Below are 140,321 nucleotides of genomic sequence, written 5' to 3' on the forward strand. Positions count from 1 at the left end.
TTTTAAGTTGATTTCCTTGGGTGTTATTATGTCAAAGTAGTGCAAATCTAACACATCTGTCAAAAGTATATATACCGCTAAAATGGCATTTACCCCCAAAAAACAGCATTTCCTAAGAGACTGTAAGTTTGGGTGGACAGAGGAAAGAGAAACCTAAGAACATATTACATGTTTCAAGGCTGAGAATATCCCCATGTTATTTCCATAATAATATGCAGATAATCAATTCAGCGATAATTTCATTTTTCAGGACTTTATGAAAAAGAATGAAAATAATAAGCAATGTGAAAGGAAGACACTGGTTTTTCTAACACTTTGGGGGAACATAAACTCAAGGCCATCCATTCTTCTTCTCTATTCGAGCATGCATTATTTATGAGTAACCAGAGATAACGAAATCAGAGCAAAAGGGAACCCGAGACTCGGGGAAAATTAATTGGGTCGGATGAATGTAATTGCTTTTATGCGGGAAATACAAGATTAGCCGGCAATTGTAATGTATCACACTCGTTTTATTGGGATTTTCATGACAGGCTGTAACATTCAAGTGCAAAGTACATCTGAATTCACAAGGCAAGGGGACATGGTTGCAAAAAGATAGGGGTGTGGCTGAATTAGGCTGTGCTGTCACTGATTCATGGGCTTTAGGCTAAACCATGTCACCCCAAATTCCTGTGCAGAAGCTGCGACCCCCAGGACCTCAGGATGGGCCTGTGTTTGGGGATGGGGTCTTTAAGGAGGTGACTGAGGTACAGGGTGGTCCCAATCCTGCAGGACTGGGTCCTTATAAGACTCCAGCCTCCAGGACTTGATCTTGGCCTCCAGGACTTGACCTTGGACTTGACCACTTCCCTCCATCATCTCTCACTCTGGTCCTGTTGAATTGGTTTTAATTGTGACAGAATTGTCACACAACAGGAGTGACCATGTGACAATGTGTACCTGCTGGGGAGAGGGACAAAGGAAACCCATCATCTGCTGATGGATAATGGTGTTGGATGGCCATTCAGACAATTTTAAACCGAGAGAGAGAAAGAGAGAGAAAGAGAGAGAGAGAGAGAGAAGAGAGAAGGAGGAGGAGGAGTCTCAATCTTCCCTTCCAGGCCACGCCCCCAATGACCTCACTTCCTCCCACTAGGCTCCACCCCCTGAATGCTCCATCACCTCCCAGCAGCCCAAAAAGGTATGAGTCCATCAATGGATCAGTCCATTCAGCCATGGGTCCATCAATGGGTCAATCCATTCAGCCATGGGTCCATCAATGGGTCAGTCCATTCAGCCATGGGTCCATCAATGGGTCAATCCATTCAGCCATGGGTCCATCAATGGGTCAATCCATTCAGCCATGGGTCCATCAATGGATCAGTCGATTCAGCCATGAGTCCATCAATGGATCAGTCCATTCAGCCATGGGTCCATCAATGGGTCAGTCCATTCAGCCATGGGTCCATCAATGGGTCAATCCATTCAGCCATGAGTCCATCAATGGGTCAGTCCATTAGCCATGGGTCCATCAATGGGTCAATCCATTCAGCTGTTAGTCAATCAATGGATGAATCCACTGATGAGGTCAGGCCCCTCATGCTCTCCTCACCTCCCAAAGTCCCCCCGGTGATGCTGGTGTCTTTGGGACTGCACTGTCCACACAGGAGCCTTTGGGGACACTTCAGGTCCAAACCCTAACACCAGTCACGTGTCCTCTGTTCCCCTCTCAGGCTCCTGACCCCTGTGATTGTGGTTGACTATCCGCCAGTGAGCACAGACCTTGTCCCCAAGTCCGCTGCCCTTGTCCCTCCTCCATGAAGCCCTCCAACCCCATGGAAACCCTTCCTCTTCCTCTCGTATGTCCTTTGGGGCAGTGCAGTGTAGAGCAGGGTACCTCGGCTCTCTATGAACCCCTGCCTGGGATTTGGGATTCCCACAACACTAATGTCCCCTGTGTCCTTTTACGAGGAAGTGGACTCCAGGTGGCCCAACATTGGGCTGAATCTGCCATGCCAATTCCTGGGGCCCAGGGCATCCAGCCAAATGGGTTTGGGGGAATTTGTTGGGGACACCACTGTTTCCTCCATGACAAAATGAGCACTCTTCTGTGGGGTCCTGTCCCTGGTGACTCAGAGCACCCCATCACCCCCGTCTGTCCCCCATCTTCATGTTGACCTCGTGACCCTACAATTTCCCTGGGGTCTCCATCAACCCACATCTTCTTCCCTTGAACCTAGGGCCTCCAATTCCCAAAATGGGGTCAATCCAAAGGCCATTTCTTCAGAATCAAAAACAAGTAAATGTTGTAAAACCATCTTTGAGTCGATCTCGTTACCAAGGATATCGAAGACCGCTTCTTTTCAACTTGTGGTGTTGTTAATAATGAAACTGTGGGTTGGGCACAATGATTCATGCATGGATTGCAAATTAACTTTCCTTCCTTCCGGTTGGCTGGCTCAGGCATTTTGTCACAGTTGAGCACAGTTGACTGACACTGTGTCCACTCTTGGTTTTTTGGGGGGCAGAGTCTACACTGGCTCCCCTTTGTCCATCTTTGTGCCATTGAGGTCTTGACATGAATTATTTGTCCATCTCTGGAATTGTCACCCTCGCCCTGCTGTCCCCCTACCAGCTCAGCTCATGGTTGGAGAAACTCTCTACTCAACACATCCATGGGAATTTCTGACAGTGCCATTTCCTTAAGATCCCAACCCACTTAAATTCTAGTTGGATAAAACAGAATTTCATGGAACCCCCAACAAAAAGTGTCCAGAGGCTCTTCAAGTGAAAACTAAAATGTCAGTATCATCTCTTTTACAAAACAATGACGTCCTTCACGTGTCCTAGGATTGCCCAACAGGTTCCAATTTTCCGGCGACAATTTACTGAATCAATGATCGAGCAATTTGATGACTTTTAGTAAATTCAGACACTGCAACTATCAGTTAATTTTAGCATACTCCTGATAAGGATCATTAACTATGTATCATAGTTAATTTGAGAATATTTTTATTCCCTAGGTGTCACCTAAGTCTGTATTGTCCCCATCCCAACCCTAAGCAGTAAGAAATCCACTTTCTGACTCCATTGGTTTCCATCCATGGCATTCCCTACTCTAGACCATCATGGCGGACCAAGACAGTTCATCCCATGATGGACAGGAAGTACAGACAGGAAGAGGAGGAGCCAGAGAGCCAATGTGCCCTTCAAAGCCACGCCCCTCCATGACATCACTTCCTGCCTCCTCTTAAAGTGCCCACCACTTCCCAATAGCGCCACCAACTGGGGACCGAGGATTCACCACGTGGCCTTTGGGGGAAATTCAGATGCAAACCATAGGATCTGTTTTGAGTTTAAAATTTAAACTCATATTTAATGAGCTTAGAGGAAAAAAACATGCATTCAAATTATCATCAGTTAGCTAAATTTGACCTTGAGAAATCCTCTCAGACTGTCCAGGAATGAAGGGTCTTGAGATGACCCACGCCATTGGGCCAGGCCGCCATATTGGAATATGGTCAAGTCCCATAGAACTGAGGGCAATGGTGACTTTCCCAAAAGCTGTGTCACCTGGGACTTCAGAATGGGACCCCATTTGGAAATAGGGTCTTTGCAGGTGGAATTGGGATCGTGAGATGAGGTCATCCTGGACCAGCTGTGTCACCCACTCCACTGGGCCAGGCCGCCATATTGGAATAAGGTCAAGTCCCATAGAACTGAGGGGAATGGTGACTTTTCCAAAAGGTGTCACCTGGGACCTGAACATGGGACCACATTTGGAAATAGGGCCTTGGCAGGTGGAATGAAGGATCCTATCCTTGATCCTCAGAAGAAAAAAATCCTACTAAAGTCTGAATTTGGGGATTCGCCCCTGCAGAACAGTAAAAGGGGAAATTGCATTGTTTTAAGGCACATCCTGTGTGGCATTTCCCCGCCAAATTGTACTAGTTCTTACGTACTCCACTACAAAACCCTATTATTCTAGCACACCTCGCTAAATCATAAATATCATCAGGAACCATAATTATTGACATTTTAGAGTCATATTTTCCCACCAAATTCCAGAGCTGAGGGACGCATATATATTTCTATTATAAAATCCTACTGATGAAGATTCAGTAGGATTTTAATTTCTCTGAGAAAAAAATCCTATTGCATAAAAGCAAAAAAGGCCTGCTATGTCTGAGTGACCCTGAAGTCACTTTGGTCACCTGTTTCTGTCCCTTTGCTTTGGCGGCTCTCAGGAGACACTGATCCTTCACTTGCAGAGCTGAACACTTAGTCAGTCAACAAACAGATTCGAATACACAAGCAGGTGGAGAAATAGGCTTTTGTCCCTGCTGGAAGTTTGAAAGGGAAGCGGAGGCTTGGGTGGCATTAGAAATTGCTTTGCAAGTGGAGGGAGCCATGCACAGGTGACAGTCATCGATCAATAGCTCTCAGGTGGCATGCATTGATTACGAATTGCATTGTAACCCAGCTGGCGATCAATTAGTCAATCATCAATCGGTAGCTCTTGCATGAATCCATCGTGGGGTGGATGAGGCCATTCTGGGAGGTTCCTTCCTTAATCCTGTGGGGACACAATTCAGATGTCCAAGGTCACCTTGCCTGAGTCCCCCACCTTCCTCCGTCCCTGGCAGAGACGAGGACTCTGGTGTCCTCAGCCCCCAGCTCGGGTCACATCATTGAGTCCCCGAGCTCCTGCCATCACCTCTGTGTCCCCACACTCCCTGGGGAAGGTGACATGCAGAGACCTGAGGAGGCCACCCAGGTGGCTCTGTGTCAATGGCCACTGAGACCACAGACCCCAAATACACCGAATAAGACAAGACCCAAGAAAACCTAAATCCCAGTCTGGATGCTATTGACAGAAAACCGTCTCTGTGCACACAGCAGCAAATTAGGTACAAACTCAGGAATCTCAACCAATCCCCAGCATGCAATCAACAAACCCTACAGCAATAAGGAAGACAGGATTTTTGCAAAAGAGCAAGTGCTTAGGGTGAGTTTCAGATTTTGCAATTTTCTCATGAGGGATTTTATTTGTTTTTTGTTTGCTTTTGCAAATAATTTTAGTGTCTCACCAGGTCCTGGTTCAGTTCTGAAGGTATTTTTGCCTTGGTGACAAGCAAACATCTCAAAACCAGGAGGATAAAAAGAAAAATACTCCATGTTCCAGGCAGGGAAAGGGCTGAATTCTAGAAATAGGGTTTGGATGAACATTTGAAGGAAATCCCAGTAATTCCCTCTGACAAGAGAATTACGAATAAAAACCACCCTGTCTCAGCAGATGTCGGGAAGACATTTGACAAATGTCAAGAGGCAGCTCTGTTAAAAAAATAATAATAGTGTTTTTTGCCTTAAACTAGGAAATACAGAAAACTTTCTGAACCTTACAAAAGGCCATGAACAAAAACTGGCAGATTTTGTAGCTAGTGGGGAAAGATTGAAGAACTTAAAAGATGTGAAAATTAAAGATGGCAGACCCAATGGAAACTGGAACAAGGTTGAGAAGGTTTAATAAGGCTTTGGGGGTTTTTTGGCAATTTTTGTATTTTTTCATGAAATATCTCTTCAAATTCGTTCCTCATTTTTAAAAAATTGCAATTGACTTATTATTAAAATGTAAGATCAAGAAGGCAAAAATATCTTTGTACTGGGTAGATCTGAATTTTGGGGTCAGAGTATGGAGGGCAGATATCACCGCCTTCTCACTTGACACGGATTTGTTTAAATGCATTTTTTTTTTTTTTGTGATAGCTTTTTTCGAGAGAGCTGAACTAGTTGCCCGGGCTGGCCTCGAACCGAGATCCTCCTGATCTCTGCCTCCTGAGTGGCTGGGATTACAGGCGTCAGCAACAGTGCCCAACACCTTTGATTAAAAAAAATTATATTTATATGCCTTAGGCTAGAAGCGGTGAATTTACCTTATAACTGTCTTCAACAAAAAAAGAAAATACGAGGAAATAAACAATAAAACAGTTGGTGGGTTAATTTGAACAAAATATTTTTATCCATGTTTGGAAATACCACAGTGAGACCCCTTTGTACAATTAATTTGCACTAACAGAAATTAAAGAGAAAAATAAAATAAAGCAGTGGTCAAATAAAATAGAATAATATCTATAACCTTCGTCAACTCTAAAGAGCTCAGGGAGCCATCTTGCTTTCCATTTCCTCATCTCCTCCTCCTCCATCTCCTCCTCCATCTCCTCCTCCTCCTCCATCTCCTCCTCCATCTCCTCCTCCTCCTCCTCCATCTCCTCCTCCATCTCCTGAGAGTCAAATCCCAGAACCTTGTGCGGTTCAGTGATCGACCCGAGACTGTTCCCTGTTAGACATCACCCAGGTTTTCATGACTGTAACGAACAGCGGGGTCCATCCTCTTAGAAGGAAAAGAGGTTTGTCCTAACTCATGGCCAGTGATCACTTCTCTACGTTCCTCTTGGTGCTTTGGGGTCTCAGACCACAGACTTTCTCCTAATGGGGAAGACACTCATCAAGGAAGGACCAGCTGCTGAAGCAGACAGGAAGTGAAGACAAGAAGAGGAGGAGCCAGGGTCCTAATATACCCTTCAAGACCACGCCCCCAGTGACATCACTTCCTCCCGCTAAGCCCCACCCCTTAAAAGTCTCATCACTTCCCAAAAGCCCCTTAAGTTATGCATCCATCAATATCCCCTTCGAGGCCACACCCCCAATGACCTTACTTCCTCCCCACAGGCCCCACCTCTTAAAGGTCCCACGACCTCCCAATGGCACCACTGGACTGTGAGTGATTTGCAAGATGGACAGTGTTTTGTCCTACCTGGACATACTACAGATCCCGGAACAGAAAAAGCCACAAGGAACTCAGACAGAAAGGAAAAGTGGGGCCCCCAGAGTGACTTGTACGATGTGGATTTTTGTGACCCCTTTTCTGCTCACCCCATGCAAACACCTGTAAACTTGTAGCTCTCTGTGGCCACCATCTTGGTCTACATTCTGTGGCTATAACAAAATAGCTGAGTCTGCTGAACTTATAAAATAAAAAGGTTTATTTGATTCACAATTCACCTCCCATAGGCTCCTCCTCTTAAAGGGCCCACCACCTCTACATCACCACACTGAGGACCAGGTTTCCCCAGCAAGGGCCATATTGAAACCACAATGGGCGCTTCTGGTTTCCACCCCATCCCAAGCCACATCCCATTCAGGGTTTGCTGCAAGCTGTGTTTCCAGGCTTCCATTTTGCATGTCCTGAAGAAGGACCTATGTCCCCAAACCAAGCCTCCCCCTTAGATACTGTTCTCCATATTCAAGCCCTTGAGGAGACAAAACAAAACAAAAACCCATTTTCATCACGACTAATTTACAAGACTTCCCTGTCACCCTGTCTCTCAGAATCCTACAAAAATAGGAACCCATCAGGAAATGACTCTTGGCACGACTTCTTTCCTTTTTTCTCCCCTTGGGGACATTCCCTGAGTGGAAAGGACATTTTTTGGATCATTTAGCGACAGAGTCTTCTGAGATATTGTCTTAAATCAGCAAAATTAAATCTCAAATTTCCTTGACTGCTATTACGAGTGGGAACAAGCTGTTCTCACCGAGGCAGCCATGATGGAGAATTCCTGCATAATTGGGTAATTTTAAAGTGATTTCCTGAATGGGGAAAGAAGGAACAGAGATGTTAGAACGTCATAAAAGCCATTTAGGCTTTGATGGAGACAAAGCCATCTTGGCGCTCAGGGCTGTGGGAAAAGAAGGGGATGAATGATCACAGGGCGTCTATAGTCATTTTATTTGTCTTTGTGGAGAAGAAAACACAGCATTTTCAGAGAAATAAAATCCAGAATTGTTTCCATCAATCTAGTCCATGGTGGCAAAGTTGGTCATTGTTGGTTTCCTGGGGACATGGATTTTGTCATCTTTGAGCAATTCTAGAGAATTTAAATAGTCAGAGTGCATCGGAAAACAATGTAGTCAGAGTTGTGGCTTGGATCTGAAATGTCCCCAAAGGCTCCCGTGTGGATGGTGAGGTCCCCAAGGCAGCAGGGTCACGGGGCGGGGGGACTTTGGGAGGTGAGGGGAAAATGAAGGGCCTGACCTCATCAGTGGATTCATCTATTGATGGACCCATAGCTGAATGCATTCATCCTTTGGATTAATAGTTGATTGAATTAATCCATTGGATACATAGCTGAATGGATTGATCCATTGATGGATTCATAGCCAAATGGATTGTATTTAGTTCCACCCTCAACCAGGATGGCCTCATCACAAGATCCTTCATTAATCCCATCTGCAAAGACCCTATTTCCAAATGAGGTCCCACGCTCAAGTCCCAGGTGACACAGCTTTTGGAAAAGTCACCATTCCCCTCAGTTCTATGGATCTTGACCATATTCCAATATGGCGGCCTGGCCCAATGGAGTGGGTGACACAGCTGGTCCAGGATGACCTCATCTCAAGATCCCAATTCCACCTGCAAAGACCCTATTTCCAAATGAGGTCCCATTCTCAGATACCCCCCCTCCCCCCGTTCCAGCTCCTGTGGATCCAGGTTTGTCTGTCCTTTTGTCATTTGTCCATCTCTACTCTTTGGTCCCCTCAGAGATGCACATTTGTAAGCGTCCCTGTTTCCATGGTGACCACGCTGTCAGAGATGGAGCTGCGTTTGGCAGACACTGCGGGGACACCCGCGCAAAGGTCACTGTCGACAGTTGAATGACAATCGAAGATCAGAGTCCCCAGACACCTGGCCCAGGGGTGACACAGGAGACCAGATGAAAGTAAAGATGGAGAAAACCTTCGGTACCAAGAAGAAGATGTGCACTCAGGTGACAGGGGACAAATGCTCAGATCTCAGAGTTGTTCCTTGTCACCTGGTGCCACCGACCACCTGCTGTAGTGACTTCAATGCAGCTCCCATTATTTCCTGGACCTGGGACTTTCCTGTCTTATGCAATTATCAAGAATTTGTTCCTCTTTTTTTTTTTTTAGCATCATTTAATTGTATAAAGGGATTTCATGGGTAAAAGTGGACTTTGATCAAATTCATCTTCTCTGTGACACCGTCTTAACCCTCCTCTCTCCTCACCCCCTTCTGCATGCAGGATTTAGGAGGTTTCTTTATGCTGTCTTCTCATATATTTATATGTAAATATATTTATTTATATATTTATATATATAGTAATAAACATATATATTGTACTTTGATCCTGTTCACCTCCCCCCAGGACCCTCTTCTTTCTCCCTCCTACTGATTCCCCTAGACAGTTCTGTTTTATGCTCGTAATATGGTTTTATCATCATCGTCATTATTAATCTGTTTAGCTCTAGATTCTACTTATAAGTGAAAACATGTAGTATTTGATTTTTTTTAAAAAAACTTGAGTTATTTCACCCAACATGATGCTCTCCAGTTCCATCCATTTTTCGGCAAATGGCATGATTTCATTCTTCTTTGTGGCTGAGTAATACTCCAGAAAGATAGATCGATACGTAATAGATAATTGACTGATAGATATAAATATACGCATGGATGATATTGATAGACAGATGACAGATAAGATACTATGTGGATGATTGATGGATGATAGACAAGGAGATAGATAAGGTAGGTGGATGGTAGATAGATGACTGACAGGTAGGTAGGTAACAGGTGTATATCAAAACACACAGAGACAGATAAAGGGTTGAGAAAAGAATATGCCCATTGTATGGCATTATCAAGCTGCTCAAGAAGGAAGGAAGAAAGAGAGAGGAGAGAGAGAGAGAGAGAGAGAGAGAGAGCTGAGAATAATAGATGACCTTCAAAGCCACGCCCCCAATGACCTCACTTCCTCCCACCAGGCCCCGCCTCCTCGCACCCAACACCTTCCCATAAAACCATCAAACTCTGACTCCGTCAATGGATGAATCGATTGATCACAGCATTGCTGTCACGATCCAATTTCCTTTCGGTGATGGGATCTGAGGACCAAACCTTCCCCACCTAAGCCATTACGGGACACCTCACACCCCAGTGATAACAGAGACTGAAACCTTCAAAACCATATCAACTTTTGTGTCCATGTCTTGATCGACTCAGGCATTTGTTACAGCACCAGAAAGCACTCTGTTTTTCAAAAGAAACTCAATGGTGCCGATCTCCGAACAAGCATGAAGTAGCCTGAATCCCAAATGCCTGTACCCTATTCCATCCTTCTGTTTTTGCTCACCACCTGTCACCTGCAGAGTGAAAGTGTTCAGCAAGTGTCACCTCCACCAGAGAGAGACGGGGCTCCATAGACTTTCAAAGCATTGACTGATTTCTGCAGCTGAACCAACCCAGGAGGGTTTTAGGGTCTTCATTTTGTGCAAAATGCCCTAAATTCAATGCCTCACCATAGGGCTTTTGTGCCTGTCCCGATCTGCCACGGCAGATCATTTCATTTTCCTTCAATGCTTTGATAACCTTCTTCATTTGACAGCCACCAGGACCTTTAGGATGGCTTTGGGGGAATACGTGACAATTTATGCCTCCGGGAAGGCTGGAAAAACCCACAAGTCATGTCAAAAGACATTTTAATCAAAGCGCAATGCTTCTCTTGAGAGTTCATCTGTGTTCTTTGGAACAAAGGCCATCAGGTGAAGCAGAAGGGACACAGTTCTCATTTCTCGTGGCTTGACCTTGAGCAAGGGTCCCTTGACCTTGGGGTGTGGATTTCCCAGTTCTGAGCCCTGTGTGTTTCCCATCAATCTTTCTCTCCTTTTACCAAATCCACAAGACCCGTCCCCAAATGTCCATCCAGGATGTTGTGGTGCCGGGAATAAGGCGAAGAAAAATGCCTTGATTAGGAAGGATTTTTTTTTAAATCTGATTTTACAGGGGTAGGAAATAGCACAGTGGCCCCCATAAGTTTGAATGATGGGAACCAGGACTAGAACAAATGTCTGTAGGGTGTCACAGGGGAACTGGGATCTTTGACACTTTAGGAAATATTTCAGAATTGTGACTGTCTAAACAGTCACAATTGCTGTGGTTTGGATCTGGAATATCCCCCAAAGCGTCATGTGTCAGAGGGTTGATCGACCCCAGCTTTGTGACATTGGGAGGTGGTGGGGCCTTTAAGAGGCGGGGCCTGGTGGGAGGAAGTGAGGTCATTGTGGGCGTGGCCTCCAAGGAGATTGTGGGATTCCAGGCTCTTCCTCTTCCTGTCTTTCACTTCCCAACCATGAGTTCAGCCATTTTGCTCCATCAAAGGCTTCCACCATGATGAACCACCATAGACCCAAAGCCAGAGGGCCGACCAGTCACAAACCCTGAGGCAAAATAAACCTTTTGTCTTTGTAAGTCGATCATCTTAGATATTTGTTATAGTAATGAACCATGGGCTAACGCCGCAATACAGAATTGTTCTGAATGGGTCGTTAAGTGTAGCACAGAAGAATCAAATTACTACGCTACACCATAAATGTGTACTAATACATCAATTGTAAACATATTCCACCAAAACTGCATACAGCAATTCTACTTCAGGTAGAAACCCCATAGAAATAGCTATGCATGCCAGGTGTGGTTGCACACACCTGTAATCCCAACAGTTTGGGAGGTGAGGTAGGGGAATTTTGAAACCAACATGGGTTACATAACCAAAATAGGAGGAGGAGGAAGAAATGTCATCAATTATGGTGTTTACAGATTGAGCCGCTGATGGACCCATGGCTGAATGGACTGATCCATTGATGGACCCATGGCTGAATGGACTGATCCATTGATGGACCCATGGCTGAATGGACTGACCCATTGATGGACTCATGGCTGAATGGACTGATCCATTGATGGACCCATGGCTGAATGGACTGACCCATTGATGGACTCATGGCTGAATTGACTGATCCATTGATGGACTCATGACTGAATGGATTGACCCATTGATGGACTCATGGCTGAATGGACTGATCCATTGATGGACTCATGGCTGAATGGATTGATCCATTGATGGACCCATGGCTGAATCGACTGATCCATTGATGGACTCATGGCTGAATGGATTGATCCATTGATGGACCCATGGCTGAATGGATTGACCCATTGATGGACCCATAGCTGAATCGACTGATCCATTGATGGACCCATGGCTGAATGGACTGACCCATTGATGGACTCATGGCTGAATCGACTGATCCATTGATGGACCCATGGCTGAATGGACTGATCCATTGATGGACTCATACCTTACTGTGCTACTGGGAAGTGATGGGAAATTTAAGAGGTGGAGCCTAGTGGGTATGTCTCTCTCTCTCTCTTTCTCTCTGTCTCTTGGTTTCTCCTTTCTGTCCACCATGTGAGCAGCTTTGGTCCACCCTGCCCTTCCACCATGATGCCGTGCCTCACTGTGGCCCAAAGCAATGGAGCCAAGTGACCATGCACTGAATCCATGAGCCACAACCAGTCTTTCCTTATTTAAATTAATGTTCTCAGGTATTTTGTGACAGCAATGGAAAGCAAGTCACCCCTTTGTCCCAGATAAGTTGACAATGAGTTTTTAACAACATCTCTTAACAATAGCCTTCCATAATCCATTTCAGGAAACTTACAGCTGATTTCAATCAAATGAACAAAATATATAAATCAAGGCAGAGACCACTGTGAGTTTCCAAGGGCTGAGACTCGTTCCCGGCACACGTGGTTATTGTTCATCCGACATCTTCATGCAATCCCTAGAGAAAATCCCATCCGAGCCTGGTTGTGTCCACCTCCATGGTCAATGACAGCCATGAATCATCTTGCAGTGCAACGGCACCGCCCAGAACCTACCCGTGTCACCTTGTGCACACGTGACCCTGGGGCTTCCTCGACCCCATGTGGGGCCTTTTACCTGAGCCAGGTGGGCGCTGGAGGAACCTGGGGACATGGTGTAAGACTTGGAATTTGGGGACAAAGGTGGAAAAGCGAGGAAGTGAGGGACCCAGCATTGTGGAGCACTTGGGAAACCCCGCCCCCCCCAAAAAACAAGGACAAATGAAAGACAAATGTCATTGTCCTCCTTGACCTTCACTTCTTCTGAGCACAGAAGACTCCATGTCAATCCAAGTGTCATTTCTGACCTGATTTTTCTCTTGTATGAGTGAAGGGCAAGGGAAAAAAAAAAAGAATTACAGTTGAATAAACCTCTGGAGTGTTTCGACACAAAGTTGGGAATTGCACCCTACCCCAAAAAATACGTTCTTCAGAAGACACTCTCTGCCATCAATAGCTCTGCTAAATTTAACCCGGAAAAACAATCCAAGTAAATTTGTGCTCGTCTGGGTTATATTTGCCTCAAGTTATAATGAAAGCAGGGCCTGGAATTTTGCATCTTAAACCTTGGCTGAGCCCAAAAAATTTCTTCCTTTCTAACATAGACATGGAGGTTTTGCTGAAATCTGGGTCCTCCTGTCCCACAGCTGGGAAGCCTGCCTGGTGACATTAACAGGTGACATTTGGACAGGGCTAAGCTCTCTGAGGACTTCATGTGGGGACAAGCTACAGACTAACCCAAGCCTATGGCTGTCTCTGACAAAGGTGACAAGGCCCTGAAATCTGTCATTTCCAGCAGGAAAATACCCAACCACATTGTCTGTGGTCCCCAGTGTGGCTCTGAAGGTCCTTGTCACCTGCTGGGGACATGAACACTCCATGCGGCATTGGAGGACTTGCCGGCCGAGGGCTGCAGGGACACAGCTGAAGGGAAGACTGTGTCATTTGTGAAAGCCACAGGCCAGGGTGATGACACCTGGGCCAGGTGTCACCTCGCTGGCCATGGGAGACACAGAACCAAGTCCTGGGGACACCGCGTGGGTCCTTGCGGTGTGTGGAACCCAGTGGTCCATTACGCAGCAAGTTCAATTTCTGTCCCAAGATTGTGACACTGGTCATGAAAAAGCCATAAAAACTTACTGCAAAGGACTTGCAGGGCTCAGAGTTTCCGGCTTGAAGACCCCAGACTCGGGGACAAGCTTGCATTTTTAGGGTTTGCTCTCATGTGCCAGGGCAGCTGGGGTTGCCCAGAGTCCAGGATCTGATGGACATGGCTGGTGACGCTCCTCCTTGGTCTCCCTGTGGGGTGTCCCTGGTTCCCAGGAGTGGGACAGGACAAGGGTCTTAGGACCTGCAGTCAACCAAGGCAGGTGGCCTGGTTTCTTCCCTGAGTGGGAATTCCAGGCTATATGGCCAGATTTGGGGAACGGGATCTGGTTTCTAGGACCTGCCGTGGGGAAGAGGGATCTTGTGTGAATTATGGCTAGACTCGGGGGACAGTGGGGTGACACAGAGGCAGGTGGCAGGATTTCCTTCCCACCTCTGTGCAGCTCCGATGGACAAAGGCAGAGAAAGGGGGCGTCCTAATTACGGGCCCTATGGGTTGTCACCTGTAACTCCCACCTTGGGAAAGAAAAACCCTAACTTCCCTGGCTAGTGGAGAATGGGTGTGACAGGCAGGACCCAGGACAAGGACGGAGAAAGACTTCCCGGATCTTCTCTTTCTTTTGACCCCCAAGACAACACGTCTTCCAGCAGAGCACAGCCACAGAGCCATGTGTGCAGCTAACTGTGCCTCAAGCTCCCCTTCTGCATGTTCAACCTTGGACAGCAATGGGGATCCCATCGTAGGGAGGCTGGGGAACCAAATGAATCCATGGACCTAAACCAGGCTCTCACGACCCTTTCCAAATGGCCAGAGCTTGACAGCGGTCCACTATGGCTGTCACCATCTTCGTTATTAATAAAGATAAGTTCTCGCAAGTGACGGGAAAACCCAGGGGATCCCACAGCTGTCGCACAGGGACTCGGTGATTCAAAAAGGTGTTGTGTAGAACTGTGGGATGCACCGTGTTTGGGACGGTCCTCGACTTCTCCCAACCTCTGGGTGTCATGGCTTCTCTTCTTCCCAAGGTTCCAAGTGCGGGCCCCAGTAACAGGAAGCGTTGCCACGGCAACCGCGCAAGCCTGCCCCCTGGTGTCCATGTCTGGGAACTGCATCCTGACAACCACTTCAACTCAATAGTAAGGGGTTTTTTTGTTTTGTTTTGTTTTTTTAAATGAACCCGTTCCCTTCAAAGGGGACACTTGTCAGAAAACAGCCCCAGGCCCCAGGCCCCCCAGTGGGGTGCGGTGAACATGGAGTCTTTACAATGAGCTGATGGTTCCCGGAGTATTCAGCACTGGTCTCCAACAGAGACACAGGGTGGAGAAGATATTTCTGGGTTTCAGTTCCCCCCTCTAGGTACATTTTTCCAAATACAACATAGCAGGTCGGGTGTGGTGACTCACGTCTGTAATCCCAGCCACTCAGGAGGTGGAGCTGGGGGAGAATGATGATTTGAGGCCGGTCCAGGCAAAAAGTTGGTGGGACTCCATCTCAATCAGCAAGGTGGGTGTGGGGGCTCACGCCTGTAGTTCCGGGTATCGTACTTTGTGACTGGCTCTGGGGGGAAAAAAATGCAAGAAACTACCTGAATAGTGAGGAAAACAGAAAGGTGAGGTGAGCAGAGCGGGAAGCCTGTGTCTGCCACATTTGTGGGCAGTGAACACATTTTTATGAAGAGAGAACCCGAAAGCAAGACTGTGCTGGTTCCCTGAGTTCTGCTTCCTGAAGTTGAAAGGATGTAAACCCCGAAATGTGAGGGAAATATTCAAAGAAAATAATGGGTTCTTGACCCACAAGTGTACAGGGCAGACACGAGAGAGCCACGCAACTTCAACGGCTGACTTTTACGGGGCTTTTGGGGGAGGAAAAAAACCAAAGGTGACAAGCATGTCACCAAAGAATGGCCATCACACTTGTACAATGAAAAAATGATAATAACAGCTAAACTGAAGAGATGTCAATAAAGTCTATTTTACCAATGAACAACCAAACATACCTTCCAAGTCCCAGCTGTGACAAATTTAAACCTGCGGATTTTCACGCACAGTAAAAAAAAAAAAAAAAAAAAAGCTAAAAGGTGAAATTTTAATGAAACCAGGGTCATAAAAATGCCTTACAATTTCTGTATCTTTGGCCTCAGGATGAACCCGGCAAGGGAACAATGGCACTTGTGTAAGGTACGAGCACCAGGTGCCTTGTGGATAAGAAAAATCCTAACGTTCCTTCTAAAAAACTGGAGCCCCATTTCCAAGTGCTCCACGAATGCCTCCAAGTGACAGAATTGCTCTGCTGGAGCTTGAGCAGCTGACACTTATTGTCCCCCAGTCCTGGAGGCTGAGAGTCCAAGGACACAATGCAGACAGACACCTGGCCTGGAAAAGGCATCACTTCTCTCCCTTCCAGGCTTTGCGTGCATTTTTCCTCCTACCTTGGAAGAAGATCAGAATTTCTACTTCCTAACTTTGGCTCCACGAGTAGGAAAAAAGGGAAAGAAAAGGGCGGGAATGTGTATGTGTCAATGTCAGCTGTCTGACCGGGGATGGCCTCGGGGCGGTCCTGCCTTGGTGGCCCCATGTCCTCTTTTATTGCACATTGCAAATCCTTTCTGGGCACATTGGGACTTGAAGCAATGTTGGCGAAGCATTTGCAGAGATTCATTTTGCATTTCGCCGGCACCGCCTCAGGCTGCCATGAGACCTGCTGGCAAATGAGGCTCTAAGTCACAGGCTGTGTTCAGGTGACAGCTGAGAAGTGAACATGGTCCTTTCTCTTTTTGTTCCCCCTTCACATGCAATTTACAACCAAACCCCTTTAATTACATCTGTCGGCCTCGCTGCCCACAGGTGAATCCTTATAATGAGAGAAAGGCCGGAATGGCGAGGAGTAAATCCTTGTGCTTTTTTAATTTCCTGTTGCAAATTTTTCTTCTCTACCAGGAAAAGAGCCTGAGGGTTTTCCAATCTTAAAAGCATTGTAGAGTTAATTGCATAGCGTGGTACAGCTCCCCCTGGAAACCCTGTGGGGTCACAGGACAATAAACGAATAAATAGTATAAAATAAATACAATTTTCTCAGTTCACAGAGCTGACACCTTCAACATGGCCGTCCAGCTTTCTCCTTAAGGAAGATAGAGCACCTTCCTCCCATAGTAGAGTCGCGTTTAGTTTGTAATCTGGAATATCCCATAAAAGGTCACGTATTGCAGGCTGCGTTCCCCAGTCTATGGGGATCTTGGGAGGTGCTGGGACCTTTAAGAGGCGGGGCCTGGTGGGAGGAGGTGAGGTCATTGGGGGCGTGGCCCGAGGGGGAGATTGACGGGTGCAGAGCTCAACGAGCTCATGGGCGTTGGTGGTGGTGGAGGGAAGAGGACAAGCGGTCCGATCAGAAGTCACCCCAGTGCATGAACTTCCAGGAAGTCACCAAGCGGGCCCCCCAACTTTTGCCCATCCTCACTCAGGTCTGCTTCCTTCAGGTCCCCAGAGCATGTCACCCCGCGGGGACACCTGTCACAGGCTTTAGCAAAACCCAGCCAAGCAGCAAATCTGAGGCAGCCAGGAAAACCAGGGCAGCTGAGGAAGTAGGGGCTGATGTGCTGGGTTCTGTGACAGGTCACCGAAGCAGCTGGGGACACACGGTCCTCAACCCAGGCTCTCTGATCATGTCATTTCTGTCACTTCCGTGCACATGGGGGAGCAAACGCCAGCGGGACGTCCTCTCCCAGCTCAAAGGACGTTGTAGAACCCGAGGTCTGTCTCTGCCTGTTCCCAAGACACCCCAAGTAAATGACACTGACCAGGGCCAGCTCTCTGCTACGTGATTTAAATTGGCTTAGGGGCTGAAGACAGGATCTCCCTGAGCTGCCCAGGCTGGCTTGGAGCTCAGGATCCTTTTTCTGCCTCAGCCTCCCTAGAGCTGGGATTACAGGTGGGCCCTACCAGGCCCGGCTCAACTGGGTGAAGGTTAAGAGGACGTCCTGAGATGATGAATATTGCCACCAGGAGTCTAGGAGCACCGGTGTCAGTCACCTGGTGCCCACAAGGAGACCAGATCACAGAGGAAGGAAGAAAATCGCCTCCCGGGACACGGGACCCACACAGCTCAGAACCAAGATGGACGCCAGAGGACCTGGCTACCCAACCATGGTGGTCAGTACATTGTCCTCTTATGTCCAGTCTCAAAGACTCCCGGGGTGTCACCCATGACTTTGCTACTTTATAAATGACGGGGGTGACAGGGTGACATCATCTTGGTGTCACAAGCAAAGCCGCACACGGGGTTGACCCTTCCAGACAATCCTTACTCGTTCTCCCATCCTTTCCCCTACTAAAGGATCCTTCTGGGATTTACTGCTCTTTTCATGGGACATCAATTTGTAGACCGACGGGAAACCATTCACGATGACAAAGTCAACCCCCAGCACCATCCTACAACACAGGGGTCACTCCCAGGAGCAAATGTGCACAATGTACCCCAAACTCTTTCCAGAGCGAAGCACCTCCCAGTGTAACTGGCCACTATGGGAAAATCAAAATGGCAGCAGGATGGTCAGTGAGTCAACATATGACCTCTTCTGAGCCTTCAAGGCTTTTTTTGTTTTTTGAGGTAGTGGGATTTGAACTCAGGGCTTACACCTTGAACCACTCCACTAGTCCTTTTTTTGTGTTGGGCTTTTTCAAGATGGGGTCTCTTGGCCATCGCCAATTCGGCTCTTAATGAGCACAGGTGACTCTCAAAGACCCTGCTTTCAATTCTTTGGGGTGTATGCCCAGAATTGGGGACGTCAGCTGAAAAGACACCCTAAGTGGGGAGGGGAGAGGGGAAATGCCAATGGGACAATTGCACCTGGCACGTTCAGATGTGGGGCTTTGCATGCACTTTACAAAAAAAAGGTGGGAACTTCGATTCTGGTGCAGGGACCCCATCATGGGCCCTGTGAACCCAGCCTGATGCTTTCTGTGTCATTCTTGTCAATCATGCAGTCGCTTCTATGGGGTCGCCTGTGGGGAGGAACAAGAGGTGACATTCAGCGGGCAGGGCGGTCCAAACCGGTCGCTTTTTCACGCACTTTCTTCCTGCACACACAGACAGCGTCCCCAATAATTTTAAGGGGTGCAAATATCTCCCCCAGGAAATTGTCGCTTTGCAGACAGAAGGACAAAATGTGAGGGTTTCCATTTGCTCCAAGAGCGGCGGGTTTTCTTTTGAGCCCCGAAGAACCAGGTGCCGTGACTTTCTGCAACTTTTCTTGATAAAAAAACAAAATTACAGTATTGAAGAGAATTCATCCTAAGACACGGATCCTAAGTGACTGACCCTAAGATATTGCAACGGATTTGGCGCCCAGGATTTGTGCCAGCTGTGACGAGCGAAATCTTCACTAATCTTGCCTTAAAAAAAATGCAAATTCCTCTTTTTTTTTCTTTTGGTGTATCTCACCTTCTGGATATTTATTTTAAAACTCAGCATCTGTTGCAAACTTAGGGTATGACATGGAAAAGGCAAAGCTTTTTGCAACCATGGGGCCAGGTTTCAACGCAAGAAAAAAAAATACAACACTACGGTGGGAGAAAAGCCAGGATTCTTTGCAGAAGGATAACAGCCATTTCTGGCCCCCGTGTTGGTGACATTTTTTTCAGTTGTGCCTTTGGTGGGTGGAGATGGAGGAGGAGATGGAGGAGGAGGAGGAGGAGGAGGAGGAGGAGAAGGAGGAGGAGATGGAGGAGGAGGAGATGGAGGAGGAGGAGATGGAGGAGGAGGAGATGGAGGAGGAGGAGATGGAGGAGGAGGAGGAGGAGATGGAGGAGGAGGAGGAGGAGGAGGAGATGGAGGAGGAGGAGATGGAGGAGGAGGAGATGGAGGAGGAGATGGAGGAGGAGGAGGAGATGGAGGAGGAGATGGAGGAGGAGGAGATGGAGGAGGAGGAGATGGAGGAGGAGGAGATGGAGGAGGAGATGGAGGAGGAGGAGATGGAGGAGGAGATGGAGGAGGAGATGGAGGAGGAGGAGGAGATGGAGGAGGAGATGGAGGAGGAGGAGGAGGAGGAGGAGATGGAGGAGGAGATGGAGGAGGAGGAGATGGAGGAGGAGATGGAGGAGGAGATGGAGGAGGAGGAGGAGATGAAGGAGGAGATGGAGGAGGAGGAGATGGAGGAGGAGGAGGAGGAGGAGGAGATGGAGGAGGAGATGGAGGAGGAGGAGATGGAGGAGGAAATGGAGGAGGAGATGGAGGAGGAGGAGGAGATGGAGGAGGAGGAGGAGGAGATGGAGGAGGAGATGGAGAGGAGGAGGATGGAGGAGGAGGAAGGAGGAGGAGGAGGAGGAGGAGATGGAGGAGGAGGAGGAGGAGGAGATGGAGGAGGAGATGGAGGAGGAGATGGAGGAGGAGATGGAGGAGGAGGAGATGGAGGAGGAGATGGAGGAGGAGGATGGAGGAGGAGGAGGAGGAGGAGGAGGAGATGGAGGAGGAGATGGAGGAGGAGGAGGAGGAGGAGGAGATGGAGGAGGAGGAGATGGAGGAGGAGGAGATGGAGGAGGAGGGAGGAGATGGAGGAGGAGGAGGAGGAGATGGAGGAGGAGATGGAGGAGATGGAGGAGGAGATGGAGGAGGAGGAGATGGAGGAGGAGGAAGGAGGAGGAGGAGGAGGAGGAGGAGATGGGGAGGAGGAAGGAGGAGGAGATGGAGGAGGAGATGGAGGAGATGGAGGAGGAGGAGATGGAGGAGGAGGAGGAGGAGGAGGAGATGGAGGAGGAGGAGGAGGAGATGGAGGAGGAGGTGGAGGAGGAGGAGGAGGAGGAGGAGGAGATGGAGGAGGAGGGAGGAGGAGGAGGAGATGGAGGAGGAGATGGAGGAGGAGATGGAGGAGGAGATGGAGGAGGAGATGGAGGAGGAGATGGAGGAGGAGGAGATGGAGGAGGAGATGGAGGAGGAGGAGATGGAGAAGGAAGGAGGAGGAGATGGAGGAGGAGGAGGAGGAGATGGAGGAGGAGGAGGAGGAGATGGAGGAGGAGATGGAGGAGGAGGAGATGGAGGAGGAGGAAGGAGGGAGGAGGAGGAGGAGATGGAGGAGGAGGAGGAGAGGAGGAGATGGAGGAGGAGATGGAGGAGGAGGTGGAGGAGAGAGGAGGAGGAGGAGGGAGGAGGGATGGAGGAGGAGGATGGAGGAGAAGGAGGAGGAGGAGATGGAGGAGGAGGAGGAGGAGATGGAGGAAGAGATGGAGGAGGAGATGGGAGGGGAGGAGGAGGAGGAGGAGATGGAGGAGGAGGAGGAGGAGATGGAGGAGGAGGAGGAGGAGATGGAGGAGGAGATGGAGGAGATGGAGGAGGAGATGGAGGAGGAGGAGATGGAGGAGGAGGAAGGAGGAGGAGGAGGAGGAGGAGGAGATGGAGGAGGAGATGGAGGAGGAGGAGGAGGAGGAGATGGAGGAGATGGAGGAGGAGGAGATGGAGGAGGAGGAGGAGGAGGAGGAGATGGAGGAGGAGGAGGAGGAGATGGAGGAGGAGGATGGAGGAGGAGGAGGAGGAGGAGGAGGAGATGGAGGAGGAGGAGGAGGAGGAGGAGATGGAGGAGGAGATGGAGGAGGAGATGGAGGAGGAGGAGATGGAGGAGGAGATGGAGGAGGAGATGGAGGAGGAGGAGGAGGAGGAGGAGATGGAGGAGGAGAAGGAGATGGAGGAGGAGGATGGAGGAAGGAGGAGGAGGAGGAGATGGAGGAGGAGGAGATGGAGGAGGAGGAGATGGAGGGATGGAGAGGAGATGGAGGAGGAGGAGGAGGAGGAGGAGATGGAGGAGGAGGAGGAGGAGTGAGGAGGAGGATGGAGGAGGAGGAGGAGATGGAGGAGGATGGAGGAGGAGGAGGAGGAGGAGATGGAGGAAGGAGATGGAGGAGGAGGAAGATGGAGGAGGAGGAGGAGGAGGAGGGATGGAGGAGGAGGAGGAGGAGATGGAGGAGGAGGATGGAGGAGGAGGGAGGAGGAGGAGATGGAGGAGGAGATGGAGGAGGAGAGATGGAGGAGGAGGAGATGGAGGAGGAGATGGAGGACACGGACAAGGAAGAGGGGGAGGAGGTGGGAGGGAGGAGAGGACAGAAGGAGTGACGGGAAGAGAGAGAGAGAGAGAGAGAGAGAGAGAGAGAGGAGGGTAGGGATGAGCATATGGAAATTTCCACAGCATATTTGTTCTCGGGTGGCCGGAGGAGGATGGGGTCGAAGAGGTGACGAAGTCAGGAAGTCTGGATCCCCAAGGCGTGACTTCCACCCCTGGGTGACAGCATCTGCTCAGGTTACCTGAAAGGGAAGGACTCGTGGCCCACAGAAGTCAGGGACGAACAGTGGGGTGCACAGGGCTGTGGGGCAGGTGTGCGGGTGCGCAGCCTCCCGTCCCCCCAGGTCTGCCTGGAGACCCCCACTCGTTCCCTGCAAATCCTGCCTGCGAACCGAAAAGGACGCGAGCCCGACCTCAAACCCACAAACGCGCACGCGCGATGCATCCGTGGACATGCACAGGACCGTTTAGACACACAGACACACAGACAGAGACACAACCAAACAGCCAGCAGCTCTCAGTTCACAGTGCGCCAGACGTCTGCACACAGAAAGGCTGAGTCCCCGCCAAGGCCAAGAAGCTGGCTTGGGTCTGGGTTTGGGGTGACCTGGAGTTTGGGGACAGTAAACCTCCTGGAAAAAGGGACTGTGACTGTACCCCCTGGGCCACGGGAGCCTTGACCTGCTGCTGCAGTTTGCATTTCAAGGGCAGAATCCCACGGGAGCCCCTGCGGTCTTTGACCCTGCGGCTCTGGGCTGGGAATTAATCCGTGTTAATCCCGGAGGCAGGTGTGGACAGGTGGCCGAACCGGGGCCTTGCTTTTTGCATTTTGTGCAAATCCTTATGGAAGTCTTGTGCGGGCCCCACCCCCACCCCATCTTTTCTGCACAAGAAACAAATGACCGTGAAGGTGACTGTCGACACAACCGGCTACCTGACACAATTTCAGGACGGATCCGCCGGGAGGGAATTCAGTCCCTGGCTCAGGACTGCTGCAGAGGTGGCCGGGCAGCCACCCGCCTCCGCCCTGCTGAATATTTCCCAAGCAGATGGCTGCCCCGTGGCCGTTTTTGTCTGCAGGGTTTGCTTTTGCGTTTGGTTTCCTGTACTGGCTGCCATGCCTTCGAGGTTCATTCACGGACAAGGCGTGAGCGCTTTGCTTCCTTTCATGCCTGCGTAATATTCCACTGTTTATTCATTCGTCGGTGGGTGGACATTGGGGGGATCCCAACTTTTCACAGGTGTTCTTTTTGTCTCTTTTTTATCTCTGGACATCACGGTTTGGGAACATTTGCATTACTTGCTATTCCTTTTTTCCCTAGTTTTCACGATGTATTGGACTCGTCTGCCAACTGGATGAATTCTAGGGCAGCATGTGATCATGTGATCACATTTTCAGCAGCCAGGGTTAACCTCATATTTCTAGGCTGTACGGCTGGCTTTGGGGAATGGGGTCTGGTTTCTAGGACCTGCTTTGAAGAAGAGGGATTCTTGTTTTAACGACAGAGGGACTCAGGAGATAATGGGGTGACCTTGAGAGCAAGCAGGAGGACGACAGAGACACACTTTGCCTCAGAGGCTCCACTTTTGGGTATCATCTTCTGGGCCCCAATAGTGACAAACTGATCAATGGCCATCAGAAAAGAGAGTCACCTTGTCACTGGGGCTCTGGACTCTGTGAATGTTGCTTTATTTACATGGGGAAAACTCCCAGACAAATCCCATACCCTGGGCTCTCTATGCTGCATAATCTCCAAAGGAGAGGCTTTGCAAATCCTGGTGTTAAACTGTGAGGTTGGATTCAAAAGGACTTTGTAGGCTTCCCCGTTGGGGTCTTTTGGAGGACAATGGGACCCCTTTAGGGTCATTGAGTCCATTGATTACAGACATGACAAAAAGCCAAAGTGTTGGGAACATTTGATTCAAACCCAGATCACCTCCCAACCCACAAAGGCAGAAGGGAAAGATTTCATTAGCGAAACGCAGGAGGCAGAGGGCAAAGTGGACACAATGGCAGCCTTTTTGGCACCAAGAGGCCGTGAACACTAATTCCTCACATCTTTGCCATGGCAGGGCTGAAAATTGGGGTCCATACCAGTTTCGCTGAGACCAGGGAATATAGGATGATGGGTTGTTTTTTTGTGTTTTCCTTATTTGCATTTGAAAGACCACCATTCCAAAACCCTTAGGAACCATGCCGAGTGGGGAGGCAGCCGCTTGGGGCCTGGTACAGAAAGATTTGCAGACGTTGGGGGGGGGGGAATAAAAACCAATTTGCAATTTGGAGCTTGCTCAGGGGATGAGCTAAGAAAGGGGACAAAAGGGGGGGTCACCAGGGAAACCTAAAACCATGGTGTTTAAGCCTTTTGCACGGATGCAGAGATGTTTTCAGGTGTTCCCATGGTCTTGATGAAGCCTCAAGTTGAAAGGAACAAAGAAATGAAAGTTGGGGTCCCCTTTGCTCTGGATTCCAGCCCTGTCCCCCCATCCGGCTGCTCCCGCCAGTCCAGTAGCCTTGGCTGGGAGCCACCGGCTGCCCCACACCGCCACCTAGTGGTCGATGTGGAGAACGGCTCTATGTCCAAAGCGGTCCATGCGTCACCATGGCAACCAGGGTCTCTCTCTCTCTCTCCCTCTCTCTCTCTCTCTCTCTCTCTCTCTCTCCCTCTCTCTCTCTCTGACCCTGTCCCCATGCCTCCCCCCACCCCCGCCAACTGCAGGATATAGGTTGCCCTGAAATGGATTTTGGGAGAAATGAGAACAGGGTGGGGAGCGGGGAGGACCCTCCCAGACACCAAAGACCCTAAACAGCTGGACCTCGTGCCCAGAATTTGTCTTTGGAAGAGCGGTTTGCAGAAGACACCTGTGCATCTGTTCCACCGCCCCCCTTGGAGAGGAAGGATGTCCCAGGTCCCCAGGGGTCACATCAGCCTGACACAAGCCCTCATCTGGCCAGAACTCGACTCAAAGACAGACAGACAGGTAGACGTTGAAGAAACACACACACCAAGGTGGCCATGTCATCACTAAGGGGTTCTCCACGTTACCAGTGGTGACGCCTGGGGCTGTGGGGTCCTGTGCTGGGCTGCGCGGAGATGGGCGCTGTGGGGTGTGGGCAGTGTCTCTGTCCCCACCACCAGGTGACAGGAGAAAATCCAAGCAGCCAAAATGGTGACAGTCAAAATGGTTCCCAAATATCGGGGATGCAATCATCCCTGAATTGTGAAGCAAGCTCATAGATAGATAGATGGATAGGTAGACAGACAGACAGATAGATGATAAATACTGAATGCTAGCACTGCTGACACCTGGGTCTAGATGAGTCCCAGGACCCCCCCCCCTCTCTCTCTCTCTCTCTCTCTCTCTCTCTCTCTCTCTCTCTCTCTGTCTCTCTGTCTCTCTCTCATACAGACACCAGTATCATTAGACTGAGAGCTCCCTAATGTCACCCTAAGTGGGTGACTTCCGCAAAGACCCTGTTTCCAAGTAGGGTCCCATTCACAGGGTCCAATGAGCAGAACGTGGACTCAGGATTGGGGGGACAAAACCGGCCCCACAGCATCTCTCTTGACGACTTACTCCATCTTACTTTCTTTTCTGGCCTTTGAGTCAAGAAATAAACTCGACCTGGGACAACACATGGCACCAAAGTCATTTTCTAGAGACTCTCACAAGAGGGAGAGCTGAGGGACCCCATTTCCATACGGGAAAAGTGCACAAATGGGTCAGCAGTGGCCAGGGGTGGTGTGTCCTTGCTCCTCAGCATCTTCTCATTCCCCCTCACCGCAAGACTGCTGTCGTCACCAGATGACAAGTGCACAGTCCCCTGTGGTCACCGCAGTGAGGACCAGGAGGAGGTGACACACAGGGTTCCCCAAGCCTGACTTTGCCCACTGCTGAAACGGGGTCACGTAGGTCAAAGGAGGCAGGGGGAGTCAACCTGATGCGACACAGGCACCTGTTGTCACCACGTGGGCCACTGAGGTCCAAGCACTGCGCAGAACAGGGCTCCGGACAGACCGCCGTCACGTGACGCCTGAGCCGCGCCTGCGCCAACAGCGAGATGCACTTGCTGCCCACGGCAACGGGCACAGCCGGCGCAGGGTGCACGGGGCAGCGAGGTGGCTGATGGGAAATGCAGAGGCGCCGTGGGGGCTGATGGGAAATGCAGAGGCGCCGCGGGGGCTGATGGGAAATGCAGAGGCGCCTTGGGGGCTGATGGGAAATGCAGAGGCGCCTTGGGGGCTGATGGGAAATGCAGAGGCGCCATGGGGGCTGATGGGAAATGCAGAGGCGCCGTGGGGGCTGATGGGAAATGCCGGAGCAGTGTGGGGGCTGATGGGAAATGCAGAGGCGCCGTGGGGGCTGATGGGAAATGCAGAGGCGCCGTGGGGGCTGATGGGAAATGCAGAGGCGCCGTGGGGGCTGATGGGAAATGCAGAGGCGCCGCGGGGGCTGATGGGAAATGCAGAGGCGCCGCGGGGGCTGATGGGAAATGCAGAGGCGCCGCGGGGGCTGATGGGAAATGCAGAGGCGCCGCGGGGGCTGATGGGAAATGCAGAGTCAGCGCGGGAAAAGCAACACTGCGGTGGAGGCCACAGGCGTCACAGCGCGAGTCCCTTCTCTCACTTGCAAGCAGCAAGAATGACATGCGACGCAGAAAGTGTCCTCTTCATCATGGCTTTTGTGTCTTCAGGGCGTTTCTAGACCTACGTGGAGTGACAGCTTTCCTTCCTGCCTAAGATGGCGTCGTAGGTGCCCCCCGTTCTCCTGAGCTGGATGTCACAGAACCCCGCAGAGGACAGGAGGGCCCGGAACTGGGCCTCAGTCCTCTCGCGGCCCTCGGTCTGCAGCAGCATGTTCAGGGAGCAGAGCAGTGTGCTGAGGGGCCCGCGGCCACCCTCGTCCAGGACAGTCTCCACCACCAGGATGCCACCACCTTCAGAGACAGATGCACATCACACCCAGACCCCATTATGGAGCCAGGACGCATGGGCCTCAGAGCTCAGCTGGATGTCACTGTCACCGTCATCACACATGCATACAAAGCCTTAGCTTCAACATGGTCACATTAGGCCAAGGTGACATCGCTAAGTCCCTGTCCCCATGTTAGTCACTGAAGGGACAAAATGAGCATTTCTGCTGTAAGGTCTTATGGGCACGGAAATCGATTTGTAGGACCGTCTACACCACCTGTATCATGTGGCAGGACCCGGTGCCCATTGGGTCAGGTCACCATGCCTGAAGTGAGTCCCCTGTGTGTCCCTGAAGATGGCTTCCCAGCATACCTGGCTTGCAGGCGTGGTGGACCCTGGCCAGCAGGTGTGAGCACCTGTCATCCGGCCAGTCATGTAGGACTCTGGCCAGGACATACAGATCTGCCTCAGGAAGATGGTCTTCAAAGAAATCCCCTGAAACACAGAGCAGGTGCTGGGGTCAGCCTGGCTTCCAGTCCCCAGATGTGACTCACTCCCTGGCCACCTGGGCCAGCCATACCCTGCCCAGGTCCACCAGCCAGCGAGCAGTGACCCATTCCTGAGCAAGAAGACAGACAGACATGTGGGTCTGCTTCTCTCCTTCCCATCCAGAAAACGGTCGGGTTATTTGTCCAAAGTTCCCCTCCAAAGGGCAATTCCTGATGTAGACCAAGGCTGAGGACCTTAGGTCCTTGTCATGCATCACTGGATCCATTCTCGTAAGTCCAATCACCCCACAGTTTAGCTGAGTTTCAGGCGTGGCAAACTCGTGTGCTGCTAGGATTGGACAGTCTTTAATTAAAATTCAGATATTTCGATCATCAGAATTTCTTTGTCTTTGCTGTGATATTCAAAATTATTTCATGAAAGCTGGATGCAGAGGATGACGCCTGTAATCCCAGCTACTCAGGAGGTGGAGATTGAGAGGATCAGGGTTTGAGGTCAGCTCAAAGCAAAAAGTTAGCAAGACCCCCATCCCAATCCACAAGGCAGGTGCACTATACATGCCTGTAATCCCAGCTACACAGGAAGGGTAGGTAGGCAGATCATGTGCGACCTACTTAGGTGCCGCTGGCTCACATCTGTAATCCTAGCTACTTGGAATGGGAGGATCCTGGTTCAAGGCTAACCTGACCAAATAATTTCAAAGACCCATCTCCACCAAAGGGTGGGTGCAATCGTGTACACCTCCCATTCCAGCTATGGTGTTAAGCATGAAACAAGAAAATCAAAGCCCAGGCTCGCTTGAACGACCCCTGGCCATCCCACACATCCCGTCCATCCCCAAAGTGTGTCCCTGAGGACACAGACATGCCAGGCACATCTACCTTCACAGAAGCTGATCCGTCCCTCCTCCGGGAATGAGAAGTGGGTCCTTGCCGTCCCAACCACCTCCGGGATGTCAAAAACGGTGACTTTACATTTGGGGTACACAGACACGCATGCCTTGGCCAGAGCCCCAGAACCACCTAGAACGGGGACACAGAGCGTGTGACACTGACACAGGCACCATTTTCCCTCCAGCACCCTTCCCCTTGTGGGGTGCAAGTCGGAGACCCCACTGTGGTCCTAATGGCCACCTCGTCTATGAAACCCTGAATTCCCAGTTGGGCTGGCCTGTGCCCCATCATCCCAGCCACCTTGTCATCTCACCACACATTTCATTGTCACAGGCCAGTTCATTTGACACCAGGAGATGATGGGGTCACACAGTGACCTTCACCACGTGCAGCTCTTGAACTGTGAGCGAGATATGTTTTTCCCTTTTAAGGACACAGACTCGGGGATTTCGTCACAGTGATGAAGAAAGTGTTAATATGGCTTTTCTTATGGCCTTTCTTATGGCCTTGAGCCACCTTCGGACCCATGCATTTTGTTGTCCACAGTTGTCTCCCCAGCATAGTGTCCAACTGGTGTGTAGGAGGTGGACGGGGGCGGCTGGGACATTGTCTGCAAGGCCCCCTTCCATGTCCCACAGGCTTTGCAGGTTCCCTCAGGTATGGGAATGGGGACAGGGCGTCTCCTGGATGTACTGCAATCTCTCCCCATAATCACCTCGGACAAGACCCCCAAGCCTTTGGTCGGGTCAATGGATATAGGGTCACCCCAGCTGGGAAGGGCCACCACGACTGTCTCAGAAGGGCCACAAAGGTCTGTCACTGTGCTATCAGAAGGGCCACCATTACCCTCGGCAGATGGACCAGGAGCACTGAGCACATCCTCCACCCCCCGTGTCCACACCCCACATCTTGTCCCTGCCCTGTGGCAGGGAAGGTCAAAGAACTTGCTTAAAACACTTCACTGGACCCCAACTCCCACTTCCACCTAAGCTGAGCACCATCTTCCAAGATGGAGAAACTCATCCCGGACACAGAGCCAGAATGCAGCACGCCCAGATCTAACCCACAGAAGACGCCCGGCAGGTGGCCAGGCATAACCAGGTTTATCTCTCGTCCCCCTTAGCACAAGAACATGAGGGTCCTACAGCTGAGGGTGACCCCAGAAACTTGCCAGACTCAGGCGGTACATCACGCCCGCCTCCCAGGCTGAATAAAAAACTGAGTGTGCTGCATCAGTGTTGTCTGGACGGTAACAAAATGCCCCAGGCTGGGCGCTTAGGAAGAAAAGAGGAATATCCAGCTCACAGAGGTGGAGATTTGAGGGTTGCCTGAGATGATGGCCTTCTTCCTGACAAAGTGACAAAATGACATCCGCCATGATCTGGTGAGAGACACACTGTCCACGCTAAGGGTCTCTGTCCCTATAAAGCCACCAGGATGCCATCATGGGACCTCCATCTTGGTGACCTAAAGGTTCCATCTCCAAACACCATTGTTGGGTTTCTCCACCCTCTTTGTGCCTCAGCATGGGAATTAAACTCCAACGCGTGACCCACCGCAGGACACACTCGGGCCACATCTAAGCTGTCGCAAGTGTCCCCTCCGGACCCCGTGTTGACCGGCAGTTGCACGGTCATGGTGGGGTGAGGAGCAAGGATGGATCCGTCTGTTCTTAGGGTGAGGACATCCGTGTCTCCATGGCTGTGGGGTTAAGCTATGGGGACCCTGCCTTTGGCATTAGGACCCCAGTCTCTTCTTTCTCTTTTTTTTCTCTTAAACTTCCTGGCCGTGATGGGACATTCTCAGCCCCATGTGCACCTGCTCAGCCGGTCCACAACCTGCGTCTTAAAGGGTCATAGAGAACGACGGCTGTGCCAGTCAGCTTTCTGGGACTATGACAAAATACCTGACATGCACAACTTGAAAGAAGGAAAGATTTTCGGGGGGATCACGGTTTCAGCCCATGGTCTCTTGGCCCCATTGCTTTGGGCCATGGTGAGAGAGAAAATCATGGCGGGTGCGGGTGGTGGAGCAAAGCTGCTGACGTCATGGCTGCCAGGAAGCAGAGAGAGCCAGAGACAGGAAGTTGCTGGGAACAAAATAGTTCCTCCAGGCCACGCCCCCAATGACCTCACTTCCTCCTCTAGGCCACACCTCTTAAGTGCCTATTGCTTCCCAATAGCCCAGTAAGCTAGGAATCCATCAATAGCCGCTTCAAAGCCACGCCCCCAATGACCTCACTTCCTCCCATGAGGCCCCGCCTCTTAAAGGTCCCAACACCTCTCAGTGTCACCCCAGCTGGGGACTGAGCTGTCCCCATATGAGCTTTGGGGCACACTTAAAATCAGAATGATAGATAACAACCATTCTGCCCACCTTCCCCACCCCTCATTGCTCACTGGTCAACCACCATGTTGGTTTTGTGGATGTGCAAGAATTTCTTGATTGTTCTGATGGGATTTCCCAAGCTTCTGGACCATGTCAAAGCACTTTCAGGGGATTCACAAGGAGGGAATCTTCACAAATGCAGACACGGTCACCTCACAGCAGCCTGGGTGCCCCATGGCGGAGGGACTTTTGCACCAAGACCTTCTTCTGAGCTGATGGGGCGTCTACTCAGTTTCCTAAATGTTGCCATACTCCATGAAAGGACATGGCACCGTAGGTAAAATGTAGGGCATTCGTACAACACTTGAGGATCAATAAGACCAACAGACGACGAGATGACGGCCATTGAAAGGACAGTGTGTTGCATACTCTTCCCAAGATGAGGGAACACAGCACCCTATGTGGGATGCTGCAGTTTGGGTCTGGAGTGTCTCCCCAAAGGCTTGTTCCCCAGCTTGGTGCTGTCGGGAAGTGAGAGAACCTATAGAAGGTGAGCCCAATGGGAGGAGGTCATGCTCTTGGATGCTGCCCTTGACATTACCTCCCCAGTCTCCTGTTCTTTCCTTTTCTTCTCTTCCTGGCCATGGTCCACCACTCACTGGCCACCACGATGCTCGGCCTCAATACAGGCCCTAAGGACCAGCTAGCCATGGACGGGACCTCCCATGGTGAGCCAAACGAGCCTTCTCTCCACAACTTGCTCACCTCGAGTTACAGTTACAATGACAAGCCCGAGCAGCACAGGAGGAAGCAGCAGAGTTGTTCAGGAGGAAGAAGGGGCAACAAGGGAAAAGGGGAGCACGGAACTAGGGAGACATGGGAAGCACCCTTACGACTGGCTACACAGAATAATATTAGCAGGATGCCAGGTGTGCAGAATGTTATGGTTTGCATCTGGGATGTCCCCAAAGGCTCCTGTGTGGAAGGCATGGTCCCCAAGACAGCAGGGTCACAGGTGGGGACTTTGGGAGGTGAGGGGAGCAGGAGGGGTCTGACCTCATCAGTGGATTCATCCATTGATTGACTAATAGGTGAATGGATTGACCCAGTGATGGACTCATAGCTGAATGGATTCATCCATTGATGGACTCATTTGATGGGCTATTGGGAGGGGGGGAAGCCTTTAAGAGGTGGGGCCTAGTGGGAGGAAGTGAGGTCATTGGGGGCGTGGCTAGGAAGAGTATATATTGTTCTCAACACTTCCTGTGTCTCTCTCCTTCCTGGCGGCCATGATGGGAGCAGCTTTGCTCCACCACCTGCTCCCACCATCTTGCTCTGCCTCATCATGGCCCAAAGCCATGGAGCCCAGTGACCATGGACTGACACTCTGACACTATGACCCCAAATCAACCTTTCCTCTTTTTAAGTTGATTCCCTCGTGCATTTTGTCACAGCAGCAGAGACCTGACTAGCCCAGGAACCATCTCCAGTTGTCTGGTCCCTGACTCTGAGGTGACAGGTTGATATCACTCTTGATTGCAACAGCCCTATAAAGACCCAATTTGCACAGAAACGTCGTCCTCACGAGGAGTATCTGGCTTGATCTTTATAGAAATTTGTTCTTTCTTCTTATTTTTGTGGTACTGGGCTTGAACTCAGGCCCTACAACTTGAGCCACTCCACCAGTCCTTTTCTGTGATGGGCTTTTTTCAAGATATGGTCTCCTGAACTAGTTGCCTGGGGCTGACCTTGAACAGCGATCCTCCTGATCTCTGCCTCCTTAGTTACTGGGATTACAGACATGAGGCACCATACTGTGGAATTTGCTCTTTCTTTATAGGAATTCATTGGCCCTGACAAAGCAAGTCCTCCAGGGTCCCCAAGACCCAAGACATCAAAGAATGCTCATGCCACATTCATGGGATGGGTGGGACCGTACTTCCCACCCTGAATCCAGACGCCAATGCCATGTCTGCAATGGTGCTCACCGCCCAGGTCGCAGATGACAGGGAATGTGGACAGGTCGAAGGCAGTCACCACGCGTGTCCCACACACACTCCAGATGTCCTGGAGACCCCTCATGAACCGCAGACGCTCGTCTTCAGACCTGCCACACAGAAACACGGTCATAGAAATTGTGCAAAATTCAGATCAGCCATTGAAAAGCAAAAATCACAGGAAATCCTGGGCTGAGAAAGGCCTGATCCCCCCATGAGCTTTTGCAGAATAATGCAGAATGGGGGACCCTTGGGTCAGCCACCAACGCATGGCCACCCCAGGAAACCCGGAGTCAGGTCAGAGCTGAATATGGAAGCAGTAGAGATAGAGGGACCTGCATGAGTGTCTAAAAGGAAGGTGACAAATGGACCCCATAGTCACCCAGCCATGAAAAAGGTCAGTGGCTAGGTTATGGGATTCCCCAAAAGTGGGGAGAGTGCACAGAAAAACAGTGTATGGCAGGAGGAGATGGAGAAGGAAGAAAGGAAGAAGACCAATTAGAGAGAAAAACAGGGTCGCCTGGATGGGTGGATGGGTGGATGGATGGATGGATGGGTGGATGGATGGGTGGATGGATGGGTGGATGGATGGGTGGGTGGATGGGTGGATGGATGGGTGGATGGATGGGTGGGTAGATGGGTGGATGGATGGGTGGATGGATGGATGGGTGGATGGATGGATGGGTGGATGGGTGGATGGATGGATGGATGGGTGGATGGATGGGTGGGTGGATGGATGGGTGGATGGGTGGATGGGTGGATGGGTGGATGGATGGGTGGATGGGTGGATGGATGGATGGGTGGATGGATGGATGGATGGGTGGATGGATGGATGGATCGATGGATGGGTGGGTGGATGGGTGGATGGGTGGATGGATGGATGGGTGGGTGGATGTGTGGATGTGTGGATGGGTGGATGGGTGGATGGGTGGGTGGATGGGTGGATGGATGGATTTATGGGTGGATGGGTGTTTGTATGGATGGATGGATGGGTGGATGGGTGGATGGATGGATGGATGGGTGGATGGATGGGTGGGTGGATGGATGGGTGGGTGGATGGGTGGATGGATGGAAGGGTGGATGGGTGGATGGGTGTTTGTATGGATGGATGGATGGGTGGATGGGTGGATGGATGGATGGATGGGTGGATGGATGGGTGGGTGGATGGATGGGTGGGTGGATGGGTGGATGGATGGAAGGGTGGATGGGTGGATGGGTGGATGGATGGATGGGTGGATGGATGGATGGGTGGATGGGTGGATGGGTGGATGGATGGATGGATGGATGGGTGGATGGATGGGTGGATGGGTGGGTGGGTGGATGGATGGATGGATGGATGGGTGGATGGATGGGTGGATGGGTGGGTGGGTGGATGGATGGATGGATGGATGGATGGGTGGATGGGTGGATGGATGGGTGGGTGGATGGATGGGTGGGTGCATGGGTGGATGGATGGAAGGGTGGATGGGTGGATGGGTGGATGGATGGATGGGTGGATGGATGGATGGGTGGATGGGTGGATGGGTGAATGGGTGGATGGATGGATGGGTGGGTGGATGTGTGGATGTGTGGATGGGTGGATGGGTGGATGTGTGGGTGGATTGGTGGATGGGTGGATGGATGGATTTGTGGTGGATGGGTGTTTGTATGGATGGATGGATGGGTGGGTGAACTTTGGGGACACAGCCATTTAGCTACTACTCTCTCAAAAAGACTAGTATAGCACTGTATTGTTTTTCTCGGGCTGCCGTAATAGTGTGGAGACATCATTAGGTTGTTTTAATAGTCACTCTAACAACAACAATAAGATGTGAATCATATCAGAGTCAGGGGTGCTGTTACCTGTAGATGGCAGCAAAGAGCTGATCAGCGGGAACACCAAATGCCTTCATATACTGGTTCTTCCCTTCCCTAAGAAAAAGGGAAAACCCTCGGTCACATCTTCAGACATTTATTAAACACCAGGGGTGTGTTTCAGACAGTCACATTTGGTCAGTTCAATCCCACACATGTAGCCAGGAACACACAAATCCCTGATGATTGCACAAGGAATCCGTGCAGACTAACAGCTCCTTCTCTTGCACAGGTGGGTGGTGTGGTGTGCAAAGGGCAGAAGTTAACTTTAGTTACGACATGAAGTGTGTGCAACCAGTAGATGCCATGGTGGTGCATCGTAATTCCCAGTGTCTGGCATCAGGGGATATGAAGTGTCTTTCAGCCAGAGAGAGAATTGGTCAACCTGCAGGTGGAGGGCAATTTTGGATGTCCTGTGTCCAGCTGGGACAGGTGTCCTATCCACAGGTGGACCCATGTCCTCCTGGTGACATTTCTCTACCAAAGTAAACCCTTCACTTTTTTATGGGTGTTACATCCCCTAGGACTAGGACACCTCCATCACGTGGCAATGGGGACCTTCACCAGGGGACATGGTGACCAAGTGAAAGACATGGAAAGGAGGGTCCAATGTTCACAGGTGTCCCCTTGAGACTTCTCATGTGAAAACTCAAGGCAGAGCTTGCCTTCCGTGGCCCAATGCTGACGTTCCTTTGCAAACAAGTTAGAGAAGGTGGCCCTGGCATATGGCAGAGGATTGGCAAGACCCCAACACTCAAAGTCTACCTCAGCCATGAGCAAAGATGCACTGGGGACCCACAAGGATGTGCAGCTCACACCGCACTTGCTTTGGCCCCCTCAGTTTTTTTTTTTTTTGGTTCTGGGGTTTGAGCTCAGGGTCTATACCAGCCCTTTTTTGTGATGGGTTTTTTCAAGATAGGGTCTCACAATCTATTTGCCCAGGCTGGCTTTGAAGTACGATCTCTGATCTCTGCCTCCTGAGTAGCTGGGATTACAGGCGTGAATCACCAAGCTTGGCTTTCCCTCAGTGTTTTAACTGAGTTCCCATATAAATGACATTGCAAGATATTCTATTAAAATCTGATGACCTACTACTGCTAATGCCGACATCAGAAGCTGTACCAAAATTGGCCTCACTGTGGCTGGGCATGTCCAAATGTTGAGTTCAAGAGACTGACCAGAACATGGGGACTATGTCACTTATACTCAGCTCTTTTGTACTGGGGAGACCCCTGTGAAGAACCATCTGAGTCCCCAGTAGAAACAATCTCAGGAACATCCCTCAACCTCAATCCACAATGAGTTTCTGCCTTGTGCTCCCCAACACACTATTCCTGCCTCAGCCACCTGGAGACCCTAGACTATGCACCCATCCATCCACCAATCCATCCATCCACCCACCCATCCACCCATCCACCCATCCACCCATCCATTCATCCATCCATCCATCCGCCCGTCCATCCACCAATCCATCCATCCACCCATCCACCCATCCACCCATCCACCCACCCGTCCATCCACCCATCCATCCACCCATCCATCCATCCATCCACCCATCCATCCACCAATCCATCCATCCACCCACCCATCCACCCATCCACCCATCCACCCATCCATTCATCCATCCATCCATCCGCCCGTCCATCCACCAATCCATCCATCCATCCACCCATCCATCCATCCACCCACCCATCCATCCATCCATCCACCCGTCCATCCACCCATCCATCCACCCATCCATCCATCCATTCATCCATCCACCCATCCATCCACACACCCATCCATCCATCCATCCATCCATCCATCCACCCATCCATCCATCCATACACCCATCAATCCTCCCATCCACCCATCCATCCACCCATCCACCCATCCACCCATCCATCCACCCATCAATCCACCCATCCACCCATCCATCCATCCATGCATCCATGCATCCATCCGTCCATCCATCCACCCATCCATCCACCCATCAATCCACCCATCCACCCATCCATCCATCCATCCATCCATCCACCCATCCATCCATCCACCCACCCATCCATCCACCCACCCATCCATCCATCCACCCATCCATCCATCCATCCGTCCATCCACCCACCCATCCATCCACCATCTGTCATTTATGTATCTTACAATCAATCATCTACCTGTCCATGTATTGTCTTTCTGTCTATCCATCTATCATGTATCTATTCATACAAATCTATTGGCCGTGGTTCTCAACCAAAGACCTCCCTGACTCCAGGGGACACTAGGCTTTGTCATCTCTGAGGGTGAGGACACCCCTGTCACCTGGTGTTTGGTGCCTAGAGATGCCCATCTCCCCCCACACTGCCCAGCGCCACCCAGGGATCCAGCCAGGCCCACGTCCCCTGAGCGGAAACCATCTCTTTTCAATCAATTACTCCTTCCTCTCAAACCACGGGATTCTCTGTCCCAAGTGACGTGGACCCTGGTGGCTCCTGGGGTCAACTCCTTGGGATTTCACACCCTGTTGTGGACTTCCCATATGGGTAATGTCGCATTTGTTCCTAAAACAAACCAGCACGGTGGCTTCTGGGATCCCACAAAGCCTCCTGACAGGTTTCTAGGACTCCATCCCCCGTGTGACGCACCTGATGGCCTCGGGCAGGTGTCCCCAGCAGCGGTAGGTGGTCGTGCCCAGGTACCTGAGCATGTGGCATTGGGTTTTGGGGCTGCCGGTGGCCAGGTAGGTGTCGGCCATGTCTGAGTTTCGATAATAGGCTGAAAAGGCAGAAAAAGAACGGGAAGATGACAGGTCATGGCTGCCATGACGTCATCACCGTGGACCCCATCTCAACAAATGAGCCAGGCATGGTGGCTCACTCTACAATCCCAGCTACACTGGAGGAGAAGGTAATAGGATTGTGGTCTGAAGCCAGGCCCAGGCAAAAAGGAGGAGACCCTATGTGAAAAACTATTAAATCAAAAAGGGCTGGTGGAGTGGCTGAAGTGGTGGAGGCCCTGAGTTCGAATTCCAGCACCACCAAAAAAATCCCCCCTAAAGGCTATTGTAGTAGCATTTTTGCATTTTTATACTATCCCCCTCCCAATCCTATTCTTACTATGACTTTTGCATCTACACTTTGCTGCCTGACACCCCTGGGCACAGCGTGGCGGGGAGTGAGGACCCATAAATGTAGGTTTGCAAAGCACAAAACCTACCCTGATGATTACGGCCCACCAATTGCTTGCTACAAATAAAGTTTTATTGGTCGACAGCCACACGGGCCATGACGTCATGCGTCTGGCTGCTTGGATGAGGGTGGGGGTAGGGGACACCGAGTGGCCGTGACGGGGACCCTGTGAGCCTCAGAGCTGTGCAACCTTCTCGCTGTGGTCTTTGTGGGACAAGTGTGGGGTGGGTGGCTGTATGTCCCCAAGGTCCTTCCTCACCTGCCCCACTCCTCACGTCCACCTGAAGCAGACCGAGGGACACGCAGGCATCCAGCAGCAGCTCCGTCCCCCGCCGGCTGCAGTCCAGACGGCCGGCGATGGCCTCCGAGTCCAGAGGCTCCTGGGCCTTGGCGAGGACATCAAATACCCCGAGTTCACAGGCAGCAAAGATGACCTCGAGATACCAAGGGACAGTGCTCAGGCTTTGGGGGACCTCACCCCCAAAAACACCAGAGACAGACAGGCAGACACAGGGGCATGCATTTCTACTGAACTTTATCCTTCCTGCCAGGTGTGGTAGAGCGCGCTGTAATCCCTGCCTGCGGGCGGCTGAGGCAGGAGGGTCTCGAGTTCAAGATCTCCAGAAACAAAAGAAAACAGAGGGCGTTTTGTCGTTTGCTGTGACGTGTTAGGTGAAAGCAGCCAGGCACAGAAACAAAACTAATTTATATGTGGAACCTAACATGGTAGAAATTATAGACGCAGACTGCGAGGCTGGCATCCAGCAGCCGCTCTGGGGACGTGAGGACACGGCGGCCACAGAGCTCAGAGCCTGGGTGAGTTAAGGTAAAAGGAATAAATTTTAGTTTTTCATGTCTACATCAGTCACTCAGTGAACGATGGCTTAATGTTATACAGAACAGCATGGCACCACCATCTTGTCACTCAGCCACTCCTCTCCTAGGATTAAAGTAGGGACATAAACACGTTTGTCCCCATCATACAAAAGAGCTTTTCCCCCCCACAATTACTAAACCGGCTGTGATACCTCACGCCTGTAATCCCAGCTACTGGAGATGCTGAGATCAGAAGGAAATAATTCATGAGACCCCATCTCAATGAATGGCTGGGCAGGGTGGGTCATGTCTGCAATCCAAGCTATTCAGGAAACACAAATAGTAGATCACAGAAGAAGCTGGCGAGGGTTAAAAAAAATGGAGATGCCATCTGAAAAATAACTAGAGCCAAAAGGACCGGGGTCTGGCTCAAATGGTAGAGTCTAGCTAGCAGGTATGAGGACCTGAGTTCAAATCCCAATACCACCCTCCATCCCCAAATAAAATCCTATATAGACTATGTCTGCAGGCCCCCTCTCCAAGACTCCATCCCATTCAACAACCACACAGTACAACCCATCCTTCTTCCTAACGTCCCCCAACATCACGGGCCACCTACCTGGGACACCATGAAGCCACTGGCATACTTATTGAGGACACAGAAGTCCTGGTCATCCAGGGAACTCATTTTCTGTCTTCCGGAGTCCCTGGCTGTCCTGGGTTTGGGAACACCGAGCCTGTTAACAAGCTGGGGACAGACGGCCGACTGCTCGGTCACTGCTGCTGTCACCGAGCTCCGTGTGGTGAGCTAAAGACGGATCTGTGAGAAAATCCCATTAACATGATTACGCAGATCACAAGGTTTGGGGAAGACCATGGTCTTCTGCCACGTTGTGCAAAATCCCAAAATAGCCCCATCCTGGCCTTGCATGGTGACCTAGAAAAGTCGTCGGAAAGCCACAAGGTTGCCAGCATGGGCAGGCTCTTGTATGGGGGAAAAAGGGGGTGAATTTGTTTTTCTGGCCGCCATAAAACAACAAAAAAAAAAACCCAAAAGTGGACCTATTAAAACAATTTATGAGAATTATCCTGCCCTGTGTGTCTGGCTTCTCCATTTTTCTGTGTCTCCCCTTCTCTTATAGGGACACTGTCATTGTATTTAGGGCCACCCTCATCCAGGATGACCTCACCTCAAGACCCTAAATCCCATCTGCAAAGACCCTATTTCCAAATGAGGTCCCATGCTCAGCTGACACATTTTTGGAAAAGACACTTTTCACCTCAGTTCTATGGACTTGACCATATTCCAATATGGCGGCCTGGCCCAATGGAGCGGGTGACACAGCTGGTCCAGGACGACCTCATCTCAAGATTCTTAATTCCATCTGCAAAAATCCTATATCCACAGAGGATCACGCTCTAGGTATTGGGGTGACACACCTTTTGGAAAAGTCACCATTCCCCTCAGTTCTATGGAATTGACCATATTCCAATATGGCGGCCTGGCCCAATGGAGTGGGTGATGCAGGTGGGCCAGGATGACCTCATCTCAAGATCCCAATTCCACCTGCAAAGACCCTATTTCCACAAAGGATCGCACTCTAGGTATTGGGGTGACACACCTTTTGGAAAAGACACCATTCCCCTCATTTCTATGGCAGTCAGCCATATTCCAATATGGCGGCTTGGCTCAATGGAGTGGGTGACACAGCCAGGCCAGGATGACCTCATCTCATGACCCATCATTGCACCTGCAAAGACCCTATTTCCACATAGGGTCGCACTCTAGGAACTGGGGTGTCTTACTTGCTTTCCCGTGTCATAATAGGATATTTGAGTCGGGACAATTTTGAGAAGAAAGTTCGTGTGGCTCATGGCGTTGGCTGTGGTGAGGTCATCTTGGTTCATCCCAATATGGCGGACGGTGTCCCGTGTGGGATTCAGCAAGTGTTTCTTCTTACAAAGCCACTAATACCATCATGGCGGCCCCAACTCATGACGTCATGGGACCCTAATGACAGCCCTAAGGCTCCCCTATAAATCCTAGTAACCCATGACTGAGGTTGGGGACAGCTTGCAACCATGGGTTAGGATGTAGATCTAAGTTTTGGGGTAACCCTACATATGGGTGTCTACCTGGACCTCCATTCCTGCCTCCGTCCTTCCTGTTCCCATTCCCCAACCCCTTGGCGCTCCATCCCCCTTGTCCTCTGGAAACAGACCCTAAAACAATAGTTCCCACCCATGGTGACCACCCCCCATGCACCATGATCAAGCGCTCCTGGGACTGTTTTGGGGCTAAATCCTGGCACTGAGATTTGAGGTTAAATTGCGGGACTGGATTTTGGGGTTAAATTCTGGGTTTTAGTGATGGGTCATCAGCCCCTCCTACATGCAGCGTTTCCATGCAAATGCAGCGTTTCCATGCAAATGCAGCGATTCCATGCAAATGCAGCGTTTCCATGTAAATGCCGCGTTTCCATGTAAATGCAGCGTTTCTATGTAAATGCAGTGTTTCTATGTAAATGCAGTGTTTCTATGTAAATGCAGTGTTTCCATGTAAATGCAGCGTTTCCATGTAAATGCCGCGTTTCCATGCAAATGCAGCGTTTCTATGTAAATGCAGTGTTTCTATGTAAATGCAGCGTTTCTATGTAAATGCAGTGTTTCTATGTAAATGCAGTGTTTCCATGTAAATGCAGCGTTTCCATGCAAACCCAAATATTTCACAGAAAGTGGGGTTATGTGTTCTGTTGAATGTTAACTGGCAGATGTAAGATAGACGGACAATGGAGTAGTATACAGCCATAAAGAATGAAATTGTGTCACTCGCTGAAAAATGGTTGGAACTGGAGTTCATCATTTTCAGTCAAATAAACCAGATGGAGAAAAACAAGTATGACAGACTCTGCCCTCATATGCAGAATGCAGACCCTAATAAAAATGAGAGTAGTGGAAAATAGGGGATTATTGGGGGAAACTAGTTAGGAAGGCAAGGAGAGAGAGGAAAGTGTGCATATGTACAAAAAGAAGACTAAAATGTGCTAAAATTGTTTAAAAAGGAGGTGTGGGGGGATAAAACAGATTAATAGTGGGGTGACTTTGATCAAAGTCACTACAGAAATATCACAATAAAACCCTCTGCACAATCATTAAACACTAACTTAAAAACAAAACGTTCATTTGCCTGGATGTGATTTTTTTTTTCAATCAACAAGCAAGCTGTGGTTCTCAGCCATCAAGTTTTCTGTGTCCTAAGTCTAGAAGTCACAGGTATCATGGGGCTGGGTGGCCCAAGACACAGGTGACAAGGAAACGAGGGTGTGAACACACCAGTGAGTCCACTTCCCTGGCTGCCAACATGGCGTCCGTCCATCCAAGGTTGTGTGCATTCGCTGTAAGGCCCCATTAGGGTTTGGCCTGGGTCACTCCATTTCATCAGGGTTTGTTGCAAAGTGACCCCACATTTGGGCCTTCATCCAGGTGTGGCAGTGCACGTCTGTAATCCCTGCCTGCAGGAGGGTCTCGAGTTCGAGATACTAACGGACTCCATTCTGTTAGGGTGTGGGATGGCTGACCTGATTTCATTAGGGTTTGATATAAAGTGACTCGACTGCTAGGGTTTGACGTGAGTGACTCCATTTTGAGTCTGACATCTGCTGTACCCATGAAGGAGGTTTGCAGACACCTTACAAGATGGCAGGGAGGCCACTCATGACCTCATTTGCTTGACTAAACCCCAAAGCAGCCTCCCCGGGGAGCCAGGGCCCCAGCTGGTGTAGGATTTTTCCGGGATTTTAAACAAAGTTAAGGCGATTACCTGAGTGATGAGATTGAGGGCTGAGCAGGGCTGGGGACCCACGGCTGAGATTGGAGCCTACGCTATGAAATCCAACGTTTGCGTCTGAGGTGACGCAGTGGGATATAGGGTCCCCCAAAGGCGTGGACCCCAAAGCAGCAGTCACAGGTGGGGACTTTAGGAGGTGAGGGGAACAAGAGGGGTCTGACCTCATCAGTGGATTCACCCATCGATTGACTCATAGCTCAAGGGATTGATCCATCGATAGACTAATAGATTAACTCATTGCTGGAATCATAGCTGAATGGACTGACCCACTGATGGAGTCATAGCTGAATGGACTGACCCATTGATGGACTCATGGCTGAATGGATTGACCCATTGATGGCGTCATAGATTAATGGATTGACCCATTGATGGACTCATGGCTGAATGGATCGACCCATTCAAAGGCTCATGGCTGAATGGACTGATCCATTGATGGACCCATGGCTAATGGATTGATCCATTGATGGACCCATGGCTGAATGGACTGACCCATTGATGGACTCATGGCTGAATGGATTGACCCATTGATGGACTCACGGCTGAATGGATTGACCCATCGATGGACTCATGGCTGAATGGACTGACCCATTGATGGACTCATGGCTGAATGGACTGACCCATTGATGGACTCATGGCTGAATGGACTGACCCATTGATGGACTCATGGCTGAATGGATTGACCCATTGATGGACCCATGGCTGAATGGACTGACCCACTGATGGAGTCATAGATTAATGGATTGACCCATTGGTGGAATCATAGATTAATGGATTGACTCATGGATGGGTTCATGGACTGAGGGAATGACCCGTTGATGGGTTTATGGATGGATAGATTAATCTATGGATGGGTTGATGACTGATGGATTAATCCCCTGGTGGATTCACAGCTTCCCAGATGACCGGGCACCACGAGAAAATGCAAAGGTCGGGTGTAACCTGTGACCTCCACGGTTGGCTCTTGCCGTCCCCCTTTTACAAGCAAAGCCGAGAGTGAGTCGGTGGAGTAAAAACTCCTCTGAGCAGTTAGTGACGGTGCAGTGGGTGACAGCCACCATGTGCCACCCTGTCACACACAGCCATTCCTTGGGGACGAGGTCAAGGTCACCGGGCCACCCACTAAACACTTCCCATTACTTGCTAGAGAAGCAAAGGCTGGAATTCACACCGGGGAGAATTCCCATCAGCCGGTGCAAAGCAGAAAGTCAGTTGAGTTGTGCAAATCTTGAAAAATGAACCTTGGTTGTGGGTACGGCACTTCTTTCGGGGGTGCAGAAAACGGTCTGAAATTAGGGCTGACGATGGCAAAAGCTTAGATAAAGCAGACAGTAGTGAGGGGCAGAGTTTGACTGAGTGGGGAAAACGACACCTGCTGTGAACGGCGCAGACCCGGAGGTCGGTCGTTGTTCTGTAAAAAGTCATTTATCTGCGGTTTCAACCGAGTGCGGTACGACCTGTAACCCAGGGGCGATTTAAGGTCTGCAGGGGAATTGCACGAGTTAATCGTGAATATTACGATGCTAGTTATATTATTATTGCCACCTCACCAGGTGTGCGCCCAAACCTCACTTCAACACGATGGCACTCAAGTCACTGTCAAAGTTACCTGCTTCTCTTAAGGAGGTGAATATGGGGGATGAGCTTTTATACAAAATGGATACAGGATTTTTAAGCCTGTTGAAATCACCATAAGAAAGGGAGTGAGGTAGAAAGGAGAAAAATAGAGATGAATCAATTTGGGTTATTATACGTACATACATGGAAAAGGCACAAGGAAATTCCCTGTACAGCTATCTTAAACAAACAGAAATGTCTCTTTTTCAAAAATGGAGAAGAGGAAGGTAAAACAGGTCCTGTCTGGGGATTAGCACCAGCGGGAGGGGGGAGGATGTAAGGAAAGGGAGTAGGAGGGTGAATGCGGGTGGAATATTACGCAGTCATGAGTGAAATAGAAAAATGAGACCTGTTGAAACTATTCCAGGAATGGGGGAGAGAGGATAAAGGAGAATGATGGAGGGGTGGATTTAACTGTGGTGTATTGGATGGATGGGTGGATGGATGGGTGGATGGATGGATGGGTGGATGGATGGGTGGATGGATGGGTGGATGGGTGGGTGGATGAATGGATGGATGGATGGGTGGGTGGATGGGTGGATGGGTGGATGGATGGATGGGTGGGTGGATGGGTGGGTGGGTGGATGGATGGATGGATGGATGGATGGGTGGGTGGATGGATGGGTGGATGGGTGGATGGGTGGATGGATGGGTGGGTGGATGGGTGGGTGGGTGGATGGGTGGATGGATGGGTGGATGGGTGGGTGGATGGGTGGGTGGATGGATGGGTGGGTGGATGAATGGATGGATGGATGGGTGGATGGTTGGGTGGATGGATGGATGGGTGGATGGGTGGATGGATGGGTGGATGGATGGATGGATGGGTGGATGGATGGGTGGATGGGTGGATGGATGGATGGATGGGTGGATGGATGGGTGGATGGGTGGGTGGATGAATGGATGGATGGATGGGTGGATGGATGGGTGGATGGATGGATGGGTGGATGGATGTGTGGGTGGGTGGATGGGTGGATGGGTGGATGGGTGGATGGATGGATGGATGGATGGATGGGTGGATGGATGGGTGGATGGGTGGGTGGATGAATGGATGGATGGATGGGTGGGTGGATGGGTGGATGGGTGGATGGATGGGTGGGTGGGTGGATGGATGGATGGATGGATGGGTGGATGGATGGGTGGATGGGTGGGTGGATGAATGGATGGATGGATGGGTGGGTGGATGGGTGGATGGGTGGATGGATGGGTGGGTGGGTGGATGGGTGGATGGATGGATGGATGGATGGGTGGGTGGGTGGATGGGTGGGTGGGTGGGTGGGTGGGTGGATGGATGGGTGGATGGGTGGATGGATGGGTGGGTGGATGGATGGGTGGATGGGTGGGTGGATGGATGGGTGGATGGGTGGATGGATGGGTGGGTGGATGGGTGGATGGATGGGTGGGTGGATGGGTGGGTGGATGGATGGGTGGATGGGTGGATGGATGGGTGGGTGGATGGATGGGTGAGTGGATGGGTAGGTGGATGCTGAAAGTATTTCAGTAGTGGTGTGGGTGGATAAAGAATGATAGAGGAGGTGAATTCAAGTACGATATATTGTAAGAACTTTTTTCATATGTCAATGTACCACCGATAGACTATGGTAATAAAGTTTTTACGTTACTTACTTTAAATAGGTTGCTGGGGAAGTCCCATGTATGAGGACCAGGATGGGACAAGGGATGTTCAAGGACCCCTCAATTCTGAGCCCAGTGAGTGTCCTAGGGAGTGTGGGTCAGGGTCGCTCATGAGTACAACTGACCCTGGAGATGAGCACTGAGTACAGAGATTAGCAGGGACCCCGTGTGCCGTGCTGCTCTGGTGAGCAGGGATGGCAGCTCGGCTGGGCAGGTGGACATGCAGGGACCAGATGCTCATTGCTGCTGGCACACATCCTCTGGGTGACCAGGGACACCAAGGTGGTCACTGTGACACACGTCAGGACAGGTGAGCTCATGGGTGGACAGGGAGGCCAAGATGGTCACTGTGACACAGGTCAGCTAGAATAGGTGATCTCCCAGGTAGACAGGGCAGCCCCAGGTCACCTCACCAGACACACACAGCATTTAGGCACAGGTGGCCATTTCCCAGGAGGGTCGCCAGGGACTCCTCACATCTAACACAGTGAGGGTTTTGCAGAAGCTGGACGCCCCAAATCCCCAGCAGAGGTTCAGAAATCTTGGCCTCTGTGAAATGCTCAGAACACAGGCCTTTTGTCATGCTGATCCTGGGACAGTCAGGTCACCTGCTGCAGGTTCAGTCAGTGGGGAACAAGCTCCGGGGACAGTGAGGTCACCATCATGGTCCCCATCACCTATAAACAGGCTGGGTTCAACATGTCCTAAGTGAGGACATACGGGGGCGAGGGAGGTGGCCGGGTGAGGACGAGGGGGCGTGGGAAGAGCAACATGACCACGTCCTATTCTCACCCCAGGATCCATGCTTCTCCAGCCCCAGCTGAAACCTCAGCCCCGACAACAAAAGCTGTTTATTCACCGCTCACGCTGCCTGTGGGCTGAAAGAAAACCGCAGGTGTGTTCAGAAAGCCAGAACCTCAGCACTGCTCGCCCTTCGCCATGGGTCCTGAGAAACAGGTAATGTCTAAAAACTCAACACCCAGGCGGGAGACCCCGCAAATCCCACCCTCAGTCCTAACGCGGATCCGCAGCGTGTCGGGGTGCAGAGGATGACACTGGGTGACAAGGGGTCCCAGATAAAGAGCTGCAGGATGAACCAAAAACGAGCCACACAAATGGCATGAGAGTCAACCATGCAGACGCAGAAATCCTTCACAGGCAGAAGAACATCAGCGTGAACGTTTCCAGTTCATTGGAAAAGGATTTTATTTCACCATAAAAATTCAAACTGGAGTAAACATCTCTTTCTAACGCGAACATCAACAGCTATGTTTAAGTACCTCTGAGCTTCACCTGTCGAGAAGCAAACGGTTATAAAATTTAACAAGTCTGCAGCCTCGCGTCTGCTGGAAACATTCCAAGTAAAAATAATTTAGCAAAACGGCTTCTTAGAAAAAGCACGCGCTGAACTCTGCTGGAAACCAAAGCTCGGAACCAACTTCTGACGCTGTGACCGGAAGGGTGAAGACTTCGCGGATGTCTGCAGGGAGCCGAGGGAGCTCCCCGCAAGCCGGGCCACTGGGGTCTCCCACCCGACAGGACCGGCCTGGTCCTCCTCCGGTCACCAGCGAGACGCCATCCTGCCTGGTGGGCTCTTCACGGCTACGATTACAAAACACGGAAGCCAAAGCACTGAGGACGGCGGCTTGCACCCCGGGGCTGCGGTCCCGCGTGACCCCACGCTGCGCACTTCACCCCGGGCCGTTGCAGAGCAGCGGGTGGGCCGCACCACGGCAGCCTGAGCAGGTGCAGGCACGCGTGGGGCCGTGTCCCTGTGACATCGTGGCCGGTCTTGAGGTTTTCCGATGTGGAGGACCGACCACCGTGAAGCTCTGGGATCGAGTTCTACGTGAGGAGAACTGAAGCTAGCGGCACAGCTGGCGCTGAGGCCCAGGGGAGTGCAGGTGCGGCGTGGGCAAGGAAGGAGATGGGTGCACAGCGTGGTGTGTTCCTGCAGGCCGGGCTCCTGGGGCCATCATGGTGAAGGTCAGCGTCAAGGTCAAGTTCAAGGCGGGGCTGCAGAGAGGCTGGGCTTGAGGGCGGCTGGGGAGCAGGAGGCTGGCTGGTCCTCGTCTTCCCGGGTGCAGGACGGGAATGCTGTCCTGCATTACCTGTTCCAGGTGCTGCGGTGCCTGCTGGGGGACCTGGGGGACCTTGGGGACCTTGAGCGTGACCTGTCGCTCCGGCGCCGGTGGCGGCTGCGCTTCCTGCCTGTGCTGGCCCCGCGCTCCCGGCTACGCTCCCGGCGGCCACGCCCGTCTCTGCTGTGGGACCTGCGCGGGCTGGAGCTGCGCCTGCGGGGGCTGCTGTCCCTGTCCTTGTCCTTGTCCTTGTAGGCGTGCTTCTTGTGCGGCCTCCGCTCCTTGCGCCTGGCCTCATCGCGGCTGCCGGTGCGCCGGCCTGGGCTGCGCTCCCGGGCCGGGCGGTCATCGGCGCTGCCCTCGCGGCTGGCCCGGCCCCGGCCCCTGCTGGGCTCGCGGTTGCACTTGTCCTGCTCGGAGCGCGTGTCCTTCTTGGTCACCGGCTGCTCGTGCCCGAGGGCGGCCTTGGGCGGCGGTGGCGGCTGCTGCTGGTTGTCGGGGATGCAGGACAGCACCCCGGGGGGACAGCGCTTCTCGGGGGAGCTGCCCTGGGCCGCCCGGGCCTGGGCCTCGGCGCCACCATTGACACTGGTTCTGGGGGTGCCATCGGGCTCCCGGGGCGTGCCCGGGGGCAGCTGTCCCTGCACCAGGGAGTGCAGCGCGGCGGCGCCCACGCAGCCCGCGGACACGGAGTGCAGGATGTCCAGCACGGGCTGCAGCAGCTCGTCCCCGCGCGCGTGCGCGTCCTCGGGCCGCCGGCTGAGCAGGAGGCTGAGCAGCCGCTCCCGCAACTCGCGCTCCTTGCGCTGCAGCCCCAGCGCACGCTCCTTCTCCTCCTCCACGCGCCGCAGCTCCGCCTCCTGCAGCCGCCGCCGCTCCTCCTGCTGCTGCAGCCGCTGCCGCTCCTCCTGCTGCTCGTGCTCCTGCAGCTTGGCCGCCTGCACGACACACAGACAGACAGACAGACACGCGCTGAGCCCCGGGACGCGTCTGATCGGCTGCCTGGCAGGTGCCGCGCTGTGGGAACCGGCACGAGACGCACGCGCCTAGGGCGCCCGCCGCACCTGGGCACCTGTGCGTCCCCGGCTTCCCGGCCGCGCCACAGCCACAAGGACAGCCCTGGACACAAGCTACTTGGCGCGACCCCGGGGCAGGGTACCTGGCCTCGCCCGCAGGGGCAGCCGGGCCTGTGGTTAGGGACAAGCGCTGGACAGGGCGGGGGCGGACGTGAGGAGGCAGACGCGCTGCGCCGGGACGAGCTCGGCCTGGCCTGGGTTAGTGTCTTCAATATTCACCATGGAACGATCGGAGCAGAGCTGCCCCGGCCGCAGCGCTCTGGCCACTCCTTCCCGGACCTTAGCACGGCTGCAACAGGACAAGAGCTTATGGGGACCCCGCGTCTCACTGCTGGGGACACCTGGGTGAGGCCCTCGGCGCGGACAGGGAGCGCTGGGCGGTCTGTCCGCCCGCCAGGCTCGGACTCACGGACACGGCGCTGGGGACACCTGTTGGGTCACAGGAGGGACTTCGGGCCCAGCCCTCAGTCGTACTTGGCCAGTCCACCAGCGGAGGCCTGGGCAGCAGGTGCCTGCCCCGAGACCCACGGGCACAGGGCCCTCCCTGTCCCCAGGCGTCACTGCACCCGAGCCCGCGCCACCCTCGGGTCGCAAGGGGACACGGGGCGGGGCCACCCGGCTGCCCGGCAGCTGGCTCCCAGGTCACCCGGGGGACCCGGCCGACCTAAGGAGCCACCATCGTCGTCGGGACCTGCGGTGTCTCTGGGCGCTGGTTCCCAGCAGCTGAGGAAAGGGACAAGGGGACAGTGCTGCCGCCCCTCGGGTCACACGCGTGACCCCAACCCTGACCCCGACCCCAAGAGCGGGACCAGGACCGCGGGCTCCGTGGGCACCGCGGCCTCCACGCACCGAACCTGGGCTGCGTCCCCCGCCTCCCGCGACCCCACACCTCCCCCACGCCGGCGCCCAGCATCCCCTCCCCGCGGACCCCCAGTCCCCAGGGCCTACACCGCGGACAGACGCGGCCGAGCTCCAGCCCACAGCCCGTGCCCGCAACGCCCCGCACGGCCCCTGAGCCCCGCCCCCACCAGCAGCAGGCGCCTTGGCCACGCCCCCGCCCCTGTAGCGTCCCCTTCGTCCCGCGCAACGGACCCGATGCCCTCTTCCCGCCAGGGTTTGCACTGCCCCAGCTGCCATCAGCCAGGCCCCAGGCCAGCGGGGTGACTCGGCCCCGCCCCTCTGGCTACTGGCCCCGCCCCGCCACTGCGGCCACGCCCACCGCCACATCTGAGGCTCTCGGCCCCGCCCCCGTCCTCCGCGGCCACGCCCACCGCCACACACGAGGCTCTCGGCCCCGCCCCCACCCGGTACCTTGGCGCGGCTGAGCAGCTCGGCGATGAGGCGGATGGACTGCAGGTTGCGCTGCGCCAGCAGCAGCTTGCGCTCCTCCAGCCGGATCTTCTCCTGCAGCTTCTTCTGCTCCTCCGCCTGCAGCTTCTCCAGCTTCTTCTGGCTGCGCCGCAGCTCGCGGTCCCGCTGCTTCTGCTCGCGCTTGCGCAGCTTCTCCTCGCGCTTGCGCTCCCGCTCCTGTGCCTCCAGCTCCTTCTGCTTCCTGCGGGCACCGGGAGGGGGCGGGGCGGGCTGTCAAGGCGCCGAGGTGCGGGGCGAGATGACCTCGGGCCCTGTCACCCCGAGAAAGCCGCTACGGCCCAGGTACCCGGAGGCCTCCCAGCCCCGCCCTGCGGGCCGTATGTCGGCCCCGCCCATTGGCAGCCTCAGCCCCGCCCACTGGCAGCGTCAGTCACATCCCTGAGTAACCTCGGCCCCGCCCCTCAGCAACCTCGGCCCCGCCCACTGGCAGCCTCAGTCACACGGAGTAACCTCGGCCCCGCCCCTCAACAACCTCTGCCCCGCCCACTGGCGGCCTCAGTCACAGAGTAACCTTGGCCCTGCCCCTCAACAACCTCAACTCCGCCCACTGGCAACCACAGTCACACAAATGAGCAACCTCGGCCCCGCCCACTGGCAAGCACAGTCACAATGAGTAACCACGGCCCCGCCCATTGGTAACCTCAGTCACACCCCCGAGTAACCTCGGCTCCCCCCCCTCAGCAACCTGAGCCCCGCCCACTGGCAGCCTCAGTCACAGTAACCTCGGCCCCGCCCCTCAACAACTTCGACTCCACCCACTGGCAGCCTCAGTCACACAAATGAGCAACCAAGGAACCGGCCATTGGCAGCCTCAGCCCCGCCCCTCAATCTCGACTCCGCCCAGTGGAAGCGTCAGTCACACTGAGTAACCTCAGCCCCGCCCCTCAACAACCTCGACCCCGCCCAGTGGCAGCCTCAGTCACACCCCTGAGTAACCACAGCCCCGCCCATTGACAGCCTCTGCCCCGCCCCCCAACCTCGACCCCACCCACTGGCAGCTTCAGTCACAGAGTAACCTTGGCCCCGCCCCTCAACAACCTCGACCCCGCCCCTCAACAACCTCGACCCCGCCCACTGGCAGCCTCAGTCACAATGAGTAACCACGGCCCCGCCCATTGGCAGCCTCGGCCCCGCCCGCAGAACCGTCCCAAGGGCCAGAGGCCAGCAGTGCTGCGGTCACCACGCCCAGCCCGGGCCGATGCCAACCACGACACAGAATGGGACAGGCTGCTGTGAGCCCGCTAGGAAGCACAGGACACACGGGGCTGCCGCCCGCGGGGACCCAGCACCGCTGTGCGTCACAGGAAGGACAGACAGGAGGACGGCCGGACACCGTCGCCTCCTGCAGACCAGAAGGCAGACAGCACAGTGGCACGCCCGGGTGACAGGCGGCCACTCGTCCCCTGTGCAGAGGAGCAGCAGCTGGCGTCGTCAGGGGACAGTGACCCCAGCAGGCCGACCCCCCGGGCGGCTCCTGCCAGCCGCAGGGTTTCGGGGGACCCCCGGCGCACCACAGGACAGACTGACTCTCGGAGGGACCACGCGGCCCCCGCCCCACACGCGTCCCCCTGGGCCTGGGTTTGACCCCGAGAAGTGCAAAAAGAAAAGAAACAAAAAGAACGAATGCAAACAAATGGACCACTGAACACACAGAGGTTGTGAGAGAGCTGGGCACAGTGGTGTCCGCGGTCCCAGGTACCTGGGAAGACTGCGCGATGCAGCCAGGCGGTGGAAAAAGTTAACGGCCCATCTGAAGAAGGGGCTGGGCGGGCTGCTGTGCCTGTAATCCAAGCTGTGTGGGAAGGGGAAGTACTGGGGCCGTGCTCAGAGGCTGGCGCTGGGCACAAACAGGACACCGTACCCTAAAAATGAGTAATGACGAAAAGGAGCGAGCGGCTGGAGGGGGAGAGCGTCTGCCTCGCAAGTGCAAGGCCTCAGTACCAAGCCCAGTACCAGAAAAAGGAAAAAAGTGAAAGACAGGAAAACAGTAAAAGCAGTGACCGCTGGGACAACGCAAGGCGGAGCGTCAGGAGGAGGCCACTCCTGCGGCTCCCTGTGACACGGCAGATGCAGGGAAGGACGCGCGGTGACAGGCCTGGGTTCTGCAGCCCGCGTGGCCGCACCGTGGCCGGTGTCCCAGGCCGCACGCACCTCTCCTCGGCGCGCTGCCGCTCCTCGGCCTCCTTCTCCCGCCGCTTCTGCTCCTCCCGCTGCTGCTCCAGCTCCTGCAGCTTCTGCCGCTCCAGCTGCCGCTTCCTGATGGACGCGTCGCTCAGGTGTTTGGTGGAGTCGAAAGACACCTGGGAAGCAAGGCATGGCGTGGGCAGGGCGCAGCAGTGACCATAGACAAAGGCCCAGGTCCCCGTTACAGCACTTTCTGGGAGGGACCAAGCGCTCTTGCTTCGTTGGGGACTAAATTCCCTGCCTGGGCACCGGCGGTTGGCACGTCACCAAATTTCAAGCCGTTCTAGGGCTGGCAAGTGGACCAAGTGGCAGAGCACTCACCCAGCAAGCAAGAGGCCCCCAGTTCAAACCCGTGCCACAGAAAAACCATTCCCAGTTTCTTTTAGGACAGAGAGGTGACAAAAGCAAACCGCAGGCCACCCGTTCTGCCATCAGAGCGGCTGACATCACGCTAGCTTTAACAACATGTAGAATGGTCCCCAAAGGTACTTGTCCACCAGGAGAGGGTCCCCAGGAGAAGGTCCCCCAGGAGAGGATCCCCCAGGAGAAGGTCCCCCAGGAGAGGATCCCCCAGGAGAGGGTCCCCCAGGAGAGGGTCCCCAGGAGAGGGTCCCCAGGAGAGGATCCCCCAGGAGAGGGTCCCCCAGGAGAGGATCCCCCAGGAGAGGGTCCCCCAGGAGAGGGTCCCCAGGAGAGGGTCCCCAGGAGAAGGTCCCCCAGGAGAGGATCCCCCAGGAGAGGGTCCCCCAGGAGAGAATCCCCCAGGAGAGGGCCCCCCAGGAGAGGGTCCCCAGGAGAAGGTCCCCCAGGAGAGGATCCCCCAGGAGAAGGTCCCCCAGGAGAGGGTCCCCCAGGAGAGGGTCCCCCAGGAGAGGATCCCCCAGGAGAGGGTCCCCCAGGAGAGGGTCCCCAGGAGAGGGTCCCCAGGAGAAGGTCCCCCAGGAGAGGATCCCCCAGGAGAGGGTCCCCCAGGAGAGGATCCCCCAGGAGAGGGTCCCCCAGGAGAGGGTCCCCCAGGAGAGGGTCCCCCAGGAGAGGATCCCCAGGAGAGGGTCCCAAGGAGAGGGTCCCCAGGAGAAGGTCCCCAGGAGAAGGTCCCCAGGAGAAGGTCCCCCAGGAGAGGATCCCCCAGGAGAGGGTACCCCAGGAGAGGGTCCCCCAGGAGAGGATCCCCCAGGAGAGGGTCCCCAGGAGAGGGTCCCCAAGTGCTGGTCCCCCAGGAGAGGGTCCCCAGGAGAGGGTCCCCAGGAGAAGGTCCCCCAGGAGAGGATCCCCCAGGAGAGGGTCCCCCAGGAGAGGATCCCCCAGGAGAGGGCCCCCCAGGAGAGGGTCCCCAGGAGAGGGTCCCCAGGAGAAGGTCCCCCAGGAGAGGATCCCCCAGGAGAAGGTCCCCCAGGAGAGGGTCCCCCAGGAGAGGATCCCCCAGGAGAGGGTCCCCCAGGAGAGGGTCCCCAGGAGAGGGTCCCCAGGAGAAGGTCCCCCAGGAGAGGATCCCCCAGGAGAGGGTCCCCCAGGAGAGGGTCCCCCAGGAGAGGGTCCCCCAGGAGAGGGTGCCCCAGGAGAGGATCCCCAGGAGAGGGTCCCAAGGAGAGGGTCCCCAGGAGAAGGTCCCCAGGAGAGGATCCCCCAGGAGAGGGTCCCCCAGGAGAGGGTCCCCCAGGAGAGGGTCCCCAGGAGAGGGTCCCCAAGTGCTGGTCCCCCAGGAGAGGGTCCCCATGAGAAGGTCCCCCAGGAGAGGGTCCCCCAGGAGAGGGTCCCCAGGAGCGGGTCCCCAGGAGAGGTTCCCCAGGAGAGGGTCCCCCGGTGCTGGCTCCCCAGGAGAGGGCCCCCAGGACAGGGTCCCCCAGGCGCGGTGCCCAGGCATCCTGGCGCGGCTCACCTTGATGTTGCAGGCCACGGCCTTACCGTCGTCGCCCTTGAACATGAGTTTCATGCCGCGCAGCGCGCTCATGGCCTGGATGAAGCCGGCGTACTCGTGGTACTGCACGTAGGCCTCGAAGTTGAGGTGGCCGCCGAAGCTGAACGTGTGGAAGTTGCGGCCGGTCATCTCCTCGCGGTAGGGGTCCAGCATGGGGATGTCCACGTTGCGGATGGCCCCGAACTTCTCGAAGACGCGCACCAGCACCGCCTCGCTCGGCTTCTCGGAGGCCGAGTCCCGCGGCGCGAACCACTTGCACGGCAGCCCCTCCAGGTGGATGGTGTCGGGCCGCTCCCCGGGCAGCGTCTCGTTCATGTCCTTGGCGTCGCGGAAGAACGAGTCCCAGTCGTGCCGCGTGGGGAAGTCGATCTTGAACTCGGCGGCACGCACCTTCAGGATGTCGGAGAAGCCGCTGAGCTTGATGGTCTTGCCGTCCAGGCAGGCGAGGAAGGCCTTGACCAGGCTGCGGTTCTCCACCTCGCCCTCGAAGCGGATGAAGTCCATGGTGCTCTTGGAGATGCGCAGCGTGGAGAACTGGTGGCTGTGCACCATGCCCTTCAGCCGCTCCATCACCTCCCAGTTGGAGATGGACTTGCCCGGCTGCTTCAGCTGCGGCAGTGCCACACTGATGGTCATCTTCGTGATGGGCTTCAGGTACAGGCCGTAGGACGGACACAGCTCCACCGCCTCAGACGTGTCGTGCACGATGGTGGCCGCGGCCATAGCCGGGACCTTGGGCCTGCGACACGACACAGGGACGGTCAGGGCGACAAAGCAGGCCAGAGGGGAGGCGGGTTTCTGTGTGCGCACGCTCGGAAAGTGGCCTCCAGCTCACCAAAGGCCCAGAATAAGGGGTCACGCTTTGCTGATAAAAATCTGTCACTGTCCCTGACACTGACCGTCCCCGGTTCTCAGAGCCTCCCCAGGCCCAGCGTGACCGGTAAAGTCCCAGTCTGGGCAGCAGCAGGAAGAGGCCAGCGAGACACAAACGGCCTGGGGACAGGCACAGGCCAGGGCGGCCAGGCTCTGGCACAAGTCCCCGCGCTCGCATTCGTGACACAGGAAGGAAGTTGGTGTCAGGCTTCAGGAACCACGGGAACCACCAAGGACCTCGGGCCCACAATGCACAGCCAAGGGGGCCAGGCCTGTCCACACAGGGCCCCGCGCCCCCCTCGTCCTCCCCCTCCAAGTCACAGCTGCAACTTCCGGGGACAGGCACCCTGATCCGCACGAACCCGAAGGACACAGGTGGCCCCACCACCTCCTGGCAAGGCTGGGGGAGCCCAGGCCGCTTGTGGGACAGTCACAGGGGATCCAGGACCCGAGCTGCTAAGGGGACCCAGCTGGGTAGTGCTCTGACTGTGCCTGGCCTGCCATGGGGTGGCTCACAGAGCCCCATCCAGAGCCAGCGTGGACCTCAGGCTGTCACCGCACTCTGTCTGTCCAGCCACCCTCAGTGCCCCCATACACTCTCCAGCACCTCCCCCAACCCTGGTTCCACTCCTGGACCCTGGAATTGCCCCCCAGACCCCCACAGCAGCTCCAGAACCCCCAATACCTTCCACAGCACCTGCTACCACTTCTGGACCCTGCCATCTCCCCGCACCAGGTCATCGACACCCCTCACTAAATCCCTGGCACCTCAACTATCTCTTCTGCCCCACAGCCTGTGCTGGATCCCGATACCTTCCCGAGCACTGGGCCTAGCTCCTGGACCCCAGAATTGTGCCCCAACTTCAAAACCCCCCTATAAAATCGCTGGTGTCTTCTTCAGCCCCCCCCCACCATCCTCATAGCCTCTGCCAGACCCTCTGGTGCCTCCTCCAATCTCCTGGTCCCCAGAATTGTGTCCCCTCAGACCCCCAGCACACCCACAAAATCTCTGGCCCCCAATACTGTCCCCAGCCCACCAGCATGGCCCCTGGTGCCGCCCCCAGGCCCCCAGGGCCTATCAAACCCCAAAACCCCACTACCACCTAAAGCCAAGATCCCCAGGGCCTTCAGCCCCCCACTACTGCCAGGAGCCCCAAGGTGCCTCAAGGACCTCAGAGTCGTCCCCTCAGATCTCAGAACCCCCCAAAAAACCAGCTGGGCCTCCCCCAGCCCCTAGTATCACCCAGTCACAAAGCCCCCCCATACGAACCCTACCATCACCCCTAGACCCCCTATACGGCCCCAGCATAATCGCAGCCCCCCATTACCAGCCCCACACCCCAAGAATGGCCCCTGGTGTTGCCCCACGATCCCCAGGACCTTCACAACCCCACTAACCGCCAGGAACCCCAAGACACCTCCAGGACCCCATAGTCGTTCACCAGGCCCTCAGACCCCCCATAAAATCAATGGGGCTTCCCTCTGCCCCCCAATACCGTCCTTGGCCCATATGTGACACCCCTGAGGTCACCCCCAAATCCCTCAGCCCCCCATTACCACCTGGAACCCCAAGACACCTCCAGGACCCCATAGTCGTCCACCAGGCCCTCAGACCCTCCATAAAATCAATGGGGCTTCCCTCTGCCCCCAATACCGTCCTTGGCCCATATGTGACACCCCTGGGGTCACCCCCAAATCCCTCAGCCCCCCCATTACCACCTGGAACCCCAAGACACCTCCAGGACCCCATAGTCGTCCACCAGGCCCTCAGACCCCCCATAAAAATCAATGGGGCTTCCCTCTGCCCCCCAATACCGTCCTTGGCCCATATGTGAGACCCCTGGGGTCACCCCCAAATCCCTCAGCCCCCCCATTACCGCCTGGAACCCCAAGACACCTCCAGGACCCCATAGTCGTCCACCAGGCCCTCAGACTCCCCCATAAAATCAATGGGGCTTCCCTCTGCCTGCCCCAATACCGTCCTTAGCCCATATGTGAGACCCCTGGGGTCACCCCCAAATCCCTCAGCCCCCCCATTACCACCTGGAACCCCAAGACACCTCCAGGACCCTATAATCGTCCACCAGGCCCTTGGTACCCCCCATAAAATCCACGCAGCCACTCTCGGCCCCCCAATACCGTCCCCAGCCCCTTGGCACCGCCCCCGCCCCAAAGCCCCCCATACGGCCCCAAATATCGCCCCGAGACCCCCCAGCAGCCCCCCATTACCGACCCCAGCACCCCAAAACGGCACCTGGCCCTACGGCAGCCCCCAGAACGACGCCCGGTAACTCCAAGACCCCCCGGAACGGCTCCCAGCCCCCCAATAAGCCTCCTGCGAGATCCCCGGTCCCGGCCCCCGTCACCCGGCCCGGCCCGGTCCACGGAGGCGGCGCTTGGGGACGACGGGGCGGACACGAGGACCACGCTTACCGGCGCGGGGCTCCGCCTGCGTCCCAGGCCGTCGCCGCCGCCGCTGGCCCGAATCCCCGCTGTCCCCCGACGAACCCCGGGCAGCCGCGGCCTCCCCGCCCGGCGCCACTACCGTCAGCCGGAGGCGCCCCGACGCGGCCCGCCCGCCCCTCACTGTGACGCACTTCCGCTTCCGGCGCGGAGCCCGCGGAAGTAGACGCGCGGCGGCTGTAGGCTGCGTCTCGCGGCTCTGGCCCCGCCCCCGGGAGGCGGGACTTCCGGGTGCCCCCCCCCCGAGACTGTAGTGCGCTTGCGCAAAGCCCCCCTTCCCCCTCCTCCTGGACCTACCTGCGTTCAGGTTCTGGCACCTGCCGGGCTGTGCAGCCATTTGCCTGAATCCTCACTGGTTGACCTATTTGGCCCTAAATTCTAGCTATATTCTTATATAATCCAATGCAATAATATAATCAAAGTCCACAGTGTACTTATAATAAGTTTTGTCTAATTGTCATATAATGTAATATGCACAGAATTCTGTGAATGAAAGTCCCTAATATAACTGCAACAGGTGCTTGTAATAATTTGACCCATGCTCGGAAAAATGCTTTTCAGTTTTTAAGCAAAGCGTCTCAGTCTCAGATGCACCTTGCAAAGAGGAAGAGGTGACATCTGCAGCCCTGGTTTTCATGAGGTCTGTACGATCTCCTCCTGCCGAGGGAGGAAAGGAAGTGTGACGACGAGGGGCAGGACGGTCACTCCCATGCAGGGAATTCCTGCATTAAGGTCCCCAATCAGTTGACTTCAAGCTGATGAGGTGACATTATTGTGGTGGGCCTGACCTAATCAGGTGAGTGCTTTAACAGCTAGTCTAAAAGTCAGACGTTTTGGGAAAAAGGTCCACTGTTGACTTCAGTTCCATGGAACTTGACCATGTTCCAACGAAGGGAGTGACACAGCTGGTGCAGGATGACCTCGTCTCAAGACCCTTCATTCCACCTGCAAAAAACCCTATTTCCAAATGAGGTCCCATTCTGTGGGCGGTAACTTGTGCAGGGTGGGCAGGACAAGGGGAGAAAGGTGGCCTTCGCTGAACACCTGCTCTTTCTAGGCACGATGCGAGAGCCTTCCGCCTCGCCAGGGCTCCCTGTACTGACCGCCAGGTGGTCAGACACCTGGACAGGCTGGGCATCCCCAACGGGCTGGACGGGTCCCCTGACCACCGCACCTTCTACCACGTGGACAGCCTGGAGTACTGCGTGCGGGCGGACAACGATGTGCAGACAAGTGAGATTGGCAGGAGCCCCTCCCCTTCCACCCTTCAACCCTTCCACCCTCAGGCCATGGTGCAGGACAGTGAGGGGGCGGGGCCTAGAACCCTCAGCATACAAAAGGGGCGGGGCCTAGAACCCTCAGGATACAGAAGGGGCGGGGCCTAGAACATGCAGCACAGTGAGGGGGCGGGACCTGACCTGACAGAGGGGGGCGGGGCCTAGAACCCTGAGGATACAGAAGGGACGGGGCCTAGAACCTGCAGCACAGTGAGGGGGTGCAGCCTGAGCTGGACCAGACAGAGAGGGCGGGGCCTAGAACCTGCCGGACAGAAAGGGTTCAGGGTCAAACAGGACAGTTAGGGGGCGGGGCTGGTCCAAACAGGACACAGGGGGACAAGCCCAGGCCAGGCAGGAGAGGGACCGAGGTGGGGATGGACAGACTGGAGAGATGGTGAGTGGGACCCAGGACAGCCTGTCCACTGCAACCATGAGGAGTGGCTGTTGACCCTATGCAAGAGAGGGCCGTGTTCTCTTGTCTATCTATTAATCTATCTTCTGTCTATACATCTGTCCATCTATCTGCCCTTCCATTGATCTATCTTTAATCTATCCACCCATCAATCCATCTACTTATAATCTATAGACTCACCTATCCACTATTGTCCTGCATGTATCATATCTATTATTCCTTATCAATATTATTCCATCCACATCAGCTCACCCATCATTCCATCCACCCATCCACCCACCCACCCACCCACCCATCCACCCACCCACCCATCCATCCATCCACCCATCCACCCATCCATCCATCCTTCCATCCACCCATCCACCCATCCATCCATCCACCCATCCACCCATCCACCCATCCATCTGCTCATCCATCCATCCACCCACCCATCCATCCACCCGCCCACCCACCCACCCATCCATCCATCCTTCCATCCACCCATCCACCCACCCATCCATCCACCCATCCATCCATCCATCCACCCATCCACCCATCCACCCACCCATCCATCCACTCATCCACCCACCCATCCATCCACCCATCCATCCATCCACCCATCCATCCATCCATCCATCCACCCATCCATCCATCCACCCATCCATCCATCCATTCATCCACCCACCCACCCATCCACCCATCCACCCACCCACCCATCCATCCATCCATCCATCCATCCATCCACCCATCCACCCATCCACCCACCCATCCATCCATCCATCCATCCATCCATCCATTCATCCACCCCTTCCATCCACCATCATTTATCTGTATACCATTCATCCCTCTATACATCAGCCCGTCTACCTAGGCATGTACCCCACCATCCATATAGCAACCATCCGTCCACTTGTGTATCTATCTGTCCATCCATATATCCATCTTCCATCCACCTAGCCTTCCATCCACCCATCTCCTACCTCAGACACCCCTGCCTCTGTAGCCTTTACTCAAAATCATCTCCTCTCCACATCCACTAGGTGGCACTGGGACACCCCGACCCTATTGCCTGGGGAGCGAGCTGCTGTATTAACTTAACCTGAACTCAGGGTTGCTTTGCAGGAAATGTAAAAGGCTGAAATGAGGCGTGTGCAAGGTCAAGTGGGGTCTCCTGACGACACCAGGGAAGGGACACAAGGAGGGGACACAGGGAAGACACACAGAGCTTCCTATAGGACACAGAGAGGACCTGACCTCCTGGTGCAGAGGTACCCATGTCCACAGTGAAACCTACACGAGCCAGGAAGAAGGGCTTCCCACAGCGTCCAGGGAAGAAGTCATAGGAAGCCCTTGACTGTGGCTCTTGGATTCCAGTGGGTCCTGGCGTCTCTGCAGCACAGCAGGTGTGCACACAGGAGCTCAGGTGTGCACACAGCTGCTCAAGGGTGCATACAGGTGCTCAGGTGTGCACACAGGTACTGAGTTCGGCACATATGCAGCTGCTTCTGCACCTCCTGAGATACCATCTGCCTCCCGTCTCGCACATCCCCCCCTTGGGGCCTGTCATGCAACCCTGCAGAGAATCCTGACGCGTTTCCTGAAGCCCAGTGTTTGTTTGTTAACTTCCCTGCCACCTGACATTTCTGCCTGCTTTGTCTGTTGATTGCATGATGAAAATGGGAAAATGAGGTAGTCTTTCAAAACCAATGAAATCAATCTAAAAAGAAAAACCAGGTCTCTGGGAATCTAAATCAAAATATAATAAGATCAAAGTGCCATATATACCTGAATAAAAATATCATAATAAAATTATTCGGTAGAATTATTATGCAAGAATAAAAATGAAAAAAAAGTCCTAGCAAATTAATAATAGATAAAATTCAACATTGAGACATTGAACACCTGCGTGAGCCCTCCATGATCACTTGTATTTGTGTGTTTTCTGCCCATATTGTTGGACAGAAGACAAAAGAGCAAAACCTACAGAGACCTCATGGATATATAATGATGGATTTAATATGCATGCAACAAAAAAGTGTCACAAACGTGGTGACTTAGCACGGATTCACCTGTTCCAGCCATGGAGAAACAGAAGTGTGACATCCAGGTACGGCAGGGCCACTCCCTCCCCAGCCACGGGACTGGATCTTTCATTCCACTTGCAAAGAGCCTATTTCCAAATGGGGTCCCATTCTCAGGCCCCAGGTGACACACCTTTTGGAAAAGACACCATTCACCTCAGTTCTATGGAACGTGACCATATTCCAATATGGCGGCCTGACCCAATGGAGTGGGTGACACAGCTGCTCCAGGATGACCTCATCTCACGATCCCAACTCCATCTGCAAAGACCCTATTTCCAAATGGGGTCCCATTCTCAGGCCCCAGGTGACACACCTTTTGGAAAAGACACCATTCCCCTCAGTTCTATGGGACTTGACCATATTCCAATATGGCGGCCTGGCCCAATGGAGTGGGTGACACAGCTGGCCCAGGATGACCTCATCTCCAGACCTTCATTTCACCCACAAGGGCCCTATTTCCAAATGAGGTCCCGATCCCAGATGCCAGGGACTGTGATGTGGACATATAATTTGGGGGAGAGAGCTCTTACAACAAACATGGCGCCATGGTTTGGACCAGAGTGCTGTGGCGTGACACTAGGGACAACCAAGAAGGACATTTTAACAAAAGGAGACACAGTCTATGTCCAGCCCCTTTGGTGACAAGAATCAAACGTCCTCCGCAAGTAAGAACACAGGCCATGGCTGAGGTTGACTGCTGACAGCCACCAGGGTTGATGCTAAAAGCGATAAGGACGAAATCATTTTGCAAACCCCATGTAGTCTGATGGGACTGATTAATTTTTGTCATTCACAAAAATTAATGAAAGTTGAGGTGCAAGTGATATTTCAAGGAAATGCGTCCGTGGGGGTAAAGATATCATTTCCTATGTGAAGAGCAGGAAATAACAGGAAATGACCAGATAAGACACCGACCTCATGAGAGATAAGGACGAGGACGTCAGACAACGGAACACGTCTGTCCCTGCAGGGCGGTGACGTCCCACTAATGGCCTCTTGATCTCTCCACAGTAAGTGGGGTCCAAGCAAATGGGAGCCAAGCCAAGCCAGAATGGAACAAAGACCTTAGAGGAGATGGGACGCTGATGGGTCCAGTGGCAAGTGACAGCAAGAGGTCAGGACACTGCTCCAGTCAGCAAGATGACTAGAAGATCACTTGTCGATGTGTGCACAAGTTCAAGTATCCCTCAAACCACAGGCTGACTTATTCACTATTCACCTACCTAATCACTATTTAGCAAATTACACATCCACTCATCCACCCATGTACTTACTTATTCTTCTACACATCATCCACCCATCCACCCACCCACCCATCCTCCCGCCCACCCACCCATCCACCCATCCGTCCATCCATCCACCCATCCACCCACCCATCCACCCATCCATCCACCCATCCATCCATCCACCCATCCACCCATCCACCCATCCACCCATCCATCCATCCATCCATCCATCCACCCATCCATCCATCCATCCACCCATCCACCCATCCACCCATCCATCCACCCACCCATCCATCCACCCATGCACCCATCCACCCATCCACCCATCCACCCACCCATCCATCCACCCATCCATCCATCCATCCATCCACCCATCCACCCATCCATCCACCCATCCATCCATCCATCCATCCACCCGCCCACCCATCCACCCACCCACCCGCCCATCCGCCCATCCTCCCGCCCACCCATCCACCCACCCGTCCACCCACCCATCCATCCGTCCATCCACCCACCCATCCGTCCATCCACCCACCCATCCATCCACCCATCCATCCACCCGTCCACCCATCCACCCACCCACCCATCCATCCACCCATCCACCCACCCACCCATCCATCCACCCATCCATCCACCCACCCATCCACCCATCCACCCATCCATCCACCCACCCACCCATCCATCCACCCATCCATCCACCCACCCACCCATCCACCCATCCATCCACCCACCCATCCATCCATCCACCCATCCATCCATCCACCCATCCACCCATCCACCCATCCATCCATCCACCCATCCACCCATCCACCCATCCACACATCCATCCGTCTATCCACCCATCCACCCATCCATCCATCCACCCATCCATCTATCCATCCACTCTTGTACTTACTTGGTATATGGCACCCTTTGTCCTTAGTGCATTATATGCACTAATGACCCCATCCCACCACTCCCAGAGGAATTGACATGTTTCTGTCCCCACAGGAAACCCCAAGCAGTCATGGTGACAGGCTAGCTCACATTGCAAATTATACCTCATCCATCCATGCTTGATCTTTGCTCATGACTTCCTATCCTCAGGACCTGGTGTATCTCCCCCCATGACACCAAGCCCACCTCTCTGTGGTCCCCACATTGGGAGCCATATTTCAAAGCCGTGACTGACAACCTCATCAACCAAGATAAACAATATTTGAATGCAATATTTTTCAGTCAAAATGAATGCAAAAAAGTATGGTGGACAAAACATCACCATTGCAATTGCACATGGAATTCATAAAATAAATGAAAATGAAATATAGCATGATCTTATCTGCTCTATCAGTTAGTAAGTTTGTTTTGTGCCTGAGATGCTCAAGGCAGAAAGGAGATTTGGGAATCCTGTCCTGCCTTCCTTCACTTGACCCAGGAAGAGGTCAGCACGATAGTGCCCAGGACCCCTCTTCCAGCTCTCAGCCTACAGCGGCCAGTTCCAGGGTATTGCAATGCTCTTTCCTCATGGCACAGAAGGGCTGCTGGGCTCCTGCAATCAGATACCTGAATGCTAACCACGCACCTGAGCGTGCTCCGGAAGTACTAGGATCCCCTTCCGTCTTACTTCCGGGACACCATGGCATAACACACAAGGGGCTCATTGCTCCTGAAATGGAGTTTTTTATTATGCAGTAATAAGTGTGCAAAAATGAACCAATGACCCTGCCTTGGTCCAGAGTCTTTTTTAAAGCTTGTCTTCTAAGCTCATTTTAGGCAGAGAAATGTTTGGTATGTGGGATTCCTGCTATAGTTTGGGCCCGGAATATCCTTCAGAGCGCCATGTCTTCATCCACAGCTAGTGGGAAGTGATGGAGGCTTAAGGAGGTGGGGCTTAGTGGGAGGAAGTGATGTCAGTGGGGGCGTGGCCTCGAGGGGAGATTAATGGGTGCAAAGCTCAATGGGCTATTAGGAGATGGCGAGCCCTTAGGGGTGGGGGCCTTGAGGGAGGAAGTGATGTCAAAGGGGCGTGGCCTCGAGGGGAGATTGATGGATTCAAAGCTCAATGGGCTATTAGGAGATGGCGAGCCCTTAGGGGTGGGGCCTTGAGGGAGGAAGTGAGGTCATGGGGGCGTGGCCATATATATATAATATATTGCTGTGGCCCCTTCCTCACTCTGTCTCCTTGGTCACCATGATGTGAGTTGCTATTCTCCACCACCTCTTCCCACCGGCTTGTTCTGCCTCACCATGGCCCAAAACCATGGAGCCCAGTGACCATGGGCTTGTGACTTGTCCTCTGTCATTAGCCATCCTGTCCCACCCTACTGCAATCTGCTTTCCTCCACTAATGCCTTTATGGTGAAAAATACTTGTAATGCACCGTTTGGCAGTGGAACTGTTTGAATTGCATACTTTATATCGTTGACCTATGACCCCATCATCCAGCTCCATAGTTTTGGCGGTACTTGGATTTGAACTCAGGTCCTTGCACTTGGTAGATAGGCACTCAAACACTTGAGCCAGACCCTAAGCCCTTTTTGCTTGTTTTTTTGTTTTCCACAAAGCATCTCACATTTATGTCCTAGATTGTGAACTTCGAGTTTTTGCTGGGATTACCAGTGTACACTACGATACGTAGCAACTTATTGCTTGGTATGGGGTCTCTCAAAGTTTTTCCGTGGATTGGCCTTGAACCATGATCCTCCCAATCTCAGCCTCCATAGATGCCAGGATGACAGGCGTGAGTCACCACACCTGGCAATATTTCATTTTCAATAATACCCTGCATCCTTCTGGTGACTGACTCATCGATAGTCTTGGGGTTTGTCCTGTGCATGGTAGGGTGTCACGTAACACCTCGGGTCTACATCCAGCTGACCCCACAAATGACCAAGTATGACAGCAGACAATGTGACATGGGGCACGGAAAATATCTCTCCCTGGGTTCCTGAGGTTCTAGCATGGGGGCGTGGCTTTGACGAGGAGATTGACGGATTCATAACTCAATGGGCTATTGGGAGGGGTGGAGCCTTTAAGGGGCGGGACCTCATGGGAGGAAGTGGTGTCATTGGGGCGTGGCTTTGACGAGGAGATTGACGGATTCATAGCTCAATGAGCTATTAAGAGGGGTGGAGCTTTTAAGGGGTGGGACCTCGTGGGAGGAAGTGATGTCACTGGGGGCGTGGCCTGGAAGGGGAGATTGATGGATGCCTAGCTCAATGGGTCTTGGGAGGTGGTGGAGCCTTAAGGAGGCGGGGCATAGTGGGAAGAAGTGATGTCATTGGGGCGTGGCCGTGAAGGAGAATGATGGGTTCGTAACCCAATGGGAGGTGCTGAAGTCTTTGTGGGGCGGGGCGTAGTGGGTGCTAAGCTGAACCCCGTGTCTGGAACCCCAGGGGTGACAGAGGGGACCCGGGGTGTCATGTCCCCAGGCAGCTCTGTCTGCAGCTTGAAGAGGGGTTCAGAGCTGAGGCGGCCCCACCCCACCCCAAAACCTCAGGGGCGGGGACCCCAAGATGGCCCCAGGTGACTGTGTCACCTCCCCAAAGCCATCGAGGACAGGAAGGACAGACCCCGGCCTCCTCCCTGCCATGCGACTGATGGGGGGCAGGGACCCCGAGCCCCGGTGACATGGCCACCTGCGGGGGGTTGGACAGACGGACAGGTGGACAGACAGGAGGAGGGAGAAGGAGGAGGGATGGAGATGCATGGAAGGAGAAAGAGACAGAAAGGACAGACAGAGAGACAGACACACACAGAGTGAGAGGGGGAGAGACAGAAATACAGACAGAGAGCGGGACAGACAGACATAGAGAAAGACATACACAAGGAGAGAGAGAGAGAAAGAGAGACAGACAGACAGATACACAGACACAGGGAAAGAGACAGAAGGAGAAATAGGGACAGAGAGAGAGAGAGAGAGAGAGCCCCAAATGGATGAGCAGATAAAGGGTGGCCAATCCAAGCAGTGGAATAGTATTCAGCCATGAAAAAGGAAGGAGCCCTGAGCCCCAACACGGATGGAGCTTGCAAACACTGTGCTCGGTGAATGAAGCTGGTCCCCGAAGGACAAATTTCATAAGGTGCGGACGGGGAGCTGGACTCAGTGGCTCACACCTGTAATCCCAGCTACTCAGGAGGCCGCCGTCACGAAGATTTGAGGTCGGCGTGAGCAAAAAAATCGCAAGACCCCATCTCAATCGGCAGGCCGGTCATGCTGGTGCACGCCTGTAACCTCAGCTGCTTCGTGGAAGGAGATCAGGAAAACCCCGTTGAAGGCTGAACAGGTTAAGCAAACAAATTACCGAGACCCCATCTTAACCAACTGGCCAGGCGAGGCACGGCACTGCTGTAATCCCAGCTGGGAGTCCAGGTCTTCCACCCCCCCCCAAAAAAATAGCAAGACCCTATCTGAAAAATGACTGAAAGAATTAAAAGAGTGATTGGCAAATTCCTTCCTCCTGCCCCCTCTCCCCCCGCCCCCCCAAATAAACTAGGGACGGAGGTTGGGACTTGAACTCAGGGCCTCACACCTGCTGGGCAGCCCGTTTTGCTTCTGTTAATTTTTGGATTAGGTTTTGGCATTTTTTTTTCCCCCCCAGCCTGGATCAGAATCCGGTTATCTGTGTTTTGATGTTGCCGGGATTACAGTCAGCAACCTCGCTCAGCTGGTTGCTTGAGATGGGGTCTCACTAAGTTTTTTTTTTTTTTTTTGGCCCACGGGAACCCACTTTCTATGGATTTGTGTGCTATGGTTATTTTCTATTAATGGGGTCACGCCTTCCGTGTCCTGTCCTATCTGGTTTCTTGCAGCAAATACCGTATTTTTAAGGTTCATCCGTGATCTAGCCTGTGCCTGACGTCTCCTCTTCGGAGTTGCGTACTATTCCCCCACGTGAATGAATTGCGCTGTGTGTACCTATTTGTCCTGACCCGGAAAACAGGATTTTCTGCACCTTTTTGGGTCTTGGGGTTCCTTTGAGGTCCCTCGTCTAGGGTCCTCTCACAAAGAGGAGAAATCATGGCATCTGAGCCCCCCACCCCCGAGCTGCAGAGGGAAGTGAAATTGCTTACACGGGCCTCCTGTGTTCTCGGCCACGTGTTTTTGTGGGTTTTTTGTTTTTTCTTTTGAGGTTTCATGTGTGCCAAGGAAATGGACCCCGAGACGCACAGAGCCAGATTAGACTCTGTGGTGCTGAGGTGCTGGGGTGTGGTCCGTCCCCTTCCCGTGCTGTTCACAGCTTGGTGTAACGGGTCCGCCCCAGAAGAGAAACGGGGTCACTTGGAAACTGGATGGGGCCCCTAAAAATATCCAGGGTAGCATGGGGAGGGGAACACAGACCTTCAGAACTCAGCCTGAGGACAACAGGTCCCCCCACCCACTTAAAAGTACCCCCACATTGGCCCCAGCCTATTTCATCTCCAGGACAACAGATCCCCCCACCCACTTAAAAGTCCCCTCCCCAGGGTTGGCCCCAGCCCATTCCAGCTCCAGGGCCATATGCCACCATCGGGTCACCCACACACGCACACAGGGAAGGTCGGAGGTCACAGTGACCTTGGGAAGCAGCCAGGAAATGCTGGCCTGAGGGCTGGGCTTCCCTTTCTAATGGGGAGTCTTCTGGCCGTAACTCGGGGTCACCCTAAAAGTTCCTTCCAACCACTGGGTCAGCCGGGACCCCACACAGAATGACCTTCTCCTTAAAGATCCACTCTTTCCTAGGGAGGCACAGTCCCATGTTTTGGGGTCCTGAGTGAAACAGAAAGGGACACCAAGGGCAGATTCACCCCAGTTCCCCACCTATCTGAGTGAGTGGGGCCTCCTCTCGGCTTTCACCACAAGCTGGGACTTTTTGGGGTCGATGTGGAGCCTGGGTTCTGCCCATTTCTGCTGTTTCAAAGGATTCCTGGTTCGGGGCTGTATCGTATTCCCCAGCACAGCCAGGAGGGAATTGGGACAGCCTGGCGAGTTACGGGGTCTCCAGTGACGGGGACGGACCAAGGGCTGGCGTTCTATAGGGTGACATTAAATAGCAGGCAGTGGGGTGACACAGGCCATGCAGACGGTGACAAGGCAGCAATCTCGGGGACATAACCCCTAATCTGCCCGTGTGGGGCGCTGTCACCTCTGTCACGTCTGCAAGCCCCGTCCTACCCCAGGTCACCTAAGGCAGAAAAAAGTCACAGCCAGCACCGACCAGTCCACAGTGCGAAAGGAAACCTGTCCCGTGACCCCATTTTGTGTTTTGGGTGCTTTTTGGGAAACCTAGTACGAAAAGCCACCAGGAAAGGGTCGGGTGTGACATCGCCTGGTGCAAAGCCAGCAGCGTGGCTGTTCCCACCCTGTTCTGAAGTCACTTGTAGGGTGACACCGTGGCTGGGCGTGGCTGCCGTGGGCCCCAACAGACAGTTGGGCAGGAAATTTCAAAACGGGTTCCTCGCGCTGAAACCCCATTTGCACGGTGGTGGCCCCGTGGGGGGGGCTGAGGAAGGGGGAGGAGGACACCAAAGCTGCACAATTTGCATTTGGGGACCAGTGGTGGCCACGGTGCAGGCTTCTGGAGGTGCGCAGAGGGAGCTGGGGACGCAGGCCGCTGGGTCCCTTTGGGAGGCCAGCTGTCCGCAGCTGGGGGTGTGAGGCCTGGTGGCCTGGCTCTGTCCCTCGGTTCCTTGGATGGCTCCGTCCCGAGAGCCCCGTAGAGCTGCGGCTGCAGGTCCCGGCCCAGGTGAGGTGACATTTTCCTGCCTTTTGCATTGCCCATGGGCACGGATGGGTGTGTGCTGGTGAAAGCCGGGGGGCCGTCCGATGGGCTGAGCAAAACGGCCCAGGTCGTGCAGCCTGCTACGAAATGCTCACGGCTCGCAGCCATCGGAGAAGGCGCCCCCGAAAAACCCGTCCTGGACCCTGCTTGTGTGCACAGGAGAACCCCAAAAAGGCCATGGGGTCCCCAGGCTGGGCCAGGTGACCTGGTCGTGGTCAGCCATACGCAGACACAGGTTCACTTAAGAAACACCCAGGGCCCTTTTGGGGTAGGGGTGGTTCAGAGGGTGACGGATGTGAGCCCCACAAAGTGGGGGATGTCAAGGGGGACTGGCTGTGACTTGGAAGGGACTGCAGCACAGTTGTTGTGACTCGGTTGCTCTTTTCTGTGCTCGCTTCATCTGTTGCGTGCGTCTTTTTGCAAAGAAAAAAAGAAAAGCGGCGGGGGTGGGGGTTACGGCGCGGTTGAACCGTCCTAGGGCTGTTTAGGGGAATGCAAATGAGTGCACTTGTCATGGAGAACAAAGCGCAGGTTCCCCAAAAACTAGAACTAGGGTTGCCGCCTGATCAAGCCTCTCCTGGGAATTCGGCCAAAGGACAGGAAATCTTGGGGTGTCCACACACACTGTCACATGGACACTGCCATGTTTTCTGCACAATTGGCGACGAATGGAAGCAAGCTAGGTGTCCAGCTGCTGGGGATCTTTTTTGCCCTTGGCTTTGACAGGTGCAACCACCCGTGCTCACCTGGCTTTTGGTTGAAAACCTGTGCACCCGAGCACAATGGGGTGTTGACGTGGACAAGAGTGCACAGCCACTGTCCTCTTCCCTCCACCCACCCCACCCCCAGGCCAAGGCCACTGTGTGGACAAAGGGACCATGGCCTCGACCCCTGCTCCAAACATTTTATCCTTTTCCCTGCCAGGGACCTAAGTAGGGTGCAGGACCCAGGGGACAGAGGGCTAGGACCCAGCAGCAGGGTGTGTAAGAAGACACTTGGTCCTGGTTTCTGGTGTGGCTCTGGTGACACCCTGACTGACAGCAGCAGGAAGACAGACAGACACACCCCTCCCCCACTTGGCCAGACTCGGTTCTGACTTGATCACAGAGGTGGCAAAGTCCCCTGGATCTCACCCCAGGGATGACCCCCAGACCCCAGCCCTCAGCGGGGAGCACCCCCAAACCCAGAGGCTCCCCTTCACCCCCAGCCCCTCCCTCCTCTGTGTCCCCCTACCCGGCCAAGCCGTCCCCACTGTCACCTCTTTCCCCAGGAGCACCCCAACCCCTTCCCCGGGACCCTCCTCCCTCAGGGGTGCCCCTCCCCCAAGCCTCTCCCCCTGCAACTTCCTCCGGCCACACCCCACTTCTGCACCTTTCCCCAGACACCCCACCTGCCCCGGGCCCTCAGGAGAGCACCCCAACTCCAAGACCCCAACCTTCCCAGTCCCTGGCCTCTCACTGCCCAGACTGTCACCCGCTCCAGGGTCTCTGGGGTCCCCACCCAGCCAAGGCCTCCCCGCTCTTACCTCTCCCCGGGGTACCCAAACCTCTTCCCCAGGACCCTCGTCCCTGAGGGACGCCCCTCCTGTGCACCACCCCCACCTCCCCCTCTCCCAGCCTCTCCCCTCCCCCAGCCCCTCCCCCACATCCTCCTCCCCCAGCCCCTCCCCCAGGACTCCCCTCCCCCATCCTCCTCCCCCAGGACGCCCCTCTCCCTGGACGCCCCTCCCCCACATCCTCCTCCCCCAGGACGCCCCTCCCCCAGGACGCCCCCCCATCCCCCTCCCCCATCCCCTCCCCCAGGATGCCCCTCCCCCATCCTCCTCCCCCAGCCCCTCCCCCACCCTCCTCCCCCAGCCCCTCCCCCAGGACTCCCCTACCCCCCATCCTCCTCCCCCAGCCCCTCCGCCAGGACTCCCCTCCCCCACATCCTCCTCCCCCAGGACGCCCCTCTCCCTGGACGCCCCTCCCCCACATCCTCCTCCCCCAGCCCCTCCCCCAGGACTCCCCTCCCCCATTCTCCTCCCCCAGGACGCCCCTCCCCCAGGACGCCCCTCCCCCATCCTCCTCCCCCAGCCCCTCCCCCAGGACTCCCCTCCCCCCCATCCTCCTCCCCCAGCCCCTCCCCCCTCTCCCTCCCCCAGCCCCTCCCCATTCCCCCCAGGCTGCTCCCCCCCAATCTTCCCCTCCCCCAACTGTCCTCTAGGCCATCCCACCCCCAGCCTCTCCCCTCTCCCTCCCCTGTCCCCTGACACCCCTTGTTCGCCCCTGAGCCCCCTGTACCCGCCAGGTGCACCCCACCCTCTCCAGACAAATCTGCAGCCCTGCCCCACTTGCCTTGGCCACCTGTGTGACCCCTGGGGGACCTTGCTCCTCCCCTTCTTGTCCCCAGAGGCAGTGGGTACCACAGGGCGAAGTATGGGGAACCCACCGCACACGCACTGGCACCTGGCCCTGCGTCCCTCTTCTGTGTGACCCCAGGACCCTGTGCCCTGCAAGCAGGATCTCGGATCCTGCACCTGGAGTGCACGGTGGACACCCCAAGGTCCCTGCAAAACCTCAATGTCCCTGCGTCTCCCCCAAGCTCCCTGTGACCCCTCAGAGGCCAGTGGGGCTGCACCTTCTGTTTGGAGGCACAGAGCCAGGGCTGGGGGTGCAGCTGGTGAACCCCACACCCCAGGGGAGGTGGCCCCGCCTTAGCTCCCTCCTTGGTACAAGTAAGGCTGAGTCCTGCACCAGGAAAACGGGGTGAAGGGAGACCCAGCCGCGTGGCTGGGGGGCACCGCCGCACCCACTGCACTGTGCCTTGCAAGATTGGCAGGAAAATCTGAGCAGGAGACAAATGGCCCCGCGGTGACTGGGGGGAGGGTGGTGACGGGGTGACCCCACGGCAAAGTGGAGTTGTGCAATTGACCCGTCTCGATCCATCCTTCCTAACTTCCGCTTTAAACTCGGGGCACCTGAGGCATCAACGGAGGAAAGTGCTCACCCCAACGGGTGGCTCTGAATGTGACAGGGTGGCTTCTGGTGACTCTTCATGGCTGGGAACAGGGGTGTCACACTTTGGGGACACAGGTGGCAGGGCCATGTTGAGCTGTGTTTAAAATGGGACTTTGGGGGACATGTGGTGATGTCAGGGACCTCAGACGCAGTGAGCCACTCAGCCTACAGAGGGGAGGGACCTAGTAGTTGTCTTGGTGGATGACATGAGTGGTGACAGCTTGTCTTGGTGACAAGGCAGGGACAAAGTGACACTGGGAGCAAGATGGAGTGTGAGACCCAAAGGGCCCAGGCACAGGTTGGCCAGCCGGGGCCACTGATGGTCATTCGGGTGCCGTGGGTGGTTGAGGTGGGTTGTCAGGTGACCAGCGGGGACTCTGAGGCCAGAAGCAACCCCTCCCCCAAACTTTGTGACAATGACAATGTGTCAGGCACTGCTGAGTGTCTGTCAGGGCCAGGGGACAAAATGATTGATAGATGATAGGTAAACTGATAATCCCCACCCTAGCCCCAGGGGACAGGTGGCAGCCATCAAGTCTCCGTGTCATTCTGTGTCCCCACATATTCTATGCTGTTGATTCTATAATCAAATAATGAGACTTTAAAAGCTGCCATCTTACAAAGTACCCATGTGTGGGCCACCCACAGGCAGGTGACCCTGGGGGGGAATGGGACCAGAACTCACTGTGTTACCTCTGTCACCATGGTCACACCTGCTTAGCTGCCTGACTCTTCAATGCAGGCTGCAAGCCGGGCCATTTTTATGACAAAACCAAATCTGTGACATGGTGTCCCTTCTGCACAGAGCAAAGGAAAAGCATGAACTTGACCTCTTGCCGCCATATTGGTTCTGATCCCAAAATGGGAAATGGCCCTTGGGTCACACTCATTCCTTGGGACTTTTATGGGGTTCTTCACTGGCTGGGAACATGGTGCAATGAGGGGGAATGCAAGACTTGGGGTGTAAACTGTTGCTTGGGGTCATGGAGGTCTCCCAAGTGCACCCAAGATGGACCAGACTAGCACCCAGCACCTTCCCCATAGTTCACAGGACAGGAGAGCTGTGCTATAAATGGGGTGGGTGGGTTGCAGGTAAACTGTGAAATGCAAGATGGGGGATCTGAGGCTCAGCACATCAGGGAGTTTCCCAGAGTCAGTCAAGGTGGATGGATGGATGGGTGGATGGATGGATGGGTGGATGGGTGGATGGATGGATGGATGGACGGGTGGATGGATGGATGGGTGGACGGATGGATGGATGGATGGATGGATGGGTGGGTGGATGGATGGGTGGATGGGTGGATGGATGGGTGGATGGGTGGATGGATGGATGGATGGGTGGATGGGTGGATGGATGGGTGGATGGATGGATGGACGGATGGATGGGTGGATGGATGGGTGGATGGATGGATGGACGGATGGATGGGTGGATGGATGGGTGGATGGGTGGATGGATGGGTGGATGGGTGGATGGGTGGATGGATGGGTGGATGGATGGATGGGTGGATGGGTGGATGGATGGATGGATGGGTGGATGGATGGACGGGTGGATGGATGGATGGATGGGTGGATGGATGGATGGGTGGATGGGTGGATGGATGGATGGATGGATGGACGGGTGGATGGGTGGATGGGTGGGTGGATGGGTGGGTGGATGGATGGATGGGTGGATGGATGGATGGATGGATGGACGGGTGGATGGGTGGATGGGTAGGTGCGTGGATGGATGGGTGGGTGGATGGATGGGTGGATGGGTGGATGGATGGGTGGATGGGTGGATGGGTGGATGGATGGATGGATGGACGGGTGGATGGGTGGATGGGTAGGTGCGTGGATGGACGGGTGGATGGGTGGATGGGGTCCTGATGACGTGTGCTGGAACAAGATTAGGAGACGCGGCTGTAATCTAAACTCTAAATGGTCACACACCAGTGAATCTTGCCTGTAACTGGCGACCTTTGTTATGTAAACTCCCCTTGATTTATTTTTTTTTAAGTACATGGAGACAAAGGGGAAACACAGCTTCTCTCTCACTTCCTCATTCTGGGTAAACAGACTGCAAAGCGCCGGTGAGCAGGGCGGGTGGCAGGTCTGTGAGTCACTCTCAGGAAATGTAGGATGTCGCTCATCTGAAATCCCCACCGCCTAAGCCCAGAGCCTCAACGTGCAGCCGGCCAGCTTCCTGCACTGAGACCGGTGTGGAAATAAACAGCGCCTGCCGTTTCCAACACTCATGCAAATAACGGCCACCGGTGCAAGAGGCCGTGCACCTGCTCCTTGCAGAGAGAGGGAGGCGTCTGCAACCTGGGCGCCTCACGGTGCGTGAGCCATAGGCGTCAGCCCATAGGGGAAGTCAGCATGGGCCAGAGACAACATCGGGGAGCAGACAGAATATTGGGGGAACTGAAAGAATTGGGGGGCACATGCAAAGATTTGGTGAGCAATGACCTCCCTTCTGGGGCCTCATTCGGGTCGCTAAGCTCAGAGCCGTTTTCCTGGTTGGATGATTTAGGGATTTGCGCAGTGCCCAGCCCTGGCATCGGGACGTCCTCTTTTCCCACTGCAGTCAGTTTCCATTTTGCTCGACCTTCAGGGGACTTCCTTAATCCTTTCTGGCTCATCCTTAGGTTCTGCTGGGTGGAACCTCGACCCCAGACCATGATCTGGGGCTTCCCAAAGGTCTCGGGGCACAGCCGAAGGTGAGAGATGTTTGCGCAGTTTGGAAGGAGCTAGGTGGTGCCGAAAACATGTCCCTGGTTCCCAGGCCACGTGATGGTGGCCTTGACAGGCCTTGTCCTCAGAGGACACCCATCCCGAATGACCAACACCAATGGCCAGACGGTGCCCATCCCACTCCCACTTTCTGACCTGTTCACCAGGTGTGCGTCAAGGGTGTCACCCCACTTTCTCCCTCTTCATGAGCCCTGGAGCCTTTAGAAGCAATGGGACACAATTATGGTGGGCTATACCATGGTCCCCCCAAAAAGTCCACATCATCACCCCTAGAACCTGAGAAATGATTGATTGAATCAAGGATCTTGAGATGAGGTCGTCCTGGACCAGTTGTGTCACCCACACCATTGGGCCAGGCCGCCATATTGGAATATGGTCAAGTCCATAGAACTGAGGGCAATGGTGACTTTTCCAAAAATGGGTCACCTGGGACCTGAGAATGGGACCTCATTTGGAAACAGGGTCTTTGCAGATGTGATTTAGGGTCTTGGGATGAGCTCATCCTGGACCAGCTGTGTCACCCACTCCACTGGGTCAGGCCACCAGTGGAAGAAGGTGGCTGGAACCCTGGTCTCCGCACGCCCCTGTTTCTCTGTCGGTGCCCTAAACTAACACGAGAGTAACATGAGGATTCCTGGTGTCGTGGTGACAATGTCCATAGGGGGATACCATGCTCAGAGATGGGGTTTCAGGTTTCTGACAGAGCGACAGGCTCAATCTGTCCCCTTGAGCCCTTGAGCATCAAATTCCCTACTGCGACGTGTGCAACTGTGCACATTTACCCACTTCCCGTCTTGCGGGTCCCCCACTTGTACCAAGTTACAGACATTTTATGGCCAGGTCGAGTGGTGCCTGCCTGTAATCCCAGCTCCCGGGAGACAGACGTAGGAAGACATGGAGTTCAAATGCAGCCTGGGCTGCACAGTCACACCTTGTCTCTCAGAACGGAAGCCGTCCGTGAGCAAATAAGCATCCCCGTCGTGCACGGCACGGCGCGTCCTCCATGTTTAATTCTGCCAGCAAGAAGGAGCAGGAACTTACACTCAAGTGGACTCAGCTACATAGCGACCCCCAGGCCGTGCCATCCGTGAGGGAGGCGACCTGTGAAACGGGTCCGTCATAGGGCCGGTCAGTTAGCGTGACCCCGTGCCTTTGATCCTCGCCACACCCCAAATCACGGTCCCTTTCGGGTGACATTAGGGCGTGGCTTGCTCCCCAGTGGTCTCGGGGAACAGGGTGAGACTTGAACATTAGGCTGCCAGGTGTGTCCAGGTGTCCCCTGTCACCACTCAAGACCCCAATGCCTGCCTCTTCTGCCCTCCTTCTAGGGGCTCTGGATGCCGTCACAGGAGGTGACATGATGACTTGTCGGGAAGCCTAATGGCGTCATGGAGGACCACAGGGGTCCCGTGGCCACCAAGGCGGGGGCTCGAACCCTGATTGAGCAGGAACCTTGTGTCTTACCCAGGATCGAAGTGTCCCTGTTCACAGCCAGGCCATCCGTCCTGGGGTCCCCTAAATTGTGGTCACTTCCTGAGATTGAGCTGTCTATCTGTCTATCTGTCTACCTGACTGTCTGTCTACCCTCTCTCTATGAAAACCTGACCCTCACCCAGGGTGACCTCATCTCAAGACCCTTAATGCAGTCTGCAAAGACCCTGTTGAGGTTCCATGCTTAGCCACTGGGTTTTAGAATATGGCTGTAAAAAGAGGAACCAGGTCCGCAGTGCAGCTTTTGTCCTGATTGTCACCAGTGATGTCTCCATTCTAGACAGGGGTGCAGGAGGGCAGGTTCAGGTCCCCACAGATGACAGGGATGGAGAAACCCAGTGAACACCTATCCTCTTGGCCGGCTCAGAAGTCCTTTTCTGTCACTCGGCTTCCTGTGACTGTGACAAAACGCCTGATATATCCAACTTAAAAAGAAGAAAGATCGGTTTGGGGGTCAGAGTGTCAGTCAACAGTCACTTGTCTCCATGGCTTTGGGCCATGGTGAGGCAGACCAAGATGGCAGGACCAGGTGGAGGAGCCAAGCTGGTGACATCATGGTGACCAGAGAGTAAACGGACAGAGAGAGGAAGGGTCCACAGTAATATAGGCCCCTCGAGGCCACGCGCCCATGACCTCACTCCCACCAGGCCCCACCTCTTAAAGGCTCCATCTGCTCCCAACAACCCATTCGGCTATGGGTCCATCAATGGATGGATCCACTGATGAGGTCAGACCCCTCAAGATCCCCTCACCGCCCAAAGCCCCCCCCACCCCGTGACACTGCTGCCTTGGGGACCAAGCCTTTGACACACAGGAGCTTTGGGGACACTTCAGATGCACACCTGAACACCCCCCGTTATGCACCATTTCACTTTCCCGTTTTTCAAATCGCCCAAGAGTAGATCCTGTCCGACAATATTAAATGGAAGGTTCCAGAGATAAATAATTTATAAGCTTTGAAATGTTTCCTTTCCACTAAAAACTGCAAGCTTGCAACTCATGAAAGACAGAAAAAAAAAAAGCATGCACGCAGGTTGCCAAGTTCTCTATTATAATCAGATATCCAGAGACAGCCTGGGCATGGCGGTTCACCTCTATAATCCCAGCTCTTCCGGAGGCAGACACGGGGAGGATTGCAACTCAAGTCCAGCCTGGGGGGGAAAGCTAGCAAGACCCCATCTCAACCACTAGTCTGGGTGTGGTGGTGCATATCTATAATCTCAGCTTCATTTGAGGAGATATAGGAGGTTCCGGTCTGACACCAACGGCAAACAGAAATATAATAACTTTTATTAGTAATGTTCTGCCAGACTTCTTCTATTTTATTGTTGGTTCATAGTTTGTCTCTTACAGGATTCAATTTATCAAGTAAACTCTATCGAAAGTACATATGGGAAGATCACAGCAGATACAGAGTTAACGGTTATTCACATTTCAAGCATCGATTGGGGGTCCTGGAACAGGTGCCCCCGTGAATGAGGGGACAGACAACTGTATAGAAAATGAGAACAGCTGAGCGTGGTAATGCACGCCTGTAATCCCAGCTTGCGGAGGCTAAGATGGGAGTCATGACTTGAAGGCCAGCCTGGGCTACCTAGTGAGGTCCTGTCTCAAAAAAATCCAACCCAGAAAGAAAGAAAGAAAGAGGGAGGGTGGAGAGAGAGAGAGGGAGAGAGAGAGAGGGAGAGAGAGAGAGGGAGAGAGAGAGAGAGGAGAGAGAGAGAGAGAGGGAGAGAGAGAGAGGGAGAGGGAGAGAGAGAGGGAGAGGGAGAGAGAGAGAGAGAGAGAGAGAGGGAGAGAGAGAGAGAGAGAGAGGAGAGAGAGAGAGAGAGGGAGAGAGAGAGAGAGAGAGAGAGAGGGAGAGAGAGAGAGAGAGAGAGAGAGAGAGAGAGAGAGAGAGAGAGGGAGAGGGAGAGAGAGAGGGAGAGAGAGAGAGAGGGAGAGAGAGAGAGAGAGAGAGGGAGAGAGGGAGAGGGAGAGAGAGAGAGGGAGAGAGAGAGAGGGAGAGAGAGAGAGAGAGAGGGAGAGAGAGAGGGAGGGAGAGAGAGAGAGGGAGAGGGAGAGAGAGGGAGAGAGAGAGAGAGGGAGAGAGAGAGAGAGAGAGGGAGAGAGAGAGAGGGAGAGAGAGAGAGGGAGAGAGAGAGAGAGAGAGAGAGAGAGAGAGAGAGAGAGAGAGAGAGAGAGAGAGAGAGAGAGAGAGAGAGAGAGAGAGAGAGAGAGAGAGAGAGAGAGAGGGAGAGAGAGAGAGGGAGAGAGAGAGAGAGGGAGAGAGAGAGAGGGAGAGAGAGAGGGAGAGAGAGAAGCTCTTGTATTCAGTCCTGACTGTACCTGGATGGACGCCTCTCCTGTCCAGCCAGACACAACCCATGAGGGCCCTGAAACCGTCACAGGGTCCCCAAGATTCCGTGTCACCCCACATTGGATCCTCCTGGCGGCCCCACGACAAAGTGACAAGGCCAGGGTCAAAAATCCCCCGGTCCCAAGGGGGAGAGTGAGGACCTGAGTGGGTCCCGACCTGGGAGAGGCCCCCTGTGGTTACAGCCACATCACTTCTCCAAAACGAGTCTGGTGACTTGCATGTCCCAGTGCCCTGTGACCTTCCTGCTGCCACCAGCCGGGGTGACCTGCCTGTCCCCACTGCTGGGGAGTCAGCAGGTGTTAGCACGGCAGGTCCCTTGTCCCCAGTTGGTCCTAGGTGTCCGCAAACTTGGTGGCATCTGTGAGACATGTGCAAGAAGAGGCTGGTGGGGACCACGGCTCACGGCCAGGTGACAAGTTTAGGGATCCTTTGGATAGCAGGGGACCTTGCCAGTGTCACTGTGGTGTCCATGCACCTCGGGCCATTTTCAAAAGGAAACGGTACAAAAACAGGAAAGCAAAAGGCCAGAGGAAGGAGGGAGGGCTGGCCGCTAGCCCTGACCTGGAGCCACCCAGGGTGCAAGGGACATTGATGCAGCCACTTGAGCCTCTGGTGGCTTCTGAATGTTTCCGATGTTCCAATGGCACCTGCAGCATGGGAGGCTGGTGGCTCAGACAGGCGGGTGACACCGCTGGGGTGTGTGGTGGCTGATTGATGGTGCCGCGCAAAGCCCGCCTGTGTCCCCAGCTTGTCCTGCAAGGACACAGTGACATCAGGCCACACAGAAGCGCAAGGGCCGCGGCCGGCTGTAGGGGTTCTGCATTTTGCTTCCAGCTCCTGAGAGGGCGACAGCCCGGTGACAAAGGGCTTCGCGGTAGCAGATTTGCAGTTTCGGTTAAAACCCTCAGGGGAACCCTGGCCGTGGCGCCTTCCCGAGCAAACATGCGAAGAGTCGGATGGCACCAATATGTCCTTCCAGACGCGAGCTCGCTCGCAACGCAGCCCCCCAAAAGCCCAAACACCCCCGCGGCCCTGCACCCTACCCACGTTCCCCGGGGGGATTTTACAACAGAAACCCCGCATTCGTTAAAGTAGAAAAACGTCACCAAAAGCGGGGCTTGGTGGCTCACGCCTGCGATCCCAGCTACTTGGGAGCCTGAGATGAGGAGGATCTCTGTGCGAGGCCAGCCTGGGCAAATGGTTTTTGAGACCCCATCTCAACCGATAGCTGGGCCGGGTGGCCCATGCCTGTAATCCCAGCGCCTGGGAGGCCTATGAGCTTGAGGCCACAGAGAGAGACCCCGTCCCCACAATACCCCTAAAAGCCTTCTGCACACCATGCTGAATTTCACTCCGTGCAGCACACACTAAGGGAATGCAACGAAATGACCGAGTACGGCCGTTTTGGGGCCGCCCCTCCCAATACGGCCCAGGGCCAAGCCCCCCCCAGGATGTGGGTTGCATAATGGCGGGAAATGCTTGAGCTAAAATCCTTGCACAGAGAAGCAGCAACTCACTGGGAAGCAAAGGGTGGAATCAGGATGCAATGGAGGTGGTCGCAGCCCTGTTGTGCTCTGAGGTCCCCCCACAGCCCGGCCTTGGCAAGACCGCCTGTCATCTCCCCCCGAATCACGGGCCAGACTAGTAGATAGCAGAGCCAGCTCCGTGGTCTCCAGAGACTTCTTCAGGGCCGAGGGTCACCACAGGGACTTGTGTGCCCAAGGGGCAGGTGACAGCATCGCGCAATGGGGAAGCTTCTGCAATTCACACCGTGAGCGCCTCGCAGGCAGACGCCTTTGCGGTCTGCACACATTTCACACACGCCCGTGGGCCGAGCTCACCGGCTGCACAACCAGCCCTTGAGGTTGTTCCCACCCGAACCTTTGGGTCCCGCAGGTTGAAGTCACCCCAGGGTGGCCAGGCGGCGGCCCCGATCTCTCAGCTCTGCGCTTTGCCTTCCGCGCCACCTTTTTCCGGAGCCTGATGGGCTTCATTTGGCCCGATGGCCCCGGGGGCCACCCGCGTCGGTGCAAATGGTCGGACCTCAGGCTTTTTCCTGGGTGAATAATATTCCAAGGGGTCTACAAAATGCATTTCCTGTTATCTGCGGTTCAAGGTCAAGCCCTGGACGCTGTAGTCGAGGTCAAGGTCAAAGCCTGGCTCTTCCTGACCCTCGGTCCTTGGCTTGCAGCCTCCATGTCCTCCCTGTGTCCTCACGGTGTCGTCCCTCTGTCTGTGTCCTTATGTCCTCCTCTTCTAAGGACCCAGTCCTGCTGGATTAGGGCCACCCCGTGACCCCATTGTACCTCAGTCACCTCCTTAAAGACCCCGTCCCCAATAGTAAGTATTTGAAAATTGAAAACTCAAAACCAGACACCACTGAGTCCCCGCGGCCCTGAAATTCACGTTTTCTCACCGCCGGCTGCGCCCGCGCCCGGAGTTTCCCGCGGCGAAAAAAAGGCAAATATATTAAAAAAAAGAAAAAAAAAAGCCACGCGCCGGGGCCCCCGCGCGACTGTCGTCCTCCTGTCCCCGCGTTGGGGCCCACGTGGCAAAGGGGAACCGGCCCTGGTCCGCCGGCCACGGGGCGCCGATGGCGAACGCGAAGTCGGGGCTGCGGCCTGGGCGTCCGTCTTGGGGGTCCGAGGCCAAGCGCCTCGTGGGCGCCTCAGGACCCCGTTCAGATCGCGGCCTGCGGCAGGAGGAGGGGACAATGCGGGGGCCCCCAGCTCGCCAGTGCCCCCCGGATTGCAGTCCCCAGCAGCCCCGTAAGTGACAATGACATGCGGGGCAGGGTGAAGGTGGGGCACCCGGAAGGCGTCACTTCATTGCGCAGCTCAGTTTCTCACCCGGACACCCGGGTCCCACGAAGTGTGGGACACGCAGCGTGCGGGGGGGGACGTCGTGGTCTTGTGACATCCTGGGGACACGCATGATGGAAAGTGTCTTCTCCGCCACCAGGGCCCCCGGTCCGCACACCTGGGCCTTTTCTTGGGGGTCGGGGAGAACCAATAAGGAAACTGAGGCGCAGAAGTGAAGAATGGGTGCAAGGCCGATCACCACGGTGAGGGGCGGCGCTGGGGTCCCATGGGGACCGAGGACACCCACGCCACCATTGTGTTCCCGACAAACGGGCGCCAGGCGCGCCAGCTCCTCCGTGCGGGAATTCTCCAAAGCTCGGCCGGGGACCCTCACGTCCCGTCCCCAGGTCCCCAAGCCCCCAAGCCCCCAAGAACAGGTGCGAAGTCACCTGTCAATTGGGGTTGAATGTCCCCAAATCCGACATCATCACAGCTCTGGTGACCGGAGTCCTCCTGGAGACACTGTCTGGCCACGGGACCCCAAGAACTGTCCCCAAGGAGAGACAAGGTCCCCAGGGTGCAGAGACGGACCTGGGCTTCTGCACACAGACGCCCAGATTTGGAGTAGTTTCTGCAGAAGACAAAGTGACATTTGTCAACCTCAGGTCCCCGAGTTACAGAGCTGGGTCGTGAGTGCCGTGCACCGTGCCTCAGGTTCCCCCTGTGTACAGGGCTTTGCCAGAAAGGTCACCATTTGCAACCGGTCACTGTGACCCCATGCTCTCTCTAGGGTGTGACATGGGACCTGACAACCGAGGGTCACTTGTCCCCTCATGGCCCTGGTGTGTGGCCCTGGTGGGGACAAAGCCATCTGTGGTCTGTGCAAAGGAGGAAACGAGAAAATGCGGACCCGAGTGGATCCGTGACCCAGTTCACTGTGGCTTCCTGTCTGTCCTGTGGGGGACAAGGACAGTGTACTCCCCTGTCACCCTGCCCAGGGTCACCTGTAGCTTAAATGGACCGTGGTGACCACAGAGTGAGTGACAGTGGTGGCATTGGCCAGAGAAAGCCGTGCTGGTCCTTGCAAAAGAGAAGTAGCTCAATGTCACTTGGCCCTTCTGTGGCTGAGCTCCCTGGGGGATGTGGGGAAAAGGGAAAGAAGTTTCGGAAGCTGGGATTGGCAGGAAGCCCAGAAAACATGGCGGACAAAATCATCTAAAAACCGGGGTGCAAACCAGAATTTAACACTTTTCTTGCCCACGTTGGGGTTCAATTGGTTTTTATTTTGTTGACACGTAATTTATAAGATGTGAAAAAAAAAAAAAACAAGCAGGGGCCTGGTTCTGGAACATTCTCAACCCCCTCACACAAAAGAGAGCCCGTCCCCATTAGCTGTCAGTGCCAAGCCCCACCCCAAAGCAAACACCCACTTTGTGTCTCTGTGCATTTCCCTGTCACGACGTTGTTTATTTATGGAGCCAGATACAATGTCACCTCTTCTGTCACCCGGTGGCCGGGGTTCAAGCTGTCCTTGTAGCAGGTGTGAGGAATCCGTCCTTTTTCACAGGTGCCTAATATTCCACCGGCTGCATGAATGACGTTCTGTGCATCAGGTCACCTGGGGGGGGCCACTTGGAATGGTGGCTACTCTGTGGTCACCTGGTGACCGTCCCTGTCCGGGTTTTGGTTTCAACCATTCTTGTCAACGGGCGAAGTGACTGGGTCACCTATGGGCCCATCTGTCACTGTATAGTGACACACATCACAAGAGCCACATCACTGGATACTCTGTGACAGTTGAGGTCCCCACCTGTCGGTCACCATCCCTTTGTCACAGCCCCCTCGGTGGGGGGGGGTGGTCACAATTAAATGAATGCCCATCCCCCGAGGCCCTCAATGACCCCCCCCAAAGGGGTCCCACGTCACAGGCCGGCCGTCGGGGACGTGAAGGGTCAGCTGGCGGCTCACGGGGTCCGCCCCTACCTGGGACTTGGGGTGCAATGGGGGCAGAACCGGCCCGCTGCTGGACAGACAGAAAGAAGGCGAGCCACGCAGGGCTGGAATATTACACAGCCACGAACAAGAACGGGTTCCGTTAACCGGACGTGTGCCTCACCCATGAACCCATGGGTCGATGGCCAACAGCCACTGGGTTTCGGGGTCTCCTTTCGGGGCGGCCAATCTTTTGTGCGACTGGACGGGGGTGACGGTGACGGCGCAGGAGACCAGAGTCCTTCCTGCCGTACGTGTGCAGTGTGGGGGCTCAGGGGAGATGGGGGGATGTGTGTGAGTTTGCGGTTACATTTGGGGGCTTTTGAAGAAAAGGCTGCATTTCTGTGTGCTTTGATGAGAGAGAGAGAGAGAGAGAGAGAGAGAGAGAGACCCCAAACCCGCTCTGTGTGTCCCCAGTGTCTTGGCTCTCTGTCTTCTGGATGTGTCCCTTGGGGACAGCAAGGACTTTGACGGCCAGTTTGTCCCTGAAGACAGGGGTGGCCGGCCGCTCACGGGGCGACTGAGGACACCGGTGCGCATGAGGGGACCCGAGAGTCTCACCCACAGGCAGGAAGCATGTGACACTTTCCAGTGACCAGGTGTCGCAGCTGAAATGTGACATGAAAGCGGAAAGAGCCGCTAAAGGCTGTGTCTGGGGCACCAACTGATGGGTGCCGTGCCGGAGTGGTGCAATCGCCCCGAGGTGTTCACGGCGGCACCCGGTGGCCTTGGGCCTCTGGGGACCCAGAGGTGACAGTGAGGCACGCACGACCTTCTCGGGGGCCTCGAACCCCACGTGTCTGGGTTCTCAAGCAACCTCAGCCTCTCATGCACGAGAGCCTTCCGGACCGTGATGGTGCAGTGCAAAACCGGGCTTTTGCAAATCAGGACACAGAGCCTGCAGAGCAGGGACGCTACCGGGCACGGGACGGGCCCCGCCGGGGACACCGAGTCCCACGGTTGTCACGGTCCAGGTTCTTCTTGACCCAGAAAGGGAGCAGGACTTGGGGTTCAGAGCAGTGGGGACAGGAGTGAAAGGCAGGACTTGGGGACCGGGTTGACTATGGTGGTGTCCTTAGTGTCACAGGAGCAACCCCCCGTCTCTGTCCCTATGTCCGTGGGCCAGTGTGGGGGACACCGTGGCCATCACCATGGCTCTGCTGAAGAGCAGGAGGATGGAAATGGGGTGCAATTGGGTTTCTGGTAAGTGTGGGGTGCAGAGAGCGAACCCCGGCACTGCACAGAGGTAGGTGGATGGGTAGACGGTAGATCAATCGATTGATGGATTGGTAGATGATAGATAGATGACAGATAGATGGATGATGGACAGACAGACCTAGATGTCAAGCGCTTACCTCACGCCGGTCCAGCCGGGAGCTCTGAGAAGTGGCCACGCTGTCCTCTGGGCGCAGCACCCCGCTCTTCTCATGGGAACCTCACGTTTTCATCTCCCAGCCGTCACCTGATGTGTCGTGGCCCACCAGCCCAGCAAGAACACCCTTTACGTACAGTCTGTCGAATTTGGCCTCCCATCACACACAGGTGACCCCTCATGGTGACATGCACAGGCGAGATCCCTCACACACAATGGCTAAGCCACAGTGACACCGTCACTGTCACCGACCCAGCATGGCTCGGTCCCAGCTTTGTTCTCAGTCCTTGGCTGAAGAGCAGCCCTAACGGGGGACCCCGTTCCTGTCCCCCAGTCACACCGTCCACCTCCCTGAGCGTCCCATGACCATGACGACAAGTGACGTGAATAAGGGAGGAAACACTTTCACTCACATTTCCACCCGTGGCTTTGGTCCACCGTGAGGTAAAACAAGATGGCGCCCGGAGTTGCCAGGTTGAGCTAAGCTGCTCCCATCATGGTGGCTGGGAAGCAAAGAGAGCCTCAGTGTCCTCCTGATGGCATCACCTGCTTACGCTTCAGCCTTTTGGGGGACATTAGTCATCCCCCACCGCCATGATGACGTCCTTCTGGAGTTTGGGACACCTGTCACTCGCCCCTTTCCTGACCCCCTTGCACCCAAGGTTGTGCAACGGCGGGATTGGGAGGCCATGAAGTCGATACCCTGGGGACCCTCAATTTCTTCAGCTCCCATAAGTGCCCCCTCAACGGCCACTCCCGCATTGGGCTCCATTGTGACCTTGGGAAGGTGACAGAGCTGAGTCAGGGAGCCACCATTGTCCTTGAGACCAGGATTCAGGCCTGCAGCACCCCCACTTGTCTGGGGAGGGGAAGCCCGTGTGCCTGGACACCCTAAAAAAAACCAACAAACCATACAGGGCAATGGGTCATCCGCCCAGCCGTCCTCATGGCTGCAAAGTGGCACCCACCGCGCCGCCCCTCGCGACACGCTCCCTTCCCTTCCCAAAGCAACAAAAATTGAAAGGGTGCGGGTGTGCCGGTCAGCGTGTCCCGTCTGTCCGTCCATCTCACCCCTGTGTCCCTCGTCTCGCAGCCACCCCGGACCCTTTGACGTCTCTGTGACGATGACCAGTCCCTCTGCGCGCGGCCGCCCCCAGGATGGACGTGAACGTGACCGGCCTGGACAACGCCACCCTCCAGATGCTGCAGAACCCGGCCATCGCCGTGGCCCTGCCCGTCGTCTACTCCTTGGTGGTGCTCGTCAGCCTCCCCGGGAATCTCTTCTCCCTGTGGGTCCTGTGCCGCCACATCGGGCCCAAGTCCCCGTCTGTCATCTTCATGATCAACCTGAGCGTGACTGACCTCATGCTGGCGGCCGTGCTCCCCTTCCAGATCGCCTACCACTACAACCGCAGCCACTGGGTGTTCGGGCGGGCCATGTGCAACGTGGTGACGGTGGCCTTCTACGCCAACATGTACTCCAGCATCCTCACCATGACCTGCATCGGGGTGGAGCGCTTCCTGGGGGTCGTGTACCCCCTGACGTCCGTGCCCTGGCGACGGCGGCGCTACGCGGTGGCCGCCTGCCTGGGGACCTGGGTCTTGCTGCTGGCCGCCCTGTCGCCGCTGGCCAGGACGGACCTGACCTTCCAGGTGCGCGACCTGGGCATCGTCACCTGCTTCGACGTCCTCAAGTGGAACATGCTGCCCAGCGTGGCCACCTGGGCCGTCTTCCTGTTCACCATCTTCGTCCTGCTCTTCCTCATCCCCTTCGTGGTCACGGTCGCCTGCTACACGGCCACCATCCTCAAGCTGCTCCGGACGCCCCACGGCCAGGGCGGGGGCCAGCGTCGCCGCTCCGTGTGCCTGGCCGCCGTGGTCCTCGTGGCCTTCGTCACCTGCTTCGCCCCCAACAACTTCGTCCTTCTGGTGCACATGGTGGCCCGGCTGTACCTGGGCCGCAGCCTGTACCACGTGTACAAGCTGACCCTGTGCCTCAGCTGCCTCAACAACTGCCTGGACCCCTTCGTCTACTACTTCGCCTCCCGGGAGTTTCAGCGGCGGCTCCGCGGCTACCTGGGCTACGGCCGGCTGCCCAGCGACAGCCCGGACACCCGCCGGGCCAGCCTCCTGTCGCCTCGCACCATGTCGGCCAGGTCCGGCGGTGGGGACGCTGGGGACGACGACGGGCTCAGGGTGGCCGGAGCGGCCGGGCCCGGCCTGAAGAGACAGGAGAGCGTGTTCTGAGGGCCGAGCACCAAAGGCCGGGGACGGGGACACTGAGGTCACCCCCCCGGGGACGGCGCAGGGTGTGGGTGACCTGAGGATTGGGACTGCGGGTGACTGGGGCCGGGTGGGCTGTGCTGAGGAGCTGCACCGAGCCCGGCGGGTTTCTTCGGAAGGTGCGCATGCTTTGCAGAAGAGCACCCCAAAATGGACCGAGTGCGGGGGATTCGCACCCCAAAATGGACCGAGTGCGGGGGATTCGCACCCCAAAATGGACCGAGTGCGGGGGATTCGCACCCCAAAATGGACCGAGTGCGGGGGATTCGCACCCCAAAATGGACCGAGTGCGGGGGATTCGCACCCCAAAATGGACCGAGTGCGGGGGATTCGCACCCCAAAATGGACCGAGTGCGGGGGATTCGCACCCCAAAATGGACCAAGTGCGGGGAATTTGAACCCCAAAATACACCAAGCCTGGTGGGTTTCATAATAAGGTATGCATGCTTTGCAGAAGAGCACCCCAAAATGGACCAAGTGCGGGGGATTCGCACCCCAAAATGGACCAAGTGTGGGGAATTCGCACCCCAAAATGGACCGAGTGCGGGGAATTCGCACCCCAAAATGGACCGAGTGCGGGGAATTCGCACACCAAAATGGACCGAGTGCGGGGAATTCACACCCCAAAATGGACCGAGTGCGGGGAATTTGCACCCCAAAATGGACCGAGTGCGGGGAATTCGCACCCCAAAATGGACCAAGTGTGGGGAATTTGAACCCCAAAATGGACCGAGCCTGCTGTTTCTTCATAAGGTGCGCATGCTTTGCAAAGGAGCTCCCCAAAATGGACCAAGTGCGGGGAATTCGCACCCCAAAATGGACCAAGTGTGGGGAATTCGCACCCCAAAATGCACCAAGTGTGGGGAATTTGCACCCCAAATGCACCAAGCCTGCTGTTTCTTCATAAGGTGTGCATGCTTTGCAGAAGAGCACCCCAAAATGGACCAAGTGCGGGGAATTCGCACCCCAAAATGGACCGAGTGCGGGGAATTCGCACCCCAAAATGGACCGAGCCTGCTGTTTCTTCATAAGGTGCGCATGCTTTGCAAGGGAGCTCCCCAAAATGGACCAAGTGCGGGGAATTCGCACCCCAAAATGCACCAAGTGTGGGGAATTTGCACCCCAAATGCACCAAGCCTGCTGTTTCTTCATAAGGTGCGCATGCTTTGCAAAGGAGCTCCCCAAAATGGACCAAGTGCGGGGAATTCGCACCCCAAAATGCACCAAGTGTGGGGAATTTGCACCCCAAATGCACCAAGCCTGCTGTTTCTTCATAAGGTGTGCATGCTTTGCAAAGGAGCTCCCCAAAATGGACCAAGTGTGCTGGGTTTGCAACAAGGTGTGCATGCTTTGCAAGGGACCACCCCAAAATGGGCCAAGTATAGTAAATTTGCACCCCAAAATGCACCAAGACTGGTGTCTTTCTTCATAAGGTGTGCATGTTTTGCAAAGGAGCTCCCCAAAATGGACCAAGTGCGGGGAATTCGCACCCCAAAATGCACCGAGCCTGGATGGTTTGCAACAAGATATGCATGGTTTGCAGAAGAGCACCCCAAATGAACTAAGTGTGGTGGGTCTGCACCAAGCCATGCACGAGCAGCCCCCCAAAACGGAGAGCCTGGTGGGTTTGCCCCAAGGGGTGCATGGTGTGCACAGGACCCCCAAAAACGCAACGAGCATGGTGCTTTTGCACCAAGCCGGACAGAGTTTGCAAAAGCGCCTCCTCCCTCCAAATGGTGGCTTTGCAGAGCCCCCAGCATGGACAGGCCACCCCACTATCTTTCGGGGTTTGCAGACAGACCCCTGCAATTGCTGCCTTGAGGCTGTGGGGTTCGGGTGACCCCAGTTCTCACTTTCCACCTGGGGACACGTGTATGCAAACTTTCAAAGCCACCGAGGACACACGGCATCGTTTTTTGGTGACACGGTGACAGTGGCTTGCAGAGGACGGCTCGGGGACCCTGGGGAAGCCACCCCCCGGTCCCCCCATTCCACCAGCCCCCAGAAAAAGGTGACACAGCCTATCCCAAGGACATGGACGGTGACCCTATGCAACGAGCACCCTAAATGTTGCATAGCAGAAACCAATGGGTTCCCAGGTCCTTCAAGACAGAAAGACACCCCAATACCTAAGGCTGCAATTTCCCATGAAGACAGTCACCTGTGGGAACACAGGTGACCCCAAAACCAGTGACCACCGCGGGAACCCCGAAGTTGCTTGGCTGCTCGGGTTGCCCCCAAAGCCAAACCTACAAACCAATGGTGAACCAGCGAGAAGACGGGGTGTCGGGTGGGCCTGGTGCAAACAGAAGGCGTGAGAAACCCCAAGTCGCAACCCACGGCCGTGTACATGACACCCCCAAAAGTGTCTTGTGAACAAGCCGCAGGACGGAAGGAAATCGGTTGTGCAGTCAACAACCTGCCCTACAGGACGTCCCCCCCGCCCCCCGCCACTGCACAAAGGACAAATACACTTGTCTGTCTGTCCGACTCCCTTTTTTTTTGTACTTACACATTTTCCATTAGTGAGAGGACTGCGGTGGAACTGGAGCCCAAGGTGAGCAACAAGGACGTTTAGGGGGTGCAGTGTTGGTGGCTTGGCGGTGACAAATGGACCGAGGTGTCACGCAGAGGCCATAGAAAGGGAACAAGCGAGGGGGGCACCGTGAGGCAGTCACCGTGACCTCCTCTGTCTGTCTGAAGTTATTGTGAAATAAAATCTCATTTTTTCTACAAAAAAAAAAAAAAAACCAAGATGGTTGTCTTTGTGCGTAGGAGCAAATGGACGTTTTTGGGGTGCTTCTTGGGGAATTGGGAGTTGATTGAATCTAATTAATGCTTGATGTGGTCCCTGCAGCTCTGGTATAAAAATGCAAAAATAAGACTTATTAAAAAAAAAAGGCTAAGAGACAGGCGAGGTGGCTCAAGCCTGTAATCCAGCTACTTGGGAGGCTAAAATTAGGAGGATCAAGGTTCGAGGCCAGCCAGGAAAATAGTTCCCAAAACCCCATTTCCCAAATAACCGGACTGGAGGAGTGGCTCAAGTCCATTGAAATGAGGTCATCCATGGCCCATCCATGACCCATTGGGCCAGGCCGCCATATTGGAATATGGTCAAGATCCATAGAACTGAGGGCAATGGTGACTTTTCCAAAAGCTGTGTCACCTGGGGCCTGACAATGGGACCTCATTTGGAAATAGGGTCTTTGCAGATGGAATTGGGATCTTGAGATGAGGTCATCCTGGTCCAGCTGTGTCACCCACGCCATTGGGCCAGGCCGCCATATTGGAATATGGTCGACTTCCACAGATCTGAAGGGAATAGGGTCTTTTACAAAAGCTGTGTCACCTGGAACCTGAGAATGGGACCTCACTTGGAAATAGGGGCTTTGCAGGTGGAAGGAACCCATCCTGTAACCTGTTATTTGCTGGTGATCTGCAAGTGGCCATGTCCCCTTTGGGACAGGACAGCTGGGAAGTCCAACAACGGCTTTGGAAGTGACCATGTTGGAGTCTTGTGTCCTGACGTCACCTCTGACAGCTTGTGGGGTCTGTGGTGTCACCCGCACGGTTTTATTTATTTATGGCCGTTTATAAGGTGCTGTTTCCCCTCTACTTCTAAAACGGAACCATTTCCCCACCTGCCTGAAATCCCAATCTCTCTTCTGCTGGGTTTTTTTTTTTTCATCTTCGGTTTTTTTTAAACACACGGTACTAAGAAGAAGATATCAAATGTGGGGGTCCATTTTCCCCCACTCCCCAATAATTACAGTTTTCTCCGGATTCACTGCTACTTTTGCCATTTTACCCCTGGTGACTCAAGGCCTGGGATCTGCGCCACCTGCAGGCCGCCGGAGGAATCGCAGGCGAGGTCACTGCCTAGAAATTCAGGGGACACAGCACCCCCCAAAAATTTCACCCCACCAGGGAGGGGGTCCCACATCCTCCACCGTGACCCCATCTCCATGTCCCCCACTACACCCATCTTGCACCATGTCCACGGGACGCCCCCATTTCCATACTCCCCACTGTGACCACGGTGTGTGGGGGACCCTCATTCTCACTGCCCTATGACTCCACGCCGACCCCACATCTCCAAGCCCCGCCCCCTCTCCCCCTTGACCTCTGGGGACCCCTCATTCTTCCATCCCCCCCTGACCCACGTGCACCCCCATCCTACAACCCCTAACGCGAAGAGGAATGGGGACCCCCTCGTTCTCACACCACCCTAGAGCCCGCGTGCACCCCAACTCCACGTCCCCTACTAAGACCAAGAGCACCCTCATCTCTAAGCTCCACAATGGGACCACAGAGGGGTAAGGGAGTTGGGGGACCCCGTATTCTCGTAACCACCCAATGACCCACGTGCACCCCGATACCCACGTCCCCCACCATGACCACCGGGGACCCCCTCAATCCCGCAACACCCCCACAGAGCCCACGTGCACCCCAATCTTATGCCCCCCTTGTGAAGGGGGATGGGGACCCCTCATTCCCACAACCCCCCCAGAGCCCACGTGCACCCCAATCTTATGCCCCCCTTGTGAAGGGGGATGGGGACCCCTCAATCCCACAATCCCCCCCAGAGCCCACGTGCACCCCAATCCTATCACCCCTTGTGAAGGGGGATAGGGACCCCTCATTCCCACAACCCCCCCAGAGCCCACGTGCACCCCAATCCTATCACCCCTTGTGAAGGGGGATGGGGACCCCTCAATCCCACAATCCCCCCACAGCGCCCGCGTGCACCCCAATCTTATGCCCCCCTTGTGAAGGGGATGGGGACCCCTCATTCCCACACCCCCCCAGAGCCCGCGTGCACCCCAATCCTATGCCTCCCTTGTGAAGGGGATGGGGACCCATTTCCACAACCCCCCCAGAGCCCGCGTGCACCCCAATCCTATGCCCCCCTTGTGAAGGGGATGGGGACCCCTCATTTCCACAACCCCCCCAGAGCCCGCGTGCACCCCAATCCTATGCCCCCCTTGTGAATGGGGATGGGGACCCCTCATTCCCACAACCCCCCCACAGAGCCCGCGTGCAACCTCAGCTGCACGTCCTTTCCATGTGAGCACAGGGGTCACATGGGGTCCCTCATGTCCACACTCCCCAAAAAGCCTATGGGGAACTCCGATTCCCACGCCCCATGTGACCACCCGGGACCCCTCATTCTCACGCCCCCCAATGAGTCCCCGTGACACCCCCCCAATATTCTCATGCCCCCCAGTGCACCCCCAAACTCCAAGTCCCCCCTGAGACCACCTGGAGACCCCTCATCCTCACACCCGTCAGGGATCACAGGGGTCCCCCTGTCTCTGGGGGATCCCCAATCTGCACTGACCCTACGAATCACACGGGGGCCCCCCCCATTTCCGGGGGTCCCCTCCATCTGCCCTTCTCCTAAGGTGTCTGCCCGAGGGACCCCCATCTCCAGCGCCCCCCATCATGCGCACAAGGATTCCTATCGCCATGAGGAACTGTCCCACTCCACGTACCCCATGGCAGGGCCCCCCATCTCTGCGGCATCTCCCCACCCACTTCCGGGGGGGGACGGGGCGTGGCTTCGCTCCGGAAGGGCGTGGCGTACTGGAGCGGGGCGGAGCTTCGCTAGTTGAGTGGCGCAGGGCGAGGGCGGGGCCGGGCCGGAAAGGGGCGGAGTTAGAGGCGTAGACGTCACGCGTAAGGCGCGAGGGGCGAGCTTTGCTAGGAGCAGGGCGGACGACTGAGTGGGCGGGGCCAGGCAGAGAGGGGCGGGGCCAGGGACGAGTCTAGCGCCCGCCAAGCGAGGCGGTCTGGGGACGCTGTGTGCGTGGTGTGAGGGGCTTAGCCAAGCAAGTGGTGTATGGCGAGGCCGTGACCAGGCCAGAGAGGTCGTGGAGAGAACAGAGAGGCCAGAGTCAGTGGCAAAGACGTCACTCGCAAGGCGGGAGAGGCACAGTTTTGTTAGGCGTATGGCGGAAGGCTGAGAGGGCGGGGCTTAGCCAGACAGGGGCGGGGTCAGGGGCGTGCACAACGCCTGCATGGCACGGACGGGGCGGAGTATTGGTGGGCGAAGGCGGGGCTGAGACGCTGCGCGCCTGGCGTGAGGGGCGGAGCTTAGCTAAGCGATTGGCGCAAGGCGAGGGCGTGGCACGGCCAGAGGGGGGCGTGGCCAGGGGCGTATACGCCAAACGCAAGGCGGGAGGGGCGGAGCTTCGCTACGTGAGGGCGGGGCATGGACGCCAAGTGCCGGGGGACTTTGCGCGCCTAGTGGGAGGGGCAGAGGTTCCCTAGACGACTGGGGCGGGGCGGGGGCGGAGTCAAGTGCGTAGACGTCACGCGCTGCGTGAGGGGCGGAGCTTCACTAAGGCAAAGGCGATGCCTGGCCATGGCGGGGGCGTGTCGTGGTGCGCATACGTGGGTACGCTTAGCGCGGGGCGTGGCTTCACCCGGCCCGGGGGGCGTGGCCGTTTCCTGCGCAGCTTCCTGTGCGCCGCGCGGGTTTTGGGGGTTGGGTCTGCGGTCCCGGCTTTGGGGTCTGGGGTTCCCGGCCCTTCGGCGCCATGGTGCTGTTCCCGGTGATCGGAAAGCTGCAGCAGAAGCGCGTGGTGCTGGCCAGCGCGTCCCCGCGCCGCCAGGAGATCCTCAGCAACGCAGTGAGGCTTGGCTGGGGCTCGGGGTCGGCGGGGGGCCCCCCGACCCTGGGGGACCCCTGATGACTGAGGCCGAGGGGAAGCGGGGGACCCGTGACTGGGTGGAGGGGCCCCGGATGTCGTCTACACACGAGGGGATGGTGGCGATGGGGGCGGGGCCTGAGGTCAGGTCCCCTGCAGATAAGGGGGGCTTTTAGGGGTGTCCTAGAGATCGGGGTGCTCCTAGTGACGGGGACCTAGTGATTGGGGGTCCTTGTGTCCCTAGGGAGAGTTTGGGGACTCCTAGTGACCCGGGGGGGGTTTCTGTGATGGGAGAGGGAGGGTTTGTTGATTGACATCAGTGACTGGGCGCCTAGAGATGGGGGCAGGGCCTGAGGTCAGGTCCCCTGCAGATAAGGGGGGCTTCTGGGGGTGTCCTAGAGATCGGGGTGCTCCTAGTGACGGGGACCTAGTGATTGGGAGTCCTTGTGTCCCTAGGGAGAGTTTGGGGGACTCCTAGTGACCCTGGGGGAGGGGTTTCTGTGATGGGAGAGGGAGGGTTTGTTGATTGACAACAGTGACTGTACGCCTAGCGATGGGGGGCAGGGCCTGATGTCAGGCCCCCTGGAGATGGGGGGGCTGGGGGTGCTCCTGGTGACCCTGGGGGAGTGGCTTCTTTAATGGTAGCAGATGGAAGGTTTGTTGATTGACAGCAGTGAAGGGGGGGCGGACTAGCACCTGATAGGGGACAGACTGCAGGCCACATTGTGTGGGGGGTATGGGGACAGAAGTCTCCATGACCTGAGGGGTCAGGGTCTGCCTGGTGGGAACCCAGGAGCTAGTGACCTACTGACCTGTAGGCAGGGGACAGGAGCAGGTCTGTACGTGGGCGCCCTGGAGACAGTAGTGGGGAGGAAGGTCCAGAATACAGGGTGGTGGCAGGTGCCATGTTGGGGAGAAGGGGCTGAGGACAGGAGCAGGTGCAGAGGCACAGGGTCCTGCCTGGGGGCTGGGGTCGGTATCCTTAGGTCCAGCCATGGGGACAGCTAAGGGGACAGAGCTGAGGGGCTCCTGGCAGGTCCAGGAGAAACTGGGGTGGGGAGGGGACACAGCAGAGGGGATGCCTTCAATCCTTATGCACAGCCACAGGGGAGCTCACTGGGGGGGATTTACCCTTTCCACCCCATTAGGGACACAATCCTGTCCGCAGTCCACTGTGGAGTGGCCTCCAGCCAGCATCTAGGAATAGGGATACCAGTCCCTGTAGATCTAGGGACCAAGGAAAGGCAGCATTAACATCATACCTGGCTGTCATTTCTGGGCTATTTTTAGTTATTTTGAGTGGACTGACCTCAGGGCTTGGAAGCCCTGTGACTCCTGGTGGCCTCAGGGCCACAATCGATCGGGCCCTGTTGGCCTCGGTGTGGTGACAGATGGTGGAACTTAGCAATACTGTATTGCAATTGACCGTATCAGATACATTAATACCGAGTACCGTCAGAGCCGGGCATGGTGGTGCACAGCTGTAATCCCAGCCCTAGGGAGGCTGAAGCAGGGGGAGCATGAGTTCAAGGACCAACTCAACTATGTAATGAGATCAAGGCCAGCCTGGAATAAACAGCCAGACTGCCTCAAAAAAGAAAAAAAAAAAAAAAAGGAAGAACGCCTTGCACAGCTGTGTCATTTACAACTTACAATTAACGCAGCCCGGCTGTCACCATGGGCTCCTATAACTGGTATTATAATTGATTTAGTATCAGCGTCTTCCTGCCAGGTCCAGGGACGCTGATCCGTCCTGTCCTCCCATGTCAGCAAATGGCTTAGGGGACGGGGACGGGGACCCCAGGTCAGGAAAATGCGCTTCGTCTGCAAAAATCGTGCACCCCATTAATCCTTCCCGCTGTCCTGCAAATGCCTGTCTCCTGTTCCAGGGCCTCAGGTTCGAGGTGGTCCCTTCCCGGTTTAAGGAGACGCTCAGCAAAGCCTCCTTCCCCAGCCCCTACGCCTACGCCATGGAGACGGCCAAGCAGAAAGCCCTGGAGGTCGCCAACCGCGTGCAGCAGGCGAGTGGACATCCGTCCTTTCCTCCGGGGGTTCCGGGTTGTACAGAGCTGCTGTTTGCATTTAAGTAAATTTGCTTTGCACAATGTGGGATCAAAACTTTGTGTTGCGTAACGTCAGGGGCCGGGGTGATTGATTGCATCCTAGACCTATGGAATTCACCTGGTGTGTCTTTCACTCTTCCTGACTGTGTAATATGCCCCTGAAACGAACACCGCGGTGTAAGGTGTTGTGCAGACTCAAGAGCCGTCATCTCTCGCTGTCCATCAGGACGTAGAATACCATTGTGCTTGATATGATGCACGCACAGATGGCAGATGATAAATAAGTAGGAAGATAGGTGAAAGATGGATGGATGGATGGAAGGATGGTAGAAGACAGATCAACCACGTGTGGGTCTCAATGCAGGGCTCTGAGCTGGACCCCTTGAGTGACACCTCCGGCCCTTTTTCCTTGCACACCATTTTGGTCTCGTGGTTTTTCACCGGGCTGGTGGACGACAAAGTCCTCCTGACTGTGCCTCCTTCATAGCTGGGATAACAGACATAATCCACCATGCCTGGTTGTTTGTTTGTTGAGATGGGGTCTCACTAACTTTTTGCCTGGACTGGCCTCCAACTGTGATCCTCCTGATGTCCCCTTCCCTTGTGCATGGGATTACAGACATCAGCCACCACGTCAGCTCCCAGATGACATTTTCAACTTGGATTTATTTTTTTGTCATCAATGCCCGCTTCTCAAATTAACTACCTTGTTAAAAAACATTTTGGGCTTAAGCCAGAATAGCTCAGGGATAATTTGATGCCAGGGAATCTCAGCTCGACCTGAGGCCGTTCTCGTGGAGGGCAATGGTGTCCTGTCACGTGTCACCTTCTAAATCTGCCTTTTTTGCAGAAAGACCTCCGGGCACCTGACGTGGTCATCGGAGCCGACACGATTGTGGTGAGTCCTCCCTGTTCACACTCTGGCGGGGTTTCCCTTTGGGTTCAGATGGGCTCAGAGATATTAATGAGGTATCAGGGTTCATTATAGCGTGAATTATAGGGTCACTGAAAAACCTGGGATCCCTGTACTTTTGCCTTTATGGAAGGCAAAGTCTGAGGTCAAGCTGGAGCATGGCTGGTCCCATCTACCCTACTCGGCCCCTCTTCAGATGTCCCCATGTCCCCAAAGTGTAGACACCTCCTGCCAACTTTGCCTGTGATTTTCCCTGAACAGGTCTCCTTATCAGAACAGCGGTTGGGATGGATTTAGGGCCATCTGCTCCTGCCGCACCTCATCCCGATTCAATCACATGTGCAAAGATCTCATTTCTTAACAAGATCTCATTGAGGGTTGTCAGGATCCAAGACTTGTACATATAACATGGCGACACATTTCTATGCTAATGACTTTCAGAGAGTCACTCGAAGCTGTTGTCACTGGAGCAGGGTCACTATGAACATGGCTGACCTCCTGCAAGTTGCGGGATGGGTGGACGGGAGGATGGATGGATGGATGGATGGATGGATGGATGGGTGGATTGGTGGATGGGTGGATGGATGGATGGGTGGATGGATGGGTGGATGGATGGATGGATGGGTGGGTGGGTGGATGGGTGGGTGGACGGATGGATGGATGGGTGGACGGATGGATGGATGGACGGATGGGTGGATGGGTGGATGGATGGATGGGTGGATGGATGGGTGGATGGATGGGTGGATGGGTGGGTGGGTGGATGGGTGGGTGGACGGATGGATGGATGGGTGGACGGATGGATGGATGGACGGATGGGTGGATGGGTGGATGGATGGGTGGATGGACGGATGGATGGGTGGGTGGATGGACGGGTGGATGGATGGGTGGACGGATGGGTGGATGGGTGGATGGATGGGTGGATGGATGGATGGATGGATGGGTGGATGGATGGGTGGATGGATGGGTGGATGGGTGGGTGGATGGGTGGATGGATGGATGGATGGATGGGTGGATGGATGGGTGGATGGATGGGTGGATGGGTGGATGGATGGATGGATGGATGGGTGGATGGGTGGATGGATGGGTGGATGGATGGGTGAATGGGTGAGTGGATGGATGGGTAGAAACCTGTGGATTTGAATGTTTTTTTTAAATACTTGAGGGTCACATGGAGGGTGACCTCAGGTCCACTTTGCTCTGTGCAGCTGAAGTTCAGGCCAGCGAGAACAAAGTGTCATTCCTGGTTAATGGTTAAGGACATTCCCAAAGGAGAGTTAGGTTTCTCAGAGGCCAGTGTAGGGTTTCCACATGATTGGGCAGTCCTGGTGTTAAGTGCATTATTCTACAAACCTTGACTCCAACTGCGGCTGTCTCTCTCTCTCTCTCCCTCTCTCTCTCTCTCTCTCTCTCTCTCTCTATGTCTCTCTCAGGCTGTAGGGGGGCTGATTCTGGAGAAGCCGGTGGACAAGCACCATGCCTATTGCATGCTTTCCAGGTGGGCATTGAAGGACTTTAGAAGTACTGGGTCACAGGTCTGCACCAGTTTAGAGATGGGGGCAAGGGTTTGGGGTCCTTGTCATTTATGTCATCATCAGAGCTGCAGCTTTGCTACCCCCAGACCCCCAGGAAAGGTAGCGATGAGAGAGAAAGACCTGGTTGGCTCTTGAACTCGGTCCTGTCCTCCCTCAGCCTTCCTTAGTGCACAACCCACACTCCTGGATGGGATGAGCCTACATTTGGGGTCATGCTTTCCTGTGGGGTCTTGTGACCCCCTCCTGCCCTGTCAGCAGTGAACACTGAGATGTGTGTTGAGTGACAATGGTCACTCTATCAGGATTTCCTTGGAGAACCCGTGGTGGGGCCCCCTGTGACGTGGTGGCCGTCTGGTGGTGTCTTTTGCAGATTGAGTGGGAAGGAGCACAGCGTGTTCACGGGCGTAGCCATTGTGCACTGCAGCACGAAAGGTAACTTGGCAGTTTGTCTTCCGTTGCTGGGGACATGGGACTTGAAGGTTCTCAGCTTCCCAGCCTCCATGATGGAGATTTTCATGATCTCTGCCTCCTAAGTAGCTGGGATTATAGGTGTGAGCCACCACTTTCAGCCTTTAAGGAACTTTGAAGTCACAGAAGGACTTGAGGTATTTCCTGTGTTGTCTGTATTGTGCTTACAAGAGGTAGGTAACCCAGGTCTGGGCCACCTTTACCCCGTCCATCTACCTATCACATTGGTGTCCTTTGGGGGACAAAACACTTGCCAGGCAATGAGAGCCTCCAGACCTTTCATTTCCTCCTTTTTTTCCCTGTAATGTCCCCATGTATTGCAGACAGGTGGATTCACGTGTGACAGGGCTCTTCCACCTCGTGGGGCTCCAGGTGTCCTTGGCTTGTGGCCCCATCACTCCAGTCTCTACCGCCATCTTCACATGGGTTCTCCTCTTCTCCCTCTGGTTGTCCCCTCGCGTAAAATGATCCTTTTCCCCATGAAAAATTGTAACAGATTTGCACACTAGGTTATGTGAGCTCCTCCAGTGCCCATATAGACGTCATGGTACTGAGGTGGCCGTGGCCATGGCCGGTCCCCCAACCTCCTGGGTTTTGTCCTTTCAGATGGCCGTCTGGACACGGAGGTGTCCGAGTTCTATGAAGAAACGAGAGTGAAGTTTTCCGAGCTGTCGGAGGAGTTGCTGTGGGATTACATTGACAGTGGGGAGCCCATGTGAGTCCCTGGGTAGGGTGGTGACACGGGGACACTGCACAGCCAGGACAGAGGACATCCTGCTATGGGTGACAGTGGGGGTGGGGCCCTAGGCCTGGGAGACAGGAAGTCCTGCCATTGAGGACAGTCTGGAAGGAAGTGAGGATGTCATATTAACTGACAAGGACAAAGGCCACACCAGGTCTATCTAAGGTGTGCGATAGGATGTCACTGTCCTGTCAGCAAGCAGGAGACTGAGGTCCTTAGGGCTGGAACGTGGTGGGAATGGGGACAGATGGCTGAGAGGGGTGACAAGATTACCACAGAGGGAGGAATTAGCTACTCAGGAGGCAGAGGTCAATAGTTTGCAAGAGCCTATCTCAAAAAAGCCCATCATGAAACAGGGCTGGACAAGTGGGAAAGCACCTGCTTAGCAAGTCTGACGTCCTGAGTTCAAACCCCAGTGCTATCAAAAATCAATCGATAAAGAAAAATGCATTGAAGCCAGGTGTGGTGGTGCACACTTGTAATCCCAGCACTCTGGAGGCTGAGGCCGAAGCTTTGGAAGTTTGTGTGCAGCCTGGGACTCAAGTGAGACCCTGTCTTCAAAAAATGGAGAACATCAACAAATAACAACAACAACAAAAAATGGCCTTGCACCCTGTAACCTGCATGTCAGCGTCCAGTTGTGCAAAGTGCCCCGTCTTATAAAATACAGAGCAATTTGCTGTGCACCGTCCTGAGAGAGAAACAGGGCTGGCGACACTCACACAAAACCCTAAAGTTGACAAACCCTGAGTGGAGCCAGGGCCAGGCGGGGGACCGTGGATTTCTATGTAGTTTTATCCCTGGAGGGCGTCATGGCACCTGCGCTAAGTCAGGCCAGGAAGGACAAATTCTGGGGAAAAAAAGTGAAATTTGTGGCCACATGGATGGAGAGGGAGGAGGTCACTTTTGAACTGGAGGAGGTGACATTAAGTGAGATTTGCAGATGCTAAAACATTAAAAGTCCTAGGAACAGAGCAAAATGTGGGCGAGCCCCGAGCTAGGAAGGTGGATGGGGAGGTGATGGTCAGAGGTCACAAAATCTCATTTTGGTAAAACCAGGACGTCAAGGTCACTTTGCAGCATGGCGGTGACCAGTGGTGAGGAACCACATCTACAGCAATTTGGGACAGCTGTAATCATGCCAGGTGACAGGTGACGTCACAGATCCCAGTCCTGTCACCGTGTGCCATAAATGCATACCGATTCCTTCTTTTGTCACATTTTTATCACCTTAAATTAACTGTGCAGAGGACTGCCTTATATTTACAGCGTGCATAAAGTGAACTCTGGACAGGTTCATGAGTTCATTATTTCCTCTTTTTTAAGTGGTGGGTTTTACTGTGTCATTTTCATGCATGTTTAGATTATGTATATAAAATATACTTTTATGTTCGCCCTTCCAATTTTTTTCTGTGGGGCTGGGATTTGAACTCAGGACTTCATCCTTGCAAAGCAGACCCTCTGTCACGTGAGTCGCCCCTCCCATCCATTTTCCTCTGCTTATTTTCAAGATGGGGTCTCATAAACTATTTGCCCAGACTGGCCTCGAACCAGAATCCTCCCAATCTCGGCCTCTGGAGTAGCTGGAATAACCACCAAGTCCAACTGTTGATTCAGTGGAGTCTCACTAACTTAGCCCAGGCTGGCCTTGAACCCTGATCCTCCTGACCTCAGCCTCCCAAGGAGCTGTGATTACAGGCGTGAGCCACTGCACCTGGCTTCTTTCCATTTTCTTCATTGAGGGTCTCTCTGAGTAGCCTGTGCTGGCCTTAAACTTGTGATTTTCCTTTGTCTGCCGCTGGGGTGCTGGGATTACAGCATGCACCACCACACCTGACTTTGTTGTCATATTTTCTTAATGAAAAGACAGCCCAGGGGTGGGCCATATTCACTGTTACTCACATCCAATACCTAGGAAGGGGGGTGTCGACGATCACGTGGCTCCACTGTGACCTTCTCCCTCTCCCTCCGCCCCTCTCTGTCCCTCCAACCCCATGCAGGGACAAGGCCGGCGGGTATGGCATCCAGGCCCTGGGCGGAATGCTGGTGGAATATGTGTACGGGGACTTCCTCAATGTCGTGGGCTTCCCCCTGAACCACTTCTGCAAGAAGCTGGCCGAGCTGTACTGCCCACTCCACGCCCAGGACCTCCACCGGGTCAAGCACGACTCCATCCCATGCGTGGACACCTTCGAAGACCTGAGCGACCTGGAAGGGGGTGGCTCTGAACCCACTCGGAGGGACACAGTGGGAGGACAGGACCAAGACCCGCCTGAGTTACCATCACAAGGAGGTGACGAATGCGTGTCACAAGGTGGAGGTGACCCACAGCCTTGGGACGCCAAGGACGGTGGTTGTGATGGGACAGTGAACACTCCACCTCCGTCCCCAGCGGGCCTTCTGGGCCTGATAGACGGCTTCAAAGCATCCAAGGTATGGAATGAGCTTCCCGGGGCCGCCATGACGGTTACTGCAAACCAGGACCTTAAAGTACAGGAATCCACCTGTCCTCGTCCTGGAGAGCAGAAGTGTGGGGTTCAGGTGAGGCAGGGCTGCTCCCCACCAGAGACCCAGGGGACGATCCTTGCCCCTGCAAAGACCCTATTTCAAAATGAGGTCCCATGCTTAGGTCCCAGGTGACACCTTTTGGAAAAGACACCATTCCCCTCATTTCTGAGGATTTTGACCATATTCCAATATGGCGGCCTGGCCCAATGGAGTGGGTGACACAGCTGGTCCAGGATGAGCTCATCTCACGATCCCAGTTTCATCTGCAGAGACCCTATTTCCAAATGGGGTCCCATGCTCAGGTCCCAGGTGACACAGCTTTTGGAAAAGACACCACTCCCCTCAGTTCTATGGGACTTGACCTTATTCCATTATGGTGGCCTGACCCAATGGAGTGGGTGACACAGCTGCTCCAGAATGACCTCATCTCAAGACCCTTAATTCCACCTGCCAAAGCCCCTATTTCCCAATGGGGTCCCATTCGCAGGTTTTTAGGGATCGCAACGTGCACTCATTTTTTGGGGGCACCAGTGGGCCTTCACAATGTCCCTAGCTGACCGTCCCTTTCCCTAAGTGTCCACGAATGGAGGCGATCTCCTCTCTCCTGGTGTGTGCGTTCCCAGACCTGGGGTCACACTGTGCTATGTGACAACCACACTTGGGTCATGTGGATGACACTCGGTGTTCCCTTGCCCCTGTGGGTCAGCATGTGTTGAGGGTGAGAATCATATAGATGTCCCCAGCATGGCACATGTGTCACTCTTAACCCCTCTGCAAGCTGTATTTGGAGATTGGAGCTCCTGGGGCCACTGAGGATATGGGAAGATATAGAGGAATGTGGTTCAGTCCACACTGGGGACTCTGCAGGGTGGTCCTGGGTGTAGGGGGTCACAGGCTATAGAACACGGCTCCTGCTCCCTTTCTCTTGGCCACTTTCCTGTTGCCTCATCCTTAAGGGAGAATGTCTGACCATTAGGATGCAGAAAGAGCAGTGGTTCTTGTGCCTCAGTTTCTCTGAGGTTCCCATTAATTCCTCATCAGAGTGATGCACCTACAGTGTGTGGCAGCTCTTGGCAATTGACCTCCATTCTCGAGGTCTGTCTGTGGCGGGTGAAATGAGTGACAGTGAGTCATTCACGTCTCATTGTGCCCATGTGTCTTGGACAGGCCCTGTTTGCCGCGTGCAAGCTGAATGTGTTTGACTTACTGAGAGGTATGGCGCCCCAGCATGCCACCAAGGTGGCCCGCCAGGTGGACGCCTCCGTGTGTGGCACCAGAAGGCTGCTGGATGCGTGTGTGGCCCTGGGCTTGCTGGAGAAGACGGAGCGAGGTGACGCAGCGTGACAGGTTTTTCCCGAGTGTCTTTGCTGGTGGAAGCGAGTGCTGAGTGAGGGGTCTCTCACCTCAGGTGACAGGATGTTCCTCTGGAGGGTGGCTTTCCCCTAAGGGTAAGGGGACAGATGGGGCAGAAGGGCCTGTGAGCGGGCGCCGTATGTTAGCCTACTCATGGGTTCTGGTCTTAGAAGGACTGATTGATCAGGATTTTCGGGGGGAAACTGAATCAGGAGGACACACTTGCATTTAGTTATCTGTTTCAGTAAAGAATGATGTGACAGAGAAGTGACAGATAATAAATACAAGTATGGATGGATGGGTGGATGGGTGGATGGATGGATGGATGGGTGGATGGATGGGTGGATGGGTGGATGGATGGATGGATGGGTGGATGGGTGGATGGATGGATGGATGGATGGGTGGATGGGTGGATGGGTGGATGGGTGGGTGGATGGGTGGGTGGATGGGTGGATGGGTGGATGGGTGGATGGGTGGGTGGATGGGTGGATGGGTGGGTGGATGGGTGGGTGGATGGGTGGGTGGATGGATGGATGGGTGGATGGATGGATGGGTGGGTGGATGGATGGGTGGGTGGATGGGTGGGTGGATGGGTGGATGGATGGATGGATGGATGGGTGGATGGATGGATGGGTGGATGGGTGGATGGGTGGATGGATGGATGGATGGATGGGTGGATGGATGGATGGGTGGATGGGTGGATGGATGGGTGGACGGATGGATGGACGGGTGGATGGATGGATGGGTGGAAGGATGGGTGGGTGGATGGGTGGATGGGTGGATGGGTGGATGGGTGGATGGGTGGAAGGATGGGTGGGTGGATGGGTGGATGGATGGATGGGTGGATGGATGGGTGGATGGATGGGTGGATGGATGGGTGGATGGATGGGTGGGTGGATGGGTGGGTGGATGGATGGGTGGATGGGTGGGTGGATGGATGGATGGGTGGATGGGTGGATGGGTGGATGGATGGATGGATGGGTGGATGGATGGGTGGATGGATGGGTGGATGGATGGATGGGTGGATGGGTGGATGGGTGGGTGGATGGGTGGGTGAATCAGTGGATGGATGGATGGGTGGGTGGATGGGTGGTTGGGTAGATGCCTGCTTGAAAAGTGGGTGAATGTGTGATAATGTTTGCTGAATTGAACCAACTTCATCCTGGTCTCAGTCAGAACATTGACAGTTGCATGGTCACCTTGAGAGATCAGATCTGCTATGGACATTTGCAGAATGTTCTCGGCCACATGTGCACTGCTGTTTGACATACAGAGACCACACCCTGGCCGGGGGACTGGAACAGTCCTGAGAGAACAGAGTCTCAGGCCAGCCTTCACCTGCCTCTGCCTCCTGAGTGCAGGGATTACAGGTGTGCCCCACCATGCCTGGCTTCCTTGGGTGTTTTTGTTGGTGAACACCTGTGTTCTTTTAGGTTACAGCAACACCGAGCTGGCCAGTGTGTACCTGGTGTCGGACAGTGAGTTCTCCCTGCACGGCTACATCACGCACACCAATGATTACACCTGGGATCTCTTCACCCACCTGGAGGTTGCCATCCGAGAGGGCCCAGAGCAGGTCCACGGGGCTGTGGGTCGGAAGGTGAGAGTTACACCGCCCTGACTCCCACCTCCTCCTCCCCTTTGCATCCTGTGTCATGAAACATACCTGAAATTGTCACCTAATGGAGCGGAAAGGTTCATTTTGGGAGACAGAAAGGAAGTTTCGGTGACCTGATGGTTGGCCCTGTTGCCTTGGGCCTGTGAGGAGCTTGAACTGCATGGTGGACGCGGGCGGGAAATGACAAGTGCTGATCTCAGGCCTGGGAACCAGAGGGAGAAAAGAGACTGGGGTCCTCATCATCCCCTTCCAGGCCACGCCCCAATGACCTCACTTCCTCCCATAGGCCCCGCCTCTTACAGGCTCCACCCCCCTCAATAGCCTATTCCACTGTGCATCCATCAATATTCCCTTCGTGGTCACGCCCCCCGTGACCTCACTTCCGGCCACTAGGCCCCTCCTCTTAAAGGCTCCACCATCTCCAAACTGCACCCATCTGGGTTCCAATCCTCCAACACCCGCACCTTTGGGGGACATTTCCCATTGGCCTTGCCTGGAAAGAAGGATTTCTTCTTCCGTAAGATGCTCTGTAGGGTTGCACTGATTTAATTCACTGCTTTTCCTGTGTGGGGTCACCCTGTGGGTTGCAAGCCTCTTTCCCCCTGTTCCATGCCCTCTGAGAACCTTTACAGGCGATGTGGTGTGCTGTGAAAGTCAGTCAGAAGGTAGCTCTGCCAGGTGGCACTGTGTGGTTGTGGCTTCCTCCCGCTCAGCATTGTTTGCTGAGCAGACATGTAAATCCAATGCATGGTAGAGAAAGAGAGAGAGAGAGAGAGAGAGAGAGAGAGAGACGGATTGAGACACATACAGGCATCCCATTAGCCTCTGTTCTGTCTTAGGACTCATGCGACCAGAGCAAGGCACCAACCCTGCAGGTCCTCAGAGCCAGGCACAACCTCACCAAGCTGACCTCACACCAAGTGGCCACGGCCTTTGACTTGTCCAGATTCACCTGTGCCTGCCATCTGGGAGGTGGGTAGACCCTCCTGTGGATATGTCATATAGGACTTGCAGAGTAGGATATGTGTTTATGAGCCAGGGTGGGTGCTGGGCCTTGGGCAGGTAGTCCCAGGTTCCAGGAAGGCCCTAAGGATGTCCTGTCTGGGTTAAAGGACCTAGCATAGGAAACAGTGAGTGGTGAGAAAGCTATATCCCCATTTACCTCTGCCCCACACCAGCCCAGTTCATGCAGCTGGATGGTGAATAGAAGACGACATCTTCCCAAGAGAACAGGGACGACTCACGTGCCACCAGTTTGCATGGACTAACCATTTGCACACAATTCTTCCTGGTGGCCCAGAGTAGCTGCTTCAGCGCCAGCCATCATGTGCATTTCCACAGTAGAAAGATACAATCTGAAGCCAGCACCCCACTTACCTGCCCTCAGCGGGCATCATCTTGTATGGTCTGGACTCTGAGACAGCCACCGTCTGTGCATGGTTGAGCTCGGTTTACAGGGCCGACCTCAGTGCTGTGTCCTTAAATGAGATTTTTGTTCTGCTGTGTGAAATCTGGTGACTCCACCAGGTTCAGCAAATACAGTGTGTGTTTGCTGTCCCACAGGTTCCACAGGTGCCCTGGCCCAGGAGCTGGTCCGGGTGTACCCGAGGATGAAGGTGACGGTGTTTGACCTCCTGGAGGTCATCGAGCAAGTCCCCTGTTGTCAGCCCCACAGAGGACAAGGGGAAGGAGGGGGAGGAGGAGGAAGAGGAATGGCGCCAGTCAGCTTTCTGTCTGGTAAACACTCCTTTGCCTTGCTTTATTCGGGGTCAAGTTGAGCCACACCCCAGCGAATTTCACTCAGATTATTTTGGAAATGGGGGGGTCTCGCTTTTTGACCTGTGCAGGCCTGGACCATGACCCCTCCTATCTTACACTTCCTGCTGTAGCTGGGATGACAAGTGGGCATCACTATGCCCAGCTTTTTTCCATTGAGATGGGGTCTCCTTAACCTTTTTACCCAGGCTGGTCTGGAACTGTAATCACCTCAGTCCCAGTCCCAGCTAGCTGGGGTTATAGCTGTGAGCCACCGTGCCCAGACTGTGTTAGCTGTCTTTAGGTTATGTCGGCTTGTGTAGGGAGCACTCATCTCTGTGTGTGTCCCAAGATCCTTAATCCCACCTGCAAAGACCTGTTTCCAAATGAGGTCCCATTCTCACATCCCAGGTGACACCTTTTGGAAAAGTCACTTTTCCCCTCAGTTCTATGGGACTTGACCATGTTCCAATATGGCGGCCTGGCCCAGTGGAGTGGGTGACACAGCTGGTCCACGATGGCCTCATCTCAAGACCCTTCATTAATCCCATCTGCAAAGATCCTATTTCCAAATGGGGTCCCATGCTCAGGTCCCAGGTGACACACCTTCTGGAAAAGACACCATTCCCCTCAGTTCTATGGAACGTGACCATATTCCAATATGGCGGCTTGGCTTAATGGCGTGGGTGATACAGCTGGTCCAGGACGACCTCATCTCAAGACCCTTCATTCCATCCACAAAGACCCTATTTCCAAATGAGGTCCCACGCTCAGGCACCGAGGGCTCACAGCAGTGTCTTCTAGACACCATTCATACGTGACTGGGGACATCTTTACGTCATGGCAGTCATTCTTGTGATGCTACAACCAGGCCTCAGCTTGAGGCATCTCTGCTTCTCACTGTCCCCACTGGCCATGGCCAAGTGGATTCTGTGCCCTGTCCCCTAGTGTCCCCTCTGTCTCTCTCTGTGCTGGATCTCTCTCTTGTCTCTTTCCAAACACAGGTCCCACTCAAGGTCCCCCGCTCTCTCGGATCAATGTCCACTTTTACTGCACTTTCTCTCTCCACCAGGTGACATCTTCCACGACGCCCTCCCCAAAGCCGACCTCTACGTCCTGTCCACAGTCCCACCTGAGTGGCCAGAGGACAAAGTCCTGAGATTACTGAGGAGGGTGGCGGATGCCTGCAAGACAGGTGAGGACTTGCTGCTCTGTGCCTTCCTGAAACACAAAGGGACAAGTGCAGATGTTGGTGACAATGCCTAGGGTTTGCAGGTTCGCGATACCTTGATGCTATTTTGGGGAGTCCTGGCAAAAATAGTACATGAGTTGGACTGAGGCCACCGAGGATTGTCGGGCAGCAGTGAGCAGTGAAAGAAGGTGTCTGTGCCCAGGTGCAGACAAATGTCACCTCAATCTTAAATGATGTCACCTTGGCTCCCCAAGTCCTCATGTACCATTTTCCTGGTGCCACCAAACTGTCACTGCCAACCAGTGTTGGAGATGTCACACTATGTAGGTCCCCCTCCTCCTGTGCCGTGTCACCATAGCTCTTATTTGTCCCTGAATGATTTCCCAGGTGGTCTGTATCCCCTGGCTGATCCCAGCCATGCCCACAGGCAATGGGGGCTGTCACATTTCACATGACCACAGAAAAGTCAGGGCACAATAGGAAGGATGAGTTCCCAGGACAAAACATAGGGCTACTGTTTGTTCCCTGTGGCTGCGAGACTGTCAATATATAGACAGGGATGTCGCAGCTGTCCTGTTCTATCATCAATTTTTCTATTTATCGTCAAGTTAGCATTTGACATCTGTCTATCTATAACATATTTCTGTCACTCTAGCATATATTGATGTCTGTCTGTCATCTGTGAGTCACCCATCCATCTACCAATCATCCATCCATCCATCTAACCACCCATCCACCCATCCACCCACCCGCACACCCATCCATCCGCCCGCCCGCCCATCCACCCATCCATCCACCCACCCATCCACCCATCCACCCATCCATCCACCCACCCATCCATCCATCCATCCACCCATCCACCCATCCCTCCACCCATCCACCAATCCATCCACCCATCCCTCCATCCATCCATCCACCCATCCACCCATCCATCCATCCATCCACCCATCCATCCACCCATCCACCCACCCATCCACCCATCCACCCATCCATCCATCCACCCATCCACCCATCCACCCATCCACCCATCCATCCACCCATCCATCCACCCATCCACCCATCCACCCATCCATCCACCCATCCATCCACCCATCCACCCACCCACCCACCCATCCACCCATCCACCCACCCATCCACCCATCCACCCATCCACCCACCCATCCACCCATCCATCCACCCATCCACCCATCCATCCATCCATCCATCCACCCATCCATCCATCCATCCATCCACCCATCCACCCATCCACCCATCCACCCATCCACCCATCCATCCATCCATCCATCCATCCACTCACCCATCCACCCATCCATCCATCCATCCACCCATCCATCCACCCATCCATCCACCCACCTGTCCATCCATCCATCCGTCCACTCACCCATCCACCCATCCATCCACCCATCCATCCACCCATCCATCCATCCACCCATCCACCCACCCATCCACCCATCCACCCATCCACCCATCCACCCATCCACCCACCCACCCATCCACCCACCCACCCACCCACCCACCCACCCATCCACCCATCCATCCACCCACCTGTCCATCCATCCATCCGTCCACTCACCCATCCACCCATCCATCCACCCACCCATCCACCCATCCATCCACCCATCCATCCATCCATCCATCCACCCATCCACCCATCCACCCATCCACCCACCCACCCATCCACCCACCCATCCACCCACCCATCCACCCATCCACCCATCCACCCATCCATCCACCCATCCACCCATCCATCCATCCACCCATCCACCCATCCACCCATCCACCCACCCACCCATCCATTCATCCACCCATCCACCCACCCACCCATCCATCCATCCTTCCATCCATGTACCGTCATGTGTGTATCTGTCATCTTTCTGTCCCCCACCACCAGCCCCTAGTCCTGACATCCTTGTCCCCCTCCCCTGCTCCCTGTCCCTTGTGGGTACCCCGCGGCGTCCATTCCGAGCTCATCCCTGTGCATCTGCAGCAGGAGCTGGCTTCTTGCTGGCAGAACCGGTCTTGGACAAGGACAGGACAGCGCCCTCTGGTGGCCTGACGTATTTCCTCGACCTCCTGGTGCAGCCTGGGGTCAGAGAGCCCAGCCAGGACCAGGCCAGATGCTGGCTGGAGCAGCTGGGATTCCAGGACGTACAGGTGGCCTCCGCCGGGGACCTCCTGGAAGTGGCCCTGGGCACCCGAGTCAGCCTATGAGACCCAGTGGACTCCCCATCGGGGGGACCCTGTCCCTGAATCTGCGGTGCTGACCTTTAGGACAAGTTTCATCCGGGAGTGACATTTGAATGTACAGTTATAAAACAATAAAGAATGGACTCTGCTCTGAGCTGGGGCAATGTGCAGAACAGCCTCAGATGGTCGGAGAGGGAGGGTGGTGTCCATCCGTGGCTGAGGGTTCATCCCCCAGTCGCCGCGCAGATTGGGGGCCGGTGTGAGGAGGTCCCAGGCTTTTTGCTTTGTTTTGGAACATGGTCTCACTATGTTCCCCAGGCTGGCCTTGAACTTAGGATCCTGCTGCCTCATTCTCCCGACTGCTGGGATTACAGGTGTGCACTGCTGCGCTCGGCCTCTTCAGTTTCTTCGTACAGATTTGTGCATATCAGCAGGTGGCCACAACTTGGCCTGTTTTCTGTCTTAAAAAAAAAAAAGACAAACAGCCAGGCACTGTGGCTCGCGTCTGTAATCTCCACTACTCAGGAGGCTGAGGTGGGGAGGATCGAGGTTTGAGGCCAGCCTGGGCAAACAGTTCTGTTGCAGTGTTTCTTAATTTTCATTTCTTGGTGTGACCGGGATTTGAACTCAGGGCTTCACACTTAACGCCCCAGGCGCTCTCCGTGTGAGCCACACCTCCCGCCCAGGTTGCTCTGTTTGTTTTGGAGATGGGGTCTCTCAAACTCTTTTCCTGGGCTGGCCTTGAACCTTGATCCTCGTGGTCTCAGCCTCCCGGGTTGGTGGATTACAGGTGTGAGCCACTGCCCCCGGCTGGTTACTGTGTTTGTAGTGAAAATCCATTCATTTTTATGATGGCTTGATGAGGACAAAATGCCGTGCAGGTCTAGGACTGTCTGGCTTTATGGGGTCATTTCTCCTGGGTTATGGGGACACTTTTGATTTCATATTTTAATAGTGTAATATTTTTGATTACCGTGGGCTTCTCAGGACATGACACCTGGTGACCTGAGTGTCCTCGAGACCCTCATCTGCAAAAAACCAGTCACAGAAAAGGGCTGGCGGAGTGGCTCCAGGTGTAGCGTGCCCACCTAGCCAGCCTGAGGTCCTGAGTTCAAATCCTGATGCCAGCACAGAGGAAAGGCAGAAGGTGTGTGCGGGGTGTGACCCCGTGCAAACTCGTCCCAGGCAATGCAGATCCCCAGTTTGCTCTGAGAGGGACCCCCAAGCCCTTTCCTTGCTACCATCGCCACGAGACAGGGGAGCCTCGAGGCTGGGAAGACATCCCGGACCCCCCACCCCATAAAACACACCAGGACTTAAGGTCCTCGTGCCTGAGCAGAAATAAAAAAGGAGCCACTGTGTTTCCTCCTTTGTCTGAATAGCATTTTGCAGGAGTGGCACGCACAGGTGCCTGTCACCTGAGGGTTTTATGCTGGAGAACTTAATAGGATTACAAGGCTGGGATTGCAGGTGGGGCCCACCCGTGGGGCCCACCCTAGAGGTGTCTTTCCCTCATTCAAACCATAACTGAGGGCTTACTGCATACCTTTGCTGCCTGTCATCAGTGATAAGAGCTGTCCTTAGGACTAATCTAAGGGGCAGTCTCAAATGACAATACATGGAACCCACCCACCCCCTGAAGGTCCTTTTTGGGGCGTTTCTTTAGCAGAAGGAATCTCATTTTTGGGGGGGGAAGCGGGGAGCAGTCTGATGCCTTTTGCCTGGCAGTCTATTGTTCACTCCTCAATGCTTTCACATGAGTTGCGGGGAGGGGTTGTGCAAGTCGGTGTGTTAGAAAACACCGAACCCCGAGCTCTGTCCGTAACCCTTTAACTTTTAAATTCCTCAGCCTCCTCCCCGAAGAGCTGGCATTACAGATGTTCACAACCACACCCCACGCCCAGCTACTACTTCCTTCTTCCTTCACCCACCTTGCACACCACCCAGGTGCCATTTGGAACGGATTCAACTGTAATCTCTAAGTCGCTCAGGCAGGTCTGAGCCGGGCTCCTGGGTTTCGGGAACCTGCTGGGCTGGGTCTGGTTTCACTGCCCTGGGGTTTCGGGGTGCCATGTGGGGTGGGAGACACAGCTCCCCCCTCCTCCCCACCTGCCCTTTTTGTTCTCACCCCATTTCCAACTGCCAGGTGTCAGGTGTAGCTGGACTGTCCTCTATAGGAGGGCGAGGTCCTCAGGTTCTATGGTTTATGCCCCCAAAGCTTTCCCGAGGCACGCCCTAGTGGCCTGGTGTGTGTCTGGGACATGGACCAATGTGCCACCCTTCCTATGGCACCCAGCCCCAGTGGCCAGGCGCCCTGGTGACAGTGGCAATTAAAAAAAAAAAAATAGTCACCATATTGACCCACCTGGGGACTGAGCATCTGAACACCAGGGATCAGACATGGATTACTTAAACCGTCCACGTGCTCTGGGAACTTTGCTCTCCTCTATGACCCAGGATCTGGGTTTAAAAATAGCAACCTCGTGAGCCAGGCAGGCTGAGGGCTTGGCAGGCAGTTGGATCTGGAATGATCTGGCTCCCAAGCCACTTCTAAGGGTCCCTAATTACATCTCATAGCAGCCAGACTTGTCCTTGAACCGCCAGCCCCACCCTGTGCCTGCCTCTCCTCAGGACAAGAAAGGAAGAAGCAAGGTGGCTACAAGGACATTGGGGTGTGGAGTGACACTGCAGGCTCAGGTCCCCAGAATGCTTGCAGGTGGTTCACCCCATCCACCCACCCACCCACCCACCTACCCATCCATCCACCCATCCATCCACCCATCCATCCATCCAGCCATCCATCCATCCATCCACCCACCCACCCACTCACCTACCCATCCATCCACCCATCCATCCACCCATCCATCCATCCAGCCATCCACCCATCCATCCACCCATCCATCCACCCATCCACCCACCCGTCCATCCACCCATCTGTCCATCCACCATCCATCCATCCATCCACCCATCCACCCATCCATCCACCCACCCACCCATCCATCCATCCACCGATCCATCCATCCATCCATCCGTCCACCCACCCACCTGTACACCCAACACACTGGTCTGTCCATCCATCCACCCATCCAGCCAGCAAGCAGGGCTGGGCTCTGGTGGGGTGGCCCACGTGTAATCTTGGCTACCTAGGAAGTAGAGATCAGAAGGATCACGGTTCAAAGTCAGGCTCAGGGAAATAGTTCTGGAGACCCTACTGAGAGAGAGAGAGGGAGAGAAAGAGAGGAGAGAGAGGAGGGAGAGAGAGAGAGGGAGAGAAAGGAGAGAGGAGCGAGAGAGAGAGGAGAGGGAGAGAGAAGAGAGGGAGAGAAAGAAGAGCGAGAGAGAGAGAGAGAGAGGGAGAGAAAGGAGAGAGGAGTGAGAGAGAGGAGAGGGAGAGAGAGAGGGAGAGAAAGGAGAGAGGAGGGAGGGAGAGATAAGAGAGAGGGAGAGAAAGAGAGGAGCGAGAGAGAGAGAGAGAGAGAGAGAGAGAGGGAGAGGGAGAGGGAGAGGGAGAGGGAGAGGCAGAGGCAGACATGGAGTGAGGACTCAGCTGAGTTGCTAAGACCCCTGATTTCAGCTCCCAAAATGCGCGGGGGACCCTGCAGACCTGCTGCACCCTGACCTCTGCTGCCCTTGGGGTGCACAGAAGTACATGGAGTGCAAGAGCCTGCTGGCAACCTCAGGTCCACTTGCACGAGCTCCTGCTGCACCCCATGGTCGGTTTGCAGACCTCCAGATCCCTTTGCATGATCTGCACCCCAAATCTGCACCCCGGCCCGTGAAGGGGGTGCAAAAGCCAGGCGACACCCTCAGCTCTGCTTCGTGGGCTGGATTGACAGGTGAGACCCAGGTAGCCACCTAGTGTCACTTGAGTCCCCTAGGGTCAAAGGTCAGGGGATGCAAGATTGGAGATCCCCCTCCCACACCCCAAGTGTGTGACCGCCAACTTTGTGCCACCCACAGAAAGGCCTCGCCCGGGGTTGGGGTGTCCCGAGAACCGGACGCGTGGGGGCGTTTGGGGTTAAGTGGGGTACTCAGGGGTCAAAGGTCAGGGAAACCCAAGTCGCACGCCCGGAAGGAAACCGGGACTATGCATTGTGGGTGTTGGCTTGAGGTCACGGGTGCACAGGCCCCTAAACCTCCACGCGTTCCCGGCCGCGTGGTGACCTTGTCAAGGTCATGGTGAAGTCCGAGGCTCCCCGGCCCGCATGGCGCATGGGCGGGGCCGCGATCCCGGCATGCCTCGCGGCGGCCGGCACAGCCAATGGGCGCATCGCCAGCGGGTGGAGGGCGGGTCCATACGGCCCGCGGGGGCGCGGCGCGGAGGTGTGGGTGGGTCGGGGGAGTCTCAGCCAATGGGCGAGACGATCTGGCAGCGGGGCGGGGAGTGGGCGTGTGGCTTAGCCAATAGGAGCGGCGTATGGGCTAAGGGAGGCGGGACAGTGGGCGTGGCTTTGAGTCCTTAGCGGCTGCGCGCTGGCCTCCCCGTCCTTTCGGTCCCGGCGGCAGGGCTGAGCTAGCGACGGGGTCTGTCCGTCTCTCCACGCGATCGGGATCTGTCCATTTGCTGCCCCGCGCTCCACGCCACCATGACGGAACAGGCCATCTCCTTCGCCAAGGACTTCCTCGCCGGGGGCATCGCTGCCGCCATCTCCAAGACGGCCGTGGCCCCGATCGAGCGGGTCAAGCTGCTGTTGCAGGTGGGGCGGACATTGCTTGGCCGAGCGCGATCTGGGGTTTTGGGGTTCGGGTTGTGGCCAGGGAGGGAAGGGGCGATCGGGGATTTCTGCGATCCAAGCAGTGCTGGGCCGGGGGCAGCGTGCACCGGCGGGAGGGCGGGAGGACAGCGGAAGTGGCAGGCCCTGCTCCGCTTTGTCCCGTGTCCTCCACTTCCGGGATGCGTGTGACGTCAGTGCGCACGAGCGGCGGTGACGTCGCGGCTTGGACTGGGTGCGCGTCGGGTCCGGAAGCTGCAGGGCGCATGCGCGGGGGCTGAGCGCGAGCACCCGTGACCTTGAACCGGTCACCCTGACCCCGGCTCCTTGCATCCTGGACATTGTCACCTGAGCTCAGGTGTGACTTCTAGCGGTGTCCTGGGATTATGGTGACAGTGACATTTTGTTGCCTTTTTGCTTTATGGAAATCCCCTTTGTGGTTTGAATCCTCTTGTTGCAAAAGCGCGCGACAGTAGCGACCTGGGCTACATTTTTGCAAAGCGGTCTTTGCTGGAGATGCAGTGTTGCAATTGCATTGAGGCGTGCTTTTGACTTAAATTGCACGCAATGCCCCCAAAACTGCTAGCTGTGAGCTCGTGTGTTGTAGAACAGGCTTTGGAGAGAGCTCGTCCCACCTGCGCAGGTCTGAGCTCCACGTGTCCTACAGGTCCCCCGAGGTCGGGGACAAGGATAGTCTGTTGCATTTTTGCTTTCTTTAACCCTTTGCGGTTCTCAGCCTCTGGTTGCAAAGGCGCCTCGGCTCGGCTACCCTGTTGCGTACCCGGCTTTGCCATCGCATTCTGAAGGACCGTGGCCTGAAATCAAAAGCGATGTCCCCAAAACTGCTTGCTCTGAGCTGCTGCTTCTTGAACACAGCGTTTTGAGAGCTGGTGTCACCTGCGCAGGTCTGCACTCAGGTGTCTCGTGGAGGACAGTAGCAAATAATTTGTTGCATTTTTGCATTCGATGAACCTTTGCGGTTCTGAGTGTCTGGTTGCAAATGCACGCGACAGTAGCTGGCTACATGGTTGCAAAGTCGCCTTTGCTGGAGAAACCCTGTTGCGACCGCATTGAGAGGCGCATTTGACTTAATTGCATGCAGTGCACCTGGAGCTGGTTTCTTGGCTAGCTTCGGAGGCTTTGGGTTTTGACATCAGGTCTGGTCTGACCTCCCCGTGTCCCCCCTCGGTCACCCTGGCAGGTCCAACATGCCAGCAAGCAGATCGCAGCCGACAAGCAGTACAAGGGGATCGTTGACTGCATCGTGCGGATCCCCAAGGAGCAGGGCGTGCTGTCCTTCTGGAGGGGCAACCTGGCCAACGTGATCCGCTACTTCCCCACGCAAGCCCTCAACTTCGCCTTCAAGGATAAATACAAGCAGGTGTTCCTGGGTGGCGTCGACAAGCACACCCAGTTCTGGAGGTATTTCGCCGGCAACCTGGCCTCCGGAGGGGCTGCGGGAGCGACTTCCCTGTGCTTCGTCTACCCGCTGGATTTCGCCAGGACCCGCCTGGCCGCCGACGTGGGCAAGTCGGGCACCGAGCGCGAGTTCAAGGGCCTGGGCGACTGCCTGGTGAAGATCACCAAGTCGGACGGCATCCGCGGCCTCTACCAGGGCTTCAACGTGTCCGTGCAGGGCATCATTATTTACCGGGCCGCCTACTTTGGGGTGTACGACACAGCCAAGGGTGAGTGCGGGGCCTCACGGGGTCATGCGTCGCCCCAGGTAATCCTGGGCTCTCGATGCTTCTGCTTGGGACACGCTCACCGAAATCCCAGAGCCTGGGTGACCCCAGGGACCTTTCTTCCCTGCCAGTCCCGGAAGCTGGGGGCTCAAGGTCAAGGGGTGGCCTGAGCTAGGCAGCCCTGTGTGTCTGTGCCCTTATCAGTCTTTATGGGCCCTAATTAGGTGACAGTCACCAGATGACCTCATTTGACCCTTTAAAGACCTAAACGCAGCTGCATGCTGAGGTCCTGGGCGGAGGAGGGGGAGAAGAGTTTGGCTGGGGTATTTTAGTCCAAAATAACCACTTTTATTCATCCTGCAAAGGTCTGCTGCTCAGTTTTGGGTTGGGAAGGGGTGGAGTCCGCCAGGCTGCACTGTGCACCTGCACGGGTCCCTCAGAAAGGTGACCTCAAATCTGCAGAGAGGACACTCCCGCCGGGCCTCCAGGCCCAGCCTCTGGGAGTGGCCCTGGGCTGCCTTCCACCTTGGGGAAGGTCAGCGGGTTGTGGGGACATGGCCGAGAAGGAAACGACCTGGCTCGATGCCGGCTGCTGACCACCACCACGGCCCCCCCAGGCATGCTTCCAGACCCCAAAAACACGCACATCGTGATCAGCTGGATGATCGCGCAGACTGTCACCGCGGTGGCCGGCGTGGTGTCCTACCCGTTCGACACCGTAAGGAGGAGGATGATGATGCAGTCTGGCCGCAAAGGAGGTACCTGTCTGTCCTGTCTGTCCTGTCCTGGGGGGGAAGGGGACCCCTGTGGCCAGAGCTTCATGGTGTCAGAAACCGACATGGCCACCAGGGGGCGCTGTCTCCTGAAACCCAGCTTTGGTGGTGCTGGCATTATTTTACAGTTTCTCTCTTTTTTTTTTGGTGCTGGTTTTGAACTCACAGCTTTCATCTTCATTCACTCCACCAGCCCCGATATTAAGATGGGGTTTTCTGTTCCCTTACAGGACCTACTAAGCTGCCACACTTTTGTGCTTTTTGCTTGATCCACACCTGCCGTCCGTTTTGCCCGCTTATCTTGGAGACGGGGGTCTTGTTAACTGTTTTCCCAGGCTGGCCTCGAACCGCAGTCCTCCCCATCTCAGCCTCCCAAGTTGCTGGGATTACAAGCGTGAGGCTTTTTAACAGTTATTATTTTGTGTGTGTTTTGCACTTGCTGGTCGACCAGTTGATCCTCTCAACTATCTCTTTTTTAAGTTGGGTATTTTCTTTTCTTTAATTTTAATCTTTTTTGGGGGCGAGTACCGGAGTTTGAACTCAGGGTCTTCCACCAGCCTTTATTTTTTTTTTTTTTTTGTGATGCTTTTTTTCCATCACAAGCTCTTGACAACTATTTGCCTGGGGCTGACTTTGAACCACAATCCTTGTCATCTCTGCCTCCTGAGTAGCTGGGATTGCAGGCGTGAGCCACCAACGCCTAACTCTGTGCCGGGCGTTCTTGAGATGGGGTCTCGCTGTTTTGCCTGGGCTGGCCTCGAACTTCAGTCCTCCTTATGTCTGCCTCCTCGGTAGCTCAGATTGCAGGGCTTGGATGCTGGGCTGTGGGGCAGCTGTGCAAGGGACTCCTGGCCTTTCGGGTGACCACGGTTGTTCATCCTGGTGGTGACCGAGCCCCGCCGGGGTGGAGGGGGGGTGGCACTGTCCCCTGCACCCCGAGAGCTTCCCGTGTCGTCCTCCTGACCGCGCTGTCCGTCCGTGCAGCGGACATCATGTACACAGGCACCCTGGACTGCTGGAGGAAGATCTTCAAGGACGAGGGCGGCAAAGCGTTCTTCAAGGGCGCCTGGTCCAACGTCCTGCGCGGCATGGGCGGCGCCTTCGTCCTGGTGCTGTACGACGAGCTGAAGAAAGTCATCTAGGAGGTCTGTCCCCTGCACACGGGTTGGGACTCCGCGGCCCCCAGATTTCTCCATTCCTATTACGGACCACTGACCTTCGAGAAATTCCAGTCTTGTCCTGGCTGCCATCTTGTCCTTCCTTAGAGGGGGCTCAAGGTGACCTTGAGCAACCCATGACACCCCGACCTCCCCGGGTTGATGGCTGGGGGGGTGATGGATTGACGTGATGACGTCACAGAGGGTCCACGGGGTGGGGCGGCCCGGCCAGGAGGACCTGGACGTCCAGGGCGCTTGTCGGACCCGTTGTCTTTATTTATTTCAGACAAAAGTTTCATGTGTCCCGTTTGTGCCTGTCGCACTAGCTCCTCTTTTTGCACACACAGCCCTAGCGATTCGGTTCCATGTCGGGCATTCGGACGCAAAATAAAACACAGGACACGATGGACCTCGCCTTGTCCCCCCGGCCGGCGGCCCCAGCTCGGCGTGCACCCCCCTTCGCCAGCCCCCCAAAAGCAACACGGGTTCCTGGCTCCGTCCAAGGTCGAGGTGTGGCAGGGCCATGTCTGGTGACAGCTGCTTCCTGGTCCATGCATGGCGCCGTCTCGCTGTGTCCTCCATGGTGGAAGGGCAGGGGGCTCTCTGGGGTCTGTTAGAAATAAGGACACCGACCCCATCCATGGGGCTCCACCCCGTGACCCCGTCACCTCCCAGAGTCCCCACCTCCCAGCACCGCCATCTGGGGATGACATTGTAGATGGGAATTTGGGGGACACAACACAGGAGGCTGCCCCAGCCTCTCCCTGCTTCGCCCTGTCTGTGTGTCCTCCCTTGTCCGTTATAGGCCGCCCTCATCTCAAAGTCCCTCCCTCCACCCGCAGCGACCCTGTTTCCAAATGACGCCCCAGCCCCAGCCCCAGGTGACACAAGTTTGGAAAACACCCTACTCCCCTCAGTTGTGTGCGACTTCACCATATTCCAGTGTGGCGGCCTGGCCCAGCGGAGTGGGTGACACAGCTGGCCCAGGCGACCTCATCTCACGACCTTCATTCCGCTTACAAAGACCCTATTTCCAAATGGGGCCATTCTCAGCTCCCAGGCTGACTTGTCTTTAAGAAAAGTCACCATTGCCCTCAGTTCTGTGGGACTCAACCATTTTCCAGTGTGGCGGCCTGGCCCAATGGCGTGGGTGACACAGCTGCTCCAGGCGACCTCAGGACCCCAATGCTGTGTGTCTTGTGTTAAAAGGACACTGCCACTGCATGTAGGGCCACCCACATCCGTCTGCACAGACCCTATTTCCAAGAGACGTCCCGTTGTCACGCCCCATGGTAGGGTCATCTCGCCGCGGCGCCCATCACGACATTTCAGGCTACGATTGGGGGAGGTCGGTGGAGGCGCAAGGGCCCCCGATGCCACAGGGTGTTGGTTTCCCAGATGGAATCTCGTCCTCTTCCCGGGACCCATTACTTAGGATTCTTCTTTCAGGGGAGTCACGTCCCCACTTTCTCCTCCATGGGAGTTGAGGGGATCTCACTGAACCCCTGAGCGTTGCTGCTGCCTCAGCCTCCCAAGTAGCTGGGATTACAGGCGTGACCTACCATGCCTGGCTTGTGCAAAAAAATTTTCTTGTCAAGGGACTGAGGTGTGCCCATGTCATACTTGCAAAGTGGACCTCAGGTGTCCTCTGGGTCACGGGGGTTCTGTGAACCCCTCATCCCCCTGTGTGTCCCCAGGACACCCCACGATGACCCCTTGACCTCTGCAGCGGGAACTTACGATGCAGTGCCCCCTCCTGGGAAGTCATTGTAGCTGCTGGAATGGGTATGGGGACATTTCTGCCCTGTTAGATTTTAACCTGCTAATTATGGCTTTGCTTAATCACACTTGGTCACTTTGACACCTACAAATCCGTGTTTCTGTGACTCAGTTGCCCAGATCCTACCAGGTCAGAACTTCCGGCCATTTCTGTCTGTGACTTCACAGCAAGGTCATGTCTGTCCCTTGCCTTCCGTGCACAGAGGGGACACCCCAGAATCCCATTTCCTGCTGATTAAATGAACAAGGTGCTGACACACCACCTCCCCCTCCCCCAATTTGCTCCCAGGACACCATAGCTGGGGGGGGACGACAGGGGACATCTTGTGGTGGACAAGACAGGAGTGTGACTGCAATTGTCCACCTGTTCAGGTGTCCACTTGGGGACAAGGAATTACCCGAGGAAAGATGTGACAAGTCCAGGAATGTCATGGGAGGTGACAGGTTGGGGTCCACCAACTGGACACTAGTGACCATTCGGCGTAGCAAGTGACACTGGGCACAATGACTTTATCATTCCATGTAAGTCACATTGGTGTCTTTCTGTAAGTGTCCATCTGTCCCTGGACTGGGCAGGACCTGGTCGGTCCCCTCTGCGGGGGACTCTTGAGCTCCTGGCTTCATTTTTCTGCTAAAATTTGCAATTGTGTCACTGGGCAGTCATCTTGGGCAGCCTCCCAGGCCATCTGTGGTGACAACGGGGGGGCTGGTGTCAATCATGGGGACTGTCCTGTCACCAGGATCTCGGTCCGTCTGTCCGTCGTCGTCCCCCACCCCCCCAGACGGGGCTGGTGGCTTGGGGACCAGGATGACTGGCCACGGTGGTGGAGGACATTAAAGTTAGCAGGGTCCCCGTGTGTCACCCCACCCGTGTCCCCATAGCATACAAACCATATCATCATGAGGGTTGTCACCGATGGGGTCCTTCATTTTTGGGATCGGGGGGAACAGCTTCTGAGGTAAAGAGCACCTGCGGGAAGATGCAGGGGGGAAAAAACACACTGCCCATCAAGGGAGTCCCCATCCATGGCCAGTTCCATCTTGGTGGCCGGAGGGGTCTCGGGGACACGGGTGCCATCCCCAGCTTGGCACCTGGGCACAGTGTCCCCCACCTGGGCAGGACACCCATCGGCTCTTAAAGGGGCCAGGTAGGACCACAACAGTGACCAGACCAGTTATGGGGATTTCAACATGGTGGGGTTGAGAGACCCCATCTTGACAGATAAAGAAAGTCCAAAGTTAATGCCTGTCACACTCCAGGAATTTAAATCCAAGTTTCAGGGGAAATTAAAGTCAGATGAGGTCATCAGGATTGCATCCTGGCAGATTTATAAGAAAAAAAAAAAACAAAACTAAACTTGTGTCACAACTTAGTACAATATAAAAAAGATTTTTAGCCAGATATGGTGGATCACACCTATAGTCCCAGCCACTCAGGAGGAGGCAGATACAAGGAGGACCACAAGTTGGGGCCGGGCGTGGTGAATCGCTCCTATCATCCCAGCTAGCCCGGATGAGGAGGCAGAGATAAGGAGGACCACTGCTTGAGGCCAGCTAGCCAGGACATGAAGTTAACTGAGACCCCATCTCAAACGCCTGGCTGGGTGTGGTAGGTTACACCTGTAATGGGGGGGTGGCTTACCTCTTGCAGAAGAAAAATGTCCCCAGCGCCATGACCAGAGTCCCCAGGGCCACCAGCAGAGCTGTCCGCCACACACGTGTGCGCTCATCCTCATCCGTGTCACACACTGAGAGAGAAGGGGTCACGTCAGAGGCCACTTAGGGTCGTCCAGGGGACAGGGGTCACGGAATCACCTGGGACACCCCTGGAGAGTCACCTGCATGGAGTCAGCAGCCACCTGACCTGGTTTTACCACAATTTGGGGACAAATGACAGCTGGGAGAATACAGGGCGGGGGGGGGGGGGGATGCCCGAGGAAGACCCCATTATGGTGCACGGTGTCCATATTGTCCCTGTCCCTTTCCCCGGGTGCAAAGCAAGACTCAGATCACTGTGGGGACCTAGTGGCCTTTTGGGGACACAGAGTCCAGCAGAACGAGGTCCCCATCCTGTGGCGGTCATTGAACAGCTAGGAGAGCCGGTCGGACATCACGGGGTCTGCGTCTGGGGGTGGCCGGGGCAGCTTAGGGCCTTCCTTGCACGCTTTAGGGTGACAGAATGGGAGTCACTCACCGAACCTTTTCGGGGTGCTCCAGGCGCTGGCCAGGTTCAGAAGATCTGCCCTGACGCGGATCTGCACTGTGTAGGCTCCGGGGTTGGGTAGGGTGTAGAATTCGGTTTTGATGTCCTGGGTTTCGTGAGAACCGTTAAAAAGACCCCAAAACGTAAGGACAGCGCCATGCATTTGGCGGAGAGGGCAGATCGGGGTCCTGTGATGGGCTGACCCGTGTCCCCCCAGATTCAGTCCGGGCCCCCACCACCCCGCCATGGAGCCTCATTTGGAAAACGACCAGTGCAGATGAAGAGGAACGGGGTCCCTGGTCCCATGGCAGTGAGGTCCTCGTTAAGAGTGGGGTTCGCAGATGGAGCAACGGCCCCGCACCCAAGAGTCAGTCAACCTAAGCCACTTGGTTCGGGGGGCCCCCGGTCACCCCAAGCCAGACCTCAGACACAGCACCCTGTTCTAAGGGGGGACCCCCTTAAGCCCCAATATGACCTCTGAGTCTTGTCCCTCCATTTGGGGCTGAGACCCCAACTCTGAGGATCACCGAGGCTCAAACATGGCGCCCGTCGAGTGGGAACCACCTGTGACTCCAGGACGAGGAATGGGGTTCACTCACTTTTGCTGTGAAGACTTCGGGGTTCTGCAAGACAAAAGCAAAACAGGGTTCTGAGGCCGGCACCCACTTCCCCAGGGAAAGACGGCCCCCCGACAGCACCCCAGCTTCCTTGCCAAGGATGGAGGGCTGCGGGAGCTGGGGAGGCGATGGACGACGGCCATGGTGCACTTGACCCGGCCCCGGGGCCAGCCAGGCCCAGCAGCGTCTCCCTGTGAGGCCGCCACGAGCGCCCGCTGGGGGCCGTGGGCCAATGGCTTGGTCCCGTTCGGGAAGTCACGGCGGACACCTCTGGGGACCCACTGACCGCGAGGCCCGTGGTCTTCCCGTGGGGCCGCCATATGCAACCCAGAGGGCCTTGGATGGATGTTTTGGGTCACCTCACAATGGCCACAGGACACGCGTCGTGGACCACACTGACCAGCCAGGCCCGGTAACCAGCAGGACGCCCCCAGAGGTACCCACGGGGAGGACACGGGCAGATTGGCGGGGCCATCGAGGGAAACCCATGGCGCACATCTCGCCGGATCTGTCCACCTGACCAGCAAGACCTGGTGTCTTCCCACGGGGCGCCATATGCACCCACTGTGGGGCCGTGGGAGGACTGGCCGGACCACTTCAGCGTGACCGAGGCGGGAATCTCATGGGATCCACTGGCCAGCAAGACCCATATCTACCCATGAGGTCGCCATAGGTACCCACGGGGCCATGGGCTGATGACGTGAGGCCAACAGGAAGAGAGGATGGTGACAGGTGACCGTGTGACACGGGACTTGAATCCACGCTAGGACTCTACGCCTGGTCCCCCCAACCAGGGAGGGGGAGAAAGAAGTCGGGGTCAGACGAAAACAAAATAGAATCAAAGACCCAATGGTTCAAAATTATATGGTCATTTAAAATAATCGATGTCAACCAGGCGCTGTGGCTCACGCCTGCAATCCCAGCTACTCAGGAGGCAGAGACCTGGAGGCTCGAGGTTTGAGGCCAGCCCAGGAAACAGTTCGTAAGACCCCATGTTGAAATTAGCCATTACCAAAAAAAAAAAAAAAAAAAAATGGCTGGTGGAGTGGCTCAGGTGAGGAAATACGAAGTTATGAGTTCAAATCCCAGCAATACCCCAAAAATAAGAGAATTGATTTACCTTATTTTTACCAGATTGCGATTCCTGGGGGGGGGGGAAGTATAAAGTAATCAGTATTTAAATAAAAATGGTATATTAATATAGCAAATAATTAAAGAGGAATAATTGAGCGTAAAATACCACTTAGGTTGGACTTGGTAACTCACACCTGTAATCCCAGCTACTGGGGAGGCTGAGATTAGGAGGACTGAGGCTCGAGGTCAGCCCAGGAAATAGTTTACAGAGACCCCATCTCTAAAATAACCAGAGTAAAAACGGACTGCTACAAAGCCTGTCTAGCAAGTGCAAGGCCCTGATGTCAAATCCCAGTATTGCCAAAAAAAAAAAAAAAAAATTAGCTATAAAATCCTACTTTTTACAATCATTTATTTTTTTGCATTAATGGGAATCTTTTTCACAGGCAAACAACAATCTCTTTTTCTGTCCCTAGTTAGTCAGTTTTTTTCTATACTCTTTGCTTTTTTTGGACACCAAGTCTTCCTATGCACTCTGGACCGTCCTGCCTCAAAATCCCCAGTGCTGGGATTACAGGCGTGTGCCACCATGCTGGGCTGAAGGTCTTTCACATAGCCAATATTGTTAATTTTGGTGAAGTCCGGTTTATCAAACTTATATTTTTAAGTACTGGAAACGGAGCGCAGGGTTTTGTGCAGGTGCTGGTGACATCCCGGGACCCCAAATTTGCTTTATGTAGGATTTATGATTCTACAACTTTAATACCCCAATTCCCAGAGCAAAGCCTGACCTTGAGGATGTGAAGGTCGTACTCGAAGTCCTTTGTGAAATGGCTGAACATTTGCCACATCATGAAGGAGTGACTCTTATTGCAGTCTGCGGTGACATTCGGTGGACTTAGCACCTCTGCACCAGGGAAAAACCTACTGTCAATGACCCAAGTCCCCAAGGTGTCACCAACAGAACACGGGGTCACCATGGGGCTCCAGGGCAGGTGTTCTGTTCCCACCATCATGACCAGGTGTCCCCAGTTCTGGTGACACCAGAGATATCTGCACAGCTGGAGGGTGACAGGTGTGGGAGCCCAGAGTGTCCAGTCACCTCCACAGGACACCTGGGACCAAAAAAGGGAACCCTGGGGTGTGTCACCTGCCTCCTCCTCCTCCTCCATCTCCTCCTCCTCCTCCATCTCCTCCTCCTCCTCCATCTCCTCCTCCTCCATCTCCTCCTCCTCCTCCTCCATCTCCTCCTCCTCCTCCTCCTCCTCCTCCTCCTCCATCTCCTCCTCCTCCTCCATCTCCTCCTCCTCCTCCATCTCCTCCTCCTCCATCTCCTCCTCCTCCTCCTCCTCCTCCTCCTCCTCCATCTCCTCCTCCTCCTCCTCCATCTCCTCCTCCATCTCCTCCTCCTCCATCTCCTCCTCCTCCTCCTCCATCTCCCCCTCCTCCTCCTCCATCTCCTCCTCCTCCTCCTCCATCTCCTCCTCCTCCTCCTCCTCCTCCTCCTCCTCCTCCTCCATCTCCTCCTCCTCCTCCATCTCCTCCTCCTCCTCCATCTCCTCCTCCTCCATCTCCTCCTCCTCCTCCTCCATCTCCTCCTCCTCCTCCATCTCCTCCTCCTCCTCCTCCATCTCCTCCTCCATCTCCTCCTCCTCCTCCTCCTCCTCCTCCTCCTCCATCTCCTCCTCCTCCTCCATCTCCTCCTCCTCCATCTCCTCCTCCTCCTCCTCCTCCTCCATCTCCTCCTCCTCCTCCATCTCCTCCTCCTCCTCCATCTCCTCCTCCTCCTCCTCCTCCTCCTCCTCCTCCATCTCCTCCTCCTCCTCCTCCTCCATCTCCTCCTCCTCCTCCATCTCCTCCTCCTCCATCTCCTCCTCCTCCTCCTCCTCCATCTCCTCCTCCTCCTCCATCTCCTCCTCCTCCTCCATCTCCTCCTCCTCCTCCATCTCCTCCTCCTCCTCCTCCATCTCCTCCTCCTCCTCCATCTCCTCCTCCATCTCCTCCTCCTCCTCCATCTCCTCCTCCTCCTCCTCCATCTCCTCCTACATCTCCTCCTCCTCCATCTCCTCCTCATCTCATCCTCCTCCTCCTCCATCTCCTCCATCTCCTCCTCCTCCTCCTCCATCTCCTCCTCCTCCTCCTCCTCCTCCATCTCCTCCTCCTCCTCCTCCATCTCCTCCTCCTCCTCCTCCATCTCCTCCTCCTCCATCTCCTCCTCCTCCTCCTCCTCCTCCATCTCCTCCTCCTCCATCTCCTCCTCCTCCATCTCCTCCTCCTCCTCCATCTCCTCCTCCTCCTCCATCTCCTCCTCCTCCTCCATCTCCTCCTCCTCCTCCTCCATCTCCTCCTCCTCCATCTCCTCCTCCTCCTCCTCCTCCTCCATCTCCTCCTCCTCCTCCTCCATCTCCTCCTCCTCCTCCTCCATCTCCTCCTCCATCTCCTCCTCCTCCTCCTCCATCTCCTCCTCCTCCATCTCCTCCTCCTCCTCCATCTCCTCCTCCTCCTCCTCCATCTCCTCCTCCATCTCCTCCTCCTCCTCCATCTCCTCCTCCTCCATCTCCTCCTCCATCTCCTCCTCCTCCTCCATCTCCTCCTCCTCCATCTCCTCCTCCATCTCCTCCTCCATCTCCTCCTCCTCCTCCATCTCCTCCTCCTCCATCTCCTCCTCCATCTCCTCCTCCTCCTCCTCCTCCTCCTCCTCCTCCATCTCCTCCTCCTCCATCTCCTCCTCCTCCATCTCCTCCTCCTCCATCTCCTCCTCCATCTCCTCCTCCTCCATCTCCTCCTCCTCCATCTCCTCCTCCTCCATCTCCTCCTCCATCTCCTCCTCCTCCATCTCCTCCTCCTCCATCTCCTCCTCCATGTCCTACTCCCTATATTCGTCCCTTCCCTCTGTCCATCCGGGTTTTGCTCCCCACCCAGCTCTCCGAGTTCCTTTTTGAGGTACCTTTCTGTCCATCTGTCTGTCCTCACACGACCCTAAGAAGCCACCTTGCCTTCCAGCTCAGGAAAGATGCGTAAACCCCTTGTTTTCCTGCCATCCGTGTTAGTCCTGGCTTGGTCATTCACTACGTGGGGCTCCCCACCTCTCATGTCCCCTGCGGACAGGGTGACCTGGCCAGACGTCAGCCCTGCCCCAGACAGGAGGACAATGGGCAGGAATGGGAAAGCAGCCCTAAAAAGGGACACAGACACAGGCCAGGGGACACAGGCAGCCGCTTCTGGAAAGAGCTGTGTATGGGGTTAACTGTGCCCCAAAATTCCCATCCACCAAAAGCCTCATGACCCTGTGTCAAAAAATTCCATCCTGTTTGCAGATGCAAGTGGGATCCTGAGTGAGGTCACCTGGAGCAGCTGTGTCACCCACGCCATTGGGCCAGGCCGCCATATTGGAATATGGTCAAGATCCATAGAACTGAGGGCAATGGTGACTTTTCCAAAAGCTGTGTCACCTGGGGCCTGAGCGTGGGACCCCATTTGGAAATAGGATCTTTGCAGGTGGAATTGGGATCGTGAGATGAGGTTGTCCTGGACCAGCTGTGTCACCCACGCCATTGGGCCAGGCCGCCATATTGAAATATGGTCAAGATCCATAGAACTGAGGGGAATGGTGACTTTTCCAAAAGCTGTGTCACCTGGGGCCTGAGCGTGGGACCCCATTTGGAAATAGGATCTTTGCAGGTGGAATTGGGATCGTGAGATGAGGTTGTCCTGGACCAGCTGTGTCACCCACGCCATTGGGCCAGGCCGCCATATTGAAATATGGTCAAGATCCATAGAACTGAGGGGAATGGTGACTTTTCCAAAAGTGTGTCACCTGGGACCTGGGGATGGGGCCACATTTGGAAATAGGGTCTTTGCGGATGGAAGGGTCCTGTCCTGTTTCCTGTTCTTGCTTCTCTGGGCTGAGTGGGGCCCCCAAGGGTAGCCCTGCTTGCTTCCTTCGAATGGGCCTCATTGGAAGTAGGGTCTCTGCAGTTGGGATTTAGGTCCTGAGATGAGGCCATCCTGGGTGAGCTTGGCCCTAAATGCAGTGGCAGTGTCCCCATAAGTGACAGAAGAGGAGACACAGACACGGAGGAGAAGCCATGCAGAGGCTGAGGCGTGACTACAATGTTTTGTCCCCCAAATTCTCATGTTGAATCCTCACCTCCAAATGGCGGTGCTGGGAGGTGGGGACTCTGGGAGGTGACGGGGTCACGGGGTGGAGCCCCATGGATGGGGTCGGTGTCCTTATTTCTAACAGACCCCAGAGAGCCCCCTGCCCTTCCACCATGGAGGACACAGCAAGGAGGAGCCATCCGTGGAGCAGGAAGCTTCTGTCACCAGACATGGCGTCTGTCACACTTTGACCTTGGACTCCCAGCCTATGACCTTGACCTTGGAGTCCAGAACTTGACCTTGGACCCACGAACCTTTCTTGTTCATAAGCTGCCCGGCCTGGCATTTGGAACCAGAGCTGAGACCGTCGCACGGGGCTGGGGGGTGGCAGCGATGTCGGTGTCCCCGGTGTCACTTACCGTAGTAGTTCATATTTTGGTGGAACTGTGTGCAGGAGACGGTGTGCCCTTGGCTGATCCCCCTCACCATGACCTTGAAACTCTGGGGATACTTCGTGACATTGTAAAAATGACACTGGACATGCACCCCGTGCTCATTCTTGCTGTAACGTGGACACTCGTGCTCCATATTGTCCCTGTGACAGGTGACAAGATTTTGGGGGTCAGTGAGCAGCCACCCCCCCTTCCCTGGAAGTGGACTTGGCACACATACTTGTCCATCCAGAAAAGCTGGTACTGGACACTGTCGCCGGAGGCCACCTTGCCCACGGCCCAGTGACAGGTGACAAAGTCTACGTCGTGCACCCTGCAGCTCAGGTTTGCAGCTGCCGCCTCCGGGTTCTTATCTGGGCTTGCAGAGATGGAGGGAAACCGAGTCACGTTTCAAGGTCACTGTGGGTGCACCTGCTCTTAGAGACCCCATGGGCCCTTTGCCCAGGTGTCCCCCTGCCAATGGTGACACGATGCAAAGCCATAATGCATTGGTGACACTTTGCAAAACTCTAGTGCAATGGTGACACTTTGCAAAGTCATGCATTGGTGACACTTTGGAAGGTCCTAGTGCAATGGCGACAGTTAGCAAAGCCATAATGCATTGGTGACACTTTGCAAAACTCTAGTGCAATGGTGACACGATGCAAAGTCTTAGTGCAATGGTGACACTTTGCAAAGTCCTAGTGCAATGGTGACACGATGCAAAGTCCTAGTGCAATGGTGACACGTGCAAAACCATACTGCAATGGTGACACTTTGCAAAGTTATGCATTGGTGACACTTTGCAAGGTCCTAGTGCAATGGCGACAGTTAGCAAAGCCATAATGCATTGGTGACACTTTGCAAAACCCTAGTGCAATGGCTACAAGTAGCAAAACCCTAGTCCCATCTATCAACTATGATGTCCCAACCCAATCCCACAAAAGCTCAGAGGTGAGGCTGTCTGCATCCTACAGCCGTTTCCCGTGGTGCCTGGCATGGCTTGGTGACCTCAGCCAAACCTCCGTCTGTCTGTCTATTTCCGCCATCTTGACATTCCTAGAAGGGCCCGTCGCGCACGCCTGTAATCCCAGCCCTCGTGCAGAGGCTGAAGCGGGGGGACGGCGAGTTCAAGGGCAGCCTGAGCTAGTTTATGGGACCAAAAGTCATCTAAATGACATCGCAGTGGGTGTCACACTCTCTAGGGTTGTTGTGTGTTTTGTAAGTCATTGTACATCCCTGGAGATTAATCCAACCATTTTCAGGACCTGCAGAAGTCAGGGTGCTGATGAAAAAAAAAAAAAAAAACCCAAAGTGACAGGAAATGAGAATTTTGCCTCACCGGGTTCAGGGAAGAGGATCCAGGCTGAGAACGGCGGGTGGCCAACTTGGACGGTGTAATTTGTCACTTTGCAGAGGGACAGCGTGAGGTATTGACAGTACCTGTTGTCGTTTGCCTGGGGGACACGAAAGGACACGGTGCTTGTGGGGACAACGGGTCCAGTCCGACCTGTTGTGAATACTATTCAGATTAAACTCCGTTGGAGAATAACTGGAGTGCCGGGCTTGGTGGCTGACGCCTGTAATCCCGGCCCCTTGGAAAGCCAGCCTGGGGACGTAGTTCTGGGGACCCCCCCCATCTCGACCACGTCGATCGACATGGTGGCTCACGCCTGTAATCCCAGCTACTGGGATTGCGAGGACGGTGTCTTCAGGGGAGCCTGGGAGAAAAGTTCACGAGACCCCATCTGAACTAACGGCCGGGTGTGTGCGCGGGAGGGCATAGCTGTAATCCCAGCTACGGGGGGGGGAAGCACCAGACAGGGCCTCGCCCCTTGGGTCCATTGATTCTCGGGTAGTAGGGCAGGGCCGGGGTACGCAGGGAACATGGCTCACCCGTTTCTTGTGCGTGCCACCTTTAAGGCACCAAACGTCAGAGACATTCCCGCTCAGCTCCCAAGTCAGTCTTTTATACTTGGGTTCCATCCTCAAGTTCGTGATGGGGGGCTTCGCATCTGAAACGTTTAGAGACCACACTTAGGTGTGCAGGGCCGGGCCTCGTGGGGCGTGGCTGTAATCCCAGCCACATGAGGAGAAATGAAGGGATCGCCGTTGACGGTGCCCTGATCATAAAAGCGAGCGCTTATTTGAAAAAAATACCCTGAAAGCAAAAAAAATTAAAAAAAAAAAAAGGGCAGGGATTATGGCTCAAGTGGTCACACCCTGCCTTGTAAGTGCAAATCCCTGAGTTCAAATCCCAGTACCGCCAAAAAAAAAATTCCAGTAGAATTTAATTGAAAGCTCAGCACTGAGAAAATAAAAAAATTAAATTAAATTAAATTAAAAATAAGAACACCAACAACACCCATTATCTGAAATCTCAGGCTTTATCTGTGGTCCCCAGCTTAGACAACCGGAGAAAAAAGCTGTTAATAAACCGTCTATTTCGTGCCATTCCTTATCAAAATCAAGTCTGTCATTAAGCAAGACCTCAACTGACATCCATCGCTCGATTTCTGGCATTAAATGATCTTCAGTAATAGGGATAATTTATTCCTTAAAACAGCAACAACAAAACCCCGCGTCTCCTAGCCAGGCGTGGTGCCTCACGCCTGTAATCCCAGCTACCCGGGAGGCACAAGTGTGGAGGATTGCAGGGTGAGGCCAGTTTGGGCACGGAGACCCCATCTCAACCAACGAGCCAGGCATCGTGGGTCATGTCTGCAATCCCATCCCCGCAGGGGGCCTAGGTAGGAGGATCACAGTTTGAGGTCAGCCCTAGGCGGGAGGGAAAAAAAAAAAGCCCTATCCCCCAAAATCACCAAAGCCAAAAAAAAAAGAAAACCCAGTAAGCATGGTGTCCACGTCTCCTTTCCCACCCCAAAAAAATACAGAGAAAGGGGAAAATAGAGAAACCCGCTATTTTTAGACATTACCCGGAATTTCACAGGAACTAAAGTTGCTGGGAACTGGCAGTGGGTGACAGGCCACATCCGACCAAGCAGGAAGGATGTCCGCTGCTGGACACCCAGCAAAATCCAGCCCAGCCCCCCCCAAGGACCCCATGTGACCCAAAATCCAGCTATGGGGGACCCCAAAGGGGAAAGTGTGCGACAGCTTCCTGTCCAACCACCCTACAAATAGACCCACTTCCGGCCTATGGTCAGCAATCCTACAGTGACCACAGCCACGAGTGACCCTTCAAGTGACATTAGCCTGTGTCCCAGGACAAGATGGGGTCAAAGCCAAGACTTGGATCAAGAATGGGGATACTGGAGGGGACTTGGGGGACCCTAAGAAGTGGAGGGCATTCCCCCAAAACCCTCTGGTGGTCATGGATCTGTCCTTGGGTTCTAGACAATGCAATGGGGCCAGTTATATGGGTTTTTCCCACCAAGACAAGGGACAAGGGACTGCAGGTCGCTGAGTAGGAACATGGGGGACCATGAACACTGGGCTGCATTGTGCCCCCAAAATATATAGGGTCTTTGTAGAAGGAATTGAGGGTCTTGAAATGAGGTCATCCATGACCCGCTCCATTGGGCCAGGCCGCCATATTGGAATATGGTCAAGTTCCATAGAACTGAGGGGAATGGTGACTTTTCCATAAATGTGTCACCTGGGACCTGAGCGTGGGACCTCATTTGGAAATAGGGTCTTTGCAGATGGAATTGGGGTCTTGAGATGAGGTCGTCCTGGACCAGCTGTGTCACCCACGCCATTGGGCCAGGCCGCCATATTGGAATATGGTCAAGCGCCATAGAACTGAGGTGAATGGGTTCCTTTCCAAAACGTGTGTCACCTGGGACCCGAGAACAGGGCCTCGTTTGGAACTAAGGTCTGGCCTCTGCCTGCGTCCTTACCTGGCCAGTTCCCCCTTCTTACAGGGATGCCTGCCATATGGGATTGGGGCTGTCTTTGACTTCATCATCTGTAGACCGCCCAGGCACGGCATCACACACCTGTAATCCCAGCTCTCGGGAGGCTGAGGCAGGAGGAAGGCGAGTTCAAGACCAGCCTTGGCTACCTACCGAGACCCCGTGCCAAATCAACCAAAGGGAAGACCCAGTTTCCAAACCAGGTGCTGTGGACAGGTCCTGGGGTGCAGGATTTCCAGGTGGCTTTGTGGGGGACATCACCCCGTCCCTAGTGACCCATTGGAGTGACACGCAGACATTCGAGTCTGACCATTTTCTTCTTGTCCCCACGATGCCTGCAAAGACCCCATTTCCAGTCAAGGTCCCGTGACAGTGACCAGACTTAACCATTTGAGTGACAGCCAATCTAGGATGACGTCACCAAGAGACAGATCCCGCCTCCTCACCCCAGCGCCTACCTTTCGGGGTTTGCAGCAGTCCAGTCACCAGCATCCCGAACACAGGGAGCCACAGGAAGGGCATGGTGGCTTCAGCTTGGCTCCGTCTCCCTCTCTCTCTCTCTCTCTCTCCCTCTCTCTCTCTCTCTCTCTCTGTCAGGAAGCAGGAGAAGCCAGCCCTGCCCTGCTGCACCACAATGGAAGGAAGTTTAATTAACACGGTGACAGGGGACTTCCTAATGGGTCCGACTTACGGTAACCTGGGCATATGGGATCTCAGCTCCTCCCCGTGTCCCCCTGGGCTGTCAGTTTGGGGGTCCCCAGGTGTCTGCACCCCGAATCATCATCGTGGTGACCGCCGGGTGACTGACAGGTAGCGACAGCAGCCATGACGAGGACCCAGCCTGCTGGGCACCGGTGCTCACTCCTGTAGTCCCAGCCACTCGGGAGGCTGAGATGGGGAGCACCAGGGTTCGAGGCCAGCCTGGGAAATTAGCTTTAGACACCCCACCTCCACAATCAACAGAGCAAAATGGACTGGCAGTGTGGCTCAAGCAGCCCTGAGTTCAAATCCCAGTCCCACCAAAATAACCAACCCCCAAAAAACCCCCAAAAGATCTCAGGTCCTTTTGGCTGGGCTGGGGTTCACCTCTGGACCTTCACCTGTCTTAGGGACCCCCTTTCCTCAGGTGCACTATATACCTGTGCCCCTAAAGGTTGTGCACCCCAGCTACACCCCCCAAAACTACTGTCACCAGGAATGTTTTAACGTATTATTGAAAAACCCAGAACGACACAGCCATGTGGAGGAACAGGGGAGTCTATGGAGCAGTGGGGTTCTGTGAGCACCCAATATACGCTTGGCACCCCAAAAGGAGACCCCATCAACACTACCAGTGTCCACTCTCCACTCTCTGGCAACCCCGAGTTTTCTGTGTGGATTTGCCCACTCTGGGCATTTCCCTCAAATGGAACGAGACACTATGTGCCTTTTTGGGGTCTGGCTTCTGTCGTTGAGTGTCATTTCCTCAAAGTCCAGCCACACTGTAGCACGTATGGAGACTTCGCCCCTTTTCGGGGCCGCGTAATATTCCACCGTGCGCACAGACCACGCTTTCTTTCTCCCTCTAGTCTGCTGACGGACATTTTTGGAGTCTGTCCACCTTTTAGCTATGGTGATATTTCGTTTATCCTGTGCGGAGACCCAGGGGACATTCTGTGTGTCACTTGCTTTTGACAATCTAGTACACACTGTCACAAGGCAAGGTCTTCAACCCCAAACTCAAGGAACTCCTGGACATCAACCCCTGGCCTGGGCTGCACTTGAGTCACCTAATGGACCCAGGAGCCAAGCCACATGGCCATATTAACATGTCGAAAAAATGCTTAAATCCTATAAGTAATCCTATAATTTATGGAACCCATATTCCTTAAATGGTAGCAGCACTCCACAGACGAGCCACAAGGTGACCCAGAAGACACCGTCCCTCGCACTTCAATGCCCGCACTTGGCTTATCTCAACTCACCCTGGCTTTGTGCAAATGTCCTGTGGTCACTCGTGGCCGGAGTCCTCTACTCCCTGCCTCCCCTCCCTCATCCCCCCTTTCAGGGATGACTTACCCCAGGTCCAACTCCAGTCCTACAACACGGAGGCCACCAGGTCCCCAAAAGTCCAGAGTCTTTGCCTTTTCTTTTTCTCCTTTACTGGAAGGCTCGTCCCCAAAGAGAAACTGAGCCTTGGTCTCCTCCTTCAGACCTTTTATGACTTCCAGGTGGGGCCCCACCCCTAAACTGCGGTCCAATGAGTGTCCAGCTCGATCCGAAGATGGGGTGGGGTGGTCAGAGATCCCCCCTCCAAAAAAAAAGTCCCCTTGGTGCTCCCTGGCTTGGGGTTCCTGGGGGGGCTGAGAAGGTGCAGGGCTTCCAAGATGGCTGCAGGGTCTTTCCTTGGCTTGAGCCCTGTTCCCTTCCCAAATGTCTTTGTGCAGCTGCGTCCGCTGCGGTGTAAATTATAATTAGTGCATTGACCCGGGGTTGTGCAACTTCCTCCCATAGTAAATCCCTCAGAGAAGCACGACCATGGCCGCCTGGCGGGCTCCGGGGCGTGTTCCCTTTGCTGCCATCAGAAGAGTCCCCTTTGGGGACACAAGGTCGGGGAGGAGGGGGTGACACAGATCACATAGGTTCAAGTACAACCTGTGGTCCCCCAACTTGTTCTGCAAAGAGGATTTTATCTTGTCACTTTGTCAGCAAAGTTGGTCCTACACACTCTGCTCGGTTCTAGGGTTGTTTGTCTTATTTCTCCCTTTTGGGATCAATCCCCTAAGTCCAAGCCAAGGGCACTTTGTCTGGAACTTGGCTCCCATCCCAGCACTGGGTGAGTGGGGTGGCTCCCCCACCCCAAAAGATCCCCCAAAGATTATGTCCATCCAGGGTCTTTCAGGATGACCAGGTTTGGAAATAGGGTCTTTGCAGATGGAATGAAGGGTCTTGAGATCAGGTCACCTTGGACCCACGCCATTGGGCCAGGCCGCCATATTGGAATAAGGTCAAGTCCCATAGAACTGAGGGCAATGGTGACATTTCCAAAGCTGTGTCACCTGGGACCTGAGAATGGGACCTCACTTGGAAGTAGGGTCTTTGCAGATGGGATTAAGGGTCTTGAGATGAGGCCATCCTGGACGAGGGTGGCCCTAGACGCAGTGACAGTGTCCTTACAAGAGACAGAAGGGGACACAGACACAGAGGAGACGCCGTGTGAAGATGGAGGCAGGGACTGGAGTGATGGGGCCAGGAGCCAAGCACAGCTGGACCCCAGGAGCTGGAAGAGGCAGGAAGGACCCTGTCCTGGAAGACGGGAAAGACCAGAAGTCACTTCCGCCATTTCCTGGAAGTGAGGTCTCTGTGCAGCCAGAGATGTCACCTCCTTATCAGAGCATTCGGGCCGTGGCTGGAAGCCGGTGGGTGTTGTAACAGGGTCATGTCGTAAATTCGCTTGGGTCCTTATTTCCTGCCCAGGCCCATCCTGACCCCTCCCCTACAACCTCCGGTTCCTCTTTGTCCCCCTGCAGCTCTGCCCTGTCCCCTGGCCTGCCTGGGAAATGCGCGTCGGATCCCTGGCCGTTAACTGACCTCTGTCTACAGGGACCACCGAGTGACCCACCCAGCCCTGGTCCAGCCGTGAATGCATCCAGACAACCGTGGAGTCCGTCACTGGAGGCCGTCCTCCAGCACAAGTCTACAACGACGCCATGGGACCCTGGCTTTAATTCCATTATTATTTATTAAGTTGTGCGTTGTCCTGCAGGAAGAACGGGAGGACAGGGGACCTGGCCCTTTTGATAGGAGGATCCAGAGCTTTTGTCTCCAACAGCAGCTGCTCAGTCACCAGGACACATGGTGCTTGGCAGGTGGTGGCTGTGCGACTGTCCCAAAGCCACCAAGCTGTGGGTCTGACATGACACAAATTCATCCTCTCCTGGCCCTGGGGTCTCTGAACCAGACACTGTAGCACCCCTAAAATGTTGGTGTCCCAAATCCACTCTATGTTTCCGAAAATAATGGCCAGCCATCAAGGAAGATGGGAGGGAGGAGGGAAAGAAGTAGGAAGGAAGGAAAGGCAGAAAGGAAAGTTCGTTATGTCACGTCCTCCCCTTGGGAAGAGAGAGATGGAGAGGGAGGGAGGGAGAAAGAGAGGGGGAGAGAGAGAGAGAGAGAGAGAGAACAAGAAGGGGAGGAGGAGGAGGAGAATTGGGGTCCTAATATCCCATTCAAGGTCACATCCCCAGGGACCTGACTTCCTACCAGTAGCTCATTAAGCTATGACTCCATCGATGGGTCAGTCCATTCCTCCATGGGTCCATCGATGGGTCAGTCCATTAATCTATGACTCCATCAATGGGTCAATCCATTAATCTATGACTCCATCAATGGGTCAATCCATTAATCTATGACTCCATCAATGGGTCAATCCATTCCTCCGTGGGTCCATCGATGGACAAATTCACTCCATGACACTGCTGCCTTGGGGACAACACCTTCCATGTGGGAGCCTTTGGGGACATCTCAGATGCAAAGTGTCCCCCTCTGGCTTCACACATGCCTTTTGTCTGGGGGACAGGGCTGCGTCCTACATGTGGACTTCACCACTAAGGACCCCAAAGACACAGCCATTATCAACTGGACTAAACCCTCCACATTGGGGTGCAGTGGACCCCCAGTGTCCCTCACTTCTCCATGACAAGGACCAGGGCCACGAGGACACCAGTGCCCTTTGCTTTTGGGATCAGTCAGCTACGTGGTCTATCATCCCGGCGGAAGAGAAAGATGGGGTGCCCAGCCATGGGGGGGCCCACATCTGTCACCCTCCGAGTCCACTCTTACAAAGCACCCCAGGTGGCAGATGTGGCCAAGGACCCGTTCCCCAATTTACAGACTGGGAAGTCAAAGCTAAGCTGGGAGCCAGACGCGCCCCAATTTCAATAAGGGAAAACCCCAGACCCAGTATTCAGCACTCAAGAGCAAAGTCCGGAAGCAAGACCCACGTCCCTGCCCGTGTCCCGTGCCCAGCACACACAGAGACAATTCCCCGAGTCCCCCAAATCTTCCTGGCCACTGCAGCACTGTGGGGTGACCGGGGTGTGGGAACCTGAGCCACCAATGTTCCCCTGGCCCCAAACTGAGACAACCAACCTAGGAATGACAGCTGGCAGTCAGGAAAGACAGACACCCTGGTACCCCTAACCCTCCCCACCCAAAAAAAAAAAAAAAAAAGGCCCATGGGGTGAGGGAAGAGCGCAGGCTTGTGGGTCAAGGTCAAGGTCAAGGTCATTGACAAGGTACCAGCAGTGATGTGCAGAGGATCACCGGTGTATGAGAGATCGCGGGAACTGAGGTTGCCATGGCAACGCGTGTAACAAAAGGATGCAATGTTGCGACCTTGACCTTTTCCCGGTCTTTCTCAACCGCTAAGCAATTTTAAAAATAATTTTTTTTTTTTTTTTTTTTTTTGCAGAAACCCAGATGAGGCTCGAAGCCCCTGCCTGGGAGTGGAAGGGAGGGAGCGAGGGGGTCACCTTTGGCTCTGGAGGGGGAACTGGTGGCCCTGATGGGTGGCAGGTGTGCACCTGCTGGGGACACGGTCGCTGACACTGAGCTAGCAGTGACTTTGGGGGACCGCGGATGCAGGGATGCGCACAGGTGACTCGGAGGCCCTCTGCACGTCAGGTTGCCAGGGCAACAGTGGCCCGGAAAAGGATACAATGTTGCAATGACGTCACTCGCTTTGATACAATGTTGCGTTCGTGACCTTGATAGGATGCAATTAATTCACCTCCCGTTCAGACACCCCGTTGAGTCCTGCAGGAAGGGGAAGGGGGTTTCAATTATTTACCAAAACCCCTCTGGCCACTGCTTAGGGGGGAAGCAAGACAACGGGGTCGGCTGTGACCCTGCAGGACGGGGTGGTGGCCTTGGCGGGTCACGGGTGTGCGCATGTTGGGAACATCACGAGGAACAGAAAGGAGGAAACGGGAAGGGACCGTGACTGAACTGAGGCTGCAGCTGGGCTCTGTGTGTGTGTGTATGGCCGGGCGGAGGGGGACACCCCAAAAGAGAGCCCTTTGGCCACGGTGTTGCAGGCACCTGTACTGGATGTCCCCTGAGCAAGCTTGGGGGTATTGAAGAGAAAGGGAGAGAGAGGGAGAGAGAGGGAGAGAGAGAGAGAGAGAGAGAGAGAGAGAGAGAGAGAGAGAGAGAGAGAGAGAGAGAGAGAGAGAGAGAGAGAGAGGTTTTCTTTTGACGGTCATCAGTCGGTCATGTCTGTAGGAGGCCACAGGCTTGTCCTGATTCACAAATCCAGCAGGTGGTGTCTGAATTCACCTATGCGACCCTGTGACGGTAGAGGTTGGTGTACAAATAAGACCAATGACACTTAGCTGTGCTGCCCTTGAGGGGCTGCGAATTAAATGATTTTTTTGCTGTGGTTTCAAGAATGAGAAATCGTCCCGTCCCGCAGGACAGTGGAGAGGTTCACACGGCCAGGTGGGTAGATGTGGCCTGGATCACTGCAGGTGTCATGTATGTGTCCCAGGCTGGGGACACCTGTCCCTGGGACAGGTAAGAAGTGAATACCTCAGGTCAAACTTGAGAGCTCTGACTTCAGCCCCCGCTGTCTGGTGGCTGGAGTGACCTCATGGACTTTGCTATGCAAACCTGACAGATGATATAGGGACCATCCTTTTCCCCTCTTCCAGCTCCTGGGGCTCCAAGTGTCCCTTGGTTCGTGGCCCCATCATTCCAGTCTCTGCCTCCATCTTCACGAGGCTTCTCCTCTGTGTCTGTGTCCCTTTCTGTCTCTTGTGAGGACACTGCCATTGCATCTAGGGCCACCCTCGTCCAGGGTGACCTCATCTCAAGACCCTTCATTCTCCCTGCAAAGACCCTATTTCCAAATGGGGTCCCACGCTCAGCTCCCAGGTGACACCATTTTTGGAAGAGACACCATTCACCTCAGTTCTATGGGACTTGACCTTATTCCAATATGGCGGCCTGGCCCAATGGCATGGGTGACACAGCTGGTCCAGGATGACCTTATCTCCAGATCCCTCACTTAATTCCACCTGCAAAGACCCTATTTCCAAATGAGGTCCCATGCTCAGGTCCCATGACCTCTTCCAGCTCCTGGGACTGCAGCATCCATTGGCTCGTGGCCCCATTGCTCCAGCCTCTGCCGCCATCTTACGTGGCTTCTCCTCTGTGTCTGTGTCCCCTCTCCTGTCTCTTCTAGGGACACCGCCATTGCATCTAGGGCCATGAGAGACACCCCATAGGCTCTGCCATTATGTAGAGAATGATCCCTGGACCCGTGGGCACAGTTTGTGGCTGGAAGCTGACCTTGACCTCTGGCTCAGATACACCTGGGCTCTGTGACCCCATGGGATCCCCCTGAACGAGGGGCTTCCGAGATCAACTTTCCCGACAAAAACACCTGTGGCCACAGCCTCTGCACTGCCGTTGACCCCCGGCGTCTGGGGAATGTCCCCATACCCGGTGGACAGGACAGTGGGGGACCTCCTCCAGGGGTGCCATAGCTGTGATGTTGGGGAATTTCTCTATGACCCCATGATGACATTGAGGAGGCTGTCAAGGCCACAGCAATGGCTGCCTCGATGTCCTATTGAAGTCCTGTCCCCAGGACTCTGGCTTGCATGGCTTCCTCTGGACGGTGCTGGATCTGGGGGTGCCCTGCAATCCCCACCTTTCCCCATGACCTCAGCAGATGCTCTACTGGGCAGTTGGCCTTT

General features: G+C 54.9%; 6 protein-coding genes and 1 long non-coding RNA gene across 13 annotated transcripts in view; 4 read left to right on the forward strand and 3 right to left on the reverse strand.

Moving 5' to 3' along the window:
- Window positions 1–26,295: 26,295 nt before the first annotated feature.
- Window positions 26,296–39,182, reverse strand: Asmt (acetylserotonin O-methyltransferase). The gene is made up of 8 exons (XM_074064442.1): window positions 38,998–39,182; window positions 37,822–37,996; window positions 37,020–37,149; window positions 34,390–34,458; window positions 32,539–32,657; window positions 28,211–28,351; window positions 27,195–27,317; window positions 26,296–26,845 (listed from the first exon to the last, which is right to left on the reverse strand). Exons 1-8 carry the CDS (start codon window positions 39,064–39,066, stop codon window positions 26,616–26,618), a joined length of 1,056 nt encoding a protein of 351 aa, XP_073920543.1. The 5' UTR covers window positions 39,067–39,182; the 3' UTR covers window positions 26,296–26,615.
- Window positions 39,183–46,659: 7,477 nt separating this feature from the next.
- Window positions 46,660–57,541, reverse strand: Akap17a (A-kinase anchoring protein 17A). Its single transcript, XM_074064441.1, has 5 exons — window positions 57,408–57,541; window positions 54,063–54,840; window positions 52,151–52,299; window positions 49,940–50,180; window positions 46,660–48,490 (listed from the first exon to the last, which is right to left on the reverse strand). Exons 2-5 carry the CDS (start codon window positions 54,822–54,824, stop codon window positions 47,579–47,581), a joined length of 2,064 nt encoding a protein of 687 aa, XP_073920542.1. The 5' UTR covers window positions 54,825–54,840; window positions 57,408–57,541; the 3' UTR covers window positions 46,660–47,578.
- Window positions 57,542–57,744: 203 nt separating this feature from the next.
- On the forward strand, window positions 57,745–61,939 carry LOC141419641 (uncharacterized). Its single transcript, XR_012444264.1, has 3 exons — window positions 57,745–58,233; window positions 58,495–58,670; window positions 60,228–61,939. It is a non-coding gene; the product is annotated as an uncharacterized lncRNA (long non-coding RNA).
- Window positions 61,940–68,849: 6,910 nt separating this feature from the next.
- On the forward strand, window positions 68,850–89,923 carry P2ry8 (P2Y receptor family member 8). The gene is made up of 2 exons (XM_020167358.2): window positions 68,850–69,119; window positions 85,996–89,923. Exon 2 carries the CDS (start codon window positions 86,061–86,063, stop codon window positions 87,147–87,149), a length of 1,089 nt encoding a protein of 362 aa, XP_020022947.1. The 5' UTR covers window positions 68,850–69,119; window positions 85,996–86,060; the 3' UTR covers window positions 87,150–89,923.
- Window positions 89,924–93,614: 3,691 nt separating this feature from the next.
- On the forward strand, window positions 93,615–112,334 carry Asmtl (acetylserotonin O-methyltransferase like). 3 transcript variants are annotated; one of them, XM_074062178.1, is made up of 13 exons: window positions 93,615–93,820; window positions 95,728–95,859; window positions 96,752–96,799; window positions 98,245–98,309; window positions 98,717–98,778; window positions 99,421–99,529; window positions 101,557–101,989; window positions 103,232–103,394; window positions 104,851–105,017; window positions 105,875–106,007; window positions 106,599–106,772; window positions 107,863–107,985; window positions 112,019–112,334. In XM_074062178.1, the coding sequence occupies exons 1-13, from the start codon at window positions 93,728–93,730 to the stop codon at window positions 112,168–112,170; spliced, it is 1,854 nt and encodes a 617-aa protein (XP_073918279.1). In that variant the 5' UTR covers window positions 93,615–93,727; the 3' UTR covers window positions 112,171–112,334. The 3 variants fall into 3 exon arrangements, with proteins under 3 accessions (XP_073918279.1, XP_073918278.1, XP_073918277.1); XM_074062177.1 differs by lacking the exon at window positions 112,019–112,334 and adding an exon at window positions 109,973–110,323; XM_074062176.1 differs by lacking the exon at window positions 112,019–112,334 and adding an exon at window positions 109,970–110,323 and having other exon boundaries at window positions 93,616–93,820.
- Window positions 112,335–114,636: 2,302 nt separating this feature from the next.
- Window positions 114,637–140,321, forward strand: part of Slc25a6 (solute carrier family 25 member 6) — a 26,940-nt gene continuing 1,255 nt past the window's right edge. The window contains exons 1-5 of one of the 3 annotated variants that reach the window (XM_074063677.1): window positions 114,637–114,866; window positions 116,083–116,569; window positions 117,184–117,324; window positions 118,324–118,484; window positions 138,032–140,321. The exon at window positions 138,032–140,321 is cut by the window's right edge and continues 1,255 nt beyond it. In XM_074063677.1, coding sequence (XP_073919778.1) covers window positions 114,756–114,866; window positions 116,083–116,569; window positions 117,184–117,324; window positions 118,324–118,481 — 897 coding nt within the window. In that variant the 5' untranslated portion in view covers window positions 114,637–114,755 and the 3' untranslated portion in view covers window positions 118,482–118,484; window positions 138,032–140,321. Of the gene's footprint in view, window positions 114,867–116,082; window positions 116,570–117,183; window positions 117,325–118,323; window positions 118,902–138,031 lie in introns of those variants that run through there. The other 2 variants (XM_020167341.2, XM_020167333.2) reach the window with 2 other exon arrangements.
- Il3ra (interleukin 3 receptor subunit alpha) lies at window positions 120,761–135,009 on the reverse strand. Of its 3 annotated transcripts, none has more exons than XM_020167319.2 (13): window positions 134,638–135,009; window positions 133,038–133,200; window positions 130,598–130,716; window positions 130,044–130,158; window positions 128,943–129,075; window positions 128,690–128,865; window positions 124,961–125,076; window positions 124,216–124,239; window positions 123,078–123,101; window positions 122,470–122,584; window positions 121,918–122,023; window positions 121,167–121,245; window positions 120,761–120,961 (listed from the first exon to the last, which is right to left on the reverse strand). In XM_020167319.2, exons 2-13 carry the CDS (start codon window positions 133,099–133,101, stop codon window positions 120,896–120,898), a joined length of 1,137 nt encoding a protein of 378 aa, XP_020022908.2. In that variant the 5' UTR covers window positions 133,102–133,200; window positions 134,638–135,009; the 3' UTR covers window positions 120,761–120,895. The 3 variants fall into 3 exon arrangements, with proteins under 3 accessions (XP_020022908.2, XP_073919775.1, XP_073919776.1); XM_074063674.1 differs by having other exon boundaries at window positions 133,038–133,203; XM_074063675.1 differs by lacking the exon at window positions 124,216–124,239 and having other exon boundaries at window positions 133,038–133,203.

This window comes from Castor canadensis, chromosome X (genome assembly GCF_047511655.1).
Source record: "Castor canadensis chromosome X, mCasCan1.hap1v2, whole genome shotgun sequence".
Taxonomy (NCBI): domain Eukaryota; kingdom Metazoa; phylum Chordata; class Mammalia; order Rodentia; family Castoridae; genus Castor; species Castor canadensis.

Bases quoted from the DNA above. Each gene is read 5' to 3' on its own strand.
- Asmt (XM_074064442.1), bottom strand. From the start codon at position 39,066: ATGAGTTCCCTGGATGACCAGGACTTCTGTGTCCTCAATAAGTATGCC. The intron at 37,150-37,821 runs GTGAGGAAGGAC...CTGCCTTTTCAG, and splicing joins GGACGTGAGGAGTGGGGCAG to CCTATTATCGAAACTCAGAC. The intron at 26,846-27,194 runs GTATGCTGGGAA...CTGTCTCTGAAG, and splicing joins CCACCACGCCTGCAAGCCAG to GTGGTGGCATCCTGGTGGTG.
- Akap17a (XM_074064441.1), bottom strand. From the start codon at position 54,824: ATGGCCGCGGCCACCATCGTGCACGACACGTCTGAGGCGGTGGAGCTG. The intron at 52,300-54,062 runs GTGAGCCGCGCC...CTTGCTTCCCAG, and splicing joins CCGTGGCCTGCAACATCAAG to GTGTCTTTCGACTCCACCAA. The intron at 50,181-52,150 runs GTGCGTGCGGCC...CGGTGCCCGCAG, and splicing joins CGGCAGCGCGCCGAGGAGAG to GAAGCAGAAGGAGCTGGAGG.
- P2ry8 (XM_020167358.2), top strand. From the start codon at position 86,061: ATGGACGTGAACGTGACCGGCCTGGACAACGCCACCCTCCAGATGCTG.
- Asmtl (XM_074062176.1), top strand. From the start codon at position 93,728: ATGGTGCTGTTCCCGGTGATCGGAAAGCTGCAGCAGAAGCGCGTGGTG. The intron at 98,779-99,420 runs GTAACTTGGCAG...TTGTCCTTTCAG, and splicing joins TGTGCACTGCAGCACGAAAG to ATGGCCGTCTGGACACGGAG. The intron at 103,395-104,850 runs GTGACGCAGCGT...GTGTTCTTTTAG, and splicing joins GCTGGAGAAGACGGAGCGAG to GTTACAGCAACACCGAGCTG.
- Il3ra (XM_020167319.2), bottom strand. From the start codon at position 133,101: ATGCCCTTCCTGTGGCTCCCTGTGTTCGGGATGCTGGTGACTGGACTG. The intron at 123,102-124,215 runs GTAAATCAATTC...TTTGTCTTGCAG, and splicing joins CGCAATCTGGTAAAAATAAG to AACCCCGAAGTCTTCACAGC. The intron at 122,585-123,077 runs GTGAGTGAACCC...CACGAAACCCAG, and splicing joins CCGAAGTCTTCACAGCAAAA to GACATCAAAACCGAATTCTA.